The 144,179-nt window shown below is 46.4% G+C and overlaps 1 protein-coding gene across 3 annotated transcripts; it reads left to right on the plus strand.

The window, feature by feature from the left end:
• Nucleotides 1-19,300: 19,300 nt before the first annotated feature.
• On the plus strand, nt 19,301-88,012 carry LOC141193551 (securin-like). 3 transcript variants are annotated; one of them, XR_012266461.1, is made up of 9 exons: nt 19,301-19,425; nt 28,269-28,332; nt 56,831-56,930; nt 64,067-64,236; nt 64,723-64,798; nt 75,161-75,204; nt 75,862-76,018; nt 85,314-85,389; nt 87,700-88,012. XR_012266461.1 is itself a non-coding variant. In XM_073662152.1 (7 exons), the coding sequence occupies exons 1-7, from the start codon at nt 47,306-47,308 to the stop codon at nt 85,325-85,327; spliced, it is 609 nt and encodes a 202-aa protein (XP_073518253.1). In that variant the 5' UTR covers nt 46,854-47,305; the 3' UTR covers nt 85,328-85,772. The 3 variants fall into 3 exon arrangements, 1 of the variants encoding a protein (XP_073518253.1); XR_012266460.1 differs by lacking the exons at nt 19,301-19,425; nt 28,269-28,332 and adding an exon at nt 46,854-47,353; XM_073662152.1 differs by lacking the exons at nt 19,301-19,425; nt 28,269-28,332; nt 87,700-88,012 and adding an exon at nt 46,854-47,353 and having other exon boundaries at nt 85,314-85,772.
• Nucleotides 88,013-144,179: the final 56,167 nt, after the last annotated feature.

Here is a 144,179-nt window from a genome sequence, read left to right on the forward strand (position 1 = left end):
CGGATGGGTAGCAGAAGGTACAAGAGCCAATGGAACTACCAAAGACCAGCTGACGGCACTGGAACTCGGTTACTAAGCAGGAGGTACCTGTGCCAGAAAGCACTACCAAGGACCAGCAGACGTTGGTGGAACTTGGATACCGCGAAGGAGGCACCTAAGCCAAAGGCACTGCCGAGAACCAGCTGACGGTACTGGAAACCGGATGGGTAGCAGAAGGTACCCATGTAAAAAAAATTTGCAAGGCCGCGAGCCGGCCGCAGTTACCAAAACCCACAGTCCTACAGGGGGTGCTTGTCCTATTGGCACTATGGAACCAGCCTTCATTGCCAGATCCCGCAGCCCACATAGGAGTCACCTAAACTGCAGGCACCATAGAGTCGGCTAACCCGACCGCAACACGACAGGACAACGCATTCGAGGCAAAGTGACGTTGACACTACCCGGAAACAGCTGGCGTGCTGGAACCAGGCTGGGCACTAGGGAGTACCCGTGCCAAAGACACTGCTGGGAAAGAGCTGGTGGTGCTGGAACCCAGGGTAAATACTAAAAACAGAGGAGCCAGAGGTGCAATTGGAGCAAGTTTTAAATCAGTAGTACAGTGGATGTGGACAAAGCAGGGGAATTTGCCGGACACACAGCTGGGGATCAGCTGACGTTACTGAACCCCAATAACACTGGAGCAAGCGTTGACTGTGCAGACGGCACATCTGAGCAGCAACTAGCGGTATTGGAGCCCAGGGTAAATACTAAAAACAGAGGAGCCAGAGGTGTAAATGGAGCAAGTTTTAAATCAGTAGTACAGTGGATGTGGACAAAGCAGGAGAATTTGCCGGACACACAGCTGGGGATCAGCTGACGTTACTGAACCCCAATAACACTGGAGCAAGCGTTGACTGTGCAGACGGCACTTCTGAGCAGCAACTAGCGGTATTGGAGCCCAGGGTAAATACTAAAAACAGAAGAGCCAGAGGTGTAATTGGAGCAAGTTTTAAATCAATAGTACAGTGGATGTGGACAAAGCAGGAGAATTTGCCGGACACACAGCTAGGGATCAGCTGACGTTACTGAACCCCAATAACACTGGAGCAAGCGTTGACTGTGCAGACGGCACTTCTGAGCAGCAACTAGCGGTATTGGAGCCCAGGGTAAATACTAAAAACAGAGGAGCCAGAGGTGTAATTGGAGCAAGTTTTAAATCAGTAGTACAGTGGATGTGGACAAAGCAGGAGAATTTGCCGGACACACAGCTGGGGATCAGCTGACTTTACTGAACCCCAATAACACTGGAGCAAACGTTGACTGTGCAGACGGCACTTCTGAGCAGCAACTAGCGGTATTGGAGCCCAGGGTAAATACTAAAAACAGAGGAGCCAGAGGTGTAATTGGAGCAACTTTAAAATCTGTAGTAGTGTGAATGAGGACAGAGCAGGAGAAATTGCCGTCCGCACAGCAGGGGAACAACTGACGTTACTGAACCCCAATAACACGGCAGCAAGTGTTGACTGTGCAGACAGCACTTCCGAGCGCCAACTGGCGGTGTTGGAGCTCAGGGATAATACTGAAAACAGAGGTGTAATTGGAGCAACTTTAAAATCTGTAGTAGTGTGAATGAGGACAGAGCAGGAGAAATTGCCGTCCGCACAGCAGGGGAACAGCTGATGTTACTAAACCCCAATAACACGGCAGCAAGTGTTGACTGTGCAGACTGCACTTCCGAGCGCCAACTGGCGGTGTTGGAGCTCAGGGATAATACTGAAAACAGAGGAGCCAGAGGTGTAATTGGAGCAACTTTAAAATCTGTAGTAGTGTGAATGTGGACAGAGCAGGAGAAATTGCCGTCCGCACAGCAGGGGAACAGCTGACGTTACTGAACCCCAATAACACTGCAGCAACTGTTGACTGTGCAGACAGCACTTCTGAGCGCCAACTGGTGGTGTTGGAGCTCAGGGATAATACTGAAAACAGAGGAGCCAGAGGTGTAATTGGAGCAAGTTTTAAATCAGTAGTACAGTGGATGTGGACAGAGCAGGAGAATTTGCCGGACACACAGCTGGGGATCAGCTGACGTTACTGAACCCCAATAACACTGGAGCAAGCGTTGACTGTGCAGACGGCACTTCTGAGCAGCAACTAGCGGTGTTGGAGCCCAGGGTAAATACTAAAAGCAGAGGAGCCAGAGGTGTAATTGGATCAAGTTTTAAATCTGTAGTACAGTGGATGTGGACAGATCAGGAGAATTTGCCGCACACACAGCTGGGGATCAGCTGACGTTACTGAACCCCAATAACACTGGAGCAAGCGTTGACTGTGCAGACCGCACTTCTGAGCAGCAACTAGCGGTGTTGGAGCCCAGGGTAAATATTAAAAACATAGGAGCCAGAGGTGTAATTGGTGCAAGTTTTAAATCTGTAGTACAGTGGATGTGGACAGAGCAGGAGAATTTGCCGGACACACAGCTGGGGATCAGCTGACGTTACTTAACCCCAATAACACGGCAGCAAGCATTGACTGAGCAGACGGCACTTCTGAGCAGCAACTGGCGGTGTTGGAGCTCAGGGATTACAGTTCAGGTGGTAGAAACATGAACACAACAGGAGACCTGGATATTGTTGCCAACCAATTATTTATTCTGGAAGAGGACTGGCAAATTCCTGCGAGATCCAGGCCTTGTTCATTTTCAGAAAAGTAAGCCGGTCAACGTTATCAGAGGATAGTAGCATGCGACCGTCTGTTAGTACACCACCTGCGGCACTAAAGACGTGTTCCGATAATACACTAGCAGCAGGGCAAGCTAGCACCTCCAATGCGTACTGGCTAAGCTCTGGCCATGTATCCAGCTTAGAGACCCAAAACTTGAAGGGGGAAGAGCCGTCTGGGAGTACACTGAGAGGGCAAGACATGTAGTCTGTCACCATCTGACGGAAACGTTGCCTCCTGCTGACTGGAGCCATCTCTGATGGTGTAGATATTTGTGGCGGCAGGGACACAAAACTTTGCCACATTTGGGCCATACTGGTCTTGCCTTGTGCTGAGGCGCTGCTTCTGCTCCCTCTTTGTGCAGAGCTTCCTCCACTGCCTCGACGCACTGAGCTGCTTTGTAAAGCACTAGCAGCACTGCTCTCGTTTGGAATGGAGAACATGATGGAATGTACCAGTGCGTCTTGGTACTCGCGCATTTTACGCTCCCGGTTCAACGGTGTTATGAGGCTTTGTAAGTTGTCCCGGTAGCGAGTATCTAGGAGGGTGGACACCCAATAATCAGCCGTGTTGAGAATGTGGGCGATGCGGCGGTCGTTTCTCAGGCACTGCAGCATGAAATCAACCATGTGCTGCAGACTGCCAACTGGCCAAGAAACGCTGTCCCCTGCTTGAGGCGTGATCTCTGCCTGCTCTGCTTCACCCCACCCTCGCTCTAGATACTGACTACTAGAGCACTGTGTTCCTCCCTCCTCTGGACAGATGTCTTCCTCCTCCATTGACTCCTCCTCATCCTCCTCACAAAGTGTCCCCTGCCTAGGGCCTTGTGAGGAACCACGTTGCGCAGACTGTACAGAAGCAGATGGCATTTGTGACTCCTCATCCTCCACCTCTTCCAAAACCTCCTCCCTTAGTGCTTGCAGTGTTTTTTCAAGCAGGCAGAGAGCCCTGGACAGGAGCCATCTCTACTTCTGTTCTCTGAATCTCTTGGCTTGGAAAGAGGGGGCCAGCCAAGGAGAATTCTAGAATTTGAAGAAGAGGTAGTATGCAGTGATGCGCAACCGTTTTGTCTCTCTGAATCTGAAGAGGCGGGTGGGCCAGTGCCTATGGTCAGCAGCACACCTCAGTACGCATCTGATGATGAGACTCAGGTGCCACTTTCTGGTGCGTACTGTACTGTCGAGACTACCCAGGAGAAGCAGTTGTTTGAAGAGGGTGGTGTAGATGATGAGGTCCTTGACCCATCATGGCGTGAGGGACAGGAAGGTGGTGGGAGCAGCTCTGAGGAAGAGATTCCCCGAACGGCCCAAAAAGGAGGGAGAGGGAGGGGGCAGACTTGGTTGCCTGCAGCCTCCACTTCGGCACCCATTAGGAGCATGGCTCTTCCAAAATCCAAAGCGGGCGCTCCCAAGACTTGCAGTGCCTGGTCCTTTTTTGACACAGTTGCAAATGACATTTGCTTTGTCAAATGCAAGCTGTGTAATCAGAAGGTGAAAAGAGGGAAAAGTGTCAGCAACCTCAATACCACAAATATGTGGAAACATGTGCGGACCAAGCATGTGGTGGAGTTACAAAAACACACTGAAGACCTAGGCCAACCTACAGCGCCACCTACCACCTCTTTAGCTCGTGTTGTAGCCTCTTCCTCCAACTCACACACAGCTGGTTCGGCTTCCTCACAGGATCGCCATGGAAGAATCTCTGGCACTGTTGTACAGAGACACAGTGTAATTCCACCCACAGCACCACTTTCCCTGTCATCCTCACATTCCCAGGCCAGTCTACAGCCATCGTTAGCACAGGCATGGGAGAAAAGGACTCCGTGGGGGCTGATGCACAGGCCCTGAACCAAGCCCCGTAGAAAGATCTACACCACCAAGTCGAGGAGCTGACCAGGAGCGTCGCGGCATTGACCAAGACCGTCCAGGCGTTACAAGTGGACCCGTCAAGACCCATCGAGCTGGCTTCAAGTCCGGAGGATGTTCCGTGGCGTCGACAGAGGAGAATCCCGTCGTTCCGAGGGAGGCCCACAGACCGCTACGCAGAGGATGGACAGCCCATTTGCCGTCGATGCAACCAGCCCGGCAGGGCCGGCGTCAGCACCCGGCGCACCCGAGCAAATGCCGGGGCCCTGAGCAGGCAGAGGGGCCCACTGGCGGTCGCGCACCCCGCTGGGCTATGGGCGGAGGAGAGTGGTGTCAGCGCCCGCCCTTCTCCGCCGCTTGCTCAGGGCCCCGGCAGCTGGATACTTACCTCCCCCCGTGCCTCCGCAGATCAGCTGTCTTCCTGCTCTGCGCTCCCTGTGACGTCTCAGGTCAGAGGGCGCGGTGACGCCTTTACACCGCGCCTTCCCCTGAGCCGTCACAGGGAGCGCTGAGCGGGAAGACGCAAACAACGCTGGAGTTCGGACCCGAGCAGCGGGCAGCGGGCAGCAGGTAGCAGGTGAGGAGAAGGGAGGTGAGTATTTGATTTTTTTTTTTTAATGTATGGAGGAATGGGGCATTATAAAGAGAGGGGGGGACATCCTGCATGGGGCATTATAAAGAGGAGGGGTGACAGCCTGCATGGGGCATTATAAGGTGGGGAACAGCCTGCATGGGGCATTATAAAGAGGGGGGGGGGACATCCTGCATGGGGCATTATAAAGAGGAGGGGTGACAGCCTGTATGGGGCATTATGTGGGGGGTAACAGCCTGCATGGAGCATTATAAGGGGGGGGCAGCCTGTATGGGGCATTACGTGGGGGGTAAAAGCCTGCATGGAGCATTATAAGGGGGGGACAGCCTGTATGGGGCATTATGTGGGGGGTAACAGCCTGCATGCAGCATTATATGGGGGCCAGTATCCTGTATGGAGCGTTATAAGGGGACCGGTATCCTGTATAGAGCGTTATATGGGGGCCAGTATCCTGTATGGAGTTTTATAAGGGGACCAGTATCCTGTATGGAGCGTTATATGGGGGCCAGTATCCTGTATGGAGCTTTATAAGGGGACCAGTATCATGTATGGAGCATTATATGGGGGCCAGTATTCCGTATGGAGCCTTATATGGGGGCCAGTATTCCGTATGGAGCCTTATATGGAGGCCAGTATTCCGTATGGAGCCTTATATGGAGGCCAGTATTCCGTATGGAGCCTTATATGGGGGCCAATATTCCGTATGAGGGCCAGTATTCCGTATGGAGCCTTATATGGGGGCCAGTATTCCGTATGGAGCCTTATATGGGGGCCAGTATTCCGTATGGAGCCTTATATGGGGGCCAGTATTCCGTATGGAGCCTTATATGGGGGCCAGTATTCCATATAGAGCCTTATATGGGGGCCAGTATTCCGTATGGGGCCTTATATGGGGGCCAGTATTCCGTATGGAGCCTTATATGGGGGCCAGTATTCCGTATGGAGCCTTATATGGGGGCCAGTATTCCGCATGGAGCCTTATATGGGGTCAGTATTCCGCATGGAGCCTTATATGGGGGTCAGTATTCCGCATGGAGCCTTATATGGGGGCCAGTATTCCGTATGTGGCCTTATATGGGGGCCAGTATTCCTTATGGGGCCTTATATGGGGTCCAGTATTCCGTATGGGGCCTTATATGGGGGCCAGTATTCCGTTTGAAGCGTTATATGGGGGCCAGTATTCCGTATGGAGCCTTATATGGGGGCCACTATTCTGTGTGGAGCGATTCACCGGTTTCTGAGCTATTGTGAAATTTACAATAGATATCACTCATGTAATGTAAGAAGTGAAATCTTTGCATTGTACTATATATATATATATATATATATATATATATATATATATATATATTCTCCGCCGTATCTCTGCATCATGAATCGTGGTATGTGTTAAAGGGGCCCACTGAGACTCTTTCGCCCGGGGCCCAGAAAAACCTGGAGCCGGCCCTGCAGCCCGGACACATTTCCAGGTACTGTAATTTAAACGGGTCCAACCTGGGGCAGAGGGCCAACCCCCAGGCATAAGATCACCAGGCCCTTATAATTGGCGTGATAAGTATGTTGGGGGGTGCCCGGTTTTACCCGTGGTGCTGGACGGTATCCCCATGAGCGCCTTGCTGGATACCGGGTCGCAAGTAACCACTATCCCTTATGTACTTTTTAAGCAGTATTGGACTGATGCTGATATAACGCGGTATCCAGACAGTAACTTGAGCATCATCGCCAGTAATGGCTTACCCGTGCCGCAGATGGGGTTCAAGGAGATGACCATTAAAATTGGTAAAGTTGAACTACCGACACAGGGAGTAATTATTGTGGACATTGACCATCGTGAAAGTCACCCTAAAATAACTGTGGGTACTAACGTGATTGAAAATTGTCTTTCAGAGGTAAATGTAATTCTACAACAGGTGGCGGTGAATGCTAGTTCCAGCCAACAGAGAGTCCTCAACAAGGAGATAAAAGCCCTGATGAGACGGCAGCAGGTAGAACTGTCTGGTGGTGAGATCGGTAGCGTAAGACTGAGTGACCCATTCCCCATTTCCATGCCTCCCAAAAGTGAAATGATGATCTGGTGTCGGACTGCAATCGGGTTGAGAGGTAGAGACTACCAAGCCATGGTAGAACCCGTGTACTCAGACAGCAGGCCCACCATTTTGACAGCCCGGGGGGTGGTTGATGTCCGTCATGGGAGGGTGCCCGTCCGCATCCTCAACATTGGGGAGAGGGAGGTACACTTACCCAGGTACGCTAAACTCGCCAAACTGTTTGTTGTCGAACACAAAGCTATCAGGGCCGTGGAACCCTTGCCTCCATCTCCACAGGCGGAGGGTAGTGGCTCCCAGAAACAAAAGGAGGACTGGTGCCAGAAACTCCACGTGGGTGCTGACTCCACTCCCCTGCACCAAAAACAAGGAGTCTACCGGGTGGTACAGGAGTACGAGAGAGTCTTTAGTAAGCACCCGCTAGACTTTGGCAGAGTAAAAGGGATAGAACACCACATCCCCACAGGGAGCCACCCACCAATAAAAGAGAGACACAGACCTGTACCCCCTGCACATTATCAGAACGCAAAGGGCATGCTAAGAGAAATGAAAGAAGCTGGGGTCATTCGAGATAGCTGTAGCCCCTGGGCAGCCCCCTTGGTTCTGGTGAAAAAGAAAGACGGCACCATGAGAATGTGCGTAGACTATAGACAAATCAACCATATCACCCACAAAGACGCATATCCGCTGCCTAGAATAGAAGAGTCTTTAGCCGCACTAAAATCAGCTAACTTCTTTTCTACTTTGGACCTTACTAGCGGGTACTGGCAGGTTCCTGTGGCAGAGGCTGACAAGGAGAAGACCGCCTTCACCACCCCGATGGGACTGAGCGAATTCAACTGCATGCCTTTCGGGCTCTGCAATGCACCAGGGACCTTCCAGCGGCTGATGGAATGCTGTCTAGGGCACCGAAACTTCGAGACGGTCCTCCTTTACCTGGACGACGTGATCGTCTATTCGAAGACCTACGAGGACCATCTCAAACACCTGGCTGAGGTGTTCGAAGCCCTGGCTAGCTATGGCCTGAAGGTGAAACCATCGAAGTGTCACCTGCTGAAACCAAAGGTCCAGTACCTAGGGCACGTGGTAAGCGCGGAAGGAGTAGTCCCCGACCCTGACAAGGTCACGGCAATCAAGAGCTGGCCAAGCCCCTCGAACATCAAAGAGGTGAGACAGTTTCTCGGGTTGGTAGGCTACTACCGAAGGTTCATCCCCAGGTTCACTAAGATGGCAGCTCCTATGCAGGACCTCCTGATCGGACAGTCTAAGTCCAGAAGTCAAAAGCCACCCTTCAAGTGGAATAAACCGGAAGAGGAGTCCTTCCGCCAGTTGAAGATGGCCCTCACAGGAGATGAGATCCTGGCCTACCCTGATTATGGCCAGCCTTTTATTCTCCACACGGACGCCAGTAATGTGGGACTGGGAGCCGTACTGTCCCAAAATCAACAGGACAGAGAACGGGTGATCGCGTACGCCAGCAGGAAGCTGAGGCCCACCGAGAGGAACCCGGAGAATTACAGCTCCTTCAAGCTAGAATTCTTGGCGGTGGTGTGGGCCGTGACGGAACGCTTCAAGCATTACCTGGCCTCCGCAAAGTTCACCGTGTACACGGACAACAACCCGTTGACACACCTGGACAATGCAAGGCTGGGTGCCCTGGAACAGCGGTGGCTGGCGCGACTCTCCAATAATGACTTCGTGATCAAGTACCGGGCAGGCAAAACCAATGCCAACGCTGATGCCCTATCGAGAATGCCTCACTTACCTGAAGGTGACGAAGACCCAGAAGAGCTGGAGGAGGTAGAACTCCCCGCGTTTCACCGGTATGGAGCCGCTCAATACTCTCACCGCGTGAAGGAGGAAGATTTAACAACCGTTATGATCAATCCCCTACCTCACCACAGCTGGGCCGAGACCCAAGATAGTGACCCTGCAATCCGCCTGGTGAAAGATCTGCTGACCCAGGAAGACGCCTGCTTAGATCCGGATGCTCCAGAGGAAGCCAAGCAGCTATGAAAAGAGAAGAGCAAGCTGTTCCTCTACGAAGGCAAGCTGTGCAGAAGACTTGTCAACCACCGGACACACGAGCTGACCTGGCAAGTCGTGGTCCCAAGGCGGGATGCAGCTATGGTCCTGGGGGCTTACCATGACAGAGCGGGGCACTTCGGTTGGAAGAAACTGGAGTTCCTGCTAAGAGGACGGTTCTTTTGGGTCGGCATGAGAGGGGCTGTAGAGAAGTGGTGCAGGGACTGTGGCCCTTGTAACTTAAGGAGAAAAGACCGCACCAGCCAGAAGACACACTTGAAGCCCATCGTCACCCAGCAGCCTCTTGAGCTGGTAGCTCTGGACCACGTCAAATTGGCTCCAAGCCGGTCAGGATACATCTACGCCCTGACAATCGTGGACCACTATTCCCGTTTTCTAGTGGTGGTCCCGGTGAAAGACTTGACAGCCCAAACGGCGGCCAGAGCCTTCCAACAATACTTCTGCCGTCCACACGGGTATCCGGAGCAGGTCCTGACAGACCAGGGTCCAGCGTTCGAGGCCGAAATCTTCCAAGAGTTCTGCAACCTCTATGGCTGTAAGAAGATTCGGACAACGCCTTACCACCCACAAACCAACGGGATGTGTGAGAAAATGAACAATATAGTCATTGATCTCCTGAAGACGTTGCCCCTGGAGGAATGTAGCCTGTGGCCAGAAAAACTGCCGGACCTGATAGACTTATACAACCATATCCCGGTGAATGCTACAAACTGCACCCCGGCTTACCTGATGCGAGCCAGACCAGGTAAGCTGCCCGTAGACCTTGAGATGGGAGTCCTAACATCTGAGGACACCTCCCCGGATGCAGAGTGGGATACGGAAAGGCAACTGCAGTACAAGAAGGTACAGGAGAGTGTGGAGAAGAGCCTGGCCCAGGTGAGAGAGAGGCAAGAAAAACTCTTCAACCAACACGCCCCTGCTGGTCCCCTGGAACCTGGTGAGCAGCTCCTGAAGCGAAAGAGAAGGCTACATAAGTTGGACGACCAGTGGGAAAGGGAACCCTACACCGTACTGCAGTCTGATCACTACAACCCGAAGGTGTGCGTGATCACCAAGGATGGAGGAGAAACTACTAGTACCGTCTCCAGAGACTACCTAAAAAGGTGCCCCGAGCAACTCCGTAGTGCAGAAAAGGATCAAAGTGACCTTGAACCCACAGAGGACAAGGAAGAAATGATCAGCACCGTTCTTGGAGAGTTCCCTCAGTCCTGGACTCGAATAAACGATGCCATAGTGGTACCCGTCCTGCATTTCCTGCAACCGGCTCAGCAACAACCTACACCAGAGCTGGAAGGTGAAGAGGAGCAAGCAGTTCCAGAGGCAGAAGAGCCTGTACCAGCAGCCCAGGAGAGTCAACCCTCTGCTGACAGTGAGCCTGCCATGCCTGCGGTGAGCCAAAGGACCCGCAGACAGCTGCCTGCCCTACCTGTACACCCAGCTGGTAGCTGTACCCCTAACGCTAGTGGGGAAAGCCAGGTCGGTCCACCACCAGACAGTGGGTTAAGGAGGTCAACCAGGAGCACAAAGGGGCAGATACCCGCTCGCTGGAAAATATAGGATGCACTAGAACTGTAAATAACCCTGTTGCCAAATGTTGAAATGTTTGCCAAGTTACCTGCATGATTATTAATAGTGTATTTCAGTTTCTTGCAGTTACCGTACGGACTCAAAGGTTATGGACTTTTAATAACCGGGACTTTGTACGAACTGCGTACGGAGCCTGACCAAGGAATGAACTAAGACTGTAAAGGACTTGGGGCTAGGACAGACGCCCACCTGGTTAAGGCTCCCCGTTGTGTTGGTGATATGGACACCCGGTCACAGACCACACTGTGACCTTAAGAAGTCAACCTGTGCGTCGTTTGTCTACTAATGTTTTATAGTCATGTATATTATCTTTGTTTACTGTTTAGTCCTGGAGTACTTAATTCTACTAGGGGGGAATGTGTCACCCTGGCCTGGATGCCACAAATATAATAAAGCTGTGTCTGAGAGCAAGGGGGAGGTTCTCTAGTCAGGGGAACATTAGCATGCAATACCTCCTGTCTCAGGCCAGTAGGGGGAGCAGGCTGCCCCTATAAAAGCTGGAACTGGGGGCAGGGTTAGGGAGAACTGGACGACCTGTCTCAGGACTGAGAGGTGTCCCAGAGCAGAGAGAAACAGTTGTGTTGCACCCTAAGAGGACGTGTGGCAGTAGGAGAGCCACAAGCCAGGGACAAGAGGTGAAGTACGCCTGTCCTGGCAGACAAAGAACCAAATTTACCAGACTTTGGTGTCTGAGGCTGTGAGGATTCCACGTCCTGCAGCAGATAACCAGTCCGCGGTGGACTGTATGTTCGTTGGCCTAAGAAGCCCGGAGGCTCCGCCACAGCAGAAGGGACCAGCAAAGCCGTACCAGGCCGAGAGTAGAAAGGGACCCACGTTGCAAACCATACGGGCAAGAGGACACGGTGAGCTCGGGAACGTGGGCTGTTACCCTATAAGGAGGAGATAGCCAGAAGGAGCGCAGAGAGCACGGTAGGCCTACACCCTCACCCTGACCAGGGCCAACTTCCCATTTGCTCTCAGACATCCAGGTCCCCTCTTAGCCGGGACTGTTTGTGGGTCAGTTCACCTGTTCTAGTAAAGACCCTGGACTGCAACCTGTTGTCTGTGTGCTCCTTGCTCCTCCAGCACTAACGGTACTGGGACGCCCTACACCATCACCCCCATCCTCCATTATACTGCCCTGGGGCCGCACTCTTCCAGTGGGGAGTCACACTACCCCAGCTGCATACATTATCAGCCCCAGCGGTCTGCCTGGCAGCGGCGGTTCGTACTGACCGTAATCCAAGGGTGGCGTAGTCGGACATACCAACAGCGCATAGCAGACTACCACCGGTCTGACCACCCTGAGCCACGGAACCGTGGTGCCACCACTACCCCCATCGTTTCCCTATTGCCCGGATCCGAGTGCCCCACGACCCAGGGGGCGAGTCATTAGTACACCACCTGAGGCACTAAAGACGTGTTCCGATAATACACTAGCAGCAGGGCAAGCTAGCACCTCCAATGCATACTGGCTAAGCTCTAGCTATGTATCCAGCTTACAGACCCAAAACTTGAAGGGGGAAGAGCCGTCTGGGAGTACACTGAGAGGGCAAGACATGTAGTCTGTCACCATCTGACGGAAACGTTGCCTCCTGCTGACTGGAGCCGTCTGTGATGGTGTAGACATTTGTGGCGGCGGGGACACAAAACTTTGCCACATTTGGGCCATACTGGTCTTGCCTTGTGCTGAGGCGCTGCTTCTGCTCCCTCTTTGTGCAGAGCTTCATCCACTGCCTCGACGCACTGATCTGCTTTGTAAAGCACTAGCAGCACTGCTCTCGGTTGGAATGGAGAACATGATGGAATGCACCAGTGCGTCTTAGTACTCCCGCATTTTACGCTCCCGGTTCAACGGTGTTATGAGGCTTTGTAAGTTGTCCCGGTAGCGAGGATCTAGGAGGGTGGACACACAATAATCAGCCGTGTTGAGAATGTGGGCGATGTGGCGGTCGTTTCTCAGGCACTGCAGCATGAAATCAACCATGTGCTGCAGATTGCCAACTGGCCAAGAAACGCTGTCCCCTGCTTGAGGCATGATCTCTGCCTGCTCTGCATCACCCCACCCTCGCTCTAGATACTAACTACTAGAGCATTGTGTACCTCCCTCCTCAGGACAGATGTCTTCCTCCTCCATTGACTCCTCCTCATCCTCCTCACAAAGTGTCCCCTGCCTAGGCCTTTGTGAGGAACCACGTTGCGCAGACTGTAGAGAAGCAGATGGCATTTGTGACTCCTCATCCTCCACCTCTTCCAAAACCTCGTCCCTTAGTGCTTGCAGTGTTTTTTCAAGCTGGCTGATAAGGGGGATAGTCATGCTGACTAGTGCATCATCTGCACTCGCCATCCGCGTGGAATAGTCGAAGGCACGAAAAACGTGGCAAATGTCCTTCATAGAGGCCCACTCAGTGGTGGTGAAGTGTGAACGGCGTGCACTGCGACTTGTTTGCGCCTACTGCTGCTGGTACTCCATTACTGCTGCCTGCTGCTCACACAACCTCTCCAACATATGTAACGTTGAATTCCACCTCGTGGGTAGGTCACATATGATGCGATGTTCCGGAAGACATAATCGGCGCTGCAGAGTTGCAATGCGCGATCTTGCGTTGCTGGAACACCGCAAGTGAGCGCACTCTATGCGGACCTTGTGAAGCAGTGCATCAAGATCCGGATAGTCCCTCAAAAAACTCTGCACGACCAAGTTGAGCACATGTGCCAGACATGGGATGTGAGTGAGCTTGCCTAGGCCCAGAGCTGCCACCAGATTTCGGCCATTGTCACACACTACCATGCCTGGCTGGAGATTCGCTGGCACAAACCACACGGCGCTCTGCTGCTTGATGGCATTCCAGAGCTCCTGAGCTGTGTGGCTTCGATTCCCCAAAGAAATTAATTTTAATACGGCCTGTTGACGTTTGGCCACGGCTGTGCTCATATCGGTCATCATAACAGGTAACCGTTCACGGGTCAATGTGGAGGTAGACCGTGACGGCTCCAGCAGCGCTGATTCAGAGGAACTGGAGTATGAGGAGGAGTCAATGTGTACAGACTGGATTCCTGCAATCCTTGGAGTTGGCAGAACACGCACTCTCAAGATCTGTACCCGGCTCCACAACATTTACCCAATGGGCAGTGAGGGAAAGGTATCGTCCCTGTCCATGCTTACTGGTCCACACATCGGTGGTCAGGTGGACCTTGCTACTGACGGCGTTTTGTAGCGCATGTTTAATTTTTCCCTCCACATGCTGTTGCAGGGCAGGGACGGCTTGCCTGCTGAAATAAAAGCGGCTGGGCACGTTGTATTGTGGGACTGCCAATACCATAAAGTTATGGAAGGTGTCAGTCTCCACCAGCCTGAATGATAGCATTTCAAGGGCCAGTAGTTTAGCAATGCCAGCATTCAGTGCCTGTGCTCGGGGGTGGTTTGCCGAGCATGGGCGCCTTTTCTCCCATGCCTGTGCTAACGATGGCTATAGACTGGCCTGGGAGTGTGAGGATGACAGGGAAAGTGGTGCTGTGGGTGGAATTACACTGTGTCTCTGTACAACAGTGCCAGAGATTCTTCCATGGCGATCCTGTGAGGAAGCCGAACCAGCTGTGTGTGAGCTGGAGGAAGAGGCTATAACACGAGCTGAAGAGGTGGTAGGTGGCGCTGTAGGTTGGCCTAGGTCTTCAGTGTGTTTTTGTAACTCCACCACGTGCTTGGTCCGCACATGTTTCCACATATTTGTGGTATTGAGGTTGCTGACACTTATCCCTCTTTTCACCTTCTGATTACACAGCTTGCATTTGACAAAGCAAATGTCATCTGCAACTGTGTCAGAAAAGGACCAGGCACTGCAAGTCTTGGGAGCGCCCGCTTTGGATTTTGGAAGAGCCATGCTCCTAATGGGTGCCGAAGTGGAGGCTACAGGCAACCAAGTCTGCCCCCTCCCTCTCCCTCCTTTTTGGGCCGTTCGGGGAATCTCTTCCTCAGAGCTGCTCCCACCACCTTCCTGTCCCTCACGCCATGATGGGTCAAGGACCTCATCATCTACACCACCCTCTTCAAACAACTGCTTCTCCTGGGTAGTCTCGACAGCACAGTACGCACCAGAAAGTGGCACCTGAGTCTCATCATCAGATGCGTACTGAGGTGTGCTGCTGACCATAGGCACTGGCCCACCCGCCTCTTCAGATTCAGAGAGACAAAACGGTTGCGCATCACTGCATACTACCTCTTCTTCAAATTCTAGAATTCTGCTTGCCTGGCCCCCTCTTTCCAAGCAAAGAGATTCAGAGAACAGAAGTAGAGATGGCTCCTGTCCAGGGCTCTCTGACTGCCTGGGCAATTTGGCAGGTGGTGAAGAGACAGATGGGTGCTCTTCAGTGCTCAGGACCTGAGAGGATCTGGAGCTAATTGAAGTCGATGCGTTCGCTGCCATCCATCCGACAACGGCTTCAATTTGGTCCTCCCGCAGCAGTGGGGTACGGCTAGCTCCTACAAAGCTGCGCATAAAGGACTGTTCCCTGGTAAAACTGGGGGATGCTGAGTCACTGGTGCCCGCAGCAGGCACAGAATCCCCACGTCCTCTCCCTGCAGGCACAGAATCCTCACGTCCTCTCCCTGCAGAAACTGCACGCCCACGACCACATGCCTTACTCCCTGCCTTCTTCATCTTGGTAGACTGATAAAGATAGGCAGAAAAGTACTAAGGGCTTAGTGTGCTTATTCCTGCACAGCTGCTAACAGGTATAAGAAACACTAATTTTATAAAGTGTAGACTTTAATATGAGCTAATGTGGCCTACATAACTGTAAAGTGGAGTGTTTGGTGAACTTTATTTAGATCTTTTTTGTCACAAAAAGACACTGGATGTGCCCAAAGATGTAATACCGATAGTATCACAAACTTTTTGTAGCTATTACAATGCAGGAAGGTAACCTACAATGCAATAGATGAGGCTACAAAAAATAGGCTAATACTAATCTGGCTGGGGCTGCAGGGCACAATGCTGCAGAAAGGCTCCTCTATCTACTCCTATATAGTGTGTTTGGAACTAGTTTAGCTGAATACGGATGGAACCACCACACTAATAGGAGAAATCAGGAAAAATTATCAATTAGCAAAAAAGGACAATGTATGAGGCAGTGACGCACGCTAAGCGCACTACAACCAGACGTGGCTGAAGCACACACTACAGGGTGAGCTGCACTCACACACCAGACCTTGCAGACAGCCGTGAACAGTGCAGATGCAGAGCACTGAGCACTAGTGCTGCAAGACAAAAAGAAATTCTCTATCTACTCCTGTATAGTGTGTTTGGAACCAATTTAGCTAAATACGGATGGAACCACCACACTAATAGGAGAAATCAGGAAAAATTATCAATTAGCAAAAAAGGACAATGTATGAGGCAGTGACGCACGCTGAGCGCACTACAACCAGACGTGGTTGAAGCACACACTACAGCGTGAGCTGCACTCACACACACAGACCTTGCAGACAGTGGTGAACAGCACAGAGAACTGTGCACTAGCGCTGCAAGGCACAGCGATTTATAAAGTAGCTTGGGTAAAGCAGAATAGAGCTAATAGGTAGCTAAAACTGTCCCTGAGAACAACAGCGTCCTATCCCTAACTGAATTCACAGCAGAGTGAGCTCAAAATGGCGGCGGCGGCTTTTATAGTGCATCATGACATCATTTCAGCAGCCAATCACAGCCATGCCATTAGTTAACATGCCTACATGCCTAACAGGATGTGCCCACACTTCTTAGGATCCTCATTGGCTGAATAAAATGAAACTGGCTCATTGCATTATGGAAACTTCCGATTCCGGTATACGATATTGCAAAAGTATCGGAATTCCGATACCGCGAATATCGGCCGATACCCGATATTTCAGCATCGGATGCTCAACACTACTGATGACACATTAATGACGTTGCACCAGCCAGACTAATCAAAAGCCACGTTAGGGACCCCTCCAAAGTAAGAGATTTGCGAGCCTCCTATCCAGAGGCCAGAGACTACTGACTTGGCTGATGGATCGGGATCCCACAAATGAGTACACGCCTCTGTAAAAATAAATCTTTTTTTTCTGTTTTATTGTTTTCATATTCTTAGGATCATAACGTGTTTTATTGGTACTATTTTGGGATATGTAAGTCTTTTTGGTCATCCATATTTTTGTGATAAAATGACAAATGTGTGTGTTTTTTTTGTTGGAATTAGTTTTTTATTTGATAAAAAAAAATTATTGGGAAAACAAAACCTGTTTTTCAACATTTTTGTAAATGATTAGTTTCACAACGGGAACACGCAATGCGTTAGTTGCATAAATAATCCATTAGTGCAGTTCAATGTCCAGCCTGTGTGTGTTATATTGGCAGGCCGCCTATTAGATGGTGTCTCCAGTCGGATCTAATATCTCCAGTGACCATGGCATTTAAGGAGTTAACGGAGCAGCGGCAGAGTGCTGACAGTGCACCCTTTCACTGCTGGGTCCCTGCTTGATGTGGGTAGTGAGCACTGTTGGATGGAGCCCTGGGATCATGATTCCAGGATGAAGATGCAAGGCCTAATGTCAATGGGCATGTTCCATTAGGAAGTGCTTTGACAGGAAGTGGTTTATCTACAAGGGTTTTTTAATCTCCAGCATTCATGGTATATGCACAGGATATGCCATAATAGCTGGATAGGTGATGGTGTTACCTCCCGGGCCTCTGCCTGTCAGGAGTACAGGAGTTCCACTTTGCATTGGCTAACATTCTGAAGCCCGCCATCCTGTTCTTGGTTAGATATGGGTACCCATACTCATCTGCTTTTTCTTTTCTTTTCCAAGGACTTGAGAAGGTTCCTTTACAAAAAACTTCCAAGGTACTTTCTTTCCATAGTTTTTCGTATGATTAATGATTGCTATTATGTAATTATATTTAATAATTTAAGACCTCAACTCCCAAGGTCTGAATAACAAAACTCCTGCCCTCCTCTCTCTGACGATACAGCCTGGTCTCTGGGGCCTTTATTTCTGATACCAATGCCCATGCGTTGGCTCATTAACAATGGTCATTCTGATGTGAGGTGTGTAGTAAATTATGTCTATTACTAACATAACCTTTTGATTGTTGTTTTATTAGTGTTGAAGGACTTCATGCCATTGTAGTGTCAGACAGAGATGGGGTACCTGTAATTAAAGGTAAGGAACTAGAATGGACATGCATGTCTCGGCATGCAGTTCTGCTGTAATGTGGTTCTCTGCCCTTATACCCACTCTTACAGCTAGGTTACACACCTCAACTGTTATCTCAAACTTCCAAATTAATGATGCGGATATGATGAACCACTGGTGAGCGCACAAGCAACTATCTGACCAGCAGATTTGTTCCTGCCAATATTGGAACTCAATCTAATAATTTCAGCCACAATGATAATTGAGATTAAAGAAGTTGTCCACTACGTGTACATTGATGCCCTATCCATAGGATAGGACATCAATGTCTGGTCGGTTGGGGTCCCACACCCGGCACTCCCGCCGATCCGCTGTTATCGGTGCCGCCGGCTGTAAGTGCTTACTTGCGGAGCTTGGCCATCAAGTTGTAGTGGCCACCACAGGGTACTTCACATTCGCCTCCTATTCAGTTCAATTTAATAAGAGGCGGATGTGTAGTACTCCACGGCGGCCACTACAACTAGGCGGCCAAGATCTGCAAGTAAGCACTTCCGTCCGGCAGCACCGATTACAGCTGATCATCAGGGGTGCTGCTTGTGGGACCCCAGTTGATCAGACATTGATGCTCTATCCTACGCATGGGGCATCAATGTAAAAGTAGTGGATGGGTTTGTTTCCATGTTGAGATTTTTTTTTTTTTTTTTTTATGCGGTTTTTGTAGCTAAAGCCAGAACTGAATAATAAATGGTAGATGTCTCTTTTTTTAATCCCCTCTTGGTTTTGGCTTCAAAAACTGCATCAAAATCTGAAGTTGGAAACCACTTTCATTATTTTTAAAAGGAAAAAGAGGGTGATATGAATCTTAATACAATTAGTTTACTTTATTTTTTAGTCCGCTTAGAGGACTTGAAAACCTGTGATCCTTTGCTTTTTCTATATACTGCAAAACTATGATTGCTCTATTTAACTGCCACTGCCAGTGATTGACAGCAGCGCCTAGGTAGTTAAACATCAGCGACTGGAACAAGCGCTGCTGCTGAAGACTGATGGTGGCTGTATAGCAGCCGGTATATGGCGCAAGCTGAGCCCCCTCCACACATGCAGACCCCAGTACGAACATACAGGTACATACATTTGCTCCAGAGTTGTAAAGAGCCATGCCACATGACTTGGGCTATAAAGCCAAACCAGGACCCTCTATTTGTGTACAGCCATTTTGGGCTGCTTGTACCTCATCAACCAAAAGTAGGAGACTGGATTATAGAAATGTTCACATTCAAACATTTATTGCTGTTTTCTTTATCAGTTGCAAATGAGAATTCCCCTGAACATGCTCTGAGGCCATGTTTCCTATCCACATTTGCACTGGCCACTGACCAGGGAAGCAAGCTGGGACTCTCCAAAAACAAAAGCATCATATGTTACTACACCACGTATCAGGTAGGTAAGGCTGTAGACCCAGGACGGCTTTGTGAGCATCGGGTGTGATTATCACAATCGGTGGTGGTGATGGACATGTGACGCGCCCCTGGGCCTGCTGTGTCGCGCAGCGTCTCGCGCACGGGGGCTTACCCGGAACCGGATCAGATGAGGGTTGTAGTCTCCGAGTGGCGGGGACCCGGTCCGTGCCCAGGGAGTCAAACTCAGTGTGTGGCAGTCTTGATAGGTGTTACTTGAGTGTCGACTACGCCACCCGTTGATTTGCAGCTATGGAGCTGCCGCTGCAGGGCAGACCGCTGAGGCCGGTGTAGAATTGTGCAGCGTGATAGTATAACCCCCAACGGGAGGGGTATGGCCTCAGGGCAGCTGACGTGGAAGATGGGGGTAGCAGGAACCACTCAGAGACGGTGCGGTGTAATTCAGGGTCTTTACTGGTAACAACGATAGACCCTCCCGGAGTACTTGCTAGCGAACGGGGCCTGGTCAGTCCTTGAGCAGATGGGATCTCCCCTGGCCAGGCGGAGTTGTAGGCCTCCCAAACTGACTGTACTCTTCTGGCTACCTTGCTAGAAGCGGATATAAGTAGCCCACGTCCCTGAGTGTGCCGTGTGGTGCTCGCCCGTATGGCCGGTGACTCGGGGCCTTCTAATGGCTTCCGCTCCACAATGGCGGTGCTGGTCCCACGCGTGTGACCTTGCCTTCGGGTTTCTTGGCCAGAGGACCTGAAATCCCCTGCCGGTCGGCTTCTGCTGCTGGGTAAGAGTTAGTCCCCACAGCCTCGGACGCCGGGTCCGGTAAGAAAGCTTCTCAGTCAGGGCGAGCTCTGCAGCTGCCAGCCCCTGACTCGTAGTAGTATTGCTCCCACTGAGCTTCTGCTGTTTCTTCCTATGACTGTTTCTCGTCTCTACTCTCCTAGACTCCTAACCCTGCCTCAGCCCCGGGTTTATATAGGGGAAGTTCTTCCCCTCCCAAGACTGGGCAGGAGGTGTGGCATGCACAGGATCCCTGACCAAAGGACCTCCCACCTGCTCTCAGACATAACATTACATTACTGTGGAAACCAGACCCCTGGGGTGCCACATTCCCCCCTAGTGAAATTTAGTACTCCGGGACTAAACATATTTTAGAAAAACATAACAAGATATAACAACAATAATAGTACAATAAGAAGAAACACATAAAGGTGGTCACGGATATCCGTAACCGGGTGCAGTCTTTGAAGAAAGCAAGGTGTCCATTTCACCAAAACAGGGAGACGTAACCAGGTAGGGGTCTGTTCTGCCCCGAGTCCTTAACAGTCTTTAGTCCGTCCTGGGTTACGCTCCAACTATGTACACAGGATTCCCGGTAAATCCACCAAAGACTCCTATAAACAACTAGAAACACATAATTATACACAAGCAATAAGAAAAACAGGTAACCACAAATAAAACAACTTATACATTTCAAATCCTCCAACGTGCGGGTAACTGGCCTCTAGTGGCCCTAGTGGACCTACGGAGCTGACTGTCTAGCCCTGAACTACAGGGTGTAGGAGCTGTCAAGGGTAAACTGGGCAGCTGTCTACTGGCTCTTTGGCTCACTAGGGGTACGGCAGGCTCACTATAAGCAGAGGGTTGATCCTCCTGTTCTGCTTGTGTGGAGTCTTCTGCCTCCTGGACCGGCTGCTCTTCCAGCTCTACCTGTCGCTCCGTAGGTGCTTGGGATGCGGGTTGGAGGAAGGTGAGTACGGGTACCACAACTGCGCCATTGACTTGAGTCCAAGACCGAGGGAAGTCTCCGAGCACAGTACTAACCATGTCTTCCCTTTCCTCTACGGGTCGAGGGTCTTCTTGTTCCTCTTCAGGGTTCCGTAGCTGTTCTTAACACTTCTTCAGGTGATCCCGGGATACAATGGTTGTGGTTTCACCTCCGTCTTTACTGATGGTACAGACCTTTGGGTTGTCGTGGCTTGAGGGCAGTACGGTGTACGGGTCCTTCTCCCACTGGTCGTCCAACTTGTGGAGCCGTCTTTTTCTCTTCAAGACCTGCTCTCCGGGTACCAGGGGAACAGCGGGAGCATACTGGTTGTAAGTTTTCTCTTGTCTTTCCCTAGCCTGACAGAGACTTCGCTCCACGCTCTCCTGTACTCTCCGGTACTGCTGCTGCCTCTCTGTGTCCCAGTTTGCTTCTGGTGAAGTGTCCTCGGGTGTCAGGACTCCCATTTCCAGGTCAACAGGTAACTTACCAGGTCTCGCCCTCATTAGGTAAGCCGGGGTACAGTTGGTGGAACCTACCGGGATGTGGTTGTATAGGTCCACCAGATCGGGCAGCTTCTCAGGCCACAGACCGCGTTCTTCCAGGGGCAACGTTTTCAGAAGATCCATTACCACCTGGTTCATTTTCTCACAAAGTCCATTAGTTTGCGGATGATAGGGTGTCGTCCTTATCTTCCGGCAGCCATACAGAGTGCAGAATTCTTGGAAGACCTCCGCTTCAAAGGCAGGTCCCTGGTCTGTCAACACTTGGTCCGGGTACCCGTGTGGACGGCAGAAATGCTGCTGGAAGGCTCTAGCTGCTGTTCGAGCTGTTAAGTCCTTGACGGGGACGACAACCAAGAACCGGGAGTAGTGATCCATGATGGTTAGTGCGTAGACGTAGCCACTTCTGCTTGGGGTCAGTTTTACATGATCCAAGGCTACCAGTTCCAACGGCTGCCGGGTGACGATGGACTGCAGGGGAGTCTTCTGGCTGGCACGGTCCTTCCTTCTTAGGTTGCACGGGCCACAGTCTCTGCACCACCTCTCGATGGTTCCCCTCATGCCTACCCAGTGGAACCGCTCGCGCAGCAGGAACTCCAGCTTCTTCCATCCGAAGTGTCCAGCCCCGTCGTGGTATGCCTCCATCACCATGGCTGCGTCTCTTCGTGGCACCACTACTTGCCAGATTAGTTCATGCGTCCGGGAGTTAACCATTCTGCGGCACAACTTCCCCTTGTAAAGGAACAGTCTACTCTTTTCTGCCCACAGTTGCTTGGCTTCCTCCGGAGCGTCTGGGTCAAGGCGAGCCTCTGGCCGAGTCAGCATCTCCTTTACCAGCCGGACGGCAGGGTCGCTGTCTTGCGTTTCCGCCCAGTTGTAGTGAGGCAAGGGGTTAAACGTAGCGGCTTGCTTACTCCCTACCCGGTGGGAACACTGGATAGTCCCATGACGGAGGAACGCAGGGAGTTCGACTTCTTCCAGTTCCTCTGGATCTTCTCCTACGTCCGGTAGATTTGGCATCCTGGACAGGGCGTCCGCGTTGGTATTGGAGCGTCCTGCCCGGTATTTGATTGTGAACTCGTAGTTGGACAGACGAGCCATCCATCTCTGCTCTAGGGCACCGAGTCTTGCTGTGTCCAGGTGTGTCAACGGGTTGTTATCCGTGTACACGATGAACCGGGAAGAAGCGAGGTAGTGCTTAAAGCGTTCGGTGACTGCCCACACCACTGCCAGGAACTCTAGCTTAAAGGAGCTGTAATTCTCCGGGTTTCTCTCGGTGGGTCGCAGTTTTCGGCTGGCGTAAGCGATTACTCGTTCTTTCCCCTGCTGGATCTGGGACAGCACAGCTCCTAGCCCGATGTTACTTGCGTCAGTGTAGAGGATAAAGGGCTGGCTGTAATCGGGGTACGCCAGGATTTCATCCCCCGTGAGGGCCATCTTCAGCTGGCGGAAGGACTCTTCTTCTAACTTCTCCCATCTGAAGGGCGGCTTCTGGTTCTTGGCCTTCCGGGACTGGCCTATCAGGAGGTCCTGCATAGGAGCTGCCTTTTTGGTGAAACCGGGGATGAATCTGCGGTAATAGCCTACCAACCCAAGGAACTGCCGCACTTCCTTTATACTGGAGGGACTTGGCCATTCCTTAATTGCGGTGATCTTATCAGGGTCGGGAGCCACTCCGTCAGCGCTCACCACGTGTCCCAGGTACTGCACCTTTGGCTTCAGGAGGTGACACTTAGAGGGTTTCACCTTCAGGCCGTAACTTGCCAGGGCTTCGAACACTTCCGCCAGATGTTTCAGGTGGTCCTCATAAGTCTTGGAATATACGATGACATCGTCCAGGTACAACAGGACCGTCTCGAAGTTTTTGTGTCCCAGACAGCACTCCATTAATCGTTGGAAGGTTCCGGGTGCGTTACAAAGTCCAAACGGCATACAGGTAAACTCGCTAAGTCCCATCAGGGTGGTGAATGCGGTCTTCTCCCGGTCCGCCTCTGCTACAGGAACCTGCCAGTACCCGCTAGTGAGATCCAAGGTAGAGAAGAAGTTAGCAGATCTTAAAGCAGCCAAAGACTCCTCTATCCTTGGTAAAGGGTACGCATCCTTGTGTGTGATACGATTGATTTTCCGGTAATCTACACACATCCTCATAGTGTTGTCTTTCTTTTTGACTAAAACTAGTGGGGCTGCCCAGGGGCTACAGCTATCCCGGATTACCCCAGCCTCCTTCATGTCTCTAAGCATCCCCTTGGCGTGTTGGTAATGTGCAGGGGGTACGGGTCGATACCTCTCTTTTATGGGAGGATGATCTCCCGTGGGGATGCGGTGTTCTACCCCCTTAACTCGCCCAAAGTCTAACGGGTGTTTACTAAACACTCTCTCATACTCTTGAACCACCCGGTAGACTCCCTGTTTCTGGTGGGAGGGAGTGGAGTCAGTTCCCAAGTGTAGTTGCTGACACCAATCCTCCATTACTTTCTTAGAGCCGTTACCTTCCTCCGGGTGAGATGGAGGCAAGGGTTCCACAGACTGTATAGAGTTTTGGTTGATGGTATATAATTTGGCTATCGTGGCATACCGGGGTAGGTATACTTCCCTCTTCCCGATATTTATTAGGCGAACGGGCACCCTCCCATGGCGTACATTAACCACCCCCCGTGCTGTCAAAATGGTGGGCCTACTGTCTGAGTAAACTGGTTCTACCATTGCCTGGTAATCCCTACCTCTCGGACCAATAGCTGCCCGGCACCAAATCATCATTTCACTTTTTGGGGGCATGGCAATAGGGAAAGGGTCACACATTCTTACGCTACCAATCTCACCGCCGGAGAGTTCCACCTGTTGCCGTCGCATCAGTGCCCGGATCTCTTTCTGGAGCACTCGCTGCTCGCCGGAGCTGGCGTTCTTGGCAACCTGTTGTAAAAGGAAAATCACCTCTGCAAGACAATTTTCAATTACATTAGTTCCTAGCGTTATCTTTGGGTGACTCTCGTGTTTGTCAATGTCTACAATAATCAGTCCCTGTGCTGCCAGTTCGACTCTACCAATTTTAATGGTCGCCTCTTTAAATCCGATCTGTGGCACGGGCTGACTATTGCTGGCGATGATACTCAAGTCGTCGTCAGGGTAGCGGGTTATATCCGAGTCATTCCAGTACTGCTTGAAGAGCACGTACGGGATGGTGGTGACCTGTGACCCGGTGTCCAGTAGGGCACTCATAGGGATGCCATCCAGTACCACAGGCAAGACTGGACGCCCTCCGACATATTTGTCGCGCCAGTTCGATGGGCCTGGTGGTCTTTTTCCTGGGGGTTGGCCCTCTACCCCCAGGTTGTGCCAGTTTAAAGGACAGTACCTTGCCATATGTCCGGGTTGATTGCAGCGGCGGCAGATGGGTCGTCCGTCCTCGTTGTACCGGTCACTGGGTCTTCCTCTGGCCGGTGGGGTCCTCCTTGGTCGACGCCACGGGATGTTCTCCGGTCCGGATGCCAGCTGGATCTTCCCTGGAGTGGAAGCCTGTAAAGACTGCACAGTTCGGGTTAACGCAGCAACGCTTTTAGCTAGCTCTTGGACCTGATGGTGCAGGTCTGGAGCCGGGTCATTGTTCAAAGCCTGCGCATCAGCCCCTACAGGCCCTGCCGACAAGGGCGCCGCCTCCTGGTGGTAAGTGATAGCTGGGCGCCTGTGGGTCACAACGCCATCCGGTGCCGGTTCTCGGAGCACCCGGATGGCTCTGTCCTTGAACTGTGCAAATCCCAGATGAGGGTCCTGTAGGGCCATTGCCCGCAACTGGGTTCGGTGGGCATTGCAATATAAACCCTCTATAAATTGTTCAGTCAACAGCCTGTCCTCGTCTCCCATGCCGTCAGGGTCGGTCTGCTTAACGGCTCTCAGGGCCTCTTGTAGGTTCAGGGCATAGTCCCTTATACTCTCATGGGCCCGCTGTTTGCACCCGTAGAATCTAAGCTTGATCTCGGCTGAGGTGCGGGTATCAAAGGTGCCCCTCAGCCGGGTTAGTATCCCTGCGACAGTCCTCCCCCCAGGTGGCCAGGACTTTACCTCCCTTCGGGCTGCTCCGGTTAATTGGGCCACCAGGATGCTCACTTTTTGCTCTTCTGTGAGGGGGTACACCTGGAAGAGGCTATCCAGCCTTTCTCTAAAGTCCTGCAGGGTATGTGACTCCCCTGAGTACTGGGGTAGCCAGGCTGCCCCCGGGATATAGGGCATGGTGAAAGGCATGACCGCGACAGCGGTGGCGCTGGCGGGGGTTGAAGCGGTGAAGCTCTCCTCCGTATCCGACATCCTTCTCCCCCCTAGTGGACCGTGGCCTACCTTGCGATGATCCTCTTCCGTAGGCCGCGGCTCCGCAGTGGATCGTCAGGGTTGAGGACCTTCCGTCGCGCTCCGGTGACGTCGGCGTCTGCTGGGCTCCTTCCAGGACCTTACGCAACGTCCGGACGTGAGGCGGGGCTTCAGTTCTCGCGGGCTTTTCGGAGTCCACGCCCCTCTTCTTCCCGCGCGGCGTCCTCAAGATGGCGTCCAACGGCGGGAAAACTCCACGGATGGCGGGAAGAAGGCTGAAGATGGCGCCGGATGGCGGGAATCTTCACAGATGGCGGGAAGAAGGCTGAAAATGGCGCCGGATGGCGGGAATCTTCACCACAGGTGAGTTTGAAAGTCTCTTTTTCAGGCACGCAGTACCCGGTGGTTGCGGGCACGAAATCCTGCCGACTACGCCAAAGTTGACGCGCCCCTGGGCCTGCTGTGTCGCGCAGCGTCTCGCGCACGGGGGCTTACCCGGAACCGGATCAGATGAGGGTTGTAGTCTCCGAGTGGCGGGGACCCGGTCCGTGCCCAGGGAGTCAAACTCAGTGTGTGGCAGTCTTGATAGGTGTTACTTGAGTGTCGACTACGCCACCCGTTGATTTGCAGCTATGGAGCTGCCGCTGCAGGGCAGACCGCTGAGGCCGGTGTAGAATTGTGCAGCGTGATAGTATAACCCCCAACGGGAGGGGTATGGCCTCAGGGCAGCTGACGTGGAAGATGGGGGTAGCAGGAACCACTCAGAGACGGTGCGGTGTAATTCAGGGTCTTTACTGGTAACAACGATAGACCCTCCCGGAGTACTTGCTAGCGAACGGGGCCTGGTCAGTCCTTGAGCAGATGGGATCTCCCCTGGCCAGGCGGAGTTGTAGGCCTCCCAAACTGACTGTACTCTTCTGGCTACCTTGCTAGAAGCGGATATAAGTAGCCCACGTCCCTGAGTGTGCCGTGTGGTGCTCGCCCGTATGGCCGGTGACTCGGGGCCTTCTAATGGCTTCCGCTCCACGATGGCGGTGCTGGTCCCACGCGTGTGACCTTGCCTTCGGGTTTCTTGGCCAGAGGACCTGAAATCCCCTGCCGGTCGGCTTCTGCTGCTGGGTAAGAGTTAGTCCCCACAGCCTCGGACGCCGGGTCCGGTAAGAAAGCTTCTCAGTCAGGGCGAGCTCTGCAGCTGCCAGCCCCTGACTCGTAGTAGTATTGCTCCCACTGAGCTTCTGCTGTTTCTTCCTATGACTGTTTCTCGTCTCTACTCTCCTAGACTCCTAACCCTGCCTCAGCCCCGGGTTTATATAGGGGAAGTTCTTCCCCTCCCAAGACTGGGCAGGAGGTGTGGCATGCACAGGATCCCTGACCAAAGGACCTCCCACCTGCTCTCAGACATAACATTACATTACTGTGGAAACCAGACCCCTGGGGTGCCACACATGCTCATCCCAACCAGATACAAGTGGTATCATCTTCTGGTTTAGAGTTTTTTGGGGGCAGGTATTTTCGGGCAGGTCTGTCTGACCTGCTATACAGTTGGCTTTAGATATGTAGATTGTAAATATTTTCCAAAGTTCTCAAAGAGATTGTCCCAAATCAGAAAATCGTGATCCCTGGGTGCAGTTTGTTATAAAACGATTGTAAAATTGTCTGGTGTAAGCCACCCTCTTCCGGTCCGGTGCTGAGCCTCTCCGGCTGCTCCATGTGTCCAGTATTACCTGCGGGGCTGATGTCACATCAGCAGCTTGGCAGCCAGTCAGTGAGCTCAGGTGTTTTGAGTGGGGTGTTTTGTCTACACCGCCAAGCCACTGAGCTCTCTGATTTGCTGGTGTGCTGTCGACATGACGTCAGCGCTGCAGCCCATATCCGTTACCGAGAGCTATGGTGGAGACTCAGCCCTGCACCTGGGGAGGGGGAGTAAAGCGTGGGGTCCAAGAACAAGCTAAACCCTGATGAAACACTTTGTTTTAATTCCATTTGTTATGAGGATTGTGTGTAAAGTGCCGGTGTTAATAGACATATTAATAGGCCCATCCTCCTTTTAGAATTGCTGTTTCAGTCCTCATTGCACTGATATTAACCGGATCTCACTGTGTTTTCTTTGTGGTCCACAAGTCACTTTCTCCATGCATACCTCACATTACGGTTCATAGGGATCCATTGGAAGTGTTTTCCATGTTCATTGTACAGTAAAGCATCATTTACACAATAGAAAACGCCTTTAAGCAGCATGGAAATATGGAGGTTATAAGTATCACTTAATTTCTATTGTCTGTAAGTCATTGATTTGTGTTTCAGGTTGTCCAGTTTAACAGATTGCCGTTGGTCGTGAGCTTCATAGCTAGCAGCAATGCCAATACAGGTAGGCGTTCTTCTGTATTATTTACATTGTATTTACATGTCTAGCCCGATAAAAGGTGCAGTGTACAGTACAGACCAAAAGTTTGGACACACCTTCTCATTTAAAGATTTTTCTGTATTTTCATGACTTTGAAAATTGTACATTCACACTGAAGGCGTCAAAACTATGAATTAACACATGTGGAATTATATACTTACTAGATGGTGGCCCGATTCTAACGCATCGGGTATTCTAGAATATGTATGTGGCCGACCGGGCGCAATTAGCAGAGCGGTGTTTAAATTTGGCACCAATCTCACTGATTGGTCGCGGCTGGCGGCCGCAACCAATCAGCAAAGCGGTGTTTAAATTTTGGGCCAAAATCGCTGATTGGTCGCGGGCGGCGGTCGCGACCAATCGGCGAACCGTGTTAGTGAGGACTGGAGAGCGTGTTTAAATTTGGCACCAAAATCGCTGATTAGTCGCGACCGCGACCAATCAGCAAAGAGGTGTTTAAATTTGGCGACAATACTGCTGATTGGTCGCGGCCGGTGACCGCGACCAATCAGCAGAGCGATGCAGAGCGGGGTTTAAATTTGGCGCCAAAATCGCTGATTAGTCGCGACAACGATCAATCAGCAGAGCGTTGTTTAAATTTGGCGCCAATCTTGCTGATTGGACGCGTCCGACATCCACGACCAATCAGCAGAGCGGTGTTTAAATTTGGCGCAAAAATCGCTGATTAGTCGCAGCTGACGGCCGCGACCAATCAGCAGAGCGTTGTTTAAATTTGGCGCCAAAATCGCTGATTGGTCGCGGTCGGCGGCCTCAACCAATCAGCAGAGCGGTGTTTAAAATTGTCGCCAATCTCGCTGATTGTTCGCGGCTGGCGGCCGCGACCAATCAGCAGAGCGGGGTTTAAATTTGGCACCAATAATGCTGATGGGTCGTGGCCGGCGACCGCGACCCATCAGCAGAGCGGGGTTTAAATTTGGCCCCAATACTGCTAATGGGTCGCGGCAAGCGACCGCGACCAATCAGCAGAGCTTTGTTTAAATTTGGCACAAAAAACGAAGATTGGTCGCGGCCGGTGGTTGCGACCAATCAGCAGAGTGAGGTTTAAATTTGGCGCCAATACTGCTGACTGGTCACGGCCGACAACCGCGACCAATCAGCAGAGCGGTGTTTAAATTTTGCGCCAATACTGCTGATTGATCTCGGCCAGCGACCGCGATCAATCAGCAGAGCGTTGCTTAAATTTGGTGCCAATCTCGTTGATTGGTTGCGGCTGGAATCCGCGACCAATCAGCAGAGCGTTGTTTAAATTTGGCGCCAATCTCGCTGATTGGACGCATCCGGTATCCGCGACCAATCAGCAGAGCGTTGTTTAAATTTGGCGCCAAGGTCGCTGATTGGTTGCGGCTGGCGTCCGCGACCAATTAGCACAGCAGTGTTTAAATGTGGCAGCAAGATCGGTGATTGGTCGCGGCCGCTATTTAAATGTGGCGCCCAAATCGGTGATTGGTCGCGGGCAGCGGCCGCGACCAATCAGCAGAGCGGTGTTTAACTTTAGCGCCAAGATCACTGATTGGTCGCGCTGTCCGCACGCGACCAACCAGCGAATCGTATTGGTGAGGAGCGGGGAGCGGAATTGTATTAGTGAGGACCGTACCTCCTATTTGAGGCCAATCAGCTGGGAAGTCTCCTAGGTCAGTGTGTATCACCGCTTCTGCAGGTTCTTCCTGGATTGTGAGAGGCACTTTTTCTTGGGGTTTCAGTAAATCTGGACACAATTTTAGGTGGTCCCTGGACACTGTTGTAGATGTTTTTCCTCCATCTCGACTGATTAAGCATGTTTTCTTGTTGTCAAACCTTGACGGTAACACAGTGTAGGGGTCTTTTTCCAACTGGTCATCAAGTTTGTGGTTACGTCTTTTTTTTTTCAATACTGTTTCACCAGGTGTGAAAGGTTCTGCGGGTGCTTTTTTGTAAGACTGTCCTTGACACAAGCTTGTACTCTTCTGTACTGCTCTTGTCTGGTCTTGTCCCAGTTTTCAGTGGTCATATCAGCTTCAGGCTCAACAACACCAAGCTCCAGATCCATGGGCAGCTTTCCTGGCCTTGCCCGCATGAGATATGCCGGAGTGCAATTGGTGGAACTCACTGGTATATGATTATACTGATCCACTAAGTCAGGTAGTAGGTCTGGCCACTGGTTTCTCTCCTCAAGTGGTATGGTCTTTAGCAGGTCGATGATGCTGTTGTTCATCTTTTCGCAGAGACCGTTGGTTTGTGGATGGTACGGTGTAGCTCTGATTTTTTTACAACCGTAGAGATGACAGAACTCCTTGAACAACTCAGCCTCAAAGGCCGGGCCTTGGTCCGTCAGCACCTGTCAGGGTAACCATAGGGTCTGCAGAAATATGCTTGGAACGTCTTTGCTGCTGTCTCTGCCGTCAGGTCTTTGACGGGGGCGACCACCAGGAAACGTGAGTAGTGATCCACCATGGTCAGAGCATAGGAGTACCCTGACCTGCTGGAGGACAGCTTGACATGGTCCAGGGCCACGATCTCCAGGGGCCGAGTCGTCTTGATGGGTTGCAGGGGTGCCTTCTGGCTGCTGAAGTCTTTTCTTCTTAGGCCACAGGGTCCACAGTCCCGGCACCACCTCTCAATGGAGCTGCGCATTCCTACCCAGTAGAATCAACACTTCAGCAGGGTCTCTAGCTTTTTCCAGCCAAAGTGCCCCGCCTGATCGTAGTAAGCTTCTAATACCATCTGGATGTCTGTCTTCGGGACCACTATCTGCCATACCATCTCATGAGTTTTTGGATTGACGTATCTCCGGCACAGCTTCTCACGGTAGATAAACAGCCGGCTTCTTTCGTTCCACAGCTGCTTTGCTTGCAGAGACGCATCCTTCTCCAGGGAGGCACCTTCTTGGGTTATCAGCTGTTTGATGCGGCTGACAACCCGGTCGCTGTCCTGGGTCTCTTTCCAGCTGTGGTGAGTCAGGGGGTTTAACGTCTTTCCACGCTGCTTCCTGGAGGCTCGTTGCTCGTGGATCATCCCATTCCGGTGAAAGGCAGGTAGCTCAATCTCTTCCAAGTCATCCACTTCTTCTTCTGTGTCTGACTGGTGAGGCATCCTAGACAGGGCATCGGCATTGGCGTTCTTGCGGCCCGCCCGGTATTTGATTGTAAATTGATAGTTTGACAGCCGAGCCATCCATCGTTGTTCCAGTGCCCCCAACTTAGCTGTTTCAAGATGGGTCAAGGGGTTGTTATCAGTAAAGGCAGTGAACTTACTGGAGGCTAGATAGTGCTTGAACCTTTCAGTGATGGCCCAGACTAAGGCCAGGAACTCCAACTTGAAACTGCTATAGTTCTCTGGGTTCCTCTCAGTCGGGCGGAGCTTCCTGCTTGCGTATGCGATCACTTTCTCTTGCCCATTCTGCTTCTGACTTAGAACAGCGCCCAGACCTTCGTTGCTGGCATCTGTATACAGCAGGAACGGTTGGCTGTAGTCAGGGTAGGCTAGGATCTCATCACCTGTCAGGATCTCCTTCATCTCCTGAAACGACTCGGCTTGCTCCTTACCCCAGTGGAATGGGGGATTTCTGCCTTTGGGGGACTGTCCTACCAGGAGGTCTTGCAGAGGAGCTGCTTTCTTAGCGTAGTCCTTAACGAACCTCCAGTAGTATCCGACTAGTCCCAAGAACTGACGCACCTCCTTGAGGTTTTTCGGCTCCGGCCACTTCTGTATGGCAGTGACTTTCTCCGGGTCTGGTGCTACCCCTTCCGGACTGACAATGTGCCCCAGATACTGTACCTTTCTCTTGAGCAGGTGGCACTTTGAGGGCTTCAACTTCATCCCGTACCGGGACAGTGACTCAAATACCTCTTCCAGGTGCTTCAAGTGGTCCTCGTACGTTCTGGAGTACACTATTACATCGTCCAGGTAAAGTAACACAGTCTCAAAGTTGCGGTGTCCCAGGCAGCACTCCATCAATCTCTGGAACGTTTCGGGGGCATTGCAGAGTCCAAACGGCATACTGTTGAACTCGCAGAGTCCCATCGGGGTGGTGAAGGCCGTCTTCTCCCGATCCTCCTCAGCCACAGCTACTTGCCAGTAACCACTAGTGAGGTCAAGGGTGGAAAAGTAATTTGCAGACTTTAAGGCAGCTAGGGACTCCTCTATGCGTGTTAAAGGGTATGCATCTTTATGTGTAATGCGATTTACTTGACGGTAATCTACACACATTCTCATGCTCCCGTCCTTTTTCCTCACTAGCACTAGGGAGCTGCCCAGAGACTACAACTATCCCTTATCACTCCCGCCTTCCTCATGTCATGCAGCATTTCTTTTGCCTTCTGGTAGTGAGCTGGGGGTCTAGGCCTATAACGTTCTTTGATTGGGGAATGGTTGCCTGTGGGGATATGATGTTGAACCCCCTTAACCCTCCCGAAGTCAAGTGGATGTTTACTGAACACCTGCGAGTATTCTTGAACCACCCGGTGTACACCCTGTCTTTGATGGGCAGGAGTGGTGTCTGTCTCAACATGGAGCTGTTGACACCAATCCTCCACCTGAGTTGCAGGGTCATTATCCTCCACTTCATCTGGTGAGGTTAAGGACTCCGCCTCATGGATGCAGTTGTTATTGACAGCATGTAATTTGGCAACAGTGGCATAACGTGGCAGTTTGACCTCATCTTCCCCTAAATTGAGAAGACGAACAGGCACCCTCCCATTACGTACATCTACCACTCCCCTGGCGGTTAAGAGCATGGGTCTATGTTCGGAGCAAAGGGGTTCTACTACCGCCTGGTAGCTCTGTCCTCTAAGACCTATAGCAGCTCTACACCAGATGAGCATTTCATTCATTGGGGGGATGACAATGGGTATAGGGTCTGTTACCCGCACGTTACCGATTTCACCATCTGTTAACTTTACTTGCTGTTGATACATCAGGACTCGGATTTCCTTCTGCAGTGCCCTTCTCTGTCTCGGTCTGGCAGTGTCGGCGATCTGTTGGAGCAAGAACACAACTTCTCCCAAACAGTTACCAACAATGTTAGTGCCAAGTACCATATACGGGTTAGCGTCATCAGGATTAGTCTCTACTACAATTAGTCCTTGATCCTTCAGCTCCACTCTCCCCACCTTTACAGTCACATTCTTAACACCGTGTAGGTTAAGGGGGAGTCCATTTGAGGCGTATACAGACAAATTTGGAGCTGGCGGACGTAGGTCGTCCGTGGACCAGAACCTCGTGTAGAGGACTTCAGGCATGATGGTTACCTGAGATCCTGTGTCCAGCAGGGCATGCGTCGGGATCCCATCCAACACAATGGACAGGAAAGGTCTTCCTCCGACGAACCTGTTGTACCAGTCTGATGGGCCTGGTGAGGTTACTCCTGGGTGTCGGCCCTCGGACCCAGGGTTTTCTCGTTTAAAGGACAATTCTGGGCGATGTGTCCAGTCTTGCGGCAGCAGTAGCAGGCAGGGTCCTTCTGTGGACGGCGCTGGTCACTGGTCCTCGGCGAGGGCGGTGTTGGCCTCCTCCAGGGGACATCCTCAGGGCTATCGGCTAGCAGGATCTTCCCTCCTTCCTCAGGCTCCGTCCGCAGCTGTAGAGCACTCAGCACAGTGGTCAGGGTTTTGCTCAACTGACGCACCTCAGAGCGCAAACTGTCCAGTTCTTTAGGGGACTTTGCTGGGATTTTAGCTTCAGCAGCCACTGGGGAAAAGGTGGGTGTAGCCGGTACTAGGGTAGCCCCACCCTGGTAACGTTCGATGGCATTTGTTTCCAGGGGCTGCAGTCCTTTTACAGCCATGTCCTTGAGGTTGTCAAAGGTGGCATCTGGATGATCCAGGGACCACCAACGCACAGTCCTGCTCTCCTCTGGAGACCTCAGTCCCCGGACAAACTGTTCCTTCAGCATTTTGTTCTCATTCTCAACACTGGTTGGACTAACCTGGTTCAGAGCCCGCAGGGCCCCTTGAAGACGCCAGGCGTAGTCCCGAACATTGTCCTCTGGTTGTTGGGAACAGCTGTAGAACGTCATCCGGAGGTCCGCCTCAGTAAGGTCCTCAAAGACAGTCTGTAGTTTTTGAAGTATTGCGGACACTGACTCCTGGTCTGCGGCCGACCATGTTTCCACTTCCCGTTCCGCAGCACCGGTCAGTTGTCCTAATACAACGGCGGCTCTTTGTTTACCGGTCATGGAGTACATATCTAAGATACCACATATCTTCCGTTTGAATCCATACAGGGTATCTGGTTTGCCGTTGTACTGGGGGAGCCACTTTGCTCCAGGAATGTAAGGTAAAGTCATAGGAATTACAGGTGTTACAGGCGCTGCTGGTTGAGCGGCGGCTTCGGCCTGCTCATCGTCGGGCGCGGGTTGAATATCAGGGACGTTGGCCAGCATTTCGGCGTTCTGCTGCTGCTCGTCGGACATCTTGGCGCCCCCCTAGTTAACCGTGGCCTATCTTCTGGTTTTTCTTCCGGCAGGCCGCAGCTCCGCAGGTAACAGTCGTCTTCAGGACCTTGCGTCGCTTGCGTCCTACGTCAGAGCGTTCAGCAACACCCCTTATAGGACCTGGCGCTTCTCGCTTTGACGTCGAGGCATGGGGCGTGTCCGGGACTTTGCGCTCTTTTGCAGCTACACCCCTTATTTTCCAGCGGTTACGCCCATCTTCTCGCTCAGCGACCCAACAATGGCGGCAATCTTCACCACAACTTTACGTACAGAGTTCAGAATAAAGGCGCACAGTACACGGTGGCAACGGGCACAACACCTCATCGTTGCAGCGGGCACGCAATCCTGTTCGTGACGCCAAGTTGGAGATGACTCGCCCAGGGGAATGGGGACGACTCGGTACCCGGGCCTTTAGCCTGGCCTTTAGGGATGTCGCGGTGGTCGGCTCCCGGGCCCGTACCCTGGGGTCGCTCCTTTAAAAGGGTTAATAGGTATTTGTGAAATTTGTTAAAGTTATAAGAGTTCGTGATGCCACCTGTGGCTTCTGGTGAGGATCACCAGCGCTGCTCAGTCCACTGAGGCTGATGATAAGGCAGCTCGATGGTATAGCTCCCCACAGGTGGAGCTAGGCCTCAGGGCAGTGAATGAAGGGGGAATGCAGGACAGGCGAGACCCAGCCGGGTCAGAGCAAGAACAGGGACAGACACGATAGTCACTTCAGTACTTTTTACTGATGGAAATTCAGGCACGTCCCGGAGCACTGTAGGGTGAAGGGTGCATATCAGGATCCTCCCCAATGAGCAGGTGTTAGACCTCCTGTTTCTTGCTTCTGCGTAGTAAGTTTCTGACCTGCCTGGAGCTAGGCCTAACTTTGTCTCTGTCCTGCGCTGGCTGACCTTGTGGTAGGGCCTTCTCTTGGAGTGCATGCTCCCGACTTACGGGGCCTATGTGTCTCCTGGCTCTGTTACGTATCAGCACTTTAGCGATCCTGGGACTTGTAGTTCTCCAGGGATTCCGGTTATATCTTACTGGGTCATGGAGTCACCGGTAAATATTCTGCAGTAGATGAGCTGTACATTATAATATTCTGCAGTAGATGAGCTGTATATTATAATATTCTGCAGCAGATGAGCTGTATATTATATTATTCTGCAGTAGATGAGATGGATATTATAATATTCTGCAGAAGATGAGCTGTATATTATAATATTCTGCAGTAGATGAGCTGTATATTATAATATTCTGCAGTAGATGACCTGTGTATTATAATATTCTGCAGTAGATGAGCTGTATATTATAATATTCTGCAGTAGATGACCTGTATATTATAATATTCTGCAGAAGATGACCTGTATATATAATATTCTGCAGTAGATGAGCTGTATATATAATATTCTGCAGTAGATGAGCTGTTTATATAATATTCTGCAGCAGATGAGCTGTATATATAATATTCTGCCGTAGATGACCTGTATATTATAATATTCTGCAGTAGATGAGCTGTATATATAATATTCTGCAGTAGATGAGCTGTATATATAATATTCTGCAGTAGATGAGCTGTATATTATAATATTCTGCAGTAGATGAGCTGTATATATAATATTCTGCAGCAGATGAGCTGTATATATAATATTCTGCAGTAGATGAGCTGTATATTATAATACTCTGCAGAAGATGAGCTGTATATATAATATTCTTCAGTAGATGAGCTGTATATTATAATATTCTGCAGAAGATGCGCTGTATATTATAATATTCTGCAGATGAGCTCTATATTATAATACTCTGCAGTAGATGAGTTGTATATTATAATATTCTGCAGTAGATGAGCTGTATATTAGAATATTCTGCAGAAGATGAGCTGTATATTATAATATTCTTCAGTAGATGAGCTGTATATTATAATATTCTGCAGAAGATGCGCTGTATATTATAATATTCTGCAGATGAGCTCTATATTATAATATTCTGCAGTAGATGAGCTGTATATTATAATATTCTGCAGTAGATGAGCTGTATATTATAATATTCTGCAGTAGATGAGCTGTATATATAATATACTGCAGCAGATGAGCTGTATATATAATATTCTGCAGTAGATGAGCTGTATATTATAATATTCTGCAGTAGATGAGCAGTATATATAATATTCTGCAGCAGGTGAGCTGTATATTATAATATTCTGCAGTAGATGAGCTGTATATTATAATATTCTGCAGTAGATGAGCTGTATATTATAATATTCTGCAGTAGATGAGCTGTATATTATAATATTCTGCAGCAGATGAGCTGTATATTATAATATTCTGCAGTAGATGAGCTGTATATTATAATATTCTGCAGCAGATGAGCTGTATATTATAATATTCTGCAGTAGATGAGCTGTATATTATAATATTCTGCAGCAGATGAGCTGTATATTATAATATTCTGCAGTAGATGAGCTGTATATTATAATATTCTGCAGTAGATGAGATGTATATTATAATATTCTGCAGCAGATGAGCTGTATATATAATATTCTGCAGTAGATGAGCTGTATATTATAATATTCTGCAGAAGATGAGCTGTATATTATAATATTCTCCAGTAGATGAGCTGTATATTATAATATTCTGCAGTAGATGAGTTGTATATTATAATATTCTGCAGTAGATGAGCTGTATATTATAATATTCTGCAGTAGATGAGATGTATATTATAATATTCTGCAGCAGATGAGCTGTATATATAATATTCTGCAGTAGATGAGCTGTATATTATAATATTCTGCAGTAGATGAGCTGTATATTATAATATTCTGCAGTAGATGAGCTGTATATTATAATATTCTTAGTAGATGAGCTGTATATTATAATATTCTGCAGTAGATGAGCTGTATATTATAATATTCTTAGTAGATGAGCTGTATATTATAATATTCTGCAGTAGATGAGCTGTATATATAATATTCTGCAGTAGATGAGCTGTATATTATAATATTCTGCAGTAGATGAGCTGTATATTATAATATTCTGCAGTAGATGAGCTGTATATATAATATTCTGCAGTAGATGAGCTGTATATTATAATATTCTGCAGAAGATGAGCTGTATATTATAATATTCTGTAGTAGATGAGCTGTTTATTATAATATTCTGCGGAAGATGAGCTGTATATTATAATATTCTGTAGTAGATGAGCTGTATATTATAATATTCTGCAGTAGATGAGCTGTATATATAATATTCTGCAGTAGATGAGCTGTATATATAATATTCTGCAGTAGATGAGCTGTATATTATAATATTCTGCAGTAGATGAACTGTATATATAATATTCTGCAGTAGATGAGCTGTATATTATAATATTCTGTAGTAGATGAGCTGTATATTATAATATTCTGCAGTAGATGAGCTGTATATTATAATATTCTGCAGTAGATGAGTTGTATATTATAATATTCTGCAGCAGGTGAGCTGTATATTATAATATTTTGCAGTAGATGAGCTGTATATTATAATATTCTGCAGTAGATGAGCTGTATATTATAATATTCTGCAGTAGATGAGTTGTATATTATAATATTCTGCAGCAGGTGAGCTGTATATTATAATATTTTGCAGTAGATGAGCTGTATATTATAATATTCTGCAGAAGATGAGCTGTATATATAATATTCTGCAGAAGATGAGCTGTATATTATAATATTCTGCAGCAGATGAGCTGTATATTATAATATTCTGCAGTAGATGAGCTGTATATATAATATTCTGTAGTAGATGAGCTGTATATTATAATATTCTGTAGTAGATGAGCTGTATATATAATATTCTGTAGTAGATGAGCTGTATATTATAATATTCTGCAGCAGATGAGCTGTATATATAATATTCTGCAGTAGATGAGTTGTATATTATAATATTCTGCAGTAGATGAGCTGTATATTATAATATTCTGCAGAAGATGAGCTGTATATTATAATATTCTGCAGTAGATGAGCTGTATATTATAATATTCTGCAGTAGATGAGCTGTATATTATAATATTCTGTAGTAGATGAGCTGTATATTATATTATTCTGCAGTAGATGAGCTGTATATTATAATATTCTGTAGTAGATGAGCTGTATATTATATTATTCTGCAGTAGATGAGCTGTATATTATAATATTCTGCAGAAGATGAGCTGTATATATAATATTCTGCAGCAGATGAGCTGTATATTATAATATTCTGCAGTAGATGAGCTGTATATATAATATTCTGCAGTAGATGAGCTGTATATTATAATATTCTGTAGTAGATGAGCTGTATATTATATTATTCTGCAGTAGATGAGCTGTATATTATAATATTCTGCAGTAGATGAGCTGTATATTATAATATTCTGCAGTAGATGAGCTGTATATTATAATATTCTGTAGTAGATGAGCTGTATATTATATTATTCTGCAGTAGATGAGCTGTATATTATAATATTCTGTAGTAGATGAGCTGTATATTATATTATTCTGCAGTAGATGAGCTGTATATTATAATATTCTGCAGAAGATGAGCTGTATATATAATATTCTGCAGCAGATGAGCTGTATATTATAATATTCTGCAGTAGATGAGCTGTATATATAATATTCTGCAGTGGATGAGCTGTATATTATAATATTCTGTAGTAGATGAGCTGTATATTATATTATTCTGCAGTAGATGAGCTGTATATTATAATATTCTGCAGAAGATGAACTGTATATATAATATTCTGCAGCAGATGAGCTGTATATTATAATATTCTGCAGTAGATGAGCTGTATATATAATATTCTGCAGTAGATGAGCTGTATATTATAATATTCTGCAGCAGATGAGCTGTATATATAATATTCTGCAGTAGATGAGTTGTATATTATAATATTCTGCAGTAGATGAGCTGTATATTATAATATTCTGCAGTAGATGAGCTGTATATATGATATTCTGCAGTAGATGAGCTGTATATTATAATATTCTGCAGCAGGTGAGCTGTATATTATAATATTCTGCAGTAGATGCGCTGTATATTATAATATTCTGCAGTAGATGAGTTGTATATTATAATATTCTGCAGTAGATGAGCTGTATATATAATATTCTGCAGAAGATGAGCTGTATATTATAATATTTTGCAGAAGATGAGCTGTATATTATAATATTCTGCAGTAGATGAGCTGTATATTATAATATTCTGCAGTAGATGAGCTGTATATATAATATTCTGCAGTAGATGAGCTGTACATTATAATATTCTGCAGTAGATGAGCTGTATATATAATATTCTGCAGTAGATGAGCTGTATATTATAATATTCTGCAGCAGATGAGCTGTATATTATAATATTCTGCAGCAGGTGAGCTGTATATTATAATATTCTGCAGCAGATGAGCTGCATATTATAATATTCTGCAGTAGATGAGCTGTATATATAATATTCTGCAGTAGATGAGCTGTATATTATAATATTCTGCAGAAGATGAGCTGTATATTATAATATTCTGCAGTAGATGAGCTGTATATATAATATTCTGCAGCAGGTGAGCTGTATATTATAATATTCTGCAGTAGATGAGCTGTATATATAATATTCTGCAGAAGATGAGCTGTATATATAATATTCTGCAGTAGATGAGCTGTACATTATAATATTCTGCAGTAGATGAGCTGTATATTATAATATTCTGCAGCAGATGAGCTGCATATTATAATATTTTGCAGTAGATGAGCTGTATATATAATATTCTGCAGTAGATGAGCTGTATATTATAATATTCTGCAGCAGATGAGCTGCATATTATAATATTTTGCAGAAGATGAGCTGTATATTATAATATTCTGTAGTAGATGAGCTGTATATTATAATATTCTGCAGTAGATGAGCTGTATATTATAATATTCTGCAGAAGATGAGCTGTATATTATAATATTCTGCAGTAGATGAGCTGTATATATAATATTCTGCAGCAGGTGAGCTGTATATTATAATATTCTGCAGTAGATGAGCTGTATATATGATATTCTGCAGTAGATGAGCTGTATATTATAATATTCTGCAGTAGATGAGCTGTATATATAATATTCTGCAGTAGATGAGCTGTATATTATAATATTCTGCAGTAGATGAGCTGTATATTATAATATTCTGTAGTAGATGAGCTGTATATATAATATTCTGTAGTAGATGAGCTGTATATTATAATATTCTGCAGCAGATGAGCTGTATATATAATATTCTGCAGTAGATGAGTTGTATATTATAATATTCTGCAGTAGATGAGCTGTATATTATAATATTCTGCAGAAGATGAGCTGTATAGTATAATATTCTGCAGTAGATGAGCTGTATATTATAATATTCTGCAGTAGATGAGCTGTATATTATAATATTCTGCAGTAGATGAGCTGTATATTATGATATTCTGCAGTAGATGAGCTGTATATTATAATATTCTGCAGTAGATGAGCTGTATATTATAATATTCTGCAGTAGATGAGCTGTATATTTTAATATTCTGCAGTAGATGAGCTGTATATATAATATTCTGCAGCAGGTGAGCTGTATATTATAATATTCTGCAGCAGGTGAGCTGTATATTATAATATTCTGCAGTAGATGAGCTGTATATATAATATTCTGCAGTAGATGAGCTGTACATTATAATATTCTGCAGCAGATGAGCTGTATATATGATATTCTGCAGTAGATGAGCTGTATATTATAATATTCTGCAGTAGATGAGCTGTATATATAATATTCTGCAGTAGATGAGCTGTATATTATAATATTCTGCAGTAGATGAGCTGTATATTATAATATTCTGTAGTAGATGAGCTGTATATATAATATTCTGTAGTAGATGAGCTGTATATTATAATATTCTGCAGCAGATGAGCTGTATATATAATATTCTGCAGTAGATGAGTTGTATATTATAATATTCTGCAGTAGATGAGCTGTATATTATAATATTCTGCAGAAGATGAGCTGTATAGTATAATATTCTGCAGTAGATGAGCTGTATATTATAATATTCTGCAGTAGATGAGCTGTATATTATAATATTCTGCAGTAGATGAGCTGTATATTATGATATTCTGCAGTAGATGAGCTGTATATTATAATATTCTGCAGTAGATGAGCTGTATATTATAATATTCTGCAGTAGATGAGCTGTATATTTTAATATTCTGCAGCAGGTGAGCTGTATATATAATATTCTGCAGCAGGTGAGCTGTATATTATAATATTCTGCAGTAGATGAGCTGTATATTATAATATTCTGCAGTAGATGAGCTGTATATATAATATTCTGCAGTAGATGAGCTGTATATTATAATATTCTGCAGTAGATGGCTGTATATTATAATATTCTGCAGCAGGTGAGCTGTATATTATAATATTCTGCAGTAGATGAGCTGTATATATAATATTCTGCAGCAGATGAGCTGTATATTATAATATTCTGCAGTAGATGAGCTGTATATTATAATATTCTGTAGTAGATGAGCTGTATATATAATATTCTGCAGTAGATGAGCTGTATATTATAATATTCTGCAGTAGATGAGCTGTATATATAATATTCTGCAGAAGATGAGCTGTATATTATAATATTCTGCAGAAGATGAGCTGTATATTATAATATTCTGTAGTAGATGAGCTGTATATTATAATATTCTGCAGTAGATGAGCTGTATATTATAATATTCTGCAGTAGATGAGCTGTATATTATAATATTCTGTAGTAGATGAGCTGTATATATAATATTCTGCAGCAGATGAGCTGTATATTATAATATTCTGCAGAAGATGAGCTGTATATATAATATTCTGCAGAAGATGAGCTGTATATATAATATTCTGCAGAAGATGAGCTGTATATTATAATATTCTGCAGTAGATGAGCTGTATATATAATATTCTGCAGTAGATGAGCTGTATATATAATATTCTGCAGTAGATGAGCTGTATATTATAATATTCTGTAGTAGATGAGCTGTATATTATAATATTCTGCAGTAGATAAGCTGTATATTATAATATTCTGTAGTAGATGAGCAGTATATTATAATATTCTGCAGAAGATGAGCTGTATATTATAATATTCTGCAGAAGATGAGCTGTATATATAATATTCTGCAGTAGATGAGCTGTATATATAATATTCTGCAGTAGATGAGCTGTATATTATAATATTCTGCAGTAGATGAGCTGTATATATAATATTCTGCAGTAGATGAGCTGTATATATAATATTCTGCAGTAGATGAGCTGTATATTATAATATTCTGCAGAAGATGAGCTGTATATATAATATTCTGCAGTAGATGAGCTGTATATTATATTCTGCAGTAGATGGCTGTATATTATAATATTCTGCAGCAGGTGAGCTGTATATTATAATATTCTGCAGTAGATGAGCTGTATATATAATATTCTGCAGCAGATGAGCTGTATATATAATATTCTGCAGTAGATGAGCTGTATATTATAATATTCTGCAGTAGATGAGCTGTATATATAATATTCTGCAGTAGATGAGCTGTATATTATAATATTCTGCAGTAGATGGCTGTATATTATAATATTCTGCAGCAGGTGAGCTGTATATTATAATATTCTGCAGTAGATGAGCTGTATATATAATATTCTGCAGCAGATGAGCTGTATATTATAATATTCTGCAGTAGATGAGCTGTATATTATAATATTCTGTAGTAGATGAGCTGTATATATAATATTCTGCAGTAGATGAGCTGTATATTATAATATTCTGCAGTAGATGAGCTGTATATATAATATTCTGCAGAAGATGAGCTGTATATTATAATATTCTGCAGAAGATGAGCTGTATATTATAATATTCTGTAGTAGATGAGCTGTATATTATAATATTCTGCAGTAGATGAGCTGTATATTATAATATTCTGCAGTAGATGAGCTGTATATTATAATATTCTGTAGTAGATGAGCTGTATATATAATATTCTGCAGCAGATGAGCTGTATATTATAATATTCTGCAGAAGATGAGCTGTATATATAATATTCTGCAGAAGATGAGCTGTATATATAATATTCTGCAGAAGATGAGCTGTATATTATAATATTCTGCAGTAGATGAGCTGTATATATAATATTCTGCAGTAGATGAGCTGTATATATAATATTCTGCAGTAGATGAGCTGTATATTATAATATTCTGTAGTAGATGAGCTGTATATTATAATATTCTGCAGTAGATAAGCTGTATATTATAATATTCTGTAGTAGATGAGCAGTATATTATAATATTCTGCAGAAGATGAGCTGTATATTATAATATTCTGCAGAAGATGAGCTGTATATATAATATTCTGCAGTAGATGAGCTGTATATATAATATTCTGCAGTAGATGAGCTGTATATTATAATATTCTGCAGTAGATGAGCTGTATATATAATATTCTGCAGTAGATGAGCTGTATATATAATATTCTGCAGTAGATGAGCTGTATATTATAATATTCTGCAGTAGATGAGCTGTATATATAATATTCTGCAGCAGGTGAGCTGTATATATAATATTCTGCAGTAGATGAGCTGTATATTATAATATTCTGCAGTAGATGAGCTGTATATTATAATATTCTGCAGTAGATGAGCTGTATATTATAATATTCTGCAGTAGATGAGATGTATATTATAATATTCTGCAGTAGATGAGCTGTATATTATAATATTCTGCAGTAGATGAGCTGTATATTATAATATTCTGCAGTAGATGAGCTGTATATATAATATTCTGCAGTAGATGAGCTGTATATTATAATATTCTGCAGAAGATGAGCTGTATATATAATATTCTGCAGTAGATGAGCTGTATATATAATATTCTGCAGTAGATGAGCTGTATATATAATATTCTGCAGTAGATGAGCTGTATATTATAATATTCTGCAGTAGATGAGCTGTATATTATAATATTCTGCAGTAGATGAGATGTATATTATAATATTCTGCAGTAGATGAGCTGTATATTATAATATTCTGCAGTAGATGAGCTGTATATTATAATATTCTGCAGTAGATGAGCTGTATATTATAATATTCTGCAGTAGATGAGCTGTATATATAATATTCTGCAGTAGATGAGCTGTATATTATAATATTCTGCAGAAGATGAGCTGTATATATAATATTCTGCAGTAGATGAGCTGTATATATAATATTCTGCAGTAGATGAGCTGTATATATAATATTCTGCAGTAGATGAGCTGTATATTATAATATTCTGCAGTAGATGAGCTGTATATTATAATATTCTGCAGTAGATGAGATGTATATTATAATATTCTGCAGTAGATGAGCTGTATATTATAATATTCTGCAGTAGATGAGCTGTATATTATAATATTCTGCAGTAGATGAGCTGTATATATAATATTCTGCAGTAGATGAGCTGTATATTATAATATTCTGCAGAAGATGAGCTGTATATTATAATATTCTGCAGAAGATGAGCTGCATTTTATAATATTCTGCAGCGGAGGACAGAGCGGAGGACGGAGCGGAGGACGGAGCGGAGGACGGAGGGGAGGACGGAGCGGAGGACGGAGGGGAGGACGGAGCGGAGGACGGAGGGGAGGATGGAGCGGAGGACGGAGGGGAGGACGGAGCGGAGGACGGAGCGGAGGACGGAGGGGAGGATGGAGCGGAGGACGGAGGGGAGGACGGAGCGGAGCGGAGGGCGGAGGGGAGGGAGGAGCGGAGGACGGAGGGGAGGACGGAGCGGAGCGGAGGGCGGAGGGGAGGGAGGAGCGGAGGACGGAGGGGAGGACGGAGCGGAGCGGAGGGCGGAGGGGAGGGAGGAGCGGAGGACGGAGGGGAGGACGGAGAGGAGGACTGAGAATAACCACAAGAGCCCAGCAGGGACACAGGAAACCCCGTGCTTTTATGTATCTTGGAGCCTACAGATTTACGTTACATAAGATAAAACAGATGAGACCCCCCAGGGATGAAATCCTATAACCCCCCCTATAAAGCGCAGCCAAGCTCCTCCCCTGTACAGTGATAACAGGACTATTATAGCGCTATTACAGGCGAGTAGGTAACGTGTCTCCAGCCAATAAGAGCGGCCCGTCCATTATCCAATCAGATTACAGAGGTGCCGGGGCAGCGACCAATCAGGACGCGCTGATGACAGTTCTGGATCGGCGGTCCCGGCTTCCCGTCCGTGCTCTTTATCGGTGCCCGCTCCGCTCTCAGGAGCGGCTGTCAGGCGGTGTCTAGTAACCGTCTGTGAATACGTTCCCGGCTTCCCTGCCTGTTACGCTGCTGGTTGAGGGCGGTTTGTGTTATGGCGTCTTATTACCTCCGTTACATGACAAGCGCTGGCTTGTCAGCTGCCGTGAGACTACAACTCCCAGCATGCCCGCCTATGTCCTGATGGTGCTGGTGTGCCGGGAGCTGTAATGTCGCCATGTTGGCTCTCCTGTGGCTTACTCTAGTCTTGCGCTGCTGCTGGACACCAGTAGGGGGAGCCCTGTGCATAGGATTTCATATATGGGCTCTATAACCCAAGTCTGTTCCCCGGGCTCCGCCTGGTGGTGGATGCAGGTATAGCATGGGGCTGAATGATGAGCTGCTCTTCGCCCGGCTTCTGTAGTTAGAGAGAAACCTCCCTACTAATTCTCTGGGGTTTCCTCTTCTCCTTGTCTCTACAGTCTGTGGTAGTGCAGATGAATCATGTACTGCTGAATACATGGACCTGATGCATGAAGACTAGTGATGAGCGAGCATGTTCTCTACTGCTCGGTGCTCGCCCCAGCATCTCACTGCTCGAGATGCTCCACGCTCCCCGAGTATTTCCGGGGTTGCTCGGCGGGAGCTCGAGTCCCCTCCCTGCATGTTTGTTGCTCTTTACCGAGCTAATGAACATGCAGGGATTGCCTGTCACTCATTGTAATGCCGCGGCCATGTTGGTTGTGGCATTACAGTGATTGGCTGGCCGCACAGAGTCATCAGGTCTATATCAGACCTGGGGCTGCTGTGCTCGTCAGTCACTCCGGAATCAGACAGTGGAGGGAGAGCAGGTAGATCTGTGGCTCACACCGCCGAGCCTAAAGCCAGGCATGGTCGTGTGTGACAATGGCCGGACCCTGGTGGCAGCTCTGAGGCGAGCTCACACACGTACCATGCCTGGCCCATGTGCTTAACCTCGTGGTTCAGCGCTGTCTCAAATCCTACCTGGAGCTGCCGGATCTGCTTGTTAAAGTACGCCGCCTGTGTGCCCATTTTAGAAAATCACCTCCAGCTTCCGCCACCCTTGCCGTGTTTCAGCAGCGTTTGCAGCTTCCGGCTCATAGACTGGTATGTGATGTCCCTACGCGTTGGAACTCTACACTGCAGATGTTGGGAAGGATTTGTGAGCAGAAGACGGCAGTTGTTGACTACCAGCATCAACAAGGCCGTCGGTATTCAGTTCAGACTCCACACATAACACCTCAGGAGTGGACATGGATGTCAGACATATCCTCCAAAACTTTGAGGACTCCACCAAGATGGTGAGTGGCGATGACGTCATAATTAGGCTATGTGCCCACGATGCAGAAATGAAGCAGAAAATTTCTGCATCATTTCTGCATCTCCCTGGCAGATTATGCATGCGTTTTTCCTGCCAAATACATGCGGATTTGAAGCGTTTTCACATGCGTTTCCGCATGCGGATTGACAAGCGCTTTCCAGGCGATTTTAGCACCACCTGGAAAGTGCTTGACAACTAGATCACACTATATAAATCCATGCAACCGGCATGGATTTATATAGTGTGACCGTAAGAATGTTTAAAAATAAAAAAATAAACCTATACTTACCCTCCGATGGCCCGGCGTGTGTAGCTGCGCTCGCTTCTGTCTGCCAGGTGATCGCGGGACACTGCACTGAAGGGCCTGCGGTCACATGACTGTGACGTCACCGCAGGTCTTTCAGTCCAGTCCGCAAGCAAAGGGAAGGAGACCGGGGGCCGTCGGAAGGTGAATATAAACTTTATTTTTTATTTTATTCTTTTTTTTACAGGTACAATGGTACCCAGGTCTGGATGAGAGTCTCCTCTCCTCCAGAACTGGGTACCATCCGCACATTGAAACGCATATAATCCGTGAGTACAAATGTACTGACACGGATTATGTGCGTCTCAATGCAAGTCAATGGCGGCGATTACGCCGCGCTTCCGCAAAATTAATGGACATGCTGCGGATTTTTGAGCGCAGCATAAACGCTGCGGAAACATCCGCAGCATGGGCATAGAACTTGCGGAATCCCCTTGGGGACCATGGGGGGCGGATTACCTAGCGTTTAACAAGCGTTTATGCTGCGGAAATTCCACAGCATATACGCTTGAAAAACGCTATGTGGGCACTTAGCCTTAGCGTCACCATCCTGCTTCTGTCTTCTGAAATGCTCTCTGCTCACAATAAAAGAGTATGCACTGCTGGCGGAGCACGATGAGATGGAGCAAGGAACCATACAGGGTGATTACACACAGCCCAGCCTCATCTCATCCCAATGTGGATTGGGTGACAATGAGGAAGAGGAGGAGTAAGAACAGGAGCTAGTTTCCTGCGCTATAGATGGTACTATCTGCACTACTGTCATACCGTCTGTTCAGCGTGGATGGCCTGGGGACAGAGAGGAGGAGAGCATGGTCAGTGGTCCTATTGGTGAGGACACAGAAGTATTGCCTGTTAGCAGTCTGGCACGCATGGCTGAGTTTGTTACGCTGCCTTTCCCATGACCCTCGCGTTCTCAAAATTTTGGGTGACCGTCATTACTGGTTGGTGACACTCCTAGACCCACTCTACAAGTAGAAATTTCTATCTCTTATTCCTGAGGCGGACAGGTCTACAAAAATGGGGCAGTACCAGAAGGCCCTTGTTGCGGAACTATTAAAAATCTGAAAACGCTGGTGGCAGAGGTCACAGTTCGTTGGACAACCAAGCAGCAGAGGCGAGAGACACAACTCCAATCCAGCAGAGGCAGTGGAACACTGTCCAAGTTCTGGGAGAATTTTCTCTGCCCCTCCCAGGCCCTGAGGCTCGGGGTACTCTCACAAGGAGAGCAAAGTTTGGGAAGATGCTGAGGGAGTACCTTGCCGACCGTACCAACGTCCTCTGTAATTCCTCTGTGCCTTATAATTGTTTGGTATCCAAGCTGGATACGTGGAATGAACTGGCTCTCTACGCCTTGGAGGTCCTGGCCTGCCCTGCCGCTAGTGTTTTATCAGAGCGGGTTTTTAGTGACGTTGGTGGAATTATAACTGATAAGCACATCCGCCTGTCAACTGAAAATGCTGACAGGCTGTCTCTTCTAAAAATGAACAAGGGCTGGATTGGGCCAGACTTCTCAACACCACAGTATGAAAGCAGCGTAACATAAACTCAAATCCAGTGTCTTTTTTTGGGAGGTGTATTCACATGCACCTTTTCACACCCACACATGGGTATACGCTTCCTGATTTTGGTGGCTATTTGCTCTTGTCCTCCTCCTTCTCCTCATCATCCACCACCATATCACCAGGGTGACCGTGGTCCATGATGCAACACCCACGAATTTTTTTAAAGGGTGTTTATGATGCCCATAAAAATTTTTTTTTATGTTGTATGTTATCTGTCAGGACCCTGTAATGGGTAATTGCTGCAGTGTAGAAATGGCGGCTGATCAGTGCTGCTCATAGCACTATGGATCTGTCAGGTCCCTGTAATGGGTAATTGCTGCAGTGTAGACATGGCTGCTGATCAGTGCTGCTCATAGCACTATGGATCTGTCAGGACCCTGTAATGGGTAATTGCTGCAGTGTAGACATGGCTACTGATCAGTGCTGCTCATAGCAGAATGGATCTGTCAGGACCCTGTAATGGGTAATTGCTGCAGTGTAGACATGGCTGCTGATCAGTGCTGCTCATAGCAGAATGGATCTGTCAGGACCCTGTAATGGGTAATTGCTGCAGTGTAGACATGGCGGCTGATCAGTGCTGCTCATAGCACTATGGATCTGTCAGGACCCTGTAATGGTAATTGCTGCAGTGTAGACATGGCTGCTGATCAGTGCTGCTCATAGCACTATGGATCTGTCAGGTCCCTGTAATGGGTAATTGCTGCAGTGTAGACATGGCTGCTGATCAGTGCTGCCCATAGCACTATGGATCTGTCAGGACCCTGTAATGGGTAATTGCTGCAGTGTAGACATGGCTGCTGATCAGTGCTGCTCATAGCACTATGGATCTGTGAGGACCCTGTAATGGGTAATTGCTGCAGTGTAGACATGGCTGCTGATCAGTGCTGCTCATAGCACTATGGATCGGTCAGGACACTGTAATGGGTAATTGCTGCAGTGCAGACATGGCGGCTGATCAGTGCTGCTCATAACACTATGGATCTGTCAGGTCCCTGTAATGGGTAATTGCTGCAGTGTAGACATGGCTGCTGATCAGTGCTGCCCATAGCACTATGGATCTGTCAGGACCCTGTAATGGGTAATTGCTGCAGTGTAGACATGGCTGCTGATCAGTGCTGCTCATAGCACTATGGATCTGTCAGGACCCTGTAATGGGTAATTGCTGCAGTGTAGACATGGCTGCTGATCAGTGCTGCTTATAGCACTATGGATCGGTCAGGACCCTGTAATGGGTAATTGCTGCAGTGTAGACATGGCTGCTGATCAGTGCTGCTCATAGCACTATGGATCTGTCAGGACCCTGTAATGCGTAATTGCTGCAGTGTAGACATGGCTGCTGATCAGTGCTGCTCATAGCACTATGGATCTGTCAGGACCCTGTAATGGGTAATTGCTGCAGTGTAGACATGGCTGCTGATCAGTGCTGCTCATAGCACTATGGATCTGTCAGGACCCTGTAATGGGTAATTGCTGCAGTGTAGACATGGCTGCTGATCAGTGCTGCTCATAGCACTATGGATCTGTCAGGACCCTGTAATGGGTAATTGCTGCAGTGTAGACATGGCTGCTGATCAGTGCTGCTTATAGCACTATGGATCGGTCAGGACCCTGTAATGGGTAATTGCTGCAGTGTAGACATGGCTGCTGATCAGTGCTGCTCATAGCACTATGGATCTGTCAGGACCCTGTAATGCGTAATTGCTGCAGTGTAGACATGGCTGCTGATCAGTGCTGCTCATAGCACTATGGATCTGTCAGGACCCTGTAATGCGTAATTGCTGCAGTGTAGACATGGCTGCTGATCAGTGCTGCTCATAGCAATATGGATCTGTCAGGACCCTGTAATGGGTAATTGCTGCAGTGTAGACATGGCTGCTGATCAGTGCTGCTCATAGCACTATGGATCTGTCAGGACCCTGTAATGCGTAATTGCTGCAGTGTAGACATGGCTGCTGATCAGTGCTGCTCATAGCACTATGAATCTGTCAGGACCCTGTAATGCGTAATTGCTGCAGTGTAGACATGGCTGCTGATCAGTGCTGCTCATAGCAATATGGATCTGTCAGGACCCTGTAATGGGTAATTGCTGCAGTGTAGACATGGCTGCTGATCAGTGCTGCTCATAGCACTATGGATCTGTCAGGTCCCTGTAATGGGTAATTGCTGCAGTGTAGACATGGCTGCTGATCAGTGCTGCTCATAGCAGTGTGGATCTGTCAGGACCCTGTAATGCGTAATTGCTGCAGTGTAGACATGGCTGCTGATCAGTGCTGCTCATAGCACTATGGATCTGTCAGGACCCTGTAATGGGTAATTGCTGCAGTGTAGACATGGCTGCTGATCAGTGCTGCTCATAGCACTATGGATCTGTCAGGACCCTGTAATGGGTAATTGCTGCAGTGTAGACATGGCTGCTGATCAGTGCTGCTCATAGCACTATGGATCTGTGAGGACCCTGTAATGGGTAATTGCTGCAGTGTAGACATGGCTGCTGATCAGTGCTGCTCATAGCACTATGGATCGGTCAGGACCCTGTAATGGGTAATTGCTGCAGTGCAGACATGGCGGCTGATCAGTGCTGCTCATAACACTATGGATCTGTCAGGTCCCTGTAATGGGTAATTGCTGCAGTGTAGACATGGCTGCTGATCAGTGCTGCCCATAGCACTATGGCTCTGTCAGGACCCGGTAATGGGTAATCGCTGCAGTGTAGACATGGCTGCTGATCAGTGCTGCTCATAGCACTATGGATCTGTCAGGACCCTGTAATGGGTAATTGCTGCAGTGTAGACATGGCTGCTGATCAGTGCTGCTCATAGCACTATGGATCTGTCAGGTCCCTGTAATGGGTAATTGCTGCAGTGTAGACATGGCTGCTGATCAGTGCTGCTCATAGCACTATGGATCTGTCAGGACCCTGTAATGGGTAATTGCTGCAGTGTAGACATGGCTGCTGATCAGTGCTGCTCATAGCACTATGGATCGGTCAGGACCCTGTAATGGGTAATTGCTGCAGTGTAGACATGGCTGCTGATCAGTGCTGCTCATAGCACTATGGATCTGTCAGGACCCTGTAATGCGTAATTGCTGCAGTGTAGACACGGCTGCTGATCAGTGCTGCTCATAGCAATATGGATCTGTCAGGACCCTGTAATGGGTAATTGCTGCAGTGTAGACATGGCTGCTGATCAGTGCTGCTCATAGCACTATGGATCTGTCAGGACCCTGTAATGGGTAATTGCTGCAGTGTAGACATGGCTACTGATCAGTGCTGCTCATAGCAGAATGGATCTGTCAGGACCCTGTAATGGGTAATTGCTGCAGTGTAGACATGGCTGCTGATCAGTGCTGCTCATAGCAGAATGGATCTGTCAGGACCCTGTAATGGGTAATTGCTGCAGTGTAGACATGGCGGCTGATCAGTGCTGCTCATAGCACTATGGATCTGTCAGGACCCTTTAATGGTAATTGCTGCAGTGTAGACATGGCTGCTGATCAGTGCTGCTCATAGCACTATGGATCTGTCAGGTCCCTGTAATGGGTAATTGCTGCAGTGTAGACATGGCTGCTGATCAGTGCTGCCCATAGCACTATGGATCTGTCAGGACCCTGTAATGGGTAATTGCTGCAGTGTAGACATGGCTGCTGATCAGTGCTGCTCATAGCACTATGGATCTGTGAGGACCCTGTAATGGGTAATTGCTGCAGTGTAGACATGGCTGCTGATCAGTGCTGCTCATAGCACTATGGATCGGTCAGGACACTGTAATGGGTAATTGCTGCAGTGCAGACATGGCGGCTGATCAGTGCTGCTCATAACACTATGGATCTGTCAGGTCCCTGTAATGGGTAATTGCTGCAGTGTAGACATGGCTGCTGATCAGTGCTGCCCATAGCACTATGGATCTGTCAGGACCCTGTAATGGGTAATTGCTGCAGTGTAGACATGGCTGCTGATCAGTGCTGCTCATAGCACTATGGATCTGTCAGGACCCTGTAATGGGTAATTGCTGCAGTGTAGACATGGCTGCTGATCAGTGCTGCTTATAGCACTATGGATCGGTCAGGACCCTGTAATGGGTAATTGCTGCAGTGTAGACATGGCTGCTGATCAGTGCTGCTCATAGCACTATGGATCTGTGAGGACCCTGTAATGGGCAATTGCTGCAGTGTAGACATGGCTGCTGATCAGTGCTGCTCATAGCACTATGGATTGGTCAGGACCCTGTAATGGGTAATTGCTGCAGTGCAGACATGGCGGCTGATCAGTGCTGCTCATAACACTATGGATCTGTCAGGTCCCTGTAATGGGTAATTGCTGCAGTGTAGACATGGCTGCTGATCAGTGCTGCCCATAGCACTATGGATCTGTCAGGACCCTGTAATGGGTAATTGCTGCAGTGTAGACATGGCTGCTGATCAGTGCTGCTCATAGCACTATGGATCTGTCAGGACCCTGTAATGCGTAATTGCTGCAGTGTAGACATGGCTGCTGATCAGTGCTGCTCATAGCACTATGGATCTGTCAGGACCCTGTAATGGGTAATTGCTGCAGTGTAGACATGGCTGCTGATCAGTGCTGTTCATAGCACTATGGATCTGTCAGGACCCTGTAATGGGTAATTGCTGCAGTGTAGACATGGCTGCTGATCAGTGCTGCTCATAGCACTATGGATCTGTGAGGACCCTGTAATGGGTAATTGCTGCAGTGTAGACATGGCTGCTGATCAGTGCTGCTCATAGCACTATGGATCGGTCAGGACCCTGTAATGGGTAATTGCTGCAGTGCAGACATGGCGGCTGATCAGTGCTGCTCATAACACTATGGATCTGCCAGGTCCCTGTAATGGGTAATTGCTGCAGTGTAGACATGGCTGCTGATCAGTGCTGCCCATAGCACTATGGATCTGTCAGGACTCTGTAATGGGTAATTGCTGCAGTGTAGACATGGCTGCTGATCAGTGCTGCTCATAGCACTATGGATCGGTCAGGACCCTGTAATGGGTAATTGCTGCAGTGTAGACATGGCTGCTGATCAGTGCTGCTCATAGCACTATGGATCTGTCAGGAACCTGTAATGCGTAATTGCTGCAGTGTAGAAATGGCTGCTGATCAGTGCTGCTCATAGCAATATGGATCTGTCAGGACCCTGTAATGGGTAATTGCTGCAGTGTAGACATGGCTGCTGATCAGTGCTGCTCATAGCACTATGGATCTGTCAGGCCCCTGTAATGGGTAATTGCTGCAGTGTAGACATGGCTGCTGATCAGTGCTGCTCATAGCAGTATGGATCTGTCAGGACCCTGTAATGCGTAATTGCTGCAGTGTAGACATGGCTGCTGATCAGTGCTGCTCATAGCACTATGGATCTGTCAGGACCCTGTAATGGGTAATTGCTGCAGTGTAGACATGGCTGCTGATCAGTGCTGCTCATAGTACTATGGATCTGTCAGGACCCTGTAATGGGTAATTGCTGCAGTGTAGACATGGCTGCTGATCAGTGCTGCTCATAGCACTATGGATCTGTGAGGACCCTGTAATGGGTAATTGCTGCAGTGTAGACATGGCTGCTGATCAGTGCTGCTCATAGCACTATGGATCGGTCAGGACCCTGTAATGGGTAATTGCTGCAGTGTAGACATGGCTGCTGATCAGTGCTGCTCATAGCACTATGGATCGGTCAGGACCCTGTAATGGGTAATTGCTGCAGTGTAGACATGGCTGCTGATCAGTGCTGCTCATAGCACTATGGATCTGTCAGGACCCTGTAATGCGTAATTGCTGCAGTGTAGACACGGCTGCTGATCAGTGCTGCTCATAGCAATATGGATCTGTCAGGACCCTGTAATGGGTAATTGCTGCAGTGTAGACATGGCTGCTGATCAGTGCTGCTCATAGCACTATGGATCTGTCAGGTCCCTGTAATGGGTAATTGCTGCAGTGTAGACATGGCTGCTGATCAGTGCTGCTCATAGCACTATGGATCGATCAAGACCCTGTAATGAGTAACTGCTGCAGTGTAGACATGGCGGCTGATCAGTGCTGCTCATAACACTATGGATCTGTCAGGTCCCTGTAATGGGTAATTGCTGCAGTGTAGACATGGCTGCTGCTCAGTGCTGCTCATAGCAGAATGGATCTGTCAGGACCCTGTAATGGGTAATTGCTGCAGTGTAGACATGGCTACTGATCAGTGCTGCTCATAGCACTATGGATCTGTCAGGTCCCTGTAATGGGTAATTGCTGCAGTGTAGGCATAGCTGCTGATCAGTGCTGCTCATAGCACTATGGATCTGTCAGGTCCCTGTAATGGGTAATTGTTGCAGTGTAGACATGGCTGCTGATCAGTGCTGCTCATAGCACTATGGATCTGTCAGGACCCTGTAATGGGTAATTGCTGCAGTGTAGATATGGCTGCTGATCAGTGCTGCTCATAGCACTATGGATCGATCAAGACCCTGTAATGGGTAATTGCTGCAGTGTAGACATGGCGGCTGATCAGTGCTGCTCATAACACTATGGATCTGTCAGGTCCCTGTAATGGGTAATTGCTGCAGTGTAGACATGGCTGCTGCTCAGTGCTGCTCATAGCAGAATGGATCTGTCAGGACCCTGTAATGGGTAATTGCTGCAGTATAGACATGGCTACTGATCAGTGCTGCTCATAGCACTATGGATCTGTCAGGTCCCTGTAATGAGTAATTGCTGCAGTGTAGACATGGCTGCTGATCAGTGCTGCTCATAGCACTATGGATCTGTCAGGACCCTGTAATGGGTAATTGCTGCAGTGTAGACATGGCTGCTGATCAGTGCTGCTCATAACACTATGGATCTGTCAGGTCCCTGTAATGGGTAATTGCTGCAGTGTAGACATGGCTCCTGATCAGTGCAGTTCATAGCACTATGGATCTGTCAGGTCCCTGTAATGGGTAATTGCTGCAGTGTAGACATGGCAGCTGATCAGTGCTGCTCATAGCACTATGGATCTGTCAGGTCCCTGTAATGGGCAATTGCTGCAGTGTACACATGGCTCCTGATCAATGCAGCTCATAGCCCTATGGATCTGTCAGGACCCTGTAATGGGTAATTGCTGCAGTGTAGACATGGCGGCTGATCAGTGCTGCTCATAGCACTATGGATCTGTCAGGTCCCTGTAATGGGTAATTGCTGCAGTGTAGACATGGCTGCTGATCAGTGCTGCTCATAGCACTATGGATCTGTCAGGTCCCTGTAATGGGTAATTGCTGCAGTGTAGACATGGCTACTGATCAGTGCTGCTCATGGCTCTATGGATCTGTCCGGTTCCTGTAATGGGTTGTTGCTGTGGTTGGAGGCACAGTCCTCTATTCTCTGGTCCTGGCATCTGTAGGAGGATCATCGCTATAACACTGGGTACCTGCTTACCAGGAATGGCTTCCTCTCCTGAGCTCACGCTATACTCCTCCTGACAAGGACCAGCATTATGAAGGGCTCCTCTAATATTCCTGAGTTGTGGTGTCAGGAGATTGTCCAGGGGTTGGTGAGGAGGACACTACTTGTTGGTGTGTTCTAAAATGAAACGTGGCTCATTCTTATATTTTGCCTGCAGAATCTGACTATAATGGCGACCGTGATCTACAGTGACCAGGAGAACGGTGATGTTAATGCTGCGCTGTTGTCCAGAGATCGTGCACAACTATCAGGTGCCGGTAAGTGGTTTCTAAAGGTAACGGCCGATCTGGCCCCAATTCATCAAGGGGTTTAATAGATTTCTAGCAGAACTCTGACAGGTCAAAACTTTTATGCAACTAGATGTTAATTTTTTTATATAATATATATATATATATATATATATATATATAATTGGTTAGTATATGGGTACAGGAGGCGCTGTGGGCTCGTCACTACTAGTGGCAGCAAATTTGTGGACAGGGAACCAGGGTTGTCCAAATAAGTGTTGATATAGCCGAGAAGAAGTAAATTTGCGCTAGTGGTAGTGAACAGAAGGACGGCACGAGAGATTTTGAGTGCAAGGGATAATTTTATTTAATCGAACATGTGCTTAAAAATAGCTAGTTAAAATGATTCAGACTCAGTGAGGTCACTGGGTCGGATATAAGAATAGTTATTAAAAGTATTAAAAGTTATAAAATCGATAAATAGATCGGTGTCCACTGATACAAGGTAATCACTGATTGATAAAAATAGGCCTTTTTCCCTCGTAGTCTGAGGATGTTCGGTTGCAGTAGATGTATAAGGAGGCAAAGGCTTGTAGACCTGGTGGGATAGAATAGGAATGTATAAATATGGTATACTAATGAGCGATGGGGGAAGGGGTAGGTATCTGTTTGTCTGTGGTTACCTGATACTGGTGCCTCGTATGGGGTATGGAGGTTCACTGGTGGCACGTGTTGGTGCCTGGGAGGGAGGACGAGGGGTACCTAGAGTGGGGTACACAAAAAAATGTATGGATAAGTGGGGGTGGAACTCGACAGAGATGTCTCTGCTGGACTCTGAGTTGGGTCGTGAGTTACCTGTTCTTGGTATGGTACTCAATAGACTGTGGTAGTAGTTAGCTGTTGATCCACAGTAGCACTGCTACTGGTGTGACAGTCAGCAGGCTGTGTGGATAATACTGGATTCACCGGAGCAGTACTATAGGGAGTGAGAGGAGACAAGTATTAAGAATAGGGTGCAGGGCTCAAGGGTTAAGGTACGGGGTTCAAAGAGGGTAGTTTTGGATTAGTTACCTTCTAGAGGGTAGCGGGGGGTGTCCTGATTATTTTGGATGACTAGGAGGTATCGGTCCTGGTCCTTCTTGGAGAGAGGTAGAGGATATGTCACACACGGCTGTGGGTTGATGATCTGAGTTAGATCTGCAGGGGGAAGGAATAGGGATAGATCATAAATTAACTGATGTAGCTGTGGTACAAGCCTTGGAGACAAGAGTTTTGGGGTTACCTGTTGGTAGGTACAAGGGGCATCCAGGGACGTCTTAGAATGAGCTGGAGGTAGTAGTCCTGGTCCCTTGTTGAGTGGAGGTAGCACGAGGAGGTCAGAAGTAGGATGCAGCAAGAGGCTTGTACTAGCATGTAATGCCTCTGTTCGCTGTATAGAGATCTGTAGGGAGGGGGAGGGGGTGTATCTGTTAAGGTATCACTGGATTGTGGCTGTAGCCTCCAGTTTTTACCCAGAGATCGTGATTTACCTGCTTCGTAGGGATTAGGGTGTCAATAGTAGATGCTGGTTCAGGTCTCCATAATGTAGATACAGCAGGGTGCTGTAGTAGGAGGCTATAGTTATGTCAGAGGTAACCAGAGATAGGATACAGTAGGAGGCTTATGTTTTCCTATGTTGGGTGCACCAGGAGGCTCTGGCTGGAAACAGTGGGTGCCAGATTCAGCAATAGGTAGGGTGGCTGGTGCAGAGCCCAACTGAAGGGGTTGATAGCAAGTACTGCGGGGAACAGGGAAAAACCGTTAAAGGGTCAGCTGCGTACAGTATGGACTTGGTGGGGCAGGGGCCCGTTGTTACTTACGGTCTGTAGAGGGCTTCACCGTCTGGGGGTGGTCGAGGTCCGGAGCGAGAGCGGAGTCCTGGCCGGTGACTGCCGCGTGCTCGCTACTTCCGGGTAGGAGGAGGAGAGAGAGAGTATGTGGAGAGCGCACGAGAGGAAGGCAGCGTGACGTGGGGTCACGTGGTGTGCAGCGTGCACAAGGTACGGAGGCCTGTGGGCGCCTCTTTAGCTGTGTTAAGGGTCAGTCCGACGCGTTTCAACAACTGCGGCTGTCTTCCTCAGGGATGGCTTAACCCAGTCAAATGGTGTCCTTATATATGCAGGGCTGGTGACGTCATAGGTCAATTTGTTAGTCATTAAATGCAAAGAGCTCTATTTCGCTGTTCAATCCTCTTGGTCTTAAGGTGTTCAGTTTAAAAATCCACTCACTTTCTTTCCTGGACATGCTCTTAATAAAATCTCCTTGTCTCCAGTTCTTGTGGACGATTTGTATACCTACTATTTTAATTCCTTTTATTGACCCATTGTGTTTTTTTATAAAGTGTTTTGAGAGAGGGTGGCCCATGTATTTATTTTTGATGTTCCTTAAATGTTCGTTGATCCTGATGTTCATAGGTCTTTTTGTTCTGCCTATATATAATTTGCCACATGGGCAATATAGCCCGTATATGACCCCTGTGGTGTTGCATGTTATAAAAAGTGGGATGGGGTATATTTCTTTTTGGTGGCTGACGGTGTGTTGTTTTGGTGTGTTTAGGGTTTTGCATGTCTTACATTTTTTGCATGGAAAGAAGCCTTTTAGTTTTTGATGGAATGGGGTTTGAGGTTTTTGAGAACTGGTGTGTATCCTTACTGTGGGGGCTATAATTGATCCTAGGTTACGTGCCTTTTTGAAGATGAATTTGGGTCGGTTTGGGATTTTGTCATCGTGTTCAATTAAATAAAATTATCCCTTGCACTCAATATATATATATTTATTTATTTAAGCACTTTCACTCCAGCTCTGCCAAGTGGACGGAGCATGGTGAAGCCACCTGAGTCACAACTTTCCATAAATTAAGTGCACCCCATCACTATGGTGCGCCTCACCAGAAGTGTTAAGTGGAGTCCACCTCATAATAAACTTTGCTTTTACTTTTGCCCACCCATCTTTAAAGAATCTCTCCCATCAGTTTTTATTCTCTATATATTGCAGTCATCATATTATATAGCACTGTGTACTTACAATTGCTCATTTTGCCTTTCTACCCAGCTTATTGTCATTTACCTAATGGAAAAGAGATGTGATTAAAAACTGACTAGCTGAATCCTTCTAATCTCTATGTTAACACAAGGTGAACTTTTCCTGCATGAGTCATAAGTCCCTGCAGAGGAGGAGGGAGCAGCTGGGTCAGGAGGTGAAGAGGAGAATGATTTTTGCAGGGAAGAGGCTTCCTGTTTCTACACAGAAAAGAATTTACTGGGTAGAAAGGTAAAGTGAGCAATTGTTAGTACACAGTCCTATATAATTACAATATATTAAGAGGATAAGCTCTGATGGGAGAGGTTCTTTAAGACTGTCATGTATTGGGTAATGAGTTGGGGTGTCAGTCTCCATCAGTGCTGGCTGAACACTGACTATCCTGCTCAGATTACTACACATGGCGCTGCTCCTCCCTGTAGTATGGGCTACGCAGGACGGTGCCGAGGCTCCAGATTCTACCTGCACAGCAACAAGGTCCCAACACTTCTACCTCTATAACTTGCCTAATGCAGACGCAAACCTGCAGCCTTTCCACTGAGATCTTGTCGGCCTTCTACACTGCCATGGCTTTGTCTGCACAATGTAGCTTAAAGGGAATGTCCACTTCTTAAGCATCCTAGAAGTCTACAATATAAGGTCAGTATTCCTCTAACCCTCTGCCTTATTTGGCTGCCATTGAAGGCAGTCAGCGAAATGGGTTCAATTTTCTATAGAAGTGGCAGAATTTAACCCCTTCCTGACCGTGTTATTTCCCATCTCTGCATTTTTCTTATTCTTCTAAGAGCAGTAACTTTATCTTTCTGTCAATACAGCCATATGAGGGTTTTTGTTTTTATGCCGTTCACTGATCAGGTTAATTATTTTTATATTTTGATTGGACTTTTACAGAAGTAACGCCCATATGTTTTATTTTAAAATGGGTCATAGAGGGGCAGGGGTGATTTGAATGTTCAGATTATACTTTTTCCTTTTTGTCCCCTTAGGCTGTGTGCCCACGATGCATTTTTTAAGCGTTTCCGCAGCGGCAAAAACACTGCAGAAACGCTTAAAAAACACATGGTAGAAGGCCTGCCATGTTCCCCAATGATAACCCGCATGTGCTGTGCACATGCTGCGGAAATTTCTGCTGCGGATTATCATTGCGGAAAAAAAACGCAGCACTACCAATTATTTTGCGGAAGTGCTGCTTTTTCGCCGCCACTTACTTGCATTAGAACGCATGGATTACGCATCACTGTATATGTAGATGCGCAATCCACGCGTTCCAATGTGCGGATGGTTCCCAGGTCTAGAGGAGAGGAGACCGTCCTCCGGACCCGGGTACTATAGAAACTGTGAAAAAAAGAATAAAATAAAAACTAAATATGATACTTACCTTCTGGCGGCCCCCGCTGCGCCCCTCCTCTCATGCCGGCAAATCGCGATGGACTGAAGGACCTGCGCTGATGTCATAGTCATGTGATGGGTCACGCGACGCTGACGTCGGCAGGTCCTTCAGTGCAGTGTACCGCGATCTGCCAGCAGTCAGCACCGAGTGAAGCAAGACTCTGGGGTCCATCGGAAGGTAAGTATAGATTTATTTTTTATTTTTTGACATTCTCTCGGGTCACACTATATAAATCCATGCCGTTTGCATAGATTTATATAGTGTGACCAAGTTGACAAGCACTTTCCAAGTGATGCTAAAATCGCTTGGAAAGCGCTTGACAACCCGCATGCGGAAATGCATGTTAAGAACTCTTCATTTCCGCATGTCCCTGGCAGGAAAATGCATGTACAATCCGCATGTACAATCCGCATGTACAATCCGCATGTACAATCCACATGCGTTTTTTCTGCCAGGGGAGATGCAGAAACGCTCAGGAAAAATCCGGAGTATTTCTGCATCGTGGGCACATAGCCTTAGGGGACTTGAACATGCAATCATCTGATTTCTTGTTACGTACAGCAATACTGCAGTATATAGCCAGCATTCACAGATCTGTCATGACAGGCATGGGTCTTTTCAGCAGACTCCTTTCTGGCAGTGATGGCATCCCACGATCGTGTTACAGGGGCACAGATGGGCACATGGCATGACTCCCTTCTCAGTTCGCTGTTAATGCCGCTGTCCGTCTCTAACAGGTGGAGCTCTGCCCTACATGTGGCTATTAGAGGTTGATGATGGCTAAATATCACAGCTGGCATATGATGTAACTGCAAATCATGTTGGTAAGGGGTTAAAGTGCCACTCCAGTGGGTTTTTTTTCTTTCACTTTTAGTGCAGAAATGATTTTCAAGTATGTGCTCAGATTGGGCATGGGTGCTGGGATTACTAGTACACCTGACATCCAGGTGGGCATAATTCTGTTCCTTGCGTATTGGAAGACTCTGCCACTGCTGCTTTGGTGTTGGCAATCTTTCAGTTTCTTGCCCATTGATGCTCGGGAACAGTCCTCAAAGTATCTATTTATCGGTCGACCATGACTGCACCACGAGAGAGGGAATCCGCCCACCAAGTACAAGAAACCTACAGGCTTAAAAGGGGCGGCACCTCTCGCCTCAGTTTGGTTTCCTATCCTTGATGAAGGGAACCTGTGGCAGGCTTACCTGTTGAAGATGTACGGATTCTGAAGAATCGAGCTGTCGAGCAGCGCCCACAGCCTGGGGTCGGCAGCTCCAGCATCGCTCTGCGTCAGTGGCTGTGGAGCGGCGCCTATGTCTGGGGTTGGCAGCCCCAGCATCAAATGGGCGCTGGATGGCAGCAGGGGCTGTGCCCCTGTCTGGGGTTGGCAGCCCCAACATCATGCTGGTGCCAGATGGTAAGGGGGAGCTGCGCCCCTGTCTGGGGTGGGCCGCCCCAGTGTCGTTCTGGCGCCAGGCAGTGGTGTCCCTGTGGGAAGTTGCAGCTTCAGTGCCGCATGATACGGCGGGGCCACACGCTTCCGGTCTCTCTATGTAGCCGGAGGCGTGGCATGATGCTGCTGTGCGCCCTGGTGGTCACATGACCGGACCAGGAAGTTCCGGCCACATGTGTGCCGACTCCAAAGGGAGTGCTGCAATAACCTCTACGGCCAGCAGGTGGCACGCCCAGTGGTAGAATTAGCAACCCTTAAATCCCTCTCCCTTAAAACAGCACTACTAATAGCTTTAACCTCTGCTAGGAGGATTGGTCACATTCAGGCTCTGTCTACGGCCTTACCATTTACTCAAATCTTGGATGATAGGCAGGATCAGGTTTAAGCATTACTCTATCTCCCTAAGGTAGCTACTCATTTCCACTGACTTCAGGAAGTAGTACTACCCTCCTTCTGTCCTAATCCGAGTAACCAGAAGGAAGCAGAGTTGCATACATTAGATGTAAGGAGTTGTGTGGTTAGGTACCTCTCGGTTACCAAAGACTTTAGGAAAGAGAGCTCATTGTTTATATCCTACCAAGGGGTTAGGAAAGGGTTTAAAGTCAAGGTCCCCGTAGCTAGATGGATGAGGGAGGCTATTTCTCTAGCTTATGCGTTTAGTGGCGAAGAAGTATCACAAGGGTTGAACGCTCACTCCACCCGGGCTGTCTATCTCCTGGGCAGAGAAGACGGGTGTCTCGATAGACATATGTAAGGCTGCTACCTGGTCTTCTCCCTCTACATTCTATAGGCACTATAGACTGGATATGGGTGTTTCATCTGACCTCACCTTTGGGAGATGGGTGCTCCAAGCTGTGGACCCTCCCTAGACTTCTTAATCTCTACAATTCTCTCGTGGTGCTGTCATGGTCGACCGATGGTCATAAGTTACTTACCGGTAACGGGATTTTTCTGAGACCATGACAGCACCCTTATATTTCCTCCCTTCATGTTTGTGGGAGCACTCTGTTTGTTAGAATTTCACACTTAATGGGTGGTGTATGATAGAGGCATTTTGTGATTGTTTGCTATGTTTATCCTGGCAGTCCTCTCAATACTCTGTAATCCAGACTGAGGCGAGAAGTGGCACCCCTTGTTAAGCCTGTAGGTTTGCTGTCCTTGGTGGGCTGACCCCCCCCCCCCCCATGGTGCTGTCATGGTCTCCGAAAGATCCTGTTACCGGTAAGTAACTTGACTTTTTCCCTATAGGAAAGTCGCTTGTCAAAAGCCACCAGGGCAAAGTGCGCAGTTCTGCATCAAGTGGGAAAACATCAAGAAAAGCTCTGGGAAATGTCAACAAGCAAGTAATGACCCAGAAGAACGGGCAGCCTCTGAAAGGAGACCGGAAAGTGCCAAAGCCTGCGCCCGCTGTTATACAGGTATAATGTATTACCGCAACTCTGATCATACACCGCTCTTGTGTTCTGCCCTGTACTGATGTACAGACTTGTATCTACATAATCCTAAAATGCCACAGGAACATCTGCAAGAAGATCACATGGCATTTTCTACTATTACAAGTCCCATTATTATCTGTTGGATTAAAGTGGGCTAATATCTGGCTAATCTAGCTGTGTAATGTGTATGGGGGTCTCCTGGCTGCCCTAACAAATATTCAGTTCAAATACCCGCTCCTTGTTCTCTAGGCACAAATTGCTTAGAGGCAGCAGATTACCCTCCTCCCCACAGAACACATGAGAGCTCATCTGTATGTTGGGAGAGATGGCTGCTAGCCAAACAGTGTATGGCCAGGCCACAGCTATGCCACAGGGGCTTGGCTGACTCCTTTTCAGATCATATATGGAGAACCTAATGGCAAACACTGGATAAATGAAGCTTGTGACCTGGTTCCTGTTCCCCTCTAGGTTTCTGGCTCTTCTGATAAGACAGACGAGCAGCAGTACCCCGACATTGAGAAGTTTGTTCCCTACAATCCTGCAGGTAACTCTTCCATACCTTGCTGTACCTATTGCCTGCCATTAGCCACTTGCCTTTACATTTAATTTTGAGCATGAGAATCAATTCTAATACTTGCACCTGAAGCTGGATGGGGTTAGTGAATTTGTCACCAGGATTTTGCTGCCCCATCTGAGAGCAGCATGACTTAGGGGCAGAGACCCTGATTACAGTGATGGATCACTTGGTGCAGTTCAGAGTAACTGTGTCTGCTGCAGATCTACAAATGCTCTGAATGCTGGGCTCTGTATAACCCCACCCACATCACTGATTGGTAGCTTTCTGCCTATGCACAGTGTACAGAACTATCCATCCATTGTGGGGACAGGGTTGGACTACATGGCAGAAGCTTTACTAGTCATCTGGTGGCAGTCTCCTGCTTGTGGAGGATCTCTTATCAAAACTACAGCAATCAGCCCAGAAAGCAACACGTCACTGGAATTGGGGATCTTTGTCCCCACGTTGTGCTGCTCTCAGATCAGGTGGCAATAAACCTGGTGACAGATTCCCTTTAAATGCAGTTTAGGGCCATCTCTGTTACACTCTTACTCTCTATTAGCTGCAATGTCCCATCTGCCTAATGCAGCCACAGATCTCATGGCTGCAGTATCCGGATCTTCAGAAACTCGCTGACATCGTGTCAGTTAATCCAATGAGTGTTTGCAGTGACAGCAATGTCTGTTAGCTGGGCTTCTGCTGCTGCTCAGTTGTGGAGGAGAGCAGACAGATGTCAGTGTGGTGTTCGGAGGCTCCTGGGGCCCCTGCACGTGACATCAGAGATCCAGAGTGTGGTCTGGGGCTCCACTATACAGGTGGGACTTTGCAGCTATTTGGGGGTGGGGAGAGGAGGGCACAACACTGACGTGTGCAGTGAAGGTGGTTAAAGTTCATTGACGCTAGATGACTCATTTTGTTGCATTGAGCCCATAGACAAACTAGGAATGCCAAAGAACCAATCAAGAACAACCGAACTAAATAGTCAAATTCTGCAAAAATAGGAAATTTAAAAAACGTATAATGAATACACGGTTAAGTAAGTGACACCGTAGAGACAGGCACTCACACCAATGTACATACAATAGTTAAAATAGAAAAATATAGAATAGATGTATACTACCAAGAGTAGTTCTAGAACGCACACCAGGGGTAGGTGTAGAACCGCCCGCCAGGGTTAGTACTGGAACCGCCCACTGGCACCAGGGGTAGTACTGGAACCGCCCACTGGCACCAGGGGTAGTACTGGAACCGCCCACTGGTGCCAGGGGTAGTACTGGGACCGCCCACTGGCGCCAAGGGTAGTACTGGGACTGCCCACTGGCGCCAAGGGTAGTACTGGGACCGCCCACTGGCGCCAAGGGTAGTACTGGAACCGCCCACTGGCGCCAGGGGTAGTACTGGAACCGCCCACTGGCGCCAGGGGTAGTACTGGAACCGCCCACTGGCGCCAGGGGTCATACTGGAACCGCCCACTGGCGCCAGGGGTCGTACTGGAACCGCCCACTGGCACCAGGGGTCGTACTGGAACCGCCCACTGGCGCCAGGGGTCGTACTGGAACCGCCCACTGGCGCCAGGGGTCGTACTGGAACCGCCCACTGGCGCCAAGGGTCGTACTGGGACCGCCCACTGGCACCAAGGGTAGTACTGGGACCGCCCACTGGCGCCAAGGGTAGTACTGGGACCGCCCACTGGCGCCAAGGGTAGTACTGGAACCGCCCACTGGCGCCAGGGGTAGTACTGGAACCGCCCACTGGCGCCAGGGGTCGTACTTGAACCGCCCACTGGCGCCAGGGGTCGTACTGGAACCGCCCACTGGCGCCAGGGGTCGTACTGGAACCGCCCACTGGCGCCAGGGGTCGTACTGGAACCGCCCACTGGCGCCAGGGGTCGTACTGGAACCGCCCACTGGCGCCAGGGGTCGTACTGGAACCGCCCACTGGCGCCAGGGGTCGTACTGGAACCGCCCACTGGCGCCAGGGGTAGTTCTTGAACCGCCCACCAGGAGCATACCAGGAACAGTACTAGAACCGCCCACGAGGACTTGCACGCTAGGAGTAATTCTAGAACCGCCCACCGGCACCAGGGGTTGTTCAGGAACCGCCCGCTAGGGGTAGATCTAGAACCGCCCTCCAGCACCAGGAGTAATTCTAGAACCGCCCACCATCACCAGGGGTTGTTCTGGAACCGCCCACCAGGGGTAGTTCTAGAACCGCCCACCAAAACTAGGGGTAGTTCTAGAACCAACCACCAGGGGTAATTCTAGAACCGCCCACCATCACCAGGGGTTGTTCAGGAACCACCCGCCAGGGGTAGATCTAGAACCGCCCTCCAGCACCAGGAGTAATTCTAGAACCACCCACCATCACCAGGGGTTGTTCTGGAACCGCCCACCAGGGTAGTTCTAGAACCGCCCACCAAAACTAGGAGTAGTTATATAACCGCCCACCAGGAGCAGTACTAGAACTGCACACTAGGAGTACTTCTAAAACCGCCCATCAGCACCAGGGGTTGTTCCAGAACCATCCGCCAGGGGTTGTTCTAGAACCACCAGCACCAGGAGCAGTACTAGAACTGCCAACACCAGGAGCAGTACTAGAACTGCCAGCACCAGGAGCAGTACTACAGTAGAACCGGCAGCACCAGGAGCAGTACTAGAACCGCCATCACCAGGAGCAGTACTAGAACCGCCCCGCCAGGAGCAGTACTAGAACCGCCAGCACCAGTACTAGACCCGCCCCGCCAGGAGCAGTACTAGACCCGCCATCACCAGGAGCAGTACTAGACCCGCCCCGCCAGGAGCAGTACTAGACCCGCCCCACCAGGAGCAGTACTAGACCCGCCCCGCCAGGAGCAGTACTAGACCCGCCCCGCCAGGAGCAGTACAAGACCCGCCCCGCCAGGAGCAGTACAAGACCTGCCCCGCCAGGAGCAGTAGTAGACCCGCCCCGCCAGGAGCAGTACTAGACCCGCCCCGCCAGCACCAGGAGCAGTACTAGAACCGCCAGCACCAGGAGCAGTACTAGAACCGCCAGCACCAGGAGCAGTACTAGAACCGCCAGCACCAGGAGCAGGACTAGAACCGCCAGCACCAGGAGCAGGACTAGAACCGCCAGCACCAGGAGCAGGACTAGAACCGCCAGCACCAGGAGCAGGACTAGAACCGCCAGCACCAGGTGCAGTACTAGACCCGCCCCGCCAGGAGCAGTACTAGACCCGCCCCGCCAGGAGCAGTACTAGACCCGCCCCGCCAGGAGCAGTACTAGACCCGCCCCGCCAGGAGCAGTACTAGACCCACCCCGCCAGGAGCAGTACTAGACCCGCCCCACCAGGAGCAGTACTAGACCCGCCCCGCCAGGAGCAGGACTAGACCCGCCCACCAGCAGCAGGAGCAGGACTAGAACCGCCAGCACCAGGAGCAGTACTAGAACCGCCAGCGCCAGGAGCAGTACTAGAACCGCCCCGCCAGGAGCAGTACTAGAGCCGCCCCGCCAGGAGCAGTACTAGAGCCGCCCCGCCAGGAGCAGTACTAGAGCCGCCCCGCCAGGAGCAGTACTAGAGCCGCCCCGCCAGGAGCAGTACTAGAGCCGCCCCGCCAGGAGCAGTACTAGAGCCGCCCCGCCAGGAGCAGTACTAGAGCCGCCCCGCCAGGGGCAGTACTAGAGCCGCCCCGCCAGGGGCAGTACTAGAGCCGCCCCGCCAGGAGCAGTACTAGAGCCGCCCTGCCAGGGGCAGTACTAGAGCCGCCCCGCCAGGAGCAGTACTAGAGCCGCCCCGCCAGGAGCAGTACTAGAACCGCCCCGCCAGGAGCAGTGCTAGAACCCGCCCGCCAGCACTAGGAGTAGTTTGAGAACCGCCCACAGTCAGCAGAGGGTAGTTTTTTGACCGCCCCACAGTCAGCAGAGGGTAGTTTTTTGACCGCCCCACAGTCAGCAGAGGGTAGTTTTTTGACCGCCCCACAGTCAGCAGAGGGGGTAGTTTTTTGACCGCCCCACAGTCAGCCGAGGGGGTAGTTTTTTGACCGCCCCACAGTCAGCAGAGGGGGTAGTTTTTTGACCGCCCCACAGTCAGCAGAGGGGGTAGTTTTTTGACCGCCCCACAGTCAGCCGAGGGGGTAGCTTTTTGACCGCTCCACAGTCAGCCGAGGGGGTAGCTTTTTGACCGCCCCACAGTCAGCCGAGGGGGTAGCTTTTTGACCGCCCCACAGTCAGCCGAGGGGGTAGCTTTTTGACCGCCCCACAGTCAGCCGAGGGGGTAGCTTTTTGACCGCCCCACAGTCAGCCGAGGGGGTAGCTTTTTGACCGCCCCACAGTCAGCCGAGGGGGTAGCTTTTTGACCGCCCCACAGTCAGCCGAGGGGGTAGCTTTTTGACCGCCCCACAGTCAGCCGAGGGGGTAGCTTTTTGACCGCCCCACAGTCAGCCGAGGGGGTAGCTTTTTGACCGCCCCACAGTCAGCCGAGGGGGTAGCTTTTTGACCGCCCCACAGTCAGCCGAGGGGGTAGCTTTTTGACCGCCCCACAGTCAGCCGAGGGGGTAGCTTTTTGACCGCCCCACAGTCAGCCGAGGGGGTAGCTTTTTGACCGCCCCACAGTCAGCCGAGGGGGTAGCTTTTTGACCGCCCCACAGTCAGCCGAGGGGGTAGCTTTTTGACCGCCCCACAGTCAGCCGAGGGGGTAGCTTTTTGACCGCCCCACAGTCAGCCGAGGGGGTAGCTTTTTGACCGCCCCACAGTCAGCCGAGGGGGTAGCTTTTTGACCGCCCCACAGTCAGCCGAGGGGGTAGCTTTTTGACCGCCCCACAGTCAGCCGAGGGGGTAGCTTTTTGACCGCCCCACAGTCAGCCGAGGGGGTAGCTTTTTGACCGCCCCACAGTCAGCCGAGGGGGTAGCTTTTTGACCGCCCCACAGTCAGCCGAGGGGGTAGCTTTTTGACCGCCCCACAGTCAGCCGAGGGGGTAGCTTTTTGACCGCCCCACAGTCAGCCGAGGGGGTAGCTTTTTGACCACCCCACAGTCAGCCGAGGTTGTAGCTTTTTGACCGCCCCACAGTCAGCCGAGGGAGTAGTTTATTGACCGCCCCACAGTCAGCCGAGGGGGTAGTTTATTGACCGCCCCACAGTCAGCCGAGGGGGTAGTTTTCTGACCGCCCCACAGTCAGCCGAGGGGGTAGTTTTCTGACCGCCCCACAGTCAGCCGAGGGGGTAGTTTTCTGACCGCCCCACAGTCAGCCGAGGGGGTAGTTTTCTGACCGCCCCACAGTCAGCCGAGGGGGTAGTTTTCTGACCGCCCCACAGTCAGCCGAGGGGGTAGTTTTCTGACCGCCCCACAGTCAGCCGAGGGGGTAGTTTTCTGACCGCCCCACAGTCAGCCGAGGGGGTAGTTTTTTGACCGCCCCACAGTCAGCCGAGGGGGTAGTTTTATGACCGCCCCACAGTCACCAGAGGGTAGTTTTATGACCGCCCCACAGTCACCAGAGGGTAGTTTTATGACCGCCCCACAGTCACCAGAGGGTAGCCCCTAACCTATTAGTCCCCTGTGCAGCTGCACTGGTTGCACCAATGATATCCACTTAGCCTAGTAAAATCTATCATCCCTTATCAAAGCTGAGCAACAAAAAACTCTCCTAGTTACCCATAGCAATCAGAAATTAAAAGGGTATTCCCATCTCCAAGATCCTATCGCAATATATAGTAGGTGTAATAATAATAATATTAGCAAATACCTCCAATAAGAAATGTAGAATAGTTTTTCTGATTCGCTATGTTTCTTTCCTCATGTGCAGGCATTGCAGGACCTTAGGTATCTATGGTTACGACCACTAGCAACTAGATAACTATCGCTATAAGTGGTTTGTAAGCATGGATAGCTAAGGTCCTGCAATGCCTGCACATGAGGGAAGAGACATGGCGAATCAGAAAAACTATTCTACATTTCTAATTGGAGGTATTTGCTAACATTATTATTATTACACCTACTCCATATTCCACAGTGATATAAAAAAAGAATAAAAAGGGGAGACAAGGGGCGCAGAGTCTAAGTGTAGATGAATATGTGCATTTGCCACAACAATATTTGTTTTTTGCACTCACCCTTTAGATGTCTTGTAATTTCACTCAAATGATCTGTATAGTGGATCAGCTCTTTGCAATCCTCTGGTCTGCAGCACAAATGCGGGAACTATGTCAGCCCTGGTATAAGGCTTGCATGTTGGATATTGTAGTGGAGAGAAGATTTCCCTTTTTCGGCGCTTCCAGAGGATAAGGATCGTTACAGATGAATTCTTTTTCTCAAAATCAGATTTATTCGGACACTATATTAAGAACAAACAACGTGTTTCTGCCAGCAACGGCCTTCATCAGGTATAATATGCACTTGTAAGGACTTTAAGGGAAGACAATCTTTATAGACTAGTTACTCTTAAGATGTCGTGTTTTTTTTTTTTTTCTTTCCTTGACTTGGTTGAATTGATTAGGATTGACACCACACCCCAATTAAGTTAGGAGAGTGGGTAGTTGTTCAGCATTACATTCTAGCACCATTCTGTGTACTAGAATGGTAGATTTTTTTATATTAGAATGAACATATATATAATAAAATTCCTTTCTCTTATCATTTCCTTCACTTTCCCCTCCTTATATATATAGAAAGAGAAAGTGATATATAATAGTAATTTTAGAATACATAGTTGTGATTAAAATATACCTGGTGATGGTTATATTTATATATAAAAAAATAATAATAAATAAATTACATAGTACTGATCATAAAAATACATAATTGTTAGTCTAGTATATAAAAAAATTCATAAAATATAACAGTTATTTTTACAGGAATGAGATCTTACAATAAAACAAATATTATTTTCAGTATTGGTAAATAGGGCTGTGCATTATTAAATATACATTTTTTTTCTTCTTTTTCCCCCTCACACATTTTCCACTATATCATTAAGACCATCTGGATATAGGGTTTTCAATCTAAAGATCCAAAAAGACTCTTTTCTGTTTAGTTTCTGGAGTTACCTTTATGTCAAATTGTTTGTGGTGTTTAACTAAAAGGTGTCTGGACAAACTGTGTTTTAAAAAAACTTTTTTGGTGTTGTGTCTGTGGCCATTCATACGCGACCGCAGTGTCTGTGTAGTGCGGCCCACGTATTGAAGACCACAGGCACAATTGATCACGTAGATAATGTGATCACTCTCACAAGTAAGGTGCTGGCTTATATTTATTGTCTCTCCTGTGCTTCTTGATGTGATACATTTTTGTTTGTGGCTAATGATATTGCAGCAATGACATTTTTTTGATCCACATCTAAAAACTCCAAGGGGATTTTGTATAGGAGTCTTTTTTGGTCTTAAAGGAGAGAGGGGTTTCCCTAAGACACTAGGCGCAATAATGTTCCCAATAGTAACCGCCCTCCGGAATGTGATACCAGGATTCTCCGGTAGCCACTTTTTGAGAAAGGAATCCCTTCTTAGAATGTACCAATACTTTTTTTAAAAATAATAAATACAAAAATACTGAAAAAATATCATTCAGTACCAAAGACAATATTTCAAAATCAGAGAAGTTAGCTCTCAAGCAATTGAAAAATAATAAAAAAAAATAGTCATCAGACAAGCTGATAAAGGAGGTGGAGTGGTCATTCAGGACAGGGAAACATATCTGCAGGAAGCTCACAATATCCTAGCAGATAAAAAATACTATAACAAATTAGATACAGATCCTGCAAAAACATTTAAATCAGAATACCACATGTTCATAAATGTAGCATATTCACAAAATATTATCAATAAAAAAGAAAAACGTTTCCTGACAAACAAAAACCCAAACACAGCAATTTTTTATCATTTACCAAAGGTCCACAAAAACCCTGTAGTACCACCAGGTAGACCGATTATTTCCGGTATTGGATCTCTAACTAGTCAGTTATCTCACTATATAGACTTACATCTTCAGGACCTTGTAAAAAAGCTACCGTCTTTCCTCCATGATTCTTACCAACTTATAAAGGAATATAGTTCTTTAAACTGGGAAAATGATTATCTTTTCATTACACTGGATGTGAATGCTCTGTACTCCAATATAGAACATAATATGGGAGTTGAAGCAGTATCACACTATTTATCTGAGATTCCAAATATGCCGTCGGCCCAGAGAGATTTCCTTCTATCAGGCTTAAAGTTTATATTGGAGCATAATGTTTTTGAATTCCAGGGTGAATTGTTCCTGCAGCAGTTTGGCACCGCGATGGGGACTCGGGTCGCGCCAAGTTTCGCTAATCTTTTTATGGGGCGATTCGAGTCCTCATCTCCCATCAGCCAAACACCATTTAAGGAACACATATTGCTATATAGACGCTATATAGATGATTTAATCATCTTCTGGAAGGGCACAGAAAAACAAGCTATTTCTCTTATAGAGGAACTTAACAAAAATAGTTGGGGTATTTCATTCACATATAACATGGATAAAGAAAAAATCCATTATCTGGACCTGGAAATCAGTCACTCTAATAATAAAATTATAAGTAAAACCTTTTTTAAAAAAAACGGATTCTAATGGATTTTTGGACTTTCGGAGCGCACATTATCCAAAATGGAAGCAGAACATACTGTTCAGCCAATAGCTGCGCATCCGAAAGAACAATACGAAAGACAAAGATTATGTGGAACAATCCAAAATTCGGACTAAAAAATTCTTGGATAAAAAACACCCCAAAAAATTGATAGCAGAAGCCTATGAAACCAACCTGAAAAAAACTCAAAATGAATGTCTGTATGAAAAACTCACAGAAAAAAAACAGTGCTCTGTTATAGACAATGAACAAACAAATACGTACAAAAAGAGAGATAAAGAAAATAATAAAAGATGGCAATATAATTTTATTACTGCTTTTAATCAGGGAAGTGTGAAAGTAAGACAGATTTTAAAAAAGTATTGGTACATTCTAAGAAGGGATTCCTTTCTCAAAAAGTGGCTACCGGAGAATCCTGGTATCACATTCCGGAGGGGGGTTACTATTGGGAACATTATTGCGCCTAGTGTCTTAGGGAAACCCCTCTCTCCTTTAAGACCAAAAAAGACTCCTATACAAAATCCCCTTGGAGTTTTTAGATGTGGATCAAAAAAATGTCATTGCTGCAATATCATTAGTCACAAACAAAAATGTATCACATCAAGAAGCACAGGAAAGACAATAAATATAAACCAGCACCTTACTTGTGAGAGTGATCACGCTATCTACGTGATCAATTGTGCCTGTGGTCTTCAATACGTGGGCCGCACTACACAGACACTGCGGTCGCGTATGAATGGCCACAGACACAACACCAAAAAAGGTTTTTTAAAACACAGTTTGTCCAGACACCTTTTAGTTAAACACCACAAACAATTTGACATAAAGGTAACTCCAGAAACTAAACAGAAAAGAGTCTTATTGGATCTTTAGATTGAAAACCCTATATCCAGATGGTCTTAATGATATAGTGGAAAATGTGTGAGGGGGAAAAAGAAGAAAAAAAATGTATATTTAATAATGCACAGTCCTATTTACCAATACTGAAAATAATATTTGTTTTATTGTAAGATCTCATTCCTGTAAAAATAACTGTTATATTTTATGATTTTTTTTTATATACTAGACTAACAATTATGTATTTTTATGATCAGTACTATGTAATTTATTTATTTATTTTTTTATATATATAAATATAACCATCACCAGGTATATTTTAATCACAACTATGTATTCTAAAATTACTATTATATATCACTTTCTCTTTCTATATATATAAGGAGGGGAAAGTGAAGGAAATGATAAGAGAAAGGAATTTTATTATATATATGTTCATTCTAATATCAAAAAATATACCATTCTAGTACACAGAATGGTGCTAGAATGTAATGCTGAACAACTACCCACTCTCCTAACTTAATTGGGGTGTGGTGTCAATCCTAATCAATTCAACCAAGTCAAGGAAAGAAAAAAAAAACCACGACATCTTAAGAGTAACTAGTCTATAAAGATTGTCTTCCCTTAAAGTCCTTACAAGTGCATATTATACCTGATGAAGGCTGTTGCTGGCAGAAACGCGTTGTTTGTTCTTAATATAGTGTCCGAATAAATCTGATTTTGAGAAAAAAAATTCATCTGTAACGATCCTTATCCTCTGGAAGCGCCGAAAAAGGGAAATCTTCTCTCCACTACAACCTACTCCATATTGGGAGAGGATTTGGAGATGGGAATACCCCTGTAATAAAAGCTGAGCTCTGACTGGTTGCTATGGGTAACGAGAATAGTTGTAATTCTGCTCCATAATCTACATAATTTCTCCCCTTTCTCATCATTCAGGTGGATGTGACGGGGTCCTGGGCCTCCTCCTCCGCTTCCATCCGGTCAGTCTTGTCATGGCTCAGTGAAGGCTAAGAAGCGGGTTATTCTGTTCTTCTTGGCTTCTCCTGTCCCTATTCTCCAATCGATTCTTCTTGCCTTCCTTGTGGTTTGTGAGCTCCCGTGTGTCTCCTCTCACCTGCGCTCCTGTGTATGCAGGCACCTGCCATTGTGATGTCATCGCTATGTCATAGATTCCACATTCCGGCACCTGCCATTGTGATGTCATCGCTATGTCGCCATGCTTCCACATGCTGGTATGTGCCTCTGTGATATCACAGCTTTGGCCAATATGGCTGTAGTCCTGGGGCAGCATAAGTCACATGACTGGTACAAGTCGTATGGTTCAGGACATTGCAGTCCAATTGAAGAAATCATTACTTGATTACAATCCGGTTTTCCACACAATTTACCTCACACACATTATTTACACCAGTGCATTATTAATGGCCGTACAGAACTAGCCCTCAAAAAGGCTGGGTTTATTGAGGTCCTGACAAGACCAGGTAATGAAGGGTTTATTACAGGGTTTGATATGGAGGTTGGATGTGGAACTAGGAATGTGATAGGCTGGTGGTGGAGTTCTAGTGAGATTTATATAATAGGAGGGCAGCCATATTTGGCGTGACATTCAGTGCTGGCTTCACTTTCCTCTCCTACAGACATCATTGACATCTGGAGGAGGTGGGAGAGCAGCTGCAGCGGTCAATTCCTCCAAAGTACGAGAGAGTGACGACACCTCTGATTGGCCGCAGGGATCGCGGGCCCCGGGAGAGCCAGTGCTGACACTGCTGGAATGGCCAAACCAGGTCTTCATAGGTAATTGAATAAAATGGAGGTTTATTTAGAATAAAGTTACAAGTAAAGGTATAGATAAGGATAAGATATAAAAACCTTATACAGAAACCTCTATGAATGAGAAGTGGGTCTGCCTTCTTGCAAAAGGGTGCAGTATTTAAATGTAAATTTCTCTCATGCATGGAGTTTCCACGCACGCCCAGACAATATAATGAAATGACATGGAAATCTGTATTCCAAGCAAAACATCCATATTCACAGGTGATTAGAATGAGAGAAAAATGTATTTTGAATAATAGTTACAGTTCAGAGATGGAGATGAGACATAAAATGCGTATACAGGACCCCTATGAATGAGAGAGGGACCTACTCTGTTACAGAAGAGTGCAGGATCTAAACCAAAGTTCTGGCTCACAGTAACAAAGTTTCCATGCATGTTCAGATTAAACATTACAATTCTTAGTTCTCAAGGATAAGTCTGTTGCAGGAGACCTCCAGACGCCTGGTTTCTGGGAGTACATTTTATCTATAGAATAACATGGTACTGAACTTTCTAACAATATCTGCAGGCTCAGCCTTGATTTCCCTTACAGAAACAAAACATGATTTAATAAAGCTAGACTATATCAGACGTATCACAAGTAATATAACATATTGGAAAATTATGGATTATAATTACTGTATTGATTATTTTCTTTATTAGAAATATTTAAAGTAAAATATAATTAGTACTTAAGCATAAATCTGACAAGGAGGCTTCCAGGCGGTTTGTTTCTGAAAGAATATCTGATCTATAGTGCAATGTCTTACAGAACCTTCTGACCATATCGGAAGCTTAGCACAGAGGCAGATCTGTTTTCCGGCACCCGGAGCAAGAATTCAGTTTGGCGCCCCCCACACACACCGCTCATGCAGTTTGAATAGTAGTCATGTGACCGCTCATATACGATTTGCTTTTTGACAGTCACGTGACTAGCTGCTCTTCCTAATTCTCTCAATTTCAGTGAAAAACGACAGCCCCTATTTCATGAAGAGAAGCAGGATTAAAGGCTAGTTGTCACATAACCGTAAGTATGAAAATCACATACGAGTGGTCATGTGGTGTCTGCTGGACCCAGCTAGCAGAGCTGAATCCTGACATTGAGTATATTGCACGCTGTTAAGGTTGGGCATGCTACAGTACTTAATTTTATAATTAAAAGGGTTGTCCAGGTTTGTGATTAAAGTCGGCAGTAACTCTAGGTGGCTGCAGACTTCTGAATACTTGCAGCACATGCACTGCACACTTTCACCTTTCCTCCAGCACAGGAGAATCCTGAAAGGTCATGTGAGTGCAAGTATGAGATTTTCATACTTCTGGCCACATTCCAACTAAACGTGACCAGCCTCACTCAAGTCATTTGTATAGAATGAGGCCACGCATGTCTAGTTGGCATGTGACCAAGTGTATGCAAATCGCATAATTGTGGTTTCAAGATTTCCTGCTCTCACCACTAGCGCCAGAGAATCCTGACCGCATGCAGTGCACATGCGCACGGTGAAAATTCAGAGGTCTGCTGTCAGTGATTGCAGACTTTCATCACAAATTTGAACAACCCTTTTAATTTTCCTAAAACAAATAAAAACAGAGTAACTCTTGTCAGACAGCACAACACTTTATTAATATGGCCATGTATCATGTAATTTTATAAGTTATGGACTGTTCAATGTGTACAGGATCAGAACCAATAACTGCACAAAAATACATCAACATAACTACCAGCAGTATGCAAAAATACAGCATCACAACCCTCATCAGTACAGTACAACACCAGAACCACCATCAGTACATGTACTGTCTCCTCCTTGGTATGTCCTCACACTGTCTCTTCATGTTACCCCTTTCCCCACATTACCCAGTCTCTATTATGTGCCCGCACTAACTTTTCTCCTCCTATACTGTCTCCTGACACCCCCCCCACCATTCCTTATACTATTTCTGCACACATCCCCCCCCCGTTCCTCATTATTTCCACACACCCATTCACGCTTGCTCCTCGCACATTCCCTCCCCGCAGTGTTTCCACACCCATTCCTCACCCCCGCTCACTATTCTGTTTCCTCACACATTCTCCTCTCGCTCTCCGTACTGTTTTTTCACACATTCTCTCCATACTGTCTCCTCAAATTCACCCAGCATTACAATAATTCTTTGGTTCCTTCAGCTTAATTGGAGCGCTTGCCACACCAACAGACATTCTTCACGCCTATGTGTCGCTGAAGAGTGTCATCAGCAGTATAATCAGATGACCTGATGACGCTGCTGACGTCGCCCTGACCCAGAAGTGCGGGAAGTCAGTGCTTGAATTGTTCTTGTGCATGAAAGACGTGAGTAAAGTTGATTGCTGGGAGCCGTTGTTGCACCTGCTCTGAGCCGGCCATCAAGCTAATAGCTGAATCCCACTATGGGGGCGGCAGAGACACGTCTGACCGCGACTTTAGGTGGCCCGATGGCGCCCCCTGGCCGGCTGCACTGAAGTTTAATGCCACACCTGCACCCCCTTAGATACGCCCCTGATTAGAATTGGTTTCTTTTAGCTGAAACAAAACATCACTTTATAAAGCTGACATATAATCCATCATTTGCCAATATGTTATATTACTTGTTATAATAGCTATACGGATTATTTTCATCAGTTCCCACCTTTGTTTTGCACGTAAACAACTCTATGAATCACAAAATTAAAAGCAATAGCTACTCTTTCAAGCTTAAAAGTACACTGTTTCTATTTTGAATATTCATGTGTATTTGCAATGTCTAGAATTATAATAACACAAATTGCAACAATAGGTTTTGAGGAATGAAACAAAGAACTCAATCAACTGAGCTCCTAGGGAACCTATTTTGGATGCTATCACTTGGAGCTCTTTTACATTCTTGAGATGCTCAATCACAACTTCAGAGCTATCAAAGATACAACATTAATCCTCCACGAATGAACACACAACCTTGAGCTGCCAGTAAGAAATCTGCTACTCTACATGTCTGTTCTAATTCTAAAGAGATTTCTGCCAGAGCATCAGAAGTCTCATTGATAACCTGGTCCATAATATTACTATACAGATTTAGCTTTTTCATAATGAGGATACCCCAACCTATCAAAATTGGGGCCATTGAATAGAATCATAGATTCGTAGCTGTAAGTGACCTCCAGGTTCATCGTGTTCAACCCCCTGCTCAATGCAAGATTCAATAAACCATCTCCGGACAGATGTCTGTCCAGCCTCTGTTTGAAGACTTCTATTGAAGGCGAACTCGCCACCTCTCGTGGCAGCCTGTTCCACTCATTGATCACCCTGTCAAAATGTTTTTTCTAATATCTAATCTGTATCTGCTTGCCTTTATTTCTGCTGCATCACACGGTTGACTTATGTGCAATCTGTGATCTATTATTATACCCAAGTCTTTTTCACATGTGCTGTTGCTTGGTTCTATTCTTCCCATTCTGTAGATGTCCTTTTCGCTTTTTTCTTGCCCAATGAATGTAATTTTAAAACTGGTAAAAATATCCCTTCTGATAATGATAGCCATGTGATGTGAAGAGCTAATCAGTTCTTTAACCCCTTCACCCTTGTTTCACCTTCATGACTAGGCCAACTTGTACAATTTAGACCACTGCCACTTTATATTGTAGTAACTCTGAACGCTTCAAATCCCAATGATTGAGATTGGGTTGTTTGTTTTTGACACATTGTACTTTTAGTGGTAAACTTACAGTTAGGTCCATATATATTTGGACAGAGACAAAATTTTTCTAATTTTGTTTCACAATATTTTTATTGAATTTTATCAACATTTAAACACGAACTCAAACATGGTTCGTATGGGGGGGGGTGGGGAGGGAGGGAAAGGGGGGGGAGAATTTGTGAAAGGGGAAGGAGGGTAATCAGGTACATTAGCATTGTTTATCCAAGATAATATAAATCAAAACAAAACAGAACAAGTAAAAGCGAATACGCTTAGCAATGACACATTGGAACAACATGTTAAACCTGTGTGAAAGGTTTGGGAATGACGATTGTCTGTCTATGGTTTCTCTTTAATCGGGGAATTTTTTTGACCATAATGACCATTTTTTTAAGTTTCTTGTTGAGCCATTTATGCTGGAAGCATATCTGAACTCATACGATTTATGGAGTGAGATTCTGCCTAGAAGTTCGAAGAAACGAGGGGGATCTGGTTTCTTCAAGTTATATGCGATTGAATTTTTTATTACCAAACATATGTGGATGATAAGGTATCTAGTGTGTGAGGTCAGTGATTCCAACTCTAAGGACAAGAGAGCCTTCTGAGGTGTAAGGGCGATTTCTTGGTTGGTTAGGTTATTAATTAGTTTAGACGTCTGAGCCCAGATTTTTTTAATTTTGGGGCAGTTCCAGAAAATGTGGATCAGATCTCCGTATTGCCCGCAATTTCTCCAACAGAGAGGGGAATTGTTGGGGTCTATATGCGAGGGTCTTAAAGGGGTATAGTACCAACGTGATAACGTTTTATAGTATCCCTCATGTAACGCCATGCAAATGTTGGAGGAATATGATGAGCAGAGGGCGTTTTCCCACATCTCCATTGTGAAGGATGTATTTAAGTCTACTTCCCATTTTTTCATGAATGTAGTTTTTTTTAAAAATGCGTCTTTGTTAAAACTTGAGTAAATATATTTCAGACTCCAGAAGATGTTATGGTTTGTATTACGAAGTAAGTTTATAGAGGCCTCAGACATTGATTTCCTGCTGGATAGAAATATTCCAATCATGTCCTTAGTCATTGAGTAGTAGAAGAACTCGTCGGATGTCAATTTAAATTTGGATTTTAGTTCTGCGAAGGGAATAAAATTGCTACTGTTAAAAATGTCTTTGATTTTGCTTATGCCTATGATGGGCCAATGAGAGGGGAATGGGTGATTGTAGATTGCTGCGATATATGAAAGAGGAAAATTCAGTGAGTTATTTGAATTGTTTTTGCTTCTATTGAGAGTAATGAACTTTCCCCGAGCAAATAAAGCAGCTTGGAAGATAGGGTGGGATGGAGTATACCGGGATTTTTTGAAAAGATTATTAAGGAGTAGATTTTGGGGAAGAAGGTTACCATTGAGCAATGTCTCCAATTCAATCCATGCTGGAGGGTGTTTTGAATGTAACCAGTATTGGCTTTGTTTAATTAAATTTGCTAAATAGTAAGTGTTCACATTGATGAGACCAATGCCACCGTTAACTTTGCTTTTATATAGCAAAGCTGTCGGGGTCCTCGCTTTTTTACCGCTCCAAAAGAATGTATTGATAAGGCATTGCATCTTGGTTATGTATGGGGCGGGAATAATTAAGGGAAGGTTTCTTAGTACGTATAAGATTTTAGGAAGTGCAAATGCTTTCAGGATTAGCGACTTGCCTAGCCACGATAGGTCTTTGTCGTTAAAGTATTGTAAGTCTTTATTGTTTCTGTAATTGAAACCATATTTTTGGTGATAATTGAGTTTATATTTTTTGTGATGATGATTCCTAGGTATGTGAATTCCTCCTCTTCCCAATCGTAGTTAAAGTCTTTTTTGATTTTATTTATTATGCAGTTGCTTAGGTTGATTTGGATTATTTTTGATTTTTTGTTGTTTATTTTGAAATACGATATTTCCGAGAATTTTTCCAGGGTGTTTGTTACCTCTTTGACCGAATTGAGGGGGTCAGCTAGTGTAAGGAGAATATCGTCTGCAAACAGACTAATTGTAAATTGTGGGGAGCCTGCCTGTATCCCTTTGATATTTTCATTTTCCCTGATTTTTTGTGCTAGGGGTTCAATTGCCAAAGCAAACAAAAGAGGTGATAGGGGGCAACCCTGCCTGGTTCCGTTATTTATTTTTATTGGGCTAGATAAGTGATTGTTGGCGTATATTTTGGCAGAGGAGTTAGAGTATAACGCGAGGATGGAAGACAAAATTTTTTCGACAAAACCAAATTTCATTAGTGCAAGTTTTAAATATAGCCAGTTGAGACGATCGAACGCTTTTTCAGCGTCAAGAGTCAGGAGGATTGATGGGGTTTTGGATAAATTCAATAATTTGATAATATTAATGAGGCGTGTCGTTCTATCTGTAGATTGTCTTTTATCGACAAAGCCAATTTGATCGTTGTTTATTAAGGTAGGTAATATAGATTTTAATCTATTTACCAACACTTTGGAGTATAGTTTGACATCGGTGTTTATAAGGGAGATGGGCCTGAAGTTTTTGACATCCTCCGGATTTCCTTTGGGTTTGGGTATAAGTATGATTATGGCTTCCAGCATTTCGTCTGGGAATGAGCCCTGAGACGCTGCCTTATTAAATACTTGGGTGAGGTGAGGGGTAAGAATAGATTCGAACGTTTTGAAATATTGGTTGGTGAATCCGTCGGGGCCTGGGGATTTATAGGGTTTTAGTTGTGTTATTGCCTCGACGACCTCTTTTTCTGTAAAGGGGGATGATAAGGTTTCTAAGTCATGTTTACTGGCTTTTGGTAGATTAATTGAGGAAAGGAATTTGTTGATTAGTTCTTTGTTAGGCTTTGGTATGGAATCATTTGTGTTAATATTATATAGTTTATGATAGTATTTCTCAAAAGTGGAGACTATCTCTTTTGGGTGATGTCTAAGTGTGCCATCCTCCGATGGAACTTTATTAATCCTGTTTTGTATCCTCTTTTTCTTAATACGGTTCATCATAAATTTAGTCGGTTTGTTCAAGGATGCATATACTTTAAATTGTGAGTTCTTGACTAGAGATTCGAAGGGGGCAAATAATTCTTTTTTGAGTTCTACTCTTAAATTATTAATTTCTTGGCCAATTTTTTGAGAGGGTGGGTAAGTGTTGGTTTGGATCTCCTCCTTAGATCTAATTAAGGCTTGGAGTTCTATAATTTTAGCCCTATTCTTCTTTTTGATGGAGGATGACAGTTTCAGCAATGTCCCTCTGAGGACTGCCTTATGAGCATTCCAGAGAGTAAATGGACTAATGGCTTCATCTTCATTTTCATTGAAGTATTGTTTTAAATTTTCCTCAATTATAGATCTGTACTCTGGTGAATAAAGGAGGGATGGGTTGCATTTCCAAAGAAAGCTATTAGTGAGGGGTGGGCCTAACCTAATTTCTCCCAGCAAAGGGGAGTGGTCAGAGATAGTTTTTGGGAGAATTTCAATTTTTTCAATTTTTGAGATGGAAAAGACATCAGTTAGAATAAGGTCTATTCTGGACGCAGTCTGGTGGACGTCTGAAAAAAACGTGTACTCTTTTGAGGTAGTGTTGATACACCTAAATGCGTCAAACAGCTCGTTTTTTATTAGCCACAGGTTTAGGGAAGCAGATAGACATCTTCTGGGGGATGAGGAGTCCATATGACCATCAGGAACCATATTGAAATCACCCAGTATAAACAGTTCTCCCTTCTTGATTTTGGAAATCTTTTTCATCACCTTGTTAAGAAAGCTGATTTGTCTTTTGTTGGGAGCATAAATGTTTACAATTGTACAATTGGGATAATTGGCAATGAGTCTTTTACAACACTCTGGAGGAATTTTTGCCCACTCATCTTTGCAAAATTGTTGTAATTTAGCCACATTGGAGGGTTTCCGAGCATGAACCTCTTTCTTAAGGTCAGGGCTTTGACTAAGCCACTGCAAAGTCTTAATTTTGTTTTCCTTAAGCCATTCAGAGGTGGACTTAATGGTGTGTTTTGGATCATTGTCCTGCTGCATAACCCAAGTGCACTTCAGCTTGAGGTCATGAACAGATGGCCAGACATTCTCTTTCAGGATTTTTTGGTTAACCAGCAAAATTCTTGGTTCCATTTCCACAGCAAGTCTTCCAGGTCCTGAAGCAGCATAACAGTCCCAGACCATCATGCTACCGCCACCATATTTTACTGTTGGTATGATGTTCCTTTTTTAAAATGCAGTGTTACTTCTACGCCAGATGTAATGGGACATACACCTTTCAAAAAGTTCAACTTTTGTCTTGTCAGTCCACAGACTATTCTCCCAAAAGTCTTGGCGATCATCAAGATGTTTTCTGACAAAACTGAGATGAGCCTTTGTTCTTATTGCTCAGCAATGGTTTTCGTCTTGGAACTCTGCTATGCGTGTCATTTTTGCCCAGTCTCTTTCTTTTGGTGTAGTCATGAACACTGTCCTTAACTGAGGCAAGTGAGACCTGCAGTTCTCTGGATGTTGTTGTGGGGTCTTTTGTGACCTCTTGGATGAGTCGTTGCTGCGCTCTTGGGGTAATTTTGATCAGCCGGCCACGCCTAGGAAAGTTCACCATTGTTCCATATTTTTGCCTATTGTGGATAATGACTTCCACTGTGAATCGCTGGAGTCCCAAATCTTTAGAAATGGGTTTAGAACTTTTTCCAGACTGATAGATCTCAATTACTTTGTTTCTCATTTGGTCCTGAATTTCTTTGGATCTCAGCATGATGTCTAGCTTTAGAGGATCTTTTGTTCTACTTCACTTTGTCAGGCATGTCCTATTTAAGTGATTTCTTGATTGAGAACACGTGTGGCAGTAAACAGGGCTGTGTGGGGCTACGGAAATTGAACTCAGCTTCCCAAAGATGTGACAAATCACAGTTAATTTATGTTTTAAGGAGGGAGGGGCATCACTTTTTAACACAGGGCCCTTTAGGTTTGGATTTCCTTTTCCCTTAATCATAAAAACCTTCCTTTTAAAAACTGCATTTTGTGTATACTTGTGCTATCTTTGTCTAATAGGAGTCTGCTGCTGACATTGGTATTGGGGTAATGTCCCCCAATTCTGTTACTATCCTCCATCCTGGTATGTATGGTCCCTCCTTCCTGGTATATGTGGCCCCCATCACATCTTGGTATACGTGACCCTCATCCCCATCCTGGAATGCATGGCACCCCTTGAGCCCTCGGTATCCATGGCACCCCTTTGATCAACCATCCTGGTATGCATGGCACCCCCTGATCCCCATCCTAGTTTTCATGGCACCCCTTGATCCCCCATCCTGGTATGCATGGCATCCCTTGATCACCCATCCTGGTATGCATGACACCCTTTGATCTCCCATTCTGGTATGTATGGCACCCCGTGATCACACATCCTGGATATATACAGTAACAGACCAAAAGTTTGGACACACCTTCTCATTTAAAGATTTTTCTGTATTTTCAATGACAATGAAAATTGTACATTCACACTGAAGTCATCAAAACTATGAATTAACACATGTGGAATTATGTACTTAACAAAAAAGTGTGAAACAACTGAAAATATGTCTTATATTCTAGGTTCTTCAAAGTAGCCACCTTTTGCTTTGATGACTGCTTTGCACACTCTTGACATTCTCTTGATGAGCTTCAACAGGTAGTCACCGGAAATGGTTTTCACTTCACAGGTGTGCCCTGTCAGGTTTAATAAGAGGGATTTCTGGCCTTATAAATGGGGTTGGGACCATCAGTTGGGTTGTGCAGAAGTCTGGTGGATACACAGCTGATAGTCCTACTGAATAGAATTTGTACTATGGCAAGAAAAAAAGCAGAAAAACATGTACCCAGCATGAGACACCCATTCAGGGCCGGCGTAATGGCAAGCAGACTAGGCATCTGCCTGGGGCCTCCAGCCCGTGGCGTGCCTCTATAGGGTCCGTGAGTTCGTCCCCCCGCATCGCGCATTGAACTGTATCGGTAGCGGGGGAATGACTGTGCCTGCAGAGTGGAGCTGCTGAGACGCTCTGCAGAGCATGGAGCAGCTGGAGAACGAGGAGAGGTGAGTATTGTATGTATTTGTTTTTTATACGTGGTGACCATAATACTGCAGAACTGGGGGGCTGCATTATACTCTATGGTTGGGGCCGAATTATACTTTACGAGGACTATGGGTTGCATTATATTATATGTACTATATGTTTGGCTGCATTATACTATAGGGAGGCTGCATTATACTCTATTAAGGACTGAGGAGAATGCATTATACTATATGAAGGACTATGGGGAGTGCATTATACACTATGAAGGACTATGGAGAGTGCATTATACTATAGGGAGGGCTATGGGGAGTGCATTATACTATAGGGAGGGCTATAGGGAGTGCATTATACTATATGGAGGGCTATAGGGAGTGCATTATACTATATGGAGGACTATGAGGTGCATTCCATTATATGGAGGACTATGGGGAGTATATTATACTATATGGAGGGCTATGGGGAGTGTATTATACTATATGGAGGACTATGAGGTGCATTATACTATATGGAGGGCTATGGGGAGTGTATTATACTATATGGAGGACTATGAGGTGCATTATACTATATGGAGGGCTATGGGGAGTGTATTATACTATATGGAGGGCTATGGGGAGTGCATTATACTATATGGAGGGCTATGGGGAGTGTACTATACTATATGGAGGACTATGAGGTGCATTATACTATATGGAGGGCTATGGGGAATGTATTTACTATATTGAGGAAAATGGGCCACATTATACAATATGGAGGGCTGTGGTGCACATTATACAATATGAAAGACTATGGGGAGTGCATTATGCTATATGAAGGACTATGGGGAGTATATTATACTATATGGAGGGCTATGAGGTGCATTATACTATATGGAGGGCTATGAGGTGCATTATACTATATGGAGGACTATGAGGTGCATTATACTATATGGAGAACTATGAGGTGCATTAAACTATATAGCGAGCTTTGGGGAGTGTATTATACTATTTGGAGGAATATGGGCCACATTATACAATATGGAGGGCTATGGGGAGTGCATTATACAATATGGAGGACTATGGGGAGTGCATTATACAATATGGAGGGCTGTGGGGCACATTATACAATATGGAGGACTATGGGGAGTATATTATACTATATAGAGGGTTATGGGGAGTGCATTATACAATATGGAGGACTATGGGGAGTATATTACACTATATAGAGGGTTATGGGGAGTGCATTATACTATATGGAGGGCTATCGGGAGTGTATTATACTATATGGAGGACTATGGGGAGTGCATTATACAATATTGAGGGCTATGGGGAGTGCATTATACAATATGGGGGGCTGTGGGGCACATTATAAAATATGGAGGACTATGACATGTATTATACTAAACAAGCAAAATGCTGCCTATTCATCGAGTAATTGGATTGTTTATGCCAGAACAAAAATCCTTGTTCTCAGCAGCACATCGGCCGGTGTAACCTGCAGATGTGCTGCTGATAACATGATGCTGTATGGGGACAGATTGATCTATTAGTGATTGTTCTGTATCCATCATTCTTCCTCAGCTGGTGTAAAGAGGTCGGGAAACAAGCGTCGAACGGCTTCAGTATTGTGGATTGCGCTCGTTTAGCGGCCTGATCTCAGCGCATGTACATACAAGCTAAATGTTTGTGTGGTGCTGTATGTCAGCATTTGGGACCCCACTTTAAACTTTTCCCCAGGGCCCCACTTTATCTAAAATCGGCCCTGCACCCATTTAAATGGTTCCCGTCCGCTGCACAGACTGGGAGAGAGAGGGGAGACTATTTGTGGCTTATGTAGTGGCGCTCAGTTTTGTGGACATCGGAGGGAAAGTTTTCTTTTAATTTATGAAATTCAATTCATGTGATAAATTTAAAATAATATTAGTAACAATTCAACTTTATTTTAATCCTTAGGTTATGGGTGAGGATCTTTTGGCAGAAAGAACAGAGGAAGGACAAATGGACACAAAAACCACTCAGACATTGGCCTCTTACATAATGCCGTCTGACGCCGAGTTCAGAGTCAAATGGTTTCAGAAAGCGACCACTTTCCTAATGAGCAGCGAGTAAAGATGATCAGCTCTCCGCCATCACTGACTGTCTGCCAACTGGAGCTTGTCCATCTCTAATCATTCCTGCTCAATGGGGGCCACAATATTTTGACTTCACAGTAATCACTGACATCTTTTCGGAGTATATTGTATACATAGTGATCTTTATACGGCTGGAGCACTTACAGTAGCCAATCAGATGGCATGCAGGTAGCGTTGTGCGAGATCCAGTATGCCGTCCTGCTTCTATCATTAGAGGGTCCTGCTAGAGAGCAGCGGCCACACTATTATACTGTGTCCAGAGTTACAGGAGTCTGTCAGATGTGGACTGCTACGTTGCAAAAAATGCTTAATGAGTTATTTTTTTTCAAACTGGATTGATATGCAAAATATTTTTAAAAAAAACATTTTCTTATACTTGCAGGGTTTCTGTTTATTCAGTAATGTTGTAGCTGTTTTCTCTCACGCTGTGGATGATTGTAAATGAATACAGTTTCCTACATAATCATTGCAGCGGATCAGTTAAAAACGGGTGCCGTATGTGTTGTACCCAGGGCCGGCATCACCACCCGGGCAAGTGCCTGGGCCCTGAGCGAACAGGGGGCCCACTCACCCTCTGGGACACCAGCGCACTATGGGGCCCATGAGTCAGCGGGGCCTGATGCCAGCGAATGGGCACTTGCACTGGGCCTTCCCCAGTGCTTTAAACTGTTTGCAATACTTACCTCTCCCTGTTCCTCTGCTGCTCCTCTGTCTTCTGCGTCTTCTTACTCTGTGACATCTCAGGGCAGAGGGCGCAATGACGTCACTACAGAGCGCCCTCTGCTGAGCAGTCCCAGTGCAGAGAGTCAGAAGACGCTGATGAGACAGGCCTGCTTCCAGCAAGGAGCGGTGAGTATTTGATTTTTTTTTTTTATGTTATGAGTATTATATGGGGCTCATTATCTATTGAACAATATATGGGGCCCATTATGTATGGAGTATTATATAGGGCTTATTATCTATTGAACAATATATGAGGCTCATTATGTATGTAGTATTATATGGGGCTCATTATCTATTGAACAATATATGGGGCCCATTATGTATGGAGTATTATATAGGGCCCATTATCTATGGAGCATTATATGGGGCCTATTCTTTATGGAGCAATATATTGGTCCCACTATTTATGGAGCAATATATAGGGCCCATACTGTATGGAGCAATATTTGGGCTCCATTATTCTGTATGGAGCATTATATGGTACCCATTATGTATGGAGCAATATATGGGGCTCATTTTACTTTATGGAGCAATATATGGGATCCATTATACTGAATGGAGCAATATATGGGGATCATACTGTATGGAGCATTATATACGGTCCGTTATTCTGTATGGAGCAATATATGGTGCCCATAGTACTGGATGCAGGACCATGTGGTGCCCATAATACTGTATATGGAGGACCACGTGGTGCCCATAATACTGTATGGAGGACCACGTGGTGCCCATAATACTGTATATGGAGGACTACGTGGGGCCCATAATACTGTATAGAGGACTATATTGTCTGGTCTGAACTGTGCGCTGGGAGGATTCGCCGGTTTCTGAGCTGTTGTAGACTTTACAATAGATATCACTCATGTAATGTGAGAAGTAAGTGAAATCTTTAGCATTGTACTATACCTATATTTCTGTGCATCATGAATCGTGGTAGGTGTGAAAGGGGCCCACTGAGACTTTTGCCCGGGGCCCATGAAATCCTGGAGCCGGCCCTGGTTGTGGCATCTATTTCTTTTTGTACTGTATGCATGAGTTTTAATGGCGAATTTCTTTAAAAAAACAGTGGGATAAACCGTCATCTGAACTTGTCCCTTAACTTACATTGGTCTGTGAGGTGATCTGAAAGCAGAAAATCCAATGCTGACTTCTATAACATTTGGGGTAACTTTCCCGCATTGGTCTCTACATAATCTGTGAATTCAGGGAACTGCTAGATCTGCAGCAGATAAAAAGGGATTATATCAAAATGCCATCATGCAGACCAGCAAGTGACACATCGCTGGGATAAGGTCCTCTGCCCCGACTTGTTGCTTTTAGATTACATAGCAAAAACCTGATGACAGTTTCCCTGTAATAAAATCCCAGAGCTTCTCACATGGGAAATCCAGCGGGTGGCAGATACTGGCCTGGAATCCTGCAGATACACAGCACTGCCGTCACCTATACACTGCATTGTGAAAGGATTTGGCCCCCTTGAACTTTTCTACCTTTTGCCACATTTCTGGCTTTAAACATAAAGATATAAAATTCTATTTTTTGGGGGAAGAATCAACAACAAGTGGGACACAATCGTGAAGTGGAATGAAATTTATTTGCTATTTTAAACTTTTTTAACAAATTAAAAACTGAAAAGTGGGGCGTGCAATATTATTCGGCCCCCTTGAGTTAATACTTTGTAGCGCCACCTTTTGCTGCGATTACAGCTGCAAGTCGCTTGGCGTATGCCTCTATCAGTTTTGCACATCGAGTGGCTGAAATTCTTGCCCATACTTCCTTGCAAAACAGCTCGAGCTCAGTGAGGTTGGATGGAGGGCGTTTGTGAACAGCAGTTTTCAGCTCTTTCCACAGATTCTCGATTGGATTCAGGTCTGGACTTTGACTTGGCCATTCTAACACCTGGATATGTTTATTTTTGAACCATTCCATTGTAGATTTTGCTTTATGTTTGGGATCATTGTCTTGTTGGAAGATAAATTTCCGTCCCAGTCTCAGGTCTTTTGCAGACTCCAACAGGTTTTCTTCCAGAATGGTCCTGTATTTGGCTCCATCCATCTTCCCATCAATTTTAACCATCTTCTCTGTCCCTGCTGAAGAAAAGCAGGCCCAAACCATGATGCTGCCACCACCATGTTCGACAGTGGGGATGGTGTTTTGAGGGTGATGAGCTGTGTTGCTTTTACGCCAAACATATCGTTTTGCATTGTGGCCAAAAAGTTTGATTTTGGTTTCATCTGACCAGAGCACCTTATTCCACATGTTTGGTGTGTCTCCCAGATGGCTTGTGGCAAACTTCAAACGAGACTTTTTATAGATATCTTTGAGAAATGGCTTTCTTCTTGCCATTCTTCCATAGAGCCCAGATTTGTGCAGTGTATAACTGATTGTTGTCCTATGGACAGACTAACCCACCTCCGCTCTAGATCTCTGCAGTTCATCCAGAGTGATCATGGGCCTTTTAGCTGCATCTCTGATCAGTCTTCTCCTTGTTCGAGATGAAAGTTTAGAGCAGTGTTTCCCATACTCCAGTCCTCACAGACCCCACAGGTCATGTTTTCAGGATTTCCATAGTATTGCACAGGTGAGAAAATTCCTGATGCCTTGATGATACTTCCATCACCTATGCAATACTAAGGAAATCCTGAAAACATGACCTGTGGTGGTCCGTGAGGACTGGAGTTTGGGAAACACTGGTTTAGAGGGACGGCCGGGTCTTGGTAGATTAGCATTGGTCTGATACTCCTTCCATTTCAATATGATCGCTTGCACAGTGCTCCTTGAGATGTTTAAAACTTGGGAAATCTTTTTGTATCCAAATCCGGCTTTGAACTTCGCCACAACAGTATCTCGGACCTGCCTGGTGTGTTCCTTGGTCTTCATGGTGCTCTCTGCACTTGAAACAGAACCCTGAGACTATCACACAGCAGGTGCATTTATACAGAGACTTGATTACACACAGGTGGATTCTAGTTATCGTTACCAGTCATTTAGGACAACATTGGATCATTCAGAGATCCTCACTGAACTTCTGGAGTGAGTTTGCTGCACTGAAAGTAAAGGGGCCGAATAATATTGCACGCCCCACTTTTCAGTTTTTATTTTTAAGTTTAAAATATCCAATAAATTTCATTCCCACTTGTTGATTCTTCCCAAAAAAATTTGAATTTTATATCTTTATGTTTGAAGCCAGAAATGTGGCAAAAGGTGGAAAAGTTCAAGGGGGCCAAATCCTTTCACAATGCAGTGTATCTACCACTCGCTGACCTCCCTCTGTGAGAAGCTGATGGTTATTAATGATGGAATACAATGTTTTATTATAGCGGTGAGTGCTGCATTCACTTCTTACACTCATTCATGTGGATTTGTCTGATTAGTGACCTGCACCAGCTTATATCATGGGGCTGCTCAGAGTATAAAAATTTACCAAAAAGGTGTGTTCTGTTTATTTTCTTTTGGTTTCCATTTTTTTTTACTTTTCTTCTTTTTTTTCTTTACGTGGATCTTTCTGTAAAAAATAAATAAATAAAAAATAAAATATAGTCAACCTCTGCTATGCTCTACTACCATGAGATCCCCATAATAAAGGCAGAATTTAATAAAGGGTTACACATTTATCCAAGACATTGAAAGTTATGGTTAAAAAGGTAAAAAGACTTTTCTTTTTTTGCAGCAAAATTGGCTACAATTGCCCAGACAGGTTATATTTGCTCACAGCTCGGACTGGGGAGACTGGGGCCCACCCTACAGCTAGATGCAGATACCTGATAGCCGTTATCCCCGTTATAGTGGGACCTCGACTGTAAATCACAGGCGGCTCCTGCACATCTACTGTGCGCACAGCACAACTGGGATGGACAATTACGGTAGTTTGCATTAAAGGGCTTCTTTGGTGAAAACAAGTTATCACCGATCCATGGGCTCCTCAGGATTGGTGATAACTTAATGATCGTTTGGGTCCGACCATTGGAAACTGCACTGATCAGAATTGGGAAGTTTTATCCCTGACAGGACACTTTTATCCCCATTTTAAAATGCAGCGGCAGGTGGGATGTCTGACCGCAGATCCATTCATTCTCTTTGGGGCTTCCAGAAAAAAACAAGAGCAGCGCTCGCAGCCATTGAGGAAATCAATGGATCAGTGGTGAAGTCGCACATGCTGCTCCAGTCTAGTGGGGATAAAAGCTCCACATTCTACCAATCGGTGCGGGTCCCAGCAGTCAGACCCCCACCAATCAATACCTTATCACTTATCCTTTGGAAAGGTGATTACTTGTTTTCACAGTAGAATTCCTGTAAGTGCATCTTGTTCCAAGTATTTAATCACAAATCTAAATAAAGATTATTCTCCTAATATCAGAGAGAACAATTGACTGCTGTACACAACACACTCCACTTTTTCAAGACCAATAATACCACATTCAAGGGAGAACTAACGTGACACTGTGACCAGACCACATATTACCAGCATAAAGCGACCGAATAATCCCACGTAGAAGGGAGAAATACAGCCACACCGTGACCAGACCACATATTACCACCACATAGTGACCGAATAATACCACATATTGTATAAGGGACAAATATTGCCACACCATGATCAGACCAGATTTTAGCAGCATATAGCGACCAAATTATTCCACATAGAAGGGAGAACTACCGTCACACCGTGAGCAGACCACATATGACCACCACATAGTGACCGAACAATACCACATATTGTATAAGGGACAAATATCGCCACACCATGACCAGACCAGATTTTAGCAGCATATAGCGACCAAATTATTCCACATAGAAGGGAGAACTACCGTCACACCGTGAGCAGACCACATATGACCACCACATAGTGACCGAACAATACCTCATACTGTAAAAGGGACAAATAGTGCCACACCATGACCAGACCAGATTTTAGCAGCATATAGCGACCAAATTATTCCACATAGAAGGGAGAACTACCGTCACACCGTGAGCAGACCACATATGACCACCACATAGTGACCGAACAATACCTCATACTGTAAAAGGGAGAAATATCGCCACACCATGACCAGACCAGATATTACCAACATATAGCGACCAAATAATTCCACATACAAGGGAGAAATACCACCACACCATGTCCACACCACATAGTGACCAAATAATAACACATACAGGGATAAATACCACACCATGACCGGACCAGATATTACAACATAGTGACCGAATATTACAATACTGATCATTAATGAAATGTCCTCGGACGCACATTCAGTTGAAACCAGTGGGCCCCCTCTACGTCCTGCCAAGGACCCTGGCCCACCGGATAATCGTCCAGTGTCCCGGTGCTCCAGTCAGACCCTGTTTGCCCACCAAACTCATCCATTTAAATGTCTGATTTTAGAGTTTGCATTGTGTTCCTTTTCTTTGCTTATAAAAACATAATAATTATAGTCTATGGACCTTTTCTGATGCTGATGGTTCACAAAAGAAATTTGAGACATGTTTGATTGTAATCTGATTTGCAGATAAAACTGGCCCATTCAAATGATTGGATTGCCAAAAAAAGATCCATTTGCATCCTTGTTCTGTATGTTTTTCACTGACTAATGTTAGAAGTTTGTAAATCTTCATCACTTTTTTTCTCTCATCAATAGGTGGCAGAAAATGTCATTTTTCAACATGAGGAGAGAAAACTTCATCCCATCACTTTACCTGATGGGCCCATGCAGGGTCGGACTGGCCTGGTGTGATAGCGTGAAAAATTCCCGGTGGGCCCCGATGAGAGAGTGAGAGAATTGGTAGCGGGGGCTCTTAAAAAGTGCGGGCCCTTTAAAAGCGCAGCCGAAGGAAATGTAGCGTCGCGTGCGGCGCTCATACTATTCAGTGGTGACAGCGGGTGACGCGCATAGTCACATGACAGGAGGACGTGATCTTGGTGGGCGGTGACACGCACCGCGCTCTGCTTTCCCGCTGGTGGCTGGCAGTTGTGTGGTGTCAGGTGACACGCTGACGTCACGCTCTCCTCTCCCTGCCCCCCTGGCGGCTTTTCATACGCCGACGCCGCGCTCTGCTCTCCAGTCCCGGCTCCTGCTCCCTTGGAATTGGCCTTGTAACACCGGCTCCCGTCCGGGTATGTAACACCGCACCAGCACCGCGCACCGCCCTCTTCTCTCCTGCTCTCTTGGCCTTTTAAGCCGGCTCCTGGGCTGAGTATGCGGTGACCTGCACTCTGCTCTCTCACCATCACCCTGGAAACAAGGCTGCAGGCCCCGGCTACAGCTCTCCCTGCTTCAACTTCAAGTCAAGTGCAATATCCACGTTTTTCTGGGTGAGTGTGACCAGCATTGGTCATCATCCGTATATGGAGGGGTCGCAGGCTGGTCATATGGGGACATGGATGGAGACATGGGGCTGAAGGGGGGGCTGGATGGACCCGTGGGGACATGTATGGAGACATGGGGCTGAAGGGGGGGGCTGGCTGGACCCGTGGCGACATGGATGGAGACATGGGGCTGAAGGGGGGGCTGGTTGGACCCGTGGGGACATGGATGGAGACATGGGGCTGAAGGGGGGGCTGGTTGGACCCGTGGGAACATGGATGGAGACATGGGGCTGAAGGGGGGGCTGGTTGCACCCGTGGGGACATGGATGGAGACATGGGGCTGAAGGGGGGGCTGGTTGCACCCGTGGGGACATGGATGGAGACATGGGGCTGAAGGGGGGGCTGGCTGCACCCGTGGGGACATGGATGGAGACATGGGGCTGAAGGGGGGCTGGCTGGACCCATGGGGACATGGGGCTGAAGGGGGGGTTGGCTGGACCCATGGGGCTGAAGGGGGGGCTGGCTGGACCCATGGGGCTGAAGGGGGGGGCTGGCTGGACCCATGGGGCTGAAGGGGGGGGCTGGCTGGACCCATGGGGCTGAAGGGGGGGGCTGGCTGGACCCATGGGGCTGAAGGGGGGGGCTGGCTGGACCCATGGGGCTGAAGGGGGGGCTGGCTGGACCCATGGGGCTGAAGGGGGGGCTGGCTGGACCCATGGGGACATGGGGCTGAAGGGGGGGCTGGCTGGACCCATGGGGACATGGATGGGGCTGAAGTGGGGGGCTGGCTGGACCCATGGAGACATGGATGGGGACATAGGACTGAAGGGGGGGCTGGCTGGACCCATGGGGACATGGATGGGGCTGAAGTGGGGGGCTGGCTGGACCCATGGAGACATGGATGGGGACATAGGACTGAAGGGGGGGCTGGCTGGACCCATGGGGACATGGATGGGGCTGAAGTGGGGGGCTGGCTGGACCCATGGAGACATGGATGGGGACTTGGGGCTGAAGGGGGGGGCTGGCTGGACCCATGGGGCTGAAGGGGGGGGGCTGGCTGGACCCATGGTGACATGGATGGGGACATAGGACTGAAGGGGGGGCTGGCTGGACCCATGGGGACATGGATGGGGACATGGGGCTGAAGGGGGGGCTGGCTGGACCCATGGGGACATGGATGGGGACATGGGGCTGAAGGAGGGGCTGGCTGGACCCATGGGGACATGGATGGGGACATGGGGCTGAAGGAGGGGCTGGCTGGACCCATGGGGACGTGGATGGGGACATGGGGCTGGCTGGACCCATGGGGACATGGATGGGGACATGGGGCTGAAGGGGGGGCTGGCTGGACCCATGGGGACATGGGGCTGAAGGGGGGGCTGGCTGGACCCATGGGGACATGGGGCTGAAGGGGGGGCTGGCTTTACCCATGGGGACATGGGGCTGAAGGGGGGGCTGGCTGGACCCATGGAGACATGGATGGAGACATGGGGCTGAAGGGGGGGCTGGCTGGACCCATGGGGACATGGATGGAGACATGGGGCTGAAGGGGGGGCTGGCTGGACCCAAGGGGCCATGGATGGAGACATAGGGCTGAAGGGGGGGCTGGCTGGACCCGTGGCGACGTGGATGGAGACATGGGGCTGAAGGGGGGGCTGGCTGGACCCGTGGCGACGTGGATGGAGACATGGGGCTGAAGGGGGGGCTGGCTGGACCCGTGGCGACGTGGATGGAGACATGGGGCTGAAGGGGGGGCTGGTTGGACCCATGGGGACATGGATGGAGACATGGGGCTGAAGGGGGGGCTGGTTGCACCCGTGGGGACATGGATGGAGACATGGGGCTGAAGGGGGGGCTGGCTGGACCCATGGGGACAGGGATGGGGACATGGGGCTGAAGGGGGGGGCTGGCTGGACCCATGGTGACATGGGGCTGAAGGGGGGGGCTGGCTGGACCCATGGTGACATGGGGCTGAAGGGGGGGCTGGCTGGACCCATGGTGACATGGGGCTGAAGGGGGGGCTGGCTGGACCCATGGGGACATGGGGCTGAAGGGGAGGCTGGCTGGACCCATGGGAACATGGGGCTGAAGGGGAGGCTGGCTGGACCCATGGGAACATGGGGCTGAAGGGGGGGCTGGCTGGACCCATGGGGACATGGGGCTGAAGGGGGGCTGGCTGGACCCATGGGGACATGGGGCTGAAGGGGGGGCTGGCTGGACCCATGGGGACATGGGGCTGAAGGGGGGGCTGGCTGGACCCATGGGGACATGGGGCTGAAGGGGGGGCTGGCTGGACCCATGGGGACATGGGGCTGAAGGGGGGGCTGGCTGGACCCATGGGGACATGGATGGGGCTGAAGGGGGGGCTGGCTGGACCCATGGGGACATGGGGCTGAAGGGGGGGCTGGCTGGACCCATGGGGACATGGGGCTGAAGGGGGGGCTGGCTGGACCCATGGGGACATGGGGCTGAAGGGGGGGCTGGCTGGACCCATGGGGACATGGGGCTGAAGGGGGGGCTGGCTGGACCCATGGGGACATGGGGCTGAAGGGGGGGCTGGCTGGACCCATGGGGACATGGGGCTGAAGGGGGGGCTGGCTGGACCCATGGGGACATGGATGGGGCTGAAGGGGGGGGCTGGCTGGACCCATGGGGACATGGATGGGGCTGAAGGGGGGGGCTGGCTGGACCCATGGGGACATGGATGGGGCTGAAGGGGGGGGCTGGCTGGACCCATGGAGACATGGATGGGGACTTGGGGCTGAAGGGGGGGCTGGCTGGACCCATGGGGCTGAAGGGGGGGGGCTGGCTGGACCCATGGTGACATGGATGGGGACATGGGACTGAAGGGGGGGCTGGCTGGACCCATGGGGACATGGGGCTGAAGGAGGGGCTGGCTAGACCCATGGGGACGTGGATGGGGACATGGGGCTGAAGGGGGGGCTGGCTGGACCCATGGGGACATGGGGCTGAAGGGGGGGCTGGCTGGACCCATGGGGACATGGGGCTGAAGGGGGGGCTGGCTTTACCCATGGGGACATGGGGCTGAAGGGGGGCTGGCTGGACCGATGGAGACATGGGGCTGAAGGGGGGGCTGGCTGGACCGATGGAGACATGGGGCTGAAGGGGGGGCTGGCTGGACCCGTGGGGCCATGGATGGAGACATGGGGCTGAAGGGGGGGCTGGCTGGACCCGTGGGGACATGGATGGAGACATGGGGCTGAAGGGGGGGCTGGATGGACCCGTGGGGACATGGAAGGAGACATGGGGCTGAAGGGGGGCTGGCTGGACGCATGGGGAGACATGGATTGAGGCATGGGGCTGAAGGGGGGGCTGGCTGGACGCATGGGGGGACTTATGGATGGAGGCACGGGGCTGAAGAGGGGGCTGGCTGGACGCATGGGGAGACACATGGAGGTGAAGGTGGCCAAGTTGGGGACCTGGATGAACACATGGAGGTGAAGGGCGGCAAGCTGGACACATGGGGACCTAGATAGATATATGGGGTGGGGTGGGATGCATATATGGGGGGGACAGGATGGATATATGAAGGGGGCGGGCTGGACACATGGAGGCCCGGATGGATATATGGGAGGGGCAGGCTGGACACATGGAGACCAGAATGGATATATGGGTGGGGGGAGGTCAGGATGGATAGATGGTTGGCCTCGCTGGACAAGGGACTTTATTACTGTTTAGTGGCCAGATTGAGGAACTTTATTAGTTTATGATGGCGAGTGGGGAACATTATTACTTTAAAGTCCAATTAGGGACATTATTACTTCTGTAATATAATTTACTTTTTAGGAAACTGTTTTCCATAAGAGGGGACAAAAGGGGGGTCCTGTTACTGTGCAGGGCGCCACTATGTCGCTTTATTTCTTCAACTGGTGTAGTGTAGAAGCCTGGGGAAAAGTGGGAATGTGCTCTAAAAGAGATCAGTTATTGATAACTGTGTGTTATTTTCTGCAGAGATGATTCCTCGCTGGAAGAAGTGATGGCGGACTGTGCCAGTTGAAGAAAAGCGAAGATGAAGAACTTCACCTAGAGACATCACTGGTGAGTCAGTGTATTACTGTACACTTACACTATATAGTATATTCAGAGCTCCTGTGTATGTCACTGGTGACCAGTGTATTACCTATACACTATATACAGAGCTCCTGTGTATAATGTCATCGGTAATCACTGTATTACCTGTACACTATATACAGAGCTCCTGTGTATAATGTCACTGGTGATCACTGTATTACCTGTACACTGACACTATATACAGAGCTCATATGTATAGTGACAGTGTTGTTAGTATTGTGGTTTGTATTCCTGATCAGTATTGTATTATTTGGTCACTATGTGGTGGTAATATGTGGTCTGGTCATGGTGTGGTGATATTTGCCCCTTTTGTATGTGGTATTATTGGTGTTGTTATAGTGGATTATGTTGTGTATGGCGGTCATTTGTTCTCGCTGAGATTAACTAGGAAAAGATTTTTTTCCATGAGGCCACGGCTTCACTATCAGTATTTGGTCAGTATTTTTTCTCAGTAGTGAGAGGCAAAAGCAGGAGTGGGTGATAAATCCAGAATTGGTGACTTGTTTCTATTATTCTCTTTCTCTGATTGTTCCTCACCTGGTTTTGGCTCCCACTCCTGAGAATAATCCTGACTGAATACTGAAAGTGGGGCTGTGGCCTTAGAGATGGAATACTTGGAGCAGAGCGTCAGAGATGCACTTACAGGGGTTCTCCGGTGAGAACAAGTAATCACCTCTCCACAGGATCAGTGATAACTTATTGATTGGTGGGGGTCTGACTACTGGGACCTGCACCGATCGGCAGAATGTGGAGCTTTTCTCCCCATTAGACTGGAGCTCATGTGCGACTCGACCACTGATCCATTCTTCCAATCGGTGCGGTTTCCAATCAATAAGTGATCACCTATCCTGTGTAGCCCATGAATCTGTGATCACTTGTTTTAACCAAAGAAGCTCTTTCATGCAAACTCCAGAAATTGTCCATCCCTGTTCTAGTCTGTGCACAGTAGATGTGAGGAGCCGCCGGTCACTGCTCCACTATAACAGGGAGAGCAGAGGAAAGAGATCTGCATATTGCTGTAGGTGGCCCCTAGAGTCACTGTCCCCTGTGGGCCCCAGACACCCCAGTCCGACCCTACTGACATCTGATTAAGGCCTAAGGCCCCGTTCACATGTCAGGTTTTAATCAGTGTTTTTTTCTCATTTTCATCTGATTTTGGTCAGTGTGGCAGTTTTTCTCCTCAGTGGGGCATATTTTTTATATGTAAAGTAAAAAGCTAAAGGTTTCCTGGCCTCGCTTGCCCGGCCTATAGACACTGGAAAACAAGCAGTACAGGCAACATGGTTGGTTCTGGCCATTTTTCTGACAGACTCATTGACTTCAATAGATGATCTTTATCTACAAATCGGATGAAAATCGGACCGGTCTCAGTTCTGATTTACAGATCAATCGTCCACAAAAAATAGAGCTGTAAACCTGTCCCCGGTCTATAACGGAGCATATTCTACCTGTTAGAGAAATAACCAGACGTGAAAAGAGCCATGTGCTATTCTTACACGGAAGGGGCCACCATTTTATGTTTTGTATTAATAATTATGTAATCAATTATTTTTAATACAAAATTAAATGTTCCACTTTATTAGTTTTTTATTTATTTATTTTTACATTGGCCACTGGGGGCTACCATTTTTATTTGGGAGGTGTGTAAGAAGCTAAGAAGCGATCTTACACACCTCATTTACGGCAGCCCTGGCCATAAGAGACAGTAGTCAGTCACCGACCCTATCTCTAACATTAGAGGCCGCTCCTCCTGCCTCTAGCTGTGACCTGGGCACGCCCCCTTGGCTGTTCAGGTCGCAGCCGTGGGAGGAGATTGCAGCCATCTTTGTGGAGCCTGCAGTGTAAGCTGTACATTCCCCCTGTCGTCGCACGCACTGCTCAGTCAGAGCGTGCCATGACAGGAGCTGCCGGGGAGGAAATGCCTGGGAGTGGAGGCCTCGAGTGAGTATCTGCGGCGGCGCCGTGCGGTGATCTCAGCTTCTCTGCTGTTATCACTGCCGACATCTTCAGGCAACACAGACAAAGCGCTGCGTGGGAACGTGGAAGGTGAGTAGAAGCGTTTATTTTTTGTTTTTTTTTCCTTTGCAGTGAATATATGGGGGCATATACCCACCAGGGTGGAGTTGGAGGCATATACCCACCAGGGTGGAGGGGGAGGCATATACCCACCAGGATGGATGGAAGAGGCATATACCCACCAGGATGTAGGGAGTGTGCATATACCCACCAATGAAGGGGGGCATTTACCCACCAGGATGGATGAAGGGGGCATATATCCACCAGGATGGATGGAGGGGGGGCATACACCCACAAGGATGGAGGGGGGGTGTATACCCACAAGGATGGAGGGGGGCATATACCCACCAGGATGGATGGACGGGGGCATATACCCACCAGGATGGATGGACGGGGGCATATACCCACCAGGATGGATGGAGGGGGGCATATACCCACCAGGATGGATGGAGGGGGTGCATATACCCACCAGGATGGAGAGGTGGCATATACCCACCAGGATGGAGAGGTGGCATATACTCACCAGAATAGAGGGAGGGGGCATATACACCTTCCCAGGCTGGATGAATGGAGGGGCATATACACCTTCCCAGGATGGATGGATGGAGGGGCATATACACCTACCCAGGATGGATGGATGGAGGGGCATATACACCTACCCAGGATGGATGGATGGAGGGGCATATACACCTACCCAGAGTGGATGGATGGAGGGGCATATACACCTACCCAGAGTGGATGGATGGAGGGGCATATACACCTACCCAGGATGGATGGATGGATGGAGGGGCATATACACCTACCCAGGATGGATGGATGGAGGGGCATATACACCTGCCCAGGATGGATGGAGGGGCATATACACCTACCCTGGATGGATGGAGGGGCATCTACACCTACCCAGGATGGGGACCATATTCCATATACCAGGATGGGGCATATAGAAGGATGAGGGGCATATACTGTAGGGCGTATATGGTGTCATTACGCTTTGGCTCTTTTGATACCTGTGATACGTCTGACCTCATAGTATGTCCCCCCCTTTTTACTCTTTTGAAGGAGGCTGTTTTACACTTGAAGCATATATGTGTTACAATCCATAACTAAATCGTGTTTATTTTTTATTTTTCCTCTTTATTGGTTAACTCTGGAATGAAGCACCGCTTTGTATTCATTTATATGAGATATTTTCATGTGCTGAGTGTCGGCTTATTTGTTATCCCCCCTCTTTTTCTCAGATATGATTGTAATTTGATTTATCTTGAGACGATGGATTTTCGTTTTTTATACAGTTCTTCCCATTTTTGTATTGTTTTAGATAAACCTTGATAAAGGCTGAGGCCGAAGTGTTGGTCATACATCTGTCTCATGAACAATTTATTGTCTGAATAAATACCTTGATTTGCATCAATATCCATTGTGCCTAAAGGTTTATATATATATAAAATAAGTATTTTTCCATGTGAGTTTTCTTATAATGTTTTTAAATAGAAGACCGTATTGCGATATCATTGAGATACAAATGTTTCTGTTGCGATCCTCAGCTCTACCTGAGAACACAATCTGCGTGGGACTGGGCCGAGTGGGGGGCATATGGCCAACTTATAGCGGCGGGCACTCTGCAGCAACTCAGCACTGTTGACTTTGGAGGTCCTTTTCATTCCCTGGTGGTCAGCGGCTGCATGCATCCCCTAGAACTAGATATGCTAAGATTGTTTGCTGTGGAGCCCTTTAGTTTCTATCAGATAAATGTGGAGGACAACTCAACATATCTGTCATCATAGACAATCTGTGCCGAATCCGCACCCCTCACTGCTGAGCAGCTACCCTGTCTAGGTGGCAGCACACAGTGCTTTGTGTGTGTCCCATTGTGTTACTAGTGATATAGCAGTATACTAGGGATGCACCAACTCCACATTTTTATTAATATTACTCCAGATATGGACGAAACCCTCCAAGATGCAGTCTTTATTATACTACAGAATTTTGGTGCATCCATAATATATGCTCAAGCACTTTAATAGAAACCTGTTCCACCATGTCCATCCTTCACTGCGTTACTGGTATTTATTTGGAAACACAGGGATATTCCAGGAAAACGTGTTTTATGCTTAATAAAAATAAACTGATCACATTTTCAGAGAATTTCCATTGGTATTTATCTCCTTTTTTGTAATTTATCTGTCTGGTTAATTCACACTTTTCATGTTTTTTGTACAACCAGTTAATGGGGTGGTCTCAGTTTCTTAAAGGGAGTCTGTCACCCCAATACTCAAATCATTTATGGATTTGTATAGGAATCTTGGCCCCTATAAAAAAAAATATACTTTAGGTACAGATATTTTTATGCAAAAACAGCATTTACACCCCACGCTTAATTACCATCCTCTGCCCCTCCCCTTACGATGATTGACAGCACTGCCTATATTGAATCCTCAGCCCTGCACACACTGACACTGCAGGAGCTGAAAACTCAGTGTCCGAGCTTGCGGGCATCCTCTGATCCCCTTGTCCAGTCTACAGTTGTCTCGTTCAGTGGGCAGAAAAAAGCTTTTACTTAAAAATTGTAAGTCTCGATTTGAGTTTGCCAAAAGACATGTGGGAGACTCCCAAAATATATGGAGGAATGTGCTGTGGTCAGATGAGACCAAAATTGAAGTTTTTGGCCACCAAGGTAAATGCTATGTCTGGCACCAAACCAACAGCTCATCACCCCAAGAACACCATCCCCACAGTGAAACATGGTGGTTGCAGTATCATGCTGTGGGTATGTTTTTCTGCAGCAGCCACCTCCATTATCTGAATGCAAGGAAGATTGTGAACTTGTGCTACTTGTGCAGTAACACTTTGTCATTTCTGCTCCATTCTGTCTTCAAGCACAGGGTTAACAATGCTCTGACTCCATATCCGGCTTCATGGCTTGATCATAGATGCTGGATCCTGATTCCCAAGAAAATCCCACCAACCCAAGATTGTGAAAGAAATGCACAAAACACTTTTAGTGAATGTTAAATAGACCAAATTTTATTACAAACCATATTATTTCATTCAGTGTCTGAAATTTAGAATAAGCCAATTGCTATGAAAAAGACACTGAAAATGGCAAACCTCCGACTCACGAAGAATCATCCGTCAGCACTCAGGAGAGGAAAACCCCCTGTGGAGGAAACCTCTAGGGAACCATGGCTGGAGGACTTGCCCATCCCTCGGGCTTAGAAGGATAGTGCCAACAAGTAACAGCAAATTGTACTAGAATTTGTACATTGTATCATATTTACAGTGAGACATAATATACATCCACTATAGATATGATAGCAGTGACATCACATAGTCACACAAGTTACACATTACATCATCAGAAAACAGACAGTAATGGAGAAGGTCAAAGTAGGTGCCCTGTGCGAGCACCATATGGAGAAGTCTAATGCGACATCTCCAGGCCGTACACATAAAGGTGAAGGCAACTAGTACCGGACGTGAGGGAGATCTGGCTGCAACATCTGTCACCCCATTGATCGCTAGGGTTAGGCTGATCTGGCTGGCTAGGCGGTATGGCTGATCTGGCTGGCTAGGCGGTATGGCTGATCTGGCTGGCTAGGCGGTATGGCTGATCTGGCTGGCTAGGCGGTATGGCTGATCTGGCTGGCTAGGCCGTATCCCCTTCCTCCCTTACAGGTTGTGGAGTGATGAAGCTCCAGGTCTCCAGACACATCAAGTACGGCGCTTCATACGGCTGAATGACCTGTGGTTCCGGAATCATCTTCTATATCATTAGATGTAAGTGTTTATGACATCAGCACAGTTGCCGTAGTTACCACAGGTGTTCATTACTGGTGCTTCACTGGCTAGAAAGTCTCTCTCAGTGTTCCAAAGAATTAACCCTTGAATGACTGGCATTGTACATTTGTCCAGGATCCTGTAACATAATCTTGTCACTATGCAGGACCGTTATCAATATTATACTTTAAAATTCCCTTAAACAAAGTCTAATTAGTGAGCACATCTACAGATTTGATGGGTAACAAGCACAATAATCCCCTTAAGCCCTACTAAATGCATAAATGTCCAATATGAGTACAGAGCAGTCCATACAGAATGGATGATATAGAGGGCAATACAGTTAGATAAAGAAGTAGAAAGCCAAACCAAGTAAATGTCTCCTGAGATCTCGGCTACTGAGGTCTCAATTGCGCATCTGCTGCCTCAGGCGGCCATTTGTGTAACACAAGCGATCGGAAGATCACAGCTTCTAATCTGCTAAGGAGACTATTGAAGCATGTAAAAAGTAAAAAAAAAATATTTAAAAGTTCAAATCACCCCCCTTTTACCCCATTCAAAATAAAACAATCAAAAATACACGTTTGGTATCGCCGCATTTAGAATCGCCCGATCTATCAATATATAAAAAGAATGACTTCGATCAGTAAACCGTATAACGAGAAAAAAAACAAAACTCCAGAATTAAGTTGTTTTGGTCGCCGCAACATTGCATTAAAATGTAATAACAGGCGATGATAACATCATATCTACACCAAAACGGTATCAATAAAAATGTCAGCTCAGTGCGCAAAAAATAACCCCTGACCCGGCTCTAGATCACGAAAAATGGAGACGCTACGGGTCTCGGAAAAATGATTATTTTTTTTTACAAGCTTTGAATTTTGATTTCACCACTTAAATAAAATAGAAGCTCCACATGTTTGGTAACTACGAACTCGTAATGACCTGGAGAATCATAATGGCCGGTCAGTGTTAGCATTTACTGAACATGGTCAAAAAAAACCTTTTGTGGAATTGCACTTTTTTTGCCATTTCACTGCACTTGGATATTTTTCCCATTTTCCTGTGCACAATATGGTAAAATCAATGGTGTTGTTCAAAAGAATAACTCATCCCACAATAAAACAAGCCCTCACATGGCCATATTGATGGAAAAATAAAAAAGTTATGGCTCTGGGAAGAAGGGAGCAAAAAATGAAAACGGAAAAACCTGAGGTGATAAAGGGGTTAACTGGAATTTTCTGCCATGGACTCATTGGCAAATCTGACATAGATATTTCTCGCTCCCTTATCAGGGTGGAAACATATATCTTTGGCCTCATTCAGACGTCTGTTTTTCATGTTTGTGTCCTCTCCATATTTGTTACGGATAGATCACATACACAATATAATCTGTGGAGTCGTCCACATGTCATTTTTTTTTTGAAAACCGTGTAGTGTCCGTTTTTTATCCTAGTGGTTGATGGAAATTCTCCAGTCAGATCTATGGGTCCATGACATCGCTGACAGCTGGCATTGCCATCCATGTGCTGTCTGTGATAACACTGTCACCAGAGGAGAAGCTTCTCAATTTATGGATTTATTTTGCATACAAGAAAAGCTGATGAAACGCTGAAGATAAAACTGACCACTTTCAGACATTTTTTGCATATACGATAAGTCACTGACATCTGATTAAGGCCTAAAGCCCCGTTCACATGTCAGGTTTTAATCAGTGTTTTTTTCTCATTTTCATCTGATTTTGGTCAGTGTGGCAGTTTTTCTCCTCAGTGGGGCATATTTTTTTATATGTAAAGTAAAAAGCTAAAGGTTTCCTGGCCTCGCTTGCCCGGCCTATAGACCCTGGAAAACAGGCAGTACAGGCAACATGGTTGGTTCTGGCCATTTTTCTGACAGACTCATTGACTTCAATAGATGATCTTTATCTACAAATCAGATGGAAATCGGACCGGTCTCAGTTCTGATTTACAGATCAATCATCCACAAAAAATAGAGATGTAAACCTGTCCCCGGTCTATAACGGAGCATATTCTACCTGTTAGACAAATAACCAGACGTGAAAAGAGCCATGTGCTATTCTTACAGGGAAGGGGCCACCATTTTATGTTTTGTATTAATAATTATGTAATCAATTATTTTTAATACAAAATTAAATGTACCACTTTATTAGTTTTTTATGTATTTATTTTTACATTGGCCACTGGGGACTGCCATTTTTATTTGGGGGGGGTGTAAGAAGCACGCTTACACACCTCATTTACGGCAGCCCTGGCCATAAGAGACAGTAGTCTGTCACCGACCCTATCTCTAACATTAGAGGCCGCTCCTCCTGCCTCTAGCTGTGACCTGGGCACGCCCCCTTGGCTGTTCAGGTCGCAGCCGTGGGAGGAGATTGCAGCCATCTTTGTGGAGCCTGCAGTGTAAGCTGTACATTCCCCCTGTCGTCGCATGCACTGCTCAGTCAGAGCGTGCCATGACAGGAGCTGCCGGGGAGGAAATGCCTGGGAGTGGAGGCCCCGAGTGAGTATCTGCGGCGGCGCCGTGCGGTGATCTCAGCTTCTCTGCTGTTATCACTGCCGACATCTTCAGGCAACACAGACACAGCGCTGCGTGGGAACGTGGAAGGTGAGTAGAAGCGTTTATTGTTTTTTTTTTTTTTTTTCCTTTGCAGTGAATATATGGGGGCATATACACACAAGGGTGGAGTTGGAGGCATATACCCACCAGGGTGGAGGGGGAGGCATATACCCACCAGGATGGATGGAAGAGGCATATATCCACCAGGATGGATGGAGGGGGGGCATACACCCACAAGGATGGAGGGGGGGTGTATACCCACAAGGATGAAGGTGGGGCATATACCGACAAGGATGGAGGGGGGCATATACCCACCAGGATGGATGGACGGGGCATATACCCACCAGGATGGATGGAGGGGGCATATACCCACCAGGATGGATGGAGGGGGGGCATATACCCACCAGGATGGAGAGGTGGCATATACCCACCAGGATGGAGAGGTGGCATATACTCACCAGAATAGAGGGAGGGGGCATATACACCTACCCAGGATGGATGAAGGGGCATATACACCTTCCCAGGCTGGATGGATGAAGGGGCATATACACCTTCCCAGGATGGATGGATGGAGGGGCATATACACCTACCCAGGATGGATGGATGGAGGGGCATATACACCTACCCAGGATGGATGGATGGAGGGGCATATACACCTACCCAGGATGGATGGATGGAGGGGCATACACACCTACCCAGGATGGATGGATGGAGGGGCATATACACCTACCCAGGATGGATGGATGGAGGGGCATATACACCTACCCAGGATGGATGGATGGAGGGGCATATACACTTACCCAGGATGGATGGATGGATGGAGGGGCATATACACTTACCCAGGATGGATGGATGGATGGAGGGGCATACACACCTTCCCAGGATGGATGGATGGAGGGGCACATACACCTACCCAGGATGGATGGATGGATGGAGGGGCATATACACCTACCCAGGATGGATGGATGGAGGGGCATATACACCTACCCAGGATCGATGGATGGAGGGGCATATACACCTACCCAGGATGGATAGATGGAGGGGCACATATACCTACCCAGTATGGATGGATGGAGGGGCATATTCTCCTACCTAGGATGGATGGAGGGGCATATTCTTCTACCAAGGATGGATGGAGGGGCATATACTCCTACCCAGGATGGATGGATTGATAAAGGGGCATCTACACCTAACCAGGATGGATAGATGATGGAGCATATATACTTATCCAGGATGGATGGAGGGGCATATACACCTACCCAGGATGGATGGAGGAGCATATACACCTACCCAGGATGGATGGAGGGACATATACACCTACCCAGGATGGATGGAGGAGCATATACACCTACCCAGGATGGATGGAGGGACATATACACCTACCCAGGATGGGTGGAGGGGCATATACACCTACCCAGGATAGATGGAGGGGCCGATACACCTACCCAGGATGGAGTTATGGATGGAGGGGCATCTACACCTACCCAGGATGGATGGATGGAGAAGCATCTACACCTACCCAGGATGGATGGATGGAGGGGCATATACACCTACCCAGGATGGATGGATGGAGGGGAATATACACCTACCCAGGATGGATGGATGGAGGGGCATCTACACCTACCGAGGGTGGATGGATGGAGGGGCATCTATACCTAACCAGGATGGATGGAGGGGCATATACACCTACCAGAATAGACTACCCAGGATGGATGGAGGGGCATCTACGCCTACCCAGAATGGATGGATGAAGGGGCATATACACCTACCCAGGATGGATGGATGGAGAAGCATATACACCTACCCAGGATGGATGGATGGAGGGGCATATACACCTACCCAGGATGGATGGATGGAGGGGAATATACACCTACCTAGGATGGGTGGAGGGGAATATACACCTACCTAGGATGGATGGGTGGAGGGGAATATACACCTACCCAGGATGGATGGATGGAGGGGCATCTACACCTACCCAGGGTGGATGGATGGAAGGGCATCTATACCTAACCAGGGTGGATGGATGGAGGGGCATTTTCACCTAACCAGGATGGATGGAGGGGCATATACACCTACCAGAATAGACTACCTAGGATGGATGGATGGATGGAGGGGCATCTACACCTACCCAGGATGGATGGATGAAGGGGCATATACACCTACCCAGGATGGATGGATGGATGGAGGGGCATATACACCTACCTAGGATGGATGGATGGAGGGGGATATACACCTACCTAGGATGGATGGATGGAGGGGGATATACACCTACCTAGGATGGATGGATGGAGGGGGATATACACCTACCCAGGATGGATGGATGGAGGGGGATATACACCTACCCAGGATGGATGGATGGAGGGGCATATACACCTACCCAGGATGGATGGATGGAGGGGGATATACACCTACCCAGGATGGATGGATGGAGGGGGATATACACCTACCCAGGATGGATGGATGGAGGGGGATATACACCTACCCTGGATGGATGGATGGATGGAGGGGGATATACACCTACCCAGGATGGATGTATGGAAGGGGATATACACCTACCCAGGATGGATGGATGGAGGGGCATATACACCTGCCCAGGATGGATGGAGGGGCATATACACCTACCCTGGATGGATGGAGGGGCATCTACACCTACCCAGGATGGGGACCATATTCCATATACCAGGATGGGGCATATAGAAGGATGAGGGGCATATACTGTAGGGCGTATATGGTGTCATTACGCTTTGGCTCTTTTGATACCTGTGATACGTCTGACCTCATAGTATGTCCCCCCTTTTTACTCTTTTGAATGAGGCTGTTTTACACTTGAAGCATATATGTGTTACAATCCGTAACTAAATCGTGTATATTTTTTATTTTTCCTCTTTAGTGGTTAACTCTGGAATGAAGCACCGCTTTGTATTCATTTATATGAGATATTTTCATGTGCTGAGTGTCGGATTATTTGTTACCCCCCCTCTTTTTCTCAGATATGATTGTAATTTGATTTATCTTGAGACGATGGATTTTCGTTTTTTATACAGTTCTTCCCATTTTTGTATTGTTTTAGATAAACCTTGATAAAGGCTGAGGCCGAAGTGTTGGTCATACATCTGTATCATGAACAATTTATTGTCTGAATAAATTCCTTGATTTGCATCAATATCCATTGTGCCTAAAGGTTTATATATATATATATATAAAATAAGTATTTTTGCTTGTGAGTTTTCTTATAATGTTTTTAAATAGAAGACCGTATTGCAATATCATTGAGATACAAATGTTTCTGTTGCGATCCTCAGCTCTACCTGAGAACACAATCTGCGTGGGACTGGGCCGAGTGGGGGGCATCTGGCCAACATATAGCGGTGGGCACTCTGCAGCAACTCAGAACTGTTGACTTTGGAGGTCCTCTTCATTCCCTGGTGGTCAGCGGCTGCATGCATCCCCTAGAACTAGATATGCTAAGATTGTTTGCTGTGGAGCCCTTTAGTTTCTATCAGATAAAGGTGGAGGACAGCTCAACATATCTGTCATCATAGACAATCTGTGCCGAATCCGCACCCCTCACTGCTGAGCAGCTACCCTGTCTAGGTGGCAGCACACAGTGCTTTGTGTGTGTCCCATTGTGTTACTAGTGATATAGCAGTATACTAGGGATGCACCAACTCCACATTTTTATTAATATTACTCCAGATATGGACGAAACCCTCCAAGATGCAGGCTTTATTATACTACAGAATTTTGGTGCATCCATAATATATGCTCAAGCACTTTAATAGAAACCTGTTCCACCATGTCCATCCTTCACTGCGTTACTGGTATTTATTTGGAAACACAGGGATATTCCAGGAAAACGTGTTTTATGCTTAATAAAAATAAACTGATCACATTTTCAGAGAATTTCCATTGGTATTTATCTCCTTTTTTGTAATTTATCTGTCTGGTTAATTCACACTTTTCATGTTTTTTGTACAACCAGTTAATGGGGTGGTCTCAGTTTCTTAAAGGGAGTCTGTCACCCCAATACTCAAATCATTTATGGATTTGTATAGGAATCTTGGCCCCTATAAAAAAAATATACTTTAGGTACAGATATTTTTATGCAAAAACAGCATTTACACCCCACGCTTAATTACCATCCTCTGCCCCTCCCCTTACGATGATTGACAGCACTGCCTATATTGAATCCTCAGCCCTGCACACACTGACACTGCAGGAGCTGAAAACTCAGTGTCCGAGCTTGCGGGCATCCTCTGATCCCCTTGTCCAGTCTACAGTTGTCTCGTTCAGTGGGCAGAAAAAAGCTTTTACTTAAAAATTGTAAGTCTCGATTTGAGTTTGCCAAAAGACATGTGGGAGACTCCCAAAATATATGGAGGAATGTGCTGTGGTCAGATGAGACCAAAATTGAAGTTTTTGGCCACCAAGGTAAATGCTATGTCTGGCACCAAACCAACAGCTCATCACCCCAAGAACACCATCCCCACAGTGAAACATGGTGGTTGCAGTATCATGCTGTGGGTATGTTTTTCTGCAGCAGCCACCTCCATTATCTGAATGCAAGGAAGATTGTGAACTTGTGCTACATGTGCAGTAACACTTTGTCATTTCTGCTCCATTCTGTCTTCAAGCACAGGGTTAACAATGCTCTGACTCCATATCCGGCTTCATGGCTTGATCATAATGCTGGATCCTGATTCCCAAGAAAATCCCACCAACCCAAGATTGTGAAAGAAATGCACAAAACACTTTTAGTGAATGTTAAATAGACCAAATTTTATTACAAATCATATTATTTCATTCAGTGTCTGAAATTTAGAATCAGCCAATTGCTATGAAAAAGACACTGAAAATGGCAAACCTCCGACTCACGAAGAATCATCCGTCAGCACTCAGGAGAGGAAAACCCCCTGTGGAGGAAACCTCTAGGGAACCATGGCTGGAGGACTTGCCCATCCCTCGGGCTTAGAAGGATAGTGCCAACAAGTAACAGCAAATTGTACTAGAATTTGTACATTGTATCATATTTACAGTGAGACATAATATACATCCACTATAGATATGATAGCAGTGACATCACATAGTCACACAAGTTACACATTACATCATCAGAAAACAGACAGTAATGGAGAAGGTCAAAGTAGGTGCCCTGTGCGAGCACCATATGGAGAAGTCTAATGCGACATCTCCAGGCCGTACACATAAAGGTGAAGGCAACTAGTACCGGACGTGAGGGAGATCTGGCTGCAACATCTGTCACCCCATTGATCGCTAGGGTTAGGCTGATCTGGCTGGCTAGGCGGTATGGCTGATCTGGCTGGCTAGGCGGTATGGCTGATCTGGCTGGCTAGGCGGTATGGCTGATCTGGCTGGCTAGGCGGTATGGCTGATCTGGCTGGCTAGGCCGTATCCCCTTCCTCCCTTACAGGTTATGGAGTGATGAAGCTCCAGGTCTCCAGACACATCAAGTACGGCGCTTCATACGGCTGAATGACCTGTGGTTCCGGAATCATCTTCTATATCATAGATGTATGTGTTTATGACATCAGCACAGTTGCCGTAGTTACCACAGGTGTTCATTACTGGTGCTTCACTGGCTAGAAAGTCTCTCTCAGTGTTCCAAAGAATTAACCCTTGAATGACTGGCACTGTACATTTGTCCAGAATCCTGTAACATAATCTTGTCACTGTGCAGGACCGTTATCAATATTATACTTTAAAATTCCCTTAAACAAAGTCTAATTAGTGAGCGCATCTACAGATTTGATGGGTAACAAGCACAATAATCCCCTTAAGCCCTACTAAATGCATAAATGTCCAATATGAGTACAGGGCAGTCCATACAGAATGGATGATATAGAGGGCAATACAGTTAGATAAAGAAGTAGAAAGCCAAAACAAGTAAATGTCTCCTGAGATCTCGGCTACTGAGGTCTCAATTGCGCATCTGCTGCCTCAGGCGGCCATTTGTGTAACACAAGCGATCGGAAGATCACAGCTTCTAGTCTGCTAAGGAGACTATTGAAGCATGTAAAAAGTAAAAAAAAATATTTAAAAGTTCAAATCACCTCCCTTTTGCCCCATTCAAAATAAAACAATCAAAAATACACGTTTGGTATCGCCGCATTTAGAATCGCCCGATCTATCAATATATAAAAAGAATGACTTCCATCAGTAAACCGTATAACGAGAAAAAAAACAAAACTCCAGAATTAAGTTGTTTTGGTCGCCGCAACATTGCATTAAAATGTAATAACAGGCGATCATAACATCATATCTACACCAAAACGGTATCAATAAAAATGTCAGCTCAGTGCGCAAAAAATAACCCCTGACCCGGCTCTAGATCACGAAAAATGGAGACGCTACGGGTCTCGGAAAAATGATTATTTTTTTTTACAAGCTTTGAATTTTGATTTCACCACTTAAATAAAATAGAAGCTCCACATGTTTGGTAACTACGAACTCGTAATGACCTGGAGAATCATAATGGCCGGTCAGTGTTAGCATTTAGTGAACATGGTAAAAAAAAAACCTTTTGTGGAATTGCACTATTTTTGCCATTTCACTGCACTTGGATATTTTTCCCATTTTCCAGTGCACAATATGGTAAAATCAAAGGTGGTGTTCAAAAGAATAACTCATCCCACAATAAAACAAGCCCTCACATGGCCATATTGACGGAAAAATAGAAAAGTTATGGCTCTGGGAAGAAGGGGAGCAAAAAATGAAAAAGCGCAAAAACGGAAAAACCTGAGGTGATAAAGGGGTTAACTGGAATTTTCTGCCATGGACTCATTGGCAAATCTGAAATAGATATTTCTCACTCCCTTATCAGTGTGGAAACATATATCTTTGGCCTCATTCAGACGTCTGTTTTTCATGTTTGTGTCCTCTCCATATTTGTTACGGATAGATCACATACACAATATAATCTGTGGAGTCGTCCACATGTCATTTTTTTTTTTGGAAAACCGCGTAGTGTCCGTTTTTTATCCTAGTGGTTGATGAAAATTCTCCAGTCAGATCTATGGGTCCATGACATCGCTGACAGCTGGCATTGCCATCCATGTGCTGTCTGTGATAACACTGTCACCAGAGGAGAAGCTTCTCAATTTATGGATTTATTTTGCATACAAGAAAAGCTGATGAAACGCTGAAGATAAAACTGACCACTTTCAGACATTTTTTGCATATACGATAAGTCACTGACATCTGATTAAGGCCTAAGGCCCCGTTCACATGTCAGGTTTTAATCAGTGTTTTTTTTCTCATTTTCATCTGATTTTGCTCAGTGTGGCAGTTTTTCTCCTCAGTGTGGCAATCGTCCACAAAAAATAGAGCTGTAAACCTGTCCCCGGTCTATAACGGAGCATATTCTACCTGTTAGAGAAATAACCAGACGTGAAAAGAGCCATGTGCTATTCTTACAGGGAAGGGGCCACCATTTTATGTTTTGTATTAATAATTATGTAATCAATTATTTTTAATACAAAATTAAATGTCCCACTTTATTAGTTTTTTAGTTATTTATTTTTACATTGGCCACTGGGGGCTGCCATTTTTATTTGGGGGGTGTAAGAAGCGCTCTTACACACCTCATTTACGGCAGCCCTGGCCATAAGAGACAGTAGTCTGTCACCGACCCTATCTCTAACATTAGAGGCCGCTCCTCCTGCCTCTAGCTGTGACCTGGTCACGCCCCCTTGCCTGTTCAGGTCGCAGCCGTGGGAGGAGATTGCAGCCATCTTTGTGGAGCCTGCAGTGTAAGCTGTACATTCCCCCTGTCGTCGCACGCACTGCTCAGTCAGAGCGTGCCATGACAGGAGCTGCCGGAGAGGAAATGCCTGGGAGTGGACGTCCCGAGTGAGTATCTGCGGCGGCGCCGTGCGGTGATCTCAGCCTCTCAGCTGTTATCACCGCCGACATCTTCAGGCAACACAGACACAGCGCTGCGTGGGAACGTGGAAGGTGAGTAGAAGCGTTTATTGTTTTGTTTTTTTTTTCCTTTGCATTGAATATATGGGGGCATAAACCCACCAGGATGGAGGAGGAGGCATAAACCCACCAGGATGGAGGAGGAGGCATATACCCACCAGGATGGAGGGGGCATATACCCACCAGGATTGAGGGGGCATAAACCCAACAGAATAGAGGAAGGGCGTATACCCACCAGGATGGATGGAGGGGGGGGGGCATATAAACCTACCCAGCATGGATGGATGGAGGGGCATATACACCTACCCAGGATGGATGGATGAGGGGGCATATAAGCCTACCAAGTATGGATGGATGGATGGAGGGGCATATACACCTACCCAGGATGGATGGATGGAAGGGCATATATACCTACCCCGAATGGATGGATTGGGGGGCATATACATCTAACCAGGATGGGGACCATATACCAAGATGTGGCCATATACAAGTATGGGGAGGGCATATACTGTGGGGCATATATAGGGCCATTACGCTGTAGAGCACTATATGGGGACACTACACTGTGGCTCACCATAAATATGGGAACAGAACCGAACTTACTACATAAATATGGGAACAGAACCGAGCTTACTACATAAATATGGGAACAGAACCGAGATTACTACATAAATATGGGAACAGAACCGAGATTACTACACAAATATGGGAACAGAACCGAGATTACTACATAAATATGGGAACAGAACCGAGCTTACTACATAAATATGGGAACAGAACCGAGCTTACTACATAAATATGGGAACAGGACCGAGCTTACTACATAAATATGGGAACAGAACCGAGATTACTACATAAATATGGGAACAGAACCGAGCTTACTACATAAATATGGGAACAGAACCGAGCTTACTACATAAATATGGGAACAGAACCGAGCTTACTACATAAATATGGAAACAGAACCGAACTTACTACATAAATATGGGAACAGAACCGAGCTTACTACATAATTATGGGAACAGAACCGAGCTTACTACATAATTATGGGAACAGAACCGAGCTTACTACATAAATATGGGAACAGAACCGAGCTTACTACATAAATATGGGAACAGAACCGAGCTTACTATACAAATATGGGAACAGAACCGAGCTTACTACATAAATATGGGAACAGAACCGATCTTACTACATAAATATGGGAACAGAACCGAGCTTACTACATAAATATGGGAACAGAACCGAGCTTACTACATAAATATGGGAACAGAACCGAGGTTACTACATAAATATGGGAACAGAACCGAGCTTACTACATAAATATGGGAACAGAACCGAGCTTACTACATAATTATGGGAACAGAACCGAGCTTACTACATAAATATGGGAACAGAACCGAGCTTACTACATAAATATGGGAACAGAACCGAGCATACTACATAATTATGGGAACAGAACCGAGCATACTACATAATTATGGGAACAGAACCGAGCTTACTACACAAATATGGGAACAGAACCGAGCTTACTACATAAATATGGGAACAGAACCGAGCTTATACATAAATATGGGAACAGAACCGAGCTTACTACATAAATATGGGAACAGAACCGAGATTACTACATAAATATGGGAACAGAACCGACATTACTACATAAATAAGGGAACAGAACCGAGCTTGCTACATAAATATGGGAACAGAACCGAGATTACTACATAAATATGGGAACAGAACCGAGCTTACTGCATAAATATGGGAACAGAACCGAGCTTACTACATAAATATGGGAACAGAACCGAGCTTACTACATAAATATGGGAATAGAACCGAGCTTACTACATAATTATTGGAACAGAACCGAGCTTACTACACAAATATGAGAACAGAACCGAGCTTACTACATAAATATGGGAACAGAACCGAGGTTACTACATAAATATGGGAACAGAACCGAGCTTACTACATAAATATGGGAACAGAACCGAGCTTACTACATAATTATGGGAACAGAACCGAGCTTACTACATAAATATGGGAACAGAACCGAGCTTACTACATAAATATGGGAACAGAACCGAGCATACTACATAATTATGGGAACAGAACCGAGCATACTACATAATTATGGGAACAGAACCGAGCTTACTACACAAATATGGGAACAGAACCGAGCTTACTACATAAATATGGGAACAGAACCGAGCTTATACATAAATATGGGAACAGAACCGAGCTTACTACATAAATATGGGAACAGAACCGAGATTACTACATAAATATGGGAACAGAACCGACATTACTACATAAATAAGGGAACAGAACCGAGCTTGCTACATAAATATGGGAACAGAACCGAGATTACTACATAAATATGGGAACAGAACCGAGCTTACTGCATAAATATGGGAACAGAACCGAGCTTACTACATAAATATGGGAACAGAACCGAGCTTACTACATAAATATGGGAATAGAACCGAGCTTACTACATAATTATTGGAACAGAACCGAGCTTACTACACAAATATGAGAACAGAACCGAGCTTACTACATAAATATGGGAACAGAACCGAGCTTACTACATAAATATGGGAATAGAACCGAGCTTACTACACAAATATGGGAACAGAACCGAGCTTACTACATAACTATGGGAACAGAACCGAGATTACTACATAAATATGGGAACAGAACCGAGCTTACTACACAAATATGGGAACAGAACCGAGCTCTCTACACAAATATGGGAACAGAACCGAGATTACTACATAAATATGGGAACAGAACCGAGCTTACTACATAATTATGGGAACAGAACTGAGCTTACTACATAATTATGGGAACAGAACCGAGTTTACTACACAAATATGGGAACAGAACCGAGCTTACTACATAAATATGGAAACAGAACCGAGCTTACTACATAAATATGAGAACAGAACCGAGCTTACTACATAAATTTGGGAACAGAACCGAGCTTACTACATAAATATGGGAACAGAACCGAGCTTACTACATAAATATGGGAATAGAACCGAGCTTACTACATAAATATGGGAACAGAACCGAGCTTAATACACAAATATGGGAACAGAACCGAGCTTACTACACAAATATGGGAACAGAACCGAGCTTACTACATAAATATGGGAACAGAACCGAGCTTAATACACAAATATGGGAAAAGAACCGAACTTACTACATAAATATGGGAACAGAACCGAGCTTACTACATAAATATGGGAACAGAACCGAGCTTACTACATAAATATGGGAATAGAACCGAGCTTACTACACAAATATGGGAACAGAACCGAGCTTACTACATAAATATGGGAACAGAACCGAGCTTATACATAAATATGGGAACAGAACCGAGCTTACTACATAAATATGGGAACAGAACCGAGATTACTACATAAATATGGGAACAGAACCGACATTACTACATAAATAAGGGAACAGAACCGAGCTTGCTACATAAATATGGGAACAGAACCGAGATTACTACATAAATATGGGAACAGAACCGAGCTTACTGCATAAATATGGGAACAGAACCGAGCTTACTACATAAATATGGGAACAGAACCGAGCTTACTACATAAATATGGGAATAGAACCGAGCTTACTACATAATTATTGGAACAGAACCGAGCTTACTACACAAATATGAGAACAGAACCGAGCTTACTACATAAATATGGGAACAGAACCGAGCTTACTACATAAATATGGGAATAGAACCGAGCTTACTACACAAATATGGGAACAGAACCGAGCTTACTACATAAATATGGGAACAGAACCGAGATTACTACATAAATATGGGAACAGAACCGAGCTTACTACACAAATATGGGAACAGAACCGAGCTCTCTACACAAATATGGGAACAGAACCGAGATTACTACATAAATATGGGAACAGAACCGAGCTTACTACATAATTATGGGAACAGAACTGAGCTTACTACATAATTATGGGAACAGAACCGAGTTTACTACACAAATATGGGAACAGAACCGAGCTTACTACATAAATATGGAAACAGAACCGAGCTTACTACATAAATATGAGAACAGAACCGAGCTTACTACATAAATTTGGGAACAGAACCGAGCTTACTACATAAATATGGGAACAGAACCGAGCTTACTACATAAATATGGGAATAGAACCGAGCTTACTACATAAATATGGGAACAGAACCGAGCTTAATACACAAATATGGGAACAGAACCGAGCTTACTACACAAATATGGGAACAGAACCGAGCTTACTACATAAATATGGGAACAGAACCGAGCTTAATACACAAATATGGGAAAAGAACCGAACTTACTACATAAATATGGGAACAGAACCGAGCTTACTACATAAATATGGGAACAGAACCGAGCTTACTACATAAATATGGGAATAGAACCGAGCTTACTACACAAATATGGGAACAGAACCGAGCTTACTACATAAATATGGGAACAGAACCGAGCTTACTACACAAATATGGGAACAGAACCGAGCTTACTACATAAATATGGGAACAGAACCGAGCTTACTACATAAATATGGGAACAGAACCGAGCTTACTACACAAATATGGGAACAGAACCAAGCTTACTACATAAATATGGGAACAGAACCGAGATTACTACATAAATATGGGAACAGAACCGAGATTACTACATAAATATGGGAACAGAACCGAGCTTACTACATAAATATGTGAACATAACCGAGCTTACTACATAAATATGGGAACAGAACCGAGCTTACTACATAAATATGGGAACAGAACCGAGCTTACTACATAAATATGGGAACAGAGCCGAGCTTACTACATAAATATGGGAACAGAACCGAGCTTAATACACAAATATGGGAAAAGAACCGAACTTACTACATAAATATGGGAACAGAACCGAGCTTACTACATAAATATGGGAACAGAACCGAGCTTACTACATAAATATGGGAATAGAACCGAGCTTACTACACAAATATGGGAACAGAACCGAGCTTACTACATAAATATGGGAACAGAACCGAGATTACTACATAAATATGGGAACAGAACCGAGCTTACTACACAAATATGGGAACAGAACCGAGCTTACTACATAAATATGGAAACAGAACCGAGATTACTACATAAATATGGGAACAGAACCGAGATTACTACATAAATATGGGAACAGAACCGAGCTTACTACATAAATATGGGAACAAAACCGAGCTTACTACATAAATATGGGAATAGAACCGAGCTTACTACATAAATATGGGAACAGAACCGAGCTTACTACATAAATATGGGAACAGAACCGAGCTTACTACATAAATATGGGAACAGAACCGAGCTTACTACATAAGTATGGGAACAGAACCGAGCTTACTACATAAATATGGGAATAGAACCGAGATTACTACATAAATATGGGAACAGAACCGAGCTTACTACATAAATATGGTAACAGAACCGAGCTTACTACATAATTATGGGAACAGAACCGAGCTTACTACACAAATATGGGAACAGAACCGAGCTTACTACATAAATATGGGAACAGAACCGAGATTACTACATAAATATGGGAACAGAACCGAGATTACTACATAAATATGGGAACAGAACCGAGCTTACTACATAAATATGGGAACAAAACCGAGCTTACTACATAAATATGGGAACAGAACCGAGCTTACTACATAAATATGGGAATAGAACCGAGCTTACTACACAAATATGGGAACAGAACCGAGCTTACTACATAAATATGGGAACAGAACCGAGCTTAATACACAAATATGGGAAAAGAACCGAACTTACTACATAAATATGGGAACAGAACCGAGCTTACTACATAAATATGGGAACAGAACCGAGCTTACTACATAAATATGGGAATAGAACCGAGCTTACTACACAAATATGGGAACAGAACCGAGCTTACTACATAAATATGGGAACAGAACCGAGCTTACTACATAAATATTGGAACAGAACCGAGCTTACTACATAAATATGGGAATAGAACCGAGCTTACTACACAAATATGGGAACAGAACCGAGCTTACTACATAAATATGGGAACAGAACCGAGCTTACTACATAAATATGGGAACAGAACCGAGCTTACTACATAAATATGGGAACAGAACCGAGATTACTACATAAATATGGGAACAGAACCGAGCTTACTACATAAATATGGGAACAGAACCGAGCTTACTACATAAATATGGGAACAGAACCGAGCTTACTACACAAATATGGGAACAGAACCGAGCTTACTACATAAATATGGGAACAGAACCGAGATTACTACGTAAATATGGGAACAGAACCGAGATTACTACATAAATATGGGAACAGAACCGAGCTTACTACATAAATATGGGAACAGAACCGAGCTTACTACATAAATATGGGAACAGAACCGAGCTTACTACATAAATATGGGAACAGAACCGAGCTTACTACATAAATATGGGAACAGAGCCGAGCTTACTATATAAATATGGGAACAGAACCGAGCTTAATACACAAATATGGGAAAAGAACCGAACTTACTACATAAATATGGGAACAGAACCGAGCTTACTACATAAATATGGGAACAGAACCGAGCTTACTACATAAATATGGGAATAGAACCGAGCTTACTACACAAATATGGGAACAGAACCGAGCTTACTACATAAATATGGGAACAGAACCGAGATTACTACATAAATATGGGAACAGAACCGAGCTTACTACACAAATATGGGAACAGAACCGAGCTTACTACATAAATATGGGAACAGAACCGAGATTACTACATAAATATGGGAACAGAACCGAGCTTACTACACAAATATGGGAACAGAACCGAGCTTACTACATAAATATGGGAACAGAACCGAGCTTACTACATAAATATGGAAACAGAACCGAGATTACTACATAAATATGGGAACAGAACCGAGATTACTACATAAATATGGGAACAGAACCGAGCTTACTACATAAATATGGGAACAAAACCGAGCTTACTACATAAATATGGGAATAGAACCGAGCTTACTACATAAATATGGGAACAGAACCGAGCTTACTACATAAATATGGGAACAGAACCGAGCTTACTACATAAATATGGGAATAGAACCGAGATTACTACATAAATATGGGAACAGAACCGAGATTACTACATAAATATGGGAACAGAACCGAGCTTACTACATAATTATGGGAACAGAACCGAGCTTACTACACAAATATGGGAACAGAACCGAGCTTACTACATAAATATGGGAACAGAACCGAGATTACTACATAAATATGGGAACAGAACCGAGATTACTACATAAATATGGGAACAGAACCGAGCTTACTACATAAATATGGGAACAAAACCGAGCTTACTACATAAATATGGGAACAGAACCGAGCTTACTACATAAATATGGGAACAGAACCGAGCTTACTACATAAATATGGGAACAGAACCGAGCTTACTACATAAATATGGGAACAGAACCGAACTTACTACATAAATATGGGAACAGAACCGAGATTACTACATAAATATGGGAACAGAACCGAGATTACTACATAAATATGGGAACAGAACCGAGCTTACTACATAAATATGGGAACAAAACCGAGCTTACTACATAAATATGGGAACAGAACCGAGCTTACTACATAAATATGGGAACAGAACCGAGCTTACTACATAAATATGGGAACAAAACCGAGCTTACTACATAAATATGGGAACAGAACCGAGCTTACTACATAAATATGGGAACAGAACCGAGCTTACTACATAAATATGGGAACAGAACCGAGCTTACTACATAAATATGGGAACAGAACCGAGCTTACTACATAAATATGAGAACAGAACCGAGCTTACTACATAAATATGGGAACAGAACCGAGCTTACTACATAAATATGGGAACAGAACCGAGCTTACTACATAAATATGGGAACAGAACCGAACTTACTACATAAATATGGGAACAGAACCGAGATTACTACATAAATATGGGAACAGAACCGAGATTACTACATAAATATCGGAACAGAACCGAGCTTACTACATAAATATGGGAACAAAACCGAGCTTACTACATAAATATGGGAACAGAACCGAGCTTACTACATAAATATGGGAACAGAACCGAGCTTACTACATGAATATGGGAACAGAACCGAGCTTACTACATAAATATGGGAACAGAACCGAGCTTACTACATAAATATGGGAACAGAACCGAGCTTACTACATAAATATGGGAACAGAACCGAGCTTACTACATAAATATGGGAACAGAACCGAGATTACTACATAAATATGGGAACAGAACCGAGCTTACTACATAAATATGGGAACAGAACCGAGCTTACTACATAAATATGGGAACAGAACCGAGCTTACTACACAAATATGGGAACAGAACCGAGCTTACTACATAAATATGGGAACAGAACCGAGATTACTACGTAAATATGGGAACAGAACCGAGATTACTACATAAATATGGGAACAGAACCGAGCTTACTACATAAATATGGGAACAGAACCAAGCTTAATACATAAATATGGGAACAGAACCGAGCTTACTACATAAATATGGGAACAGAGCCGAGCTTACTATATAAATATGGGAACAGAACCGAGCTTAATACACAAATATGGGAAAAGAACCGAACTTACTACATAAATATGGGAACAGAACCGAGCTTACTACATAAATATGGGAACAGAACCGAGCTTACTACATAAATATGGGAATAGAACCGAGCTTACTACACAAATATGGGAACAGAACCGAGCTTACTACATAAATATGGGAACAGAACCGAGATTACTACATAAATATGGGAACAGAACCGAGCTTACTACACAAATATGGGAACAGAACCGAGCTTACTACATAAATATGGAAACAGAACCGAGATTACTACATAAATATGGGAACAGAACCGAGATTACTACATAAATATGGGAACAGAACCGAGCTTACTACATAAATATGGGAACAAAACCGAGCTTACTACATAAATATGGGAATAGAACCGAGCTTACTACATAAATATGGGAACAGAACCGAGCTTACTACATAAATATGGGAACAGAACCGAGCTTACTACATAAATATGGGAATAGAACCGAGATTACTACATAAATATGGGAACAGAACCGAGATTACTACATAAATATGGGAACAGAACCGAGCTTACTACATAATTATGGGAACAGAACCGAGCTTACTACACAAATATGGGAACAGAACCGAGCTTACTACATAAATATGGGAACAGAACCGAGCTTACTACATAAATATGGGAACAGAACCGAGATTACTACATAAATATGGGAACAGAACCGAGCTTACTACATAAATATGGGAACAAAACCGAGCTTACTACATAAATATGGGAACAGAACCGAGCTTACTACATAAATATGGGAACAGAACCGAGCTTACTACATAAATATGGGAACAGAACCGAGCTTACTACATAAATATGGGAACAGAACCGAACTTACTACATAAATATGGGAACAGAACCGAGATTACTACATAAATATGGGAACAGAACCGAGATTACTACATAAATATGGGAACAGAACCGAGCTTACTACATAAATATGGGAACAAAACCGAGCTTACTACATAAATATGGGAACAGAACCGAGATTACTACATAAATATGGGAACAGAACCGAGCTTACTACATAAATATGGGAATAGAACCGAGATTACTACATAAATATGGGAACAGAACCGAGATTACTACATAAATATGGGAACAGAACCGAGCTTACTACATAATTATGGGAACAGAACCGAGCTTACTACACAAATATGGGAACAGAACCGAGCTTACTACATAAATATGGGAACAGAACCGAGATTACTACATAAATATGGGAACAGAACCGAGATTACTACATAAATATGGGAACAGAACCGAGCTTACTACATAAATATGGGAACAAAACCGAGCTTACTACATAAATATGGGAACAGAACCGAGCTTACTACATAAATATGGGAACAGAACCGAGCTTACTACATAAATATGGGAACAGAACCGAGCTTACTACATAAATATGGGAACAGAACCGAGCTTACTACATAAATATGGGAACAGAACCGAACTTACTACATAAATATGGGAACAGAACCGAGATTACTACATAAATATGGGAACAGAACCGAGATTACTACATAAATATGGGAACAGAACCGAGCTTACTACATAAATATGGGAACAAAACCGAGCTTACTACATAAATATGGGAACAGAACCGAGCTTACTACATAAATATGGGAACAGAACCGAGCTTACTACATAAATATGGGAACAAAACCGAGCTTACTACATAAATATGGGAACAGAACCGAGCTTACTACATAAATATGGGAACAGAACCGAGCTTACTACATAAATATGGGAACAGAACCGAGCTTACTACACAAATATGGGAACAGAACCGAGCTTACTACATAAATATGAGAACAGAACCGAGCTTACTACATAAATATGGGAACAGAACCGAGCTTACTACATAAATATGGGAACAGAACCGAGCTTACTACATAAATATGGGAACAGAACCGAGATACTACATAAATATGGGAACAGAACCGAACTTACTACATAAATATGGGAACAGAACCGAGATTACTACATAAATATGGGAACAGAACCGAGATTACTACATAAATATGGGAACAGAACCGAGCTTACTACATAAATATGGGAACAGAACCGAGCTTACTACACAAATATGGGAATAGAACCGAGCTTACTACATAAATATCGGAACAGAACCGAGCTGTTTCATCCAGAAAAGTGGGACGATTTCTTTCTCACTTGGTTTGTGATGTTACATGATTGCAATGTATCCGTAAAAATCAGATTTTTTTTTTTTTGCAACCATAGACTTGAATGGGCGAGTCTCAACCGATATACTAAACTAGTGAACGCTGCCATTTTTTTCACATGCAGAATCTGTTAGTGAAAAAACATCGTTCATTTGCCCTGCCCCATTGAATAACATTGGTCGGAGCGTGATCTGCTTTTTCACGGACAGTACTCGGACAGAACATGCGTTGGTGTGCAGGACCCCTTAGAATCAGTGTCACATCTAATAAATGTCTCACACAACCAACCTCAGAGCCAACATTGCACAGTCAAGAGAAAAATATATCCACCACCATTGTAAAACATAAGAAAACAGTCCACTGAAACATTTTATCTATATATATAATCGTCTTATCCGTCTGTCTGTCTGTCTGTCTTTCTTTCTGTCTGTCCAGGAAATCCAGCGTTGCTGATTGGTCCGGCCGCGGCCAATCAGCGACGCGGGATTTCAGAAAAAGATGGCGGCCGTTAGCGGCTCATCTAACGGACGGAGGTCAGCGGCGATGCAGCAGGGAGATGAGGCGGCGCGAGGCGCTCATCTCCCCGCTGCTGGCAGCACAAGTACCCCGACAGGCGGCGCCGCTCACCTCCATGCTGCTAACGTCGGGAGATCAGCGGCTTGGCCCGCTGATCTCCGGAGGGCAAGTGTGAACAGAGGACCGGGGAGAGGTGCCGCCGGTCGGGATGCTTCTGCTGCGAGTAGCCGCTCATCTCCCGGCTTCTCGCAGCAGAAGGAGCCGCACAAGCAGCGCCGCTCCCCGGTCCTCACTAATACGACTCTGATTGGTCGCGGTCGACGCCCGCGACCAATCAGGGGAAAATTAAACGCCGCTCTGCTGATTGGTTGCAGTCGCTGGCCGCGACCAATCAGCATTATTGGCGCCAAATTTAAACCAAGCTCTGCTGATTGGTCGCGACCGCCAGCTGCGACCAATCAGCGATATTGGCACCAAATTTAAACACCGCTCTGCTGATTGGTCGCGACCGCCAGCTTCAAACAATCAGCGATATTGGCGCCAAATTTAAACACCGCTCTGCTGATTGGTCGCGACCGCTATCTGCGACCAATCAGTGACATTGGCGCCAAATTTAAACACCGCTCTGCTGGTTGGTCGCGGTTGCCGGCCGCAACCAATCAGCATTATTGGCGCCAAATTTAAAATCCCGCTCTGCTGATTGGTCGCTAACACCGGCCGCGACCAATCGGCGATATTAGCGCCAAATTTAAATACCGTTTTGCGATTTTATCGCCAAATTTAAACAAGCTCTCCGGCCCTCACTAACACAGTTCGCTGGTTGGTCGCGGCCGCCACCCGCGACTAATCACCGATATTGCCGCCAAATTTAAACACCATTTTGCTGTTTGGTCGCGGTTGCCGGCCGCGACCAATCAGCGATTTTGGCGGCAAATTTAAACAACGTTCTACTGATTGCGCCCGGTCGGCCGCATACATATTCAAGAATACCCGATGCGTTAGAATCAGGCCACCATCTAGTGGTTTATATAAAGCGCTGATCCTGGTTTGTAAGGAACTTGGATATATTTTAAAATGTGGCAGGAATCTAGAATAAAGGATTCTCCACATTACAATCGTAGCATCAGCCAAGTGAAGACATTTAGAAAAATACACAAAAAAGTCTTCAAAGGTAGCGCTCCGCAGACTGACTCCATCACACCAATAATACTTACATACAAACTATCAATCTCTCATATTTGCCAGGTATACTGTACAGTATGTTTTGCTTCACTATACTTTTAAAAATAACCATCTACCTGGCATGAATATGGTGAAACACAAGCAGGGCGTACTGTGCCCACCACAGTCCATGGCTCACCATCATGGCTCACCGCGCCTCTGATTACATCATTTGTCATTTTTCAAATGATCACGATCGGCCAAAGCCAGACCATAATGTCTGACCTTCTCATCTATTTTAGGAAGAGACGGGTGGAACTGATGTGCAAAACGCTGGACCCCTCTGCTTCTATTTGTGTCAGTAAGAGCTCATTCACACGTCAGTTTTTCACCTACGAGTGCTATCATTCTTCTTCACGGATATTACTCGTACCTGTGATAGTCTATGGCGCTGTTCACATGTCAGTGATTTCTTGTGGACCGAGCAGTCTGTACAAAATCACAGAGACATGTCCGATATTGATCCAAGTGTCGGATTAAAATGGGCAAAATAAATCTGTGGGTCAGCGAAGAAAAGAAGAAAATGGGACGGCACTCGGATCCCATCACTGACTGATAGGAGAAGGTGGAGAAAACTGATGGAAATCACTGATGAAACGTGTAGGTTTTTCTAGTGTGTGAATAGAAACGTAGGCCTTGGTGTCATTCAGCACAGCTACAAACACATTTATACAATGCAAGGTTGGAGTCCACCGCCTCTAGCACACAAACTCACAACAGTCCCCATACAATATCACCCTGGGGTGACACGAGCGTATGTCCTCTCCTGGGAGAGAATCGGGGCGATTATGCCAATGACAACTCTGCTGCGAGCGGGAGCCGAGCGTCAGTGCTCTGTGCTCCTATCGCTCGCATCAGAGGATCGCAGCACAGGTGCGGAGGAGAAGAAGAAAGTCATTCCTTCATCTCCTCCATTGCCTGTCTCGGCGTATATCGGACTGCACTGCGATGGCATCCGAGTGCAGTCCGATGTTTCACACGCACCCATAGACTTGTATGTGAGCGTGATCCCATTCTCGGATGCACTCGCAGCATGGTGTGATTGTTTTCTCATACTGAATCGGCGGCATGAGAAAATAATGGCTGATCTGCCCTGCCCCATAGAATAACACTGGGCTGAGTGCTGTCTGATAACACATCACATAGCGCTCGGCAATGTTATATGCTTGTGGGAGCGAGCCCTTTTACAAAGTGCGGTGCAAAAACATTTCTGTTTTACTTGGTCACTTATCAAGGCACAAAGAATTTTTTTAAAATTGAGAATGAATAGAGTGGAGGTGCGCGTGCTTGACCTCGGCTCCATTTGGATGGGACTCTTAATTAAATAAATTAATCAGATAGGTAAATGCCCAAAAAAGTTTTCATACAAATTTCACTTTTTTTTTCACCACTTTAATAAAAAATAAACTATACATGTTTGGTATCTGCATACTCGTACTGACCTGGGGAATCATATCGCCAGGTTAGTTTTACCATATAAAAAAAATGGTAAATAAAAAACCCAAAAAATTGTGGAACTGCATTTTTTTTGCAATTTCACTGCACTTAGAATTTTTTTCCCGTTTTCCAGTACACTATGTCGTAAAATCAATGCTGCCATTCAAAAGTACAACTCGTCCCACAAAAAACAAGCCTTCATACGGCTATGGGGACGGAAAAATAAAAAAATAGGGCACTTGGAAGAAGGGGAGAAAAAAACGAAAACGGAAAAGGTCCATGGCGTGAAGGGGTTGAATTTCATCCTAAATGTCTATCTCTTTAATGTAATAATTGAATCACTTTTCTAACATACTTTCAATAAAAATGTCCTACTGCTCATTCTCTACTGTTACTCCTGCTTTTTTAAAAAATTTTTTACTTCCATTCCAAAGTCCAAATCCCAAGTGCATGCTGGGATACTCAAACGGGACGTTATCAGGGGGCTTGGCTGCGGTCACTAGGGAATTTTTAATTCATGTATATTAGAAAAATGATTCTAATTATTAAATTAAAGGGGTTGTCCGGTCTTAGGCCACGGCCCCACTAAAAGTATTTGGTCAGTATTCGGTCAGTATTTTTTCTCAGGAGTGGGAGCCAAATCCAGGAGTGGGTGATAAATGCAGAATTGTTGCACTTGTTTCTATTATACCTTTTCTCTAAAAGATTAGCTGAATTTTTTCGTTTTTTCAAAATTTTTTACAAATCCTTTTTTTTTAGGGACCATTTCTCATTTTGAAGGTACTTTTAGGGGCTTTTATGTCAGAAAACGCCCAAAAGTGACCCCATTATAAAAACTGCACCCGTCAAGGTATTTACAAAGTTTAACTCTTTAGGTGACTCGCAGGAATTGACACAAATTGGAAGCCAAAAATTAAAAATTTGTATTTTCCCCACAAATGTTTTAGCCTCAAATTTTACATTTTCATAAGGTTAACAGGAAAAAATAGAGTCCACAATTTGTTGTGCAATTTCTCCTAAGCATGACAATACCCCATATGTGGTCAGAAACTACTATTTGGTCACACGACATGGCTAGGAAGGAAAGAAGCGCTATTTTAATTTTGGAACTCAATTTTGTCTGGAATAGATTGTAGATACCATATCACCTTTAAAGTGCCCCGGATATGCCAAAACAGCAGGAACCCCCTGACAAGTGTCCCCATTTTGCAATATAAACCAATCAAGGAATTCACCTAGGAATGTGGACAGCATATTGAACCCATAAGTGTTTCATAGAATTTTATAACATTAAAATGTGAAAATGAAAAATGACATTTTTTCTACAAAAATGTTGCTTTAGCCTCAAATTTTTCATTTTCACAAAGGTAACAGGAGAAAGTAGACTGTACAATTTGTTTTGCAATTTCTCCTGGGTACACAAATACCCCATATGTGGTGGAAAACTACTGTTTGCACGCATGGCAGGACTTGGAAGGGAAAGAGCACCATTTGACTTTTCTAGCACAAAATTGGCTGCAAAAGATAATGGATGCCATTTTGCATTTGCAAAGCCCCTGATGTGCCTAATCAGTGGAAACCGACCCACAAGTGAACCCATTTTGGAAACTACACCCTTCGAGAAACTTATCTAGAGGTGTGTTAAGCACCTTGAACCCGTAGGTGCTTCATTGAATTTTATAACGTTTAGCTGTGAAAAATAAAAAACACATTTTTCCCACAAAATTGTTGCTTTAGCCTAAAATTTTTCCTTTTCACATGGGTAACAGGAAAAAATGGCCCCCAAAATCTATTTTGCAATTTCTTTTGAGTACGTTCATACCCCATATGTGGTGGAAAATTACTATTTGGGCATACGATAGGGCTCAGAAGGGAAGGAGCACCAATTGTATTCTGGAGCACAATTTTGGCTGGAATAGATTGCAGATGCCATGTCACATTTGAAGACCCCAAACTTGCCAAAACAGAAACACCCCCCCCTCCCCAAAGTGACGTCATTTTGAAAACTACACTTCTTGTAGAATTCATCTAGGGGTGTAGTGAGAATTTTAACCCTCAGGTGATTCACAGAATTGTATAACATTTGGCTGAGTCATTGGAAAATTACCGTATATACTCGAGTATAAGCCGATCCGAGTATAAGCCGAAGTACCTAATTTTACCACAAAAAAACTGGGAAAACTTATTGACTCGAGTATAAGCCTAGGGAGGGAAATGCAGCAGCTACTGGTAAATTTCCCCATCCTGGTGCTCATTGCTCCCTCATCCCCAATCCTGGTATGCATGGCCCCCTCATCTCCAATCCTGGTACGCATGGCCCCATCATCCCCAATCCTGATATGCATGGCCCCCTAATCCCCAATCCTGGTATGCATAGTCCCTCATCCCCAATCCTGGTATGCATATCCCCCAATCCTGGTATGCATGGCCTCCTCATCCCCCAATCCTGGTTTGTATGGCCTCCTCATCCCCTAATCCTGGTATGTATAGGACCCCTCATCCCCCAATCCTGCTATGCATGGTCCCCTCATCCCCAATCCTGGTATGCATGGTCCCCTCATCTCCAATCCTGGTATGCATGGTCCCCTCATCCCCAATCCTGGTATGCATATCCCCCAATCCTGGTATGCATGGCCTCCTCATCACCCAATCCTGGTATGCATGGCCCCTTCATCCCCCAATACTGGTATGCATGGCTTCCTCATCCCCCAATCCTGGTATGTATGGCCTCCTCATCCCCCAATCCTGGTTTGTATGGCCTCCTCATCCCCCATTCCTGGTATGTATAGGACCCCTCATCCCCAATCCTGGTATGCATGTTCCCCTCATCCCCAATCCTGGTATGCATGGTCCCCTCATCCCCTATCCTGGTATGCATATCCCCCAATCCTGATATGCATGGCCTCCTCATCCCCCAATCCTGGTATGTATGGCCCCTTCATCCCCCAATCCTGGTATGCATGGCCTCCTCATCCCCCCAATCCTGGTATGTATAGGACCCCTCATCCCCCAATCCTGGTATGCATAGGACCCCTCATCCCCCAATCCTGGTATGCATGGTCCCCTCATCCCCAATCCTGGTATGCATGGTCCCCTCATCCCCAATCCTGGTATGCATGGTCTCCTCATCCCCAATCCTGGTATGCATATCCCCCAATCCTGATATGCATGGCCTCCTCATACTCCAATCCTGGTATGCATGGCCCCTTCATCCCCCAATCCTGGTATGCATGGCCTCCTCATCCCCCAATCCTGGTATGTACAGGACCCCTCATCCCCCAATCCTGGTATGCATAGGACCCCTCATCCCCCAATCCTGGTATGCATGGCCCTCCTCATACCCCAATCCTGGTATGTATGGCACCCCTCATCCTCCAATTCTGGTATGTATAGGACCCCTCATTCCAAAATCCTGGTATGCATGGCCCCCTCATCCCCCAATCCTGGTATGTATGGCCTTCTCATCCCTCAATCCTGGCATGTATGGCACTCCTCATACCCAAATCCTGGTATGTATGGCCTCCTCATCCCCCAATCCTAGTATGTATGGCACCCCTCATCCTCCAATTCTGGTATGTATAGGACCCCTCATTCCAAAATCCTGGTATGCATGGCCCCCTCATCCCCCAATCCTGGTATGTATGGCCTTCTAATCCCTCAATCCTGGTATGTATGGCACCCCTCATACCCAAATCCTGGTATGTATGGCCTCCTCATCCCCCAATCCTGGTATGCATGGCCTCCTCATCCCCCAATCCTGGTATGTATAGGACCCCTCATCCCCCAATCCTGGTATGCATAGGACCCCTCATGCCCCAATCCTGGTATGCATGGCCTCCTCATCCCCCGATCCGGGTATGTATGGCACCCCTCATCCTCCAATTCTGGTATGTATAGGACCCCTCATTCCGAAATCCTGGTATGCATGTCCCCCTCATCCCCCAATACTGATATGCATGGCCTCCTCATCCCCCAATCCTTGTATGTATGGCCTCCTCATCCCTCAATCCTGGTATGTATGGCACCTCTCATACCCAAATCCTGGTATGTATGGCACCTCATATCCCCCAATCCTGGTATGTATAGGACCCCTCATTCACCAATTCTAGTATGTATGGCCTCCTCATCCCCCAATCCTAGTATGTATGGCCCTCTCATCCCCCAATCCTGGTATGTATGGCCTCCTCATCCCCAAATCCTGGTTTGTATGGCCTCCTCATCCCCCATTCCTGGTATGTATAGGACCCCTCATCCCCCAATCCTGGTATGCATGGTCCCCTCATCTCCAATTCTGGTATGCATGGTTCCCTCCTCCCGAATCCTGGTATGCATTGTCCACTCATCGCCAATCCTGGTATGCATATCCCCCAATCCTGATATGCATGGCCTACTCATCCCCCAATCCTGGTATGCATGGCCCCTTCATCCCCCAATCCTGGTATGCATGGCCTCCTCATCCCCCAATCCTGATATGTATAGGACCCCTCATCCCCCAATCCTGGTATGCATAGGACCCCTCATCCCCCAATCCTGGTATGCATGGTCCGCCTCATCCCCCGATCCCCCGATTCGGGTATATATGGCACCCCTCATCCTCCAATTCTGGTATGTATAGGACCCCTCATTCCCAAATCCTGGTATGTATGGCCCCCTCATCCCCCAATCCTGATATGCATGGCCTCCTCATCCCCCAATCCTGGTATGTATGGCCTCCTCATCCCTCAATCCTGGTATGTATGGCACCCCTCATACCCAAATCCTGGTATGTATGGCACCTCATATCCCCCAATCCTGGTATGTATAGGACCCCTCATCCCCCAATCCTAGTATGTATGGCCTCCTCATCCCCCAATCCTAGTATGTATGACCCCCTCATCCCCCAATCCTGGTATGTATGGCCCCCTCATCCCCCAATCCTTGTATGTATGGCCCCATAACCGCACACATAAAAAAAATAAACACTTATACTCACCTCCCTTCCTCACCTCTGCTCCAGTGCTGCGTCCTGTTCTCCTGCTTCAGCTCATGTCAGCATCTGAGAGGGCATGGCATCACAGCCATGCACTCTCAGACGCTGATGTGAGCTGATGCCGGCATACTCACTCCTCTCCACGCCGGGACTATAGGCGTGGAGAAGAATGAATATGCATTCTCTTCAGTAGCGAGCACTGTCAGCAGGAGCCATGGCTCAGCGCTCCTCTGTGCCCGCTACTAAAGAGAATGAATATTCCCTCTTCTATTCATTTCCCTTCAGCAGCAGCCACACGTGGTAGCTGCAGCAGACGGCTACTGCATGTGCCCCACTCCGCCACCGCAACAATTTTTCGCACTAAAATGTTGCTTTGGTCCCAAGTTTTCAATTTTCATCAGGGATAATAGGAGAAAAAGCACCATACAATTTGTTGCTCAATTTCTCCTGAGTACCCCAATAAACCATATGTGATCAAAAACCACTTTTGAGGCACAGTGAAAAGCTCAGAAGGGAAGAAGTACCATTTTACTGGACTGGTTTGAGGGTGCCGTGTCACATTGGCAGAGCCCCTAAGGTGCCAGAACCCCTCCATAAGTGACTTCATTGTACAAACTACATCTCTCAATTAAGTCATCTAGGGGTGCAGAGATCATATTGACAAGACAGATGTATCACTGAATTTTGTACCATTGGGTGGTGAACAAAAAATATTCAATTTTTACCACAAAAATGTTGTTTTAGCTCCAGATTTTACATTTTCACATGGGAAAATGGGTAAAAACGGCACCAAAATTTGTCAATCAATTTCTGCTGAACGTGGAAATACCCCATATGCGGCTGTACAGTACTGCTCAGCCACACGGTGAGACTCAGTATTGAAGGAGCACTATTTGACTCTTGGAGAACAAATTATCATAGAATAGTTTGCAGACTGCATATACAGAGACCCTAAGTGCCAAAAGAGCAGAATCCCTCCTCAAGTGACCCCATTTTGGAAATTGCACCCCTTTGGGAATTTATCTACAGGTGTAGTGAAGATTTTGGCTCTATGAAAGTTTTTCAGAAAGCAGCAATGATTGTCGCTGAGTGAAAATTGCAAATTTTCCATTGTAGTGACCAGTATGTTGCAGTGCCCATACATTGTATTGCACATACATTGTGCACAGCTCGTGCTTCTGGAGACATGGACCCCATAAATTATGCAGGCTCTCATTGCTACAGAAATGCCAAAAATGTGGATGCTAAATGTGGTTTAGGTACACTGGGGCTCAGAAGGGAGAGGGACATTTAGGTTTGGGAGCGTCGAATTCGATGGATTTCTTTTGGAGGGCAAGGAGCCATAGCACTTTTCCAGAGCCTGTGCGCTACTAGTAACATGGAAGCCCCTATATTTTCATTGACAGATGATGAACCTGAATGGGGGCTTTTTTGTGGATGGAGTTGAAGCTTTTTTTGGGAACCTTTTTTCATAATATGTTGGACCACATTTATCCTGTGCTCTACGTTGAGCACTAACATCAGAGTTTCCATCTAAATCTCCAAATGACATGATGCAAATGCAGACTATAATGAGGCAGGAGAGTTACTCTGGACTTAGTCTTGCCTCTGTTCAGCAGTGTCCTTTTCAGAGGTGCACAAATCTGTGGCCGTCTTCACTTTAATTCTTAAAAATATGGACACCACCGGATCATAGGCCAGACGGCATCCACAGTGTCTCCATCTGCCTCATTACAGGGAATCTTCTGCCAGAGGCTCCGTCTGAGTCATGTACTTCAGAGATTTACATGGAAACCCCGGTGTAAGCGCTCAGCATAGAGCGCAGGATAAGGGCTCTTTCACACGTCAGTATGCCTGGTAAGAGTGGTAACATTTTCCACACGTACCGGAGACACTGACACACTGTGCACACATCAGTGTGTTTTCATGGACCGTGTGTTCGTGTGCTCTACATGGAGACAAGTCTGTTACTTTGCGGATACACGGTCCGCAAAAAGTACCACACGGATGACATCCGTGTGTCATCCGTGTGACACGTACTGGCGCCTGGGAATCAGCACTGCAGTTAGCGCTGTTCCCAAGCGCCGGTGCTGAACACTGCCCTCATCATGGTTCCCTGCCAGTGCTGCGATCAGCACCAGCAAGGGCAGTGATGAGGGTAGTGGTAGTCTTCTCCCTGTGTCCACCTGTGTAAAAATAAGAATAAAATAATAAAATCCATGTACTCACCTCTCCTTTGTGTCCCCACTGTAATTCATGTGACCGCTGCTGCAGAGGAGCCGGGGAGAATGAGCGGCTCCGGAGCTGCGCTCAGTGAGTGACAGAACACCGCTCCTGAATTGCAGCTCCGGAGCGGCTCATTCTCCCCGGATCCTCTGCAGCAGCAGTCGCTTGGATACAGCGGGGTACACCTAGGAGAGGTGAGTACATGGATTTTATTATTTTATTCTTATTTTTACACAGGTGGACACCAGGAGCAGACTAACACTAACCTCATCATAGTCCCTGCTGGTGCTGATTGCAGCGCCGGCAGGTATCCATGATGAGGGCAGTGTTCAGCACTGTCGCTTGGGAATAGCGCTACCTTTAGCGCTGATTTCCAGGCGCCTGTCTATGTGAACGTGATGCGGCACACGTGTGACACACGAATATCTCCGGTACCGTTTTTCCGGTACCAGAGACATGCGGACATGTGAAACCGGCCTTAATGTGAGCTGAGCCATAGTGTGATCTTTGGGAGGCAGAATAAACAAATAAACAGCAATTCAATAATTCTTTTTATCTATTTTTACGCTGTTCCTCGTGCGGTATAAGTGTTTAGACGGATTTTTTCTTCGGGTCGGTGTGATTACAGCGATTGAACAGTTTTCTATTGGAAAGCATGTAAAGACTGGTGGAAAGCATGGCAAGAAGCATGAAAGCTGTGATTAAAAATCATGGTTAGTCCACCAAATATTGATTTCTGAACTGTTCCTCAGTTAAAACATGAGTAATTTGAGGTCTGAAAGCACTGTTTCTTTTTTAGTATTTTGACGCTTTATCATTTTCTGCAAATAAATACTAACATTTTTAGCTTTGAATTTCGGAGACATGTTGTCAGTTGTTTATAGCAGTGGTCCCCAACCTTTTTTGCACCAGGGACCGGCTCGAAGCAAGATCATTTTTCCATGGCCCAGCAAGGAGGGGGTGGGGTGGGCGGGGCTTTGGTCATATGGGGGCGGGGTAATGGAGGGATTTGGAGTTTAGTGCATACTTATCATATAGTGTAGACCAGGTCCCCGCCAGGAGCTATGCCAGGAGCCCCACATAATGTGCTGTGCCAGGAGCCGCATCACTGAGGTCCCATCACGCCCTGCAGCAGGACAGGGCAGCTGTCCTGACAGCTGCTGTTCAGCTGCATTTACTTCATCACAGACTGTAGTGGGCCCCTGTGCAAGAAATTTTTGGGGGCCCCCCACCGCCCTTCATAAGGCAACAAAGTTATGTAGACATAACCCCCCCCATGTGCATCTCTCACCCCCCAATGTGCAGCTCACCCCCCGTGCATCTCTCATCCCCCTCCGTGCATCTCTCACCCCCTCGTGCATCTCTCATCCACCCCCCGTGCATCTCTCATCCACCCCCCGTGCATCTCTCATCCACCCCCCGTGCATCTCTCATCCCCCCCGTGCATCTCTCATCCACCCCCCGTGCATCTCTCATCCCCCCCGTGCATCTCTCATCCCCCCCGTGCATCTCTCATCCACCCCCCGTGCATCTCTCATCCCCCCCGTGCATCTCTCATCCCCCCCGTGCATCTCTCATCCACCCCCCGTGCATCTCTCATCCCCTCCGTGCATCTCTCATCCCCCCATGAATCTCTCATCCCCTCCGTGCATCTCTCATCCCCCTCCGTGCATCTCTCATCCACCCCCCGTGCATCTCTCATCCCCCCCGTGCATCTCTCATCCCCCCCGTGCATCTCTCATCCACCCCCCGTGCATCTCTCATCCCCTCCGTGCATCTCTCATCCCCCCCATGAATCTCTCATCCCCTCCGTGCATCTCTCATCCACCCCCCGTGCATCTCTCATCCCCTCCGTGCATCTCTCATCCACCCCCCGTGCATCTCTCATCCCCTCCGTGCATCTCTCATCCCCTCCGTGCATCTCTCATCCCCCTCGTTCATCTCTCATCCCCCCCGTGCATCTCTCACCCCCCCGTGCATCTCTCATCTCTCCCCTCCCCCCATGTGCATCTCTCATCTCTCCCCTCCCCCCATGTGCATCTCTAATCTCTCCCCTCCCCCCATGTGCATCTCTCATATCTCCCCTCCCCCCCATGTGCATCTCTCATCTCTCCCCTCCCCCCCATGTGGATCTCTCATCTCTCCCCTCCCCCATGTGCATCTCTCATCTCTCCCCTCCCCCCATGTGCATCTCCCATTCCCCCCACTCCTAGTTAATTGTATTTAAAAAAAAATAAAACTTGTTATACTTACCCCCATGCGATCCCTGCAGAATCCTGGCGCTCGTCCAAATCGCTGACACCAGGTTCTCCTGCCTTCCGGTCATGTGACGGCGCCGGAAGTCAGAGGAATTATGAGATGTCCTGGACCCGGCGCTTTGCATGGGGCCTGGGGCCCCATGAGGAGAGAGACGCACAAGAGGGGGGCTCCGAGGGGGCTCCTACCGGCCGGGCCCCATACTGGAGTCAGGGCAGTCATGCCCTGATGGCGGCCCTGCTGGAGGGGGCCCCTCTCCCTCGGGGCCCCCGTTCAATGAACCGGCTGCACGGGCGGTAGTTCCGCCCCTGCTTCATCCTGCTTCAGGACCTGTGGTGACATCACAGTTATGTACCTTGATGTCATCACAGGTCCTCTACAGGTCTACCCTGCGGGAGTCTAGAACAGCGGACAGCATCCACCCCACACAGTGTGCTCTGAGCCACCGCAGACCAGAGCACACTGTCAATGTTTAGTGATTGTCTGTGGCGGTGCCGCGGACCGGCTGAAAAACCCCAACGGCCCGGTCCTGGTCCGCGGATCGGTGGTTGGGGACCCCTGGTTTATAGACTAAAACAACAATGTACATTTTACTCAAAAATATACCTATAAAGAGAAAAATCAGAGAAACTGAAAATTTTGCAGTGGCCTCTTAATTTTTGCCAGAGCTGTATATATATCTATCTGAACTAACAGTCCTTCTGAGGACTAATCCAGCTGCATATTTTCAGTGGTGAAGGTGATAGCAGGAGTTAGGCAGGAGGCAGACAGTGTATGTGGCAGACTGCAGTGCATATAGTGCAAGAGGGTCCATTGAACATCCTGTTAGTATAGGTATTACTCAACATATATATACAGTACAGACCAAAAGTTTGGACACACCTTCTCATTTAAAGATTTTTCTGTATTTTCATGACTTTGAAAATTGTACATTCACACTGAAGGCATCAAAACTATGAATTAACACATGTGGAATTATATACTTAACAAAAAAGTGTGAAACAACTGAAAATGTGTCTTATATTCTAGGTTCTTCAAAGTAGCCACCTTTTGCTTTGATGACTGCTTTGCACACTCTTGGTATTCTCTTGATGAGCTTCAAGAGGTAGTCACCGGAAATGGTTTTCACTTCACAGGTGTGTCCTGTCAGGTTTAATAAGTGGGATTTCTTGCCTTATAAATGGGCTTGGGATCATCAGTTGTGTTGTGCAGAAGTCTGGTGGATACACAGCTGATAGTCCTACTGAATAGACTGTTAGCTGCTTTTTTCTTGCCTTAATACAAATTCTAAGTAAAGAAAAACAAGTGGTCATCATTACTTTAAGAAATGAAGGTTAGTCAGTCCAAAAAATTGGGAAAACTTTGAAAGTGTCCCCAAGTGCAGTTGCAAAAACCATCAAGTGCTACAAAGAAACTGGCTCACATGAGGACCGCCCCAGGAAAGGAAGACCAAGAGTCACCTCTGCTTCTGAGGATAAGTTTATCCGAGTCACCAGTCTCAGAAATCGCAGGTTAACAGCAGCTCAGATTAGAGACCAGGTCAATGCCACACAGAGTTCTAGCAGCAGACACATCTCTACAACAACTGTTAAAAGGAGACTTTGTGCAGCAGGCCTTCATGGTAAAATAGCTGCTAGGAAACCACTGTTAAGGACAGGCAACAAGCAGAAGAGACTTGTTTGGGCTAAAGAACACAAGCAATGGACATTAGACCAGTGGAAATCTGTGCTTTGGTCTGATGAGTCCAAATTTGAGATCTTTGGTTCCAACCACCGTGTCTTTGTGCGACGCAGAAAAGGTGAACGGATGGACTCTACATGCCTAGTTCCCACCGTAAAGTATAGAGGAGGAGGTGTGATGGTGTGGGGGTGCTTTGCTGGTGACACTGTTGGGGATTTATTCAAAATTGAAGGCATACTGAACCAGCATGGCTACCACAGCATCTTGCAGCGGCATGCTATTCCATCCGGTTTGCGTTTAGTTGGACCATCATTTAGTTTTCAACAGGACAATGATCCCAAACACACATCCAGGCTGTGTAAGGGCTATTTGACCAAGAAGGAGAGTGATGGGGTGCTACGCCAGATGACCTGGCCTCCACAGTCACCAGACCTGAACCCAATCGAGATGGTTTGGAGTGAGGAGGACTGCAGAGTGAAGGCAAAAGGGCCAACAAGTGCTAAGCATCTCTGGGAACTCCTTCAAGATTGTTGGAAGACCATTTCCGGTGACTACCTCTTGAAGCTCATCTAGAGAATGCCAAGAGTGTGCAAAGCAGTCATCAAAGCAAAAGGTGGCTATTTTGAAGAACCTAGAATATAAGACATATTTTCAGTTGTTTCACACTTTTTTGTTAAGTATATAATTCCACGTGTTAATTCATAGTTTTGATGCCTTCGGTGTGAATGTACAATTTTCATAGTCAAGTAAATACAGAAAAATCTTTAAATGAGAAGGTGTGTCCAAACTTTTGGTCTGTACTGTACATATCCACCTAAACTAACAGTCCTTCTGAGGACTAATCCAGCTGCATATAATCAGTGCTAGACAGGAGTTAGGCAGGCAGGCAGTGTATGTGGCAGACTGCAGAGCATATAGCGCAAGAGGGTCTATTGAACGTCTTGTCTGCTGCTGCTGTAATAATTACAGATATTTGTAGACATTGCCCCAGATATCAGGGGCCAGGGCTATTTTTTTTTATCTTAATCCTGGTTATTTGCTTAAAAAGCAATCCAGAGTACACTATTTTTCTGCTCCATTTGCTTGTTAGCCCTGCAGAATACAGCCAGATCCGTTCCATATTTCAGCGATAAAAATCCAGAAATTTGAACTGAACATGGAAAATATCGGCCTCCTTTTACATTCTGTTGCAGTGTTTCGGTCAAGATATTCACAGTAGGTGTCTGTGAAGAATAGTATTAGTAAATTACAGGCCTGCTATTTAAAACCGTGGTTTTCTGTCAGACATATCATCTATAACAGTGTTCCAAAATCAGCCATTTCTTCCATTTTCATTTTGCTGCAGTGTGTCGGTCAAGCTATTCACACTAGGTCTCTGTGTAGAATAATATTAGTAAATTACAGGCCTATTATTTAAAACCGTGGTTCTCTGTCAGACGTATCACCTATAACAGTGTTCCAAAATCAGCTATTTCTTCCATTTTCATTTCGTTGCAGTGTGTCGGTCAAGCTATTCACACTAGGTCTCTGTGTAGAATAATATTAGTAAATTACAGGCCTGCTATTTAAAACCGTGGTTCTCTGTCAGACATATCACCTATAACAGTGTTCCAAAATCAGCCATTTCTGCCTTCCATTTCGTTGCCGTGTGTTGGTCAAGCTATTCACACTAGGTCTCTGTGTAGAATAATATTAGTAAATTACAGGCCTGCTATTTAAAACCGTGGTTCTTTATCAGACATATCATGTATAACTGCGTTCCTAAATCAGCCATTTCTCGTGAACGTGGAAAATATTGTCCTCCATTTAAAATGGGCAAGGTGCGTGGCAAGGGATGGGGAAGTGGACGTGATGGTGATGGTGCATGCACAGGCCGAGGACGTGGCCGTGGGAAGCTGAAATTGTGCCACAACAAACACCCACATCTTGTAGCTCCACCTTCCTGTCCCAATTGCTAAGGGACCGCAGAACACCACTATTGAACCCAGAGCAGTGTCAAAAGGTTGTTGGTTGGATAGCAGATAATGCTTCCAGTCACTTTGCCACCACCACCATCCTGTCTTCCACACAGTCAAGTCTCAGTAGCCGTAAGTCTGGAACGCATATTCCTCATCCTGATCCTCCTTCCTTCCTCCATGCCGAATGGATCCCACACTTGGACACTCAGAAGAGTTGTTCACTTTTCCATTTGCAGATTCGGGCCTATCGCTTGGCCAGCTTCAAGCGAGTCAAGAGGAGAAGGGTGTAGTAATACCCAAATATTGGAGCAGCCACGGTCAAACACAGGCAATGGTGGGAAAGTGCAATTACTGTCGCAAGAGGTGGATGATGATGATGATGAGACACAATTGCCAGAAAGTCAGGAGGAGGACCAGGGTGCGGAAGTGGAAGACAAGGTGGTTGATGATATAGTAACTGACCCAATCTGGCAGGGGGACATACAGAGCGAGGACAGCAGCACACAGGGGGAGGGAGGAGTAGCACGACAACAGACAGAAAGAAGCAGTGTGGTGGCCGCAGACACAAGGCGGGAGAGAACTCCTCGTAACGCCAGCATGACGGAAGTTGCCAGTACAACTGTTAGGTCTTCCTGAGTTTGGTTGTTTTTTAAAGACTCTGCAGATAACTCCAAAAAAGCCATTTGCACCACCTGCCAGACCAGCATCAACAGGGATAGCAAAACTAGCAACCTGACCACCACCAGCATGATCAGGCACATGACAGCAAAGCACACGACTAAGTGGGCCGAACCCCAGGGTCCAGAAACAGTGTCTACGGGTGACACCACTGCTTCTTCCGCTGTTGTGCGTGCACGCCAATCCCCTGTCCATGGGGCATGCGATGATGCCTCCCGCCCTGCACGTGTAGGTGCACACTCTCAACTAGCACCATCAGCAAGCATGTCCACTTCCTTGTCCCAGCGCAGCGTTCAGTTGTCCCTACCCCAATCCATGGAATGCAAGCACAAATAAGCAGCGTACGCCCCATAGGCCACACTGCTAAATTCACACATTTCACGAATGCTTACTCTAGAAATGTTGCCTTTTAAGCTCGTGTAGATGGAAGCTTTCCGCAACCTGATGGTGGCGGCCATCCCTTGGTACTCGGTCCCCAGCCGCCGCTATTTCTCCTGGTGTGCCGTCCCCACATTACATGAGCATGTGTCCCACAACATTAGCCGTGCCCTCAGCAACGCAGTTACTGGGAAAGTTCCCCTAACCACGAAGACTTGGACAAGTGCTTGTGGGCAAGGATGGTACATCTCACTGACAGTACACTGGGTTAATATAGTGGAAGCCGGGACCCAGTTGACCCTTTGTACAGAACACATCTTCCCGATGCCGAGGATTGCGGGACCTGGGTCAATCAGGGTTGCCCCCACATTCTACAGCTCCTGCGCCACCTCCTCCTTCTCCTCTTCAGCCTCCATCTCTGAAATGACCACATCAGTCTCAAGCTGGAAACACTGCAGTACTGCCTCGGCCAAGCGGCAACAGGCTGTGCTGAAGCTAATATGCGTAGGTGACAAACCGCAAAACGCTGAAGAGTTGTGGACAGCTCTGAAAGAGCAGGCAGATCTGTGGCTGACACCGCTGGCCCTACAGCCAGGCATGGTCGTGTGTGACAATGGTCGGAACCTGGTGGCAGCTCTGAGG

This window comes from Phyllobates terribilis, unplaced genomic scaffold (genome assembly GCF_046119375.1).
Source record: "Phyllobates terribilis strain yellow unplaced genomic scaffold, ASM4611937v1 Scaffold_66__1_contigs__length_7565176, whole genome shotgun sequence".
In the NCBI taxonomy this organism is placed as follows: domain Eukaryota; kingdom Metazoa; phylum Chordata; class Amphibia; order Anura; family Dendrobatidae; genus Phyllobates; species Phyllobates terribilis.

Excerpts from the sequence above, each read along its gene's own strand:
- LOC141193551 (XM_073662152.1), top strand. The coding sequence starts at position 47,306 with ATGGATGTCAGACATATCCTCCAAAACTTTGAGGACTCCACCAAGATG. Across the intron at positions 56,931-64,066 it reads TGCACAACTATCAGGTGCCG|GAAAGTCGCTTGTCAAAAGC; the intron begins GTAAGTGGTTTC and ends TTTTCCCTATAG. Across the intron at positions 75,205-75,861 it reads TCCTCCTCCGCTTCCATCCG|ACATCATTGACATCTGGAGG; the intron begins GTCAGTCTTGTC and ends CCTCTCCTACAG.